Here is a 111,634-nt window from a genome sequence, read left to right as displayed (position 1 = left end):
ACAGTTGATTTTAAAAGGAATTATACACGAGTTTGCCCAGAAATTATGTTAATTCACATCCGTGGGAGCCTCCAGTAGGGATAGTTCACTTTCAGTCATGTGGGGCTAGCTGGAGGAGCTGGCAGGTTCCTTACAGTCAGCTCTGCTCCCTGTGTGTCCCTCATTCTGCCATAGTTCTCTAGACAGCAAAATTATCACACGAACTGCCCCCATTACACGTGGCTTCATCCTGTCCCTGCTGTTCTCCTTGGTGACAATGGCGCTCCATATCCCATCACTGCTCACCCAGCTTCACTCCAGTGAAGCCGCTCCAAGTGTTCCACTTGTGGGGTACACTGTCTCCATCTTTTCCCTCCACTGCCTCTTCAATCTGGAATTCTTTTCATCCCTCTGCTAGAAAGTTGGCCAGTTCCAGGTACCTCAGGGTGCTGCAAAGTTTACTGGGTCCCTGTGCAAGGAAAGCAGGAAGTCCCGTAAATGCGCTTTGAGTGACTTTACTGTCACTTGCGACAGGAAATTTAGGCGATACTGGAAATTAAAATGAGCTCTTGCACAAGGTTTTCTCTTCCAGCGAGGGACAAGGAGACCGTTTGTCCCGAGTGCAGCCGAGCCGAGGCTCTCACGGTGCGGTCCCGCAGGGCGGGGCTGGCCTCGGCCCCTGCGGCTCCCGGGCCGCCCTCCGAGGAGCTCCCGGTGCCGCCCTCAGCGCGGACCGCCGGCGAGCGGAGCGGGGGGGAGCACGAACTTGTGGACGCGCCCGTGTTGCGAAGGTAACCGAGAGAGAGCGAGCGGCCCCCCCGCCGGGCAGCGCCGCCTCAGCTCCCCCCGCGGGGCGGGGAGCGGGCCCGTGAGGAGGCGCCAGGCGCGGGGGCTCCGCTCGCCCGGGCCCGGCTCCGGATAAATGGGGGGCGGCACTCGGGAGCCGCGGCGGAGGCGCAGGCGGAGCCGGAGCGGAGCGCGGCTCGGGCAGCACGGGCAGCAGCCGCAGCAGGAGCAGGATGCGGGCGGGCGGCCCGCGGCGCTGCCGCTGCTGGCGCTGGCGCTGCTGACGGCGCAGGGCGGAGCGGCGCCCCTGCAGCCCGGCGGGCCCCCCGCGCTCACCAAGATCTACCCCCGCGGCAGCCACTGGGCTGTGGGTAAGTGCGGTTTAGCTCCTACCGAGGCGCTGGAACTCGCGGTTCCTGCGTCCCGTGTCAAGACAGGGTAAGTCTAAAACCTACAGCTTCTCCGCCCACTTTTATTCCATCAAACCTTGCCAAGAGCCTCTAAAACCAAGCAAAGTACATGGTTATCGCTGCCCCTTTCTCAGCCACGTTTTCTCTGACAGTGTAACACAAGAGACGGAAGAAATTAATTGTGTGTGACACTGACAAAATCTTCAGTCCCAGTAGTGATAGAATTCGACACTATGTAGCCCCTTCCCTTCCCTTCCCTTCCCTTCCCTTCCTTCCCTTCCTTCCCTTCCCTTCCCTTCCCTTCCCTGTCCAGCTGATGTTTGAACAATCAAATCTTTACCAGTTTTGGTTTAATTTTGTGGTACTTTAATTGTTGTTACAGGACATTTAATGGGGAAAAAAAGCACTGGAGATTTTCCTTATGGTTCTGAAGAAGAAAACAAGGCACAGTTTTCAGCATTACCTGACAATATCAAGCAGCTGGAGGAGTATCTGCAGTGGGAAGAAATCTCAAAATATTTGCTAAGGCTGCTGGAAAGCAATGAAAATAAAAGTGGTCACTTTTTAAAAGGAGGGCTTCCCTGGTATACCAGGAACACCTGGGAGACAGATGACAATAGCAGGTTGGAAACATGTAAGTAAGATAAACTTGTAAAGATACTCTATGTGTTCAGTTTTTGGTTTACAGTAACATATCAGATTCCTCTAACTGGTGGATTGTCCAGGAAAGCAGCAGAACGCATCTCGTGTATTAGACATTCAATACAGTAAGTCTCTGCTCTTGATTACAGATTGTCAATCACCAATTGTATTTTTGATTACTTCATTTGCTGCCAGCATAAACACGACGTGCATTCAGCAGAATTTGGTGCCTGGGTTCCCTTCAAGCTGCTTGTTTGGGCAATCTTTTCTTCATGTTTAGGTGATCACACCGCTGCCCGTGGGAAAAACAAGTGTGAGGGCAGAAGGAACCACATCACATTGACTGTCCCCTTCCATCCCCATTCAGGATGTTCTGCCTTGGGCTGAGTAGAGCCACAGTGCTGCAGAATTTTCTTTGGTCCCAGCTTTGTCTCTGTCCCCTTTTCATTTCCTCCAGCCCATGGTGCTGGCTACTGCTGTGATCATTCCTGGGTTTGCTAAAGGAGTCTGGGCTACTGATAAGCAGCCCCTCCTCATCCCTCAAGTTAGTGGTCTTCCTAGTGCGTTGCACGAGACAACAAGGTTTTGGAACGGATTAATCCCTATTCTTTTGGGAAATCCTATAAAATACACTGGGAAGCATAACAGTGAGGTTTTACAGAAAGTAATTGGGGTGTAATGCAAATCACAGGAACCACAAGAAAACTCCTTTCTGACAATGCCTCAGGCATAGTCATGGTGATGAAGCTGCAAAATTCTTTTGGGTGACAATGAAATAGAATGAAAAGATTAACACGCCCCCTTAAAGACATCAATGGAAGATTTTTTTTCCTATATTCTACTGCAATATGATGTCATTAATATTCCTGGACTAAATTCAGCCCAGTTTCCCTCCTGAAATCCTGGTGCAATCAAATCAGTGAATACTTAGGCTTTTATTTGGATGTGGGGAAAAATTCACCCTTTAAATTAAGCTGTGATTTAAGTCTCTCATACCAGTGATACGAATGCTACCCATAGGTTTCTTTTTGCCTGTGGCTTTATGATATAGATGCATCATAGTAACTGATTATTAATACTATCTAAAAAATAAACTATTTATTCCATCTTCAGTTCTGCAGTGTGCAGATTTGCCATCCAATTAAATGAACAATTCTGTTATTTAATATAAAGAGGGAAATGTTCTGGCTTCTAAAAGTATCTGTCAATAAATCCTACTTAGGAAGGCTGGAAGGTGCCTCTGCTAAGTTGAATCATATCCATATGTGTTTACTTTCTCTGTAAATTAACATCCGCGTTTCTGTGGTCAGACATCGAACTTCCTTATATAATAATGAGGTTAGTGCCTTAAGCATTCAGATTTCTGCAAAGATTAGTAGAAAAGTTTACTAAGATAGAGGACATAGAACCTTTGATTTCCATAATTCAACAGTTTCTTTGTCTCCAGCCTGAAGTAAAATCTAATGAAAGTAGCTGTAGCTGTACTTTCCTGCTGTTAGACACAAATACCTGATGATACACAACCTGGATAGAACATGATGTCCTGTTTTCTTTTCGGCTTCAAGAAAACACCTGAAATTTAGAGTATTTCTGGGATCTTCCTTCTAGATGAAGAAACATGAAGATCAAAAGGAATGTGCTTTACTCTTTTGAGGGCTGTGATAGTTTCCCAAACATTTAAATAATGAGAAATATTTTTCATTTAAAAGTTATTTTCAATGAAAGAACCTTATTTATAAAGGTAGAACTCTGATATATGGAATGTGGGATTCATGTGCATAGAGGTACAAATGCAAAACTGGCCTTTGGGGGTTGATTGTGTAGATTTGTCACGATGTGAGGAGTTTCAGATGCAGAGACTTTGGTTAGACAACGCCTTGGGGTAAGGTGCTGCTGTACCACAGCTGCGGAAGGTGTCCATGCACAGGAGAGATTTACCAGGTGCAGGAAGCTGAGGATGATGGCACAGTGCATCCAGCAAATTTCTCCTTGGCATGAAATACTTTTTCAGGCATATTTCGTGTGAGTTTGGAACAGAAACTTGTTCTAGGAGGAATCAGATACCAAATTTGCAGCGGGTTACTGTTCCCTGTGCAGTAGCCTGTTGGAGACTGAGATACTAAATGTGACCAAAAGAAGGTAAATAATGAACCCTGCTGCCGGCTTCTGGAATGGCTGTCCCGGGAGCCCAGGCCCAGCTCCCATGCACTGATAGAGATTCCAGCCATGAGGAGTCTGTGTCTGCAGCCCTGTGCTCCACCTGCTGCACACAGCAAAGACTGGCTGTGTTGGGAACAAACAGACTCCAAGACTTTGTTTCATGGATGCTTTCAAATTTAGCCAATTTAATTCAGAGCTTGAATTTTCAATTTAAGATCAGGAAGCCCCAAAGCTAGAAGTAAATACAGATAAATACCACAGGTGACTCAATTCAGGATCTTTCTCATTAGCCCAAATCATCCAGTGCATCCATCACTGATGCTCACACTGGGCTGTACATTTCTTAAGAAGAAAGGAATCCTTTCTAAAGGACTCACCCAGAGCAGGAAATGGCTGTAACACACAAATAGTCAAAAAAAGGAAGAGGTGAGCCCAATGCTTCTTGGAGCGTGGCTTGGGATGGTGCACCTGCATTATTTTGTTTTCACTTAATACCTTGCCTGTTGTTCATTCTGTGAATAAATTACAGTTAATGTAGTTAAAGGGGATGCAAATTTCTCCTGCAAGTTGGGCTAAGTGCAAAAGTAAGTTGGAAAATAAACTTTAAATTGTTTCTATTACTTGGCTTTTTCAAACTAATGAGACAGGATATAAATGAGATGGCACACAGAATTATTTGGGAGAATGACTTTCCTCCTACTTTGGCAGTTGGTTATTACACTAACCAAGACAAATGGGGTCTGTTTCGAATAGATTATTAGGAATATGTTTGTTATGTGAATGCACAGAGCAGTTATCTATTAAGCTTATTAAATTATAGTAGGTTTATTAACTTAGTGAATTACTTTTTTCAGGACTGGTCTATAAATAATATATTTCTCTTTTATTAGATGATGGACTATCTGCTTCAAGTTGTGAATATGAAAGAGAGCACTCCAAGCTGAAAGAAGATCACTAAATCATGAAGAAATTAAATACTTTCTGTAAGAGACTATATTTCACAAGCACTTGATTGTATCAGATAATCAACAAGGTCGCTTTTCTGTACACAAGAATTCTTTTGTGTAAAGTACTTAAATACACATATTCTTGTATGGTTCAGCAAGGACTAAATCATCTACTTCATTTTCAAGGTTGCATTTTCTCATTTGAATGGCTTTGAGATATTGAGATGTATATATATATATCTATATATCTGTATATATAGATAGAGATATATATTGTCACAGAAGGGTCTTCCAATTAATTATATGACTTACTTATCAAATCATTTATCTCTTAGTTCGAAACTGACATGACATTGCAACATTCGCAATAAAAAGTACCGAGAAAAAGGCGGAGTTTATGCTTTTATTTGAGTTAAGCAGTGAAATTCGCTGTGTAAAAACCAGGGCCGCTGCCTTCCCCAGGATAGGGCGTGTGTTGCACTTTCAGCCGCTCTGCTGGGAGCCTCCGTGCCCGTGTGTGCCCGGGAGGTGCCGCTGCCGCTCGGCGCTGTCCCCGCGGCCGAACCCGGCTGCTCCCGCCGCGCCCGCCAGGCGGCGCCCTCGGCCCGGCCGTGAGGGGAGCGCTCCGTGAGCCCGGACCGGCTGAGCCCCAAACGTGAAGGGAGCGCTCCGGTGAGCCCGGACCGGCTGAGCCCCGGCCGTGAGAAGGGAGCGCTCCGGTGAGCCCGGACCGGCTGAGCCCCGAACGTGAGGGAGCGCTCCGGTGAGCCCGGACCGGCTGAGCCCCGAACGTGAAGGGAGCGCTCCGGTGAGCCCGGACCGGCTGAGCCCCGAACGTGAGGGGAGCGCTCCGGTGAGCCCGGACCGGCTGAGCCCCGAACGTGAGGGGAGCGCTCCGGTGAGCCCGGACCGGCTGAGCCCCGAACGTGAGGGGAGCGCTCCGGTGAGCCCGGACCGGCTGAGCCCCGAACGTGAGGGGAGCGGGGGGGGCTGAGTGAGGGGGAGCGCTCCGGTGAGGGACCGGCTGAGCCCCGAACGTGAGGGGAGCGCTCCGTGAGCCCGGACCGGCTGAGCCCCGGCCGTGAGGGGAGAGCGCTCCGGTGAGCCCGGACCGGCTGAGCCCCGAACGTGAAGGGAGCGCTCCGGTGAGCCCGGACCGGCGAGCCCCGAACGTGACGGGAGCGCTCCGGTGTGCCCGGACCGGCTGAGCCCCGAACGTGAGGGGAGCGCTCCGGTGAGCCCGGACCGGCTGAGCCCCGAACGTGAAGGGAGCGCTCCGGTGAGCCCGGACCGGCTGAGCCCCAAACGTGAGGGGAGCGCTCCGGTGAGCCCGGACCGGCTGAGCCCCGGCCCGGCCGTAAGGAAGGAGCTCCGTGAGCGCTGGGACCGGGTGAGCTCCGTGGCTGCGGCTGTTTGCTGTATCTCAGTCTACAATCCCAACCTGAGTGGGTCAGAAGTGTCATATGACACAGGGATGACTGCCAAATGTCAGCTAGTTTTGACATAATGCTTTGGCAGAACACGAAGATGCTCAGAGAGGAGATGGTATTAATTTTACCAGAGAAACTGGTAATATCAGCGTCCTGGCCTAATGAGCAATGAGTTTAGTTTAGTTTAGTTTAGTTTAGTTTAGTTTAGTTTAGTTTAGTTTAGTTAGTTTAGTTTTATTCCACTATTTTCTCCTATGTTACCATTTTGCGGGAGGGTACTCTGTGGCTGACGAACTACAGAAGGAAGTCCCAAGGTTTGTAACAGTGACAAAGGGGGATGGCTGACTCCGTAGAACAGAGAAGCTGAAACACTGTAGTTGAAGGGAACCCCCTTGAATTAATGTCTGTCGGACTTCATTGTACATCCCTAGAGATGAGGAACGATGTAACCAAGAGCTTCTTGAACAGCTACTTGAGAAACCTCAATAGCAAGGAACTGAATGTCCATAATTGAAACGCAGATGTAGCCAGGGTAGATGGAAACAAGATCGTTCAACTTTTTGCACGTAGGAAGGGATCAGTATTGCCCTCAACCTCAGCAGCTAGTAAGAGAAATTCAAACTATGGCTGAGCAATGTGTTTTCATGTCACAGGGGCCGTAAGCTACCATAAAAGTAGCGCACACAGCCACCAGCCTGCTGCTGCTCCAGAGGGAACGACAGCTTCTGAGCCATCCAGCAGGGACTTAGGGTCCCTCCAGCACGCAGAGACAGTCCTGATCCACTGCGAAGCCAAATGAGCTGAACCTCAAGTCAAAATTAAAGAGCTCAGGTATCTGCTAGTTTTCTTGAATACAGACAGGATTTTGAGCGAGGATAGGAAGAAAGGAGGGAAACCAGAATACACCCTTGATAACAAATTCCATCATGGCATTTTCCTCACAATTATTCCTTTCCTGGCAGTCTTTTTTTCTGTATTCTTCTTCCTTGTAACTTCAGGTGTTGTGAAGAAGTCAAGTATGGATACCAAAAATACTATTTTGCTAATACAGTTTAAGCAAAAGAAGAAACAGACCACTCAGAAGACCATGCTAATAGCCTTAGCAAAGTTAGAGTAAAGAAGTGGTTAAGGATCTAGATGATTTAATCCAGTTTTAAGAAAAGGTTTTACAGTGAGCAATTAGATGCTGTTTAAGGAATTAATCGCTAATGGGTCATTAACTCTGACTGGTATTGTACAGTTAACAAGCCGAGGCAGGATTATTAGACTCAGCACCCAATTAAGGACGAGAAGATATTTACGACAAAATGAACAAATGGGCTTTTAAAATGGAATGGAACAATTTGAAAGAAAGTGTAGGAACATGGAAAACTAGACAGCTAGAAGAAAGATGTGTTTCATATGCCTCTGTCTCTTTATTTGTCCACTTACACGTAGCTTGTAAAATATTCATTTTTAGCAATAAACTCACAGTTTTCCTTGAAGGACATGACTGCACACAGTTGATCCACTTACAGGGTTCACATGTACAAGGTAAAAGAAAGACCTGTTTAATATGCAATAAAAGAGCAACCACCATAGCTTGCCATAATGTTTCTTCATTTGTTTGCAGGTGCTGGATCGGGACCTTATTAATAGTGGGCGGTATCTTCAGCTGCCCGGTCATTGGCGTTTTATCTACGGACAGTATTTGACTATCTCAAGTAACCAAGCATCAGCACTGGTGACAACTGATCAGGAAGTCGAGGGCTCCTTTCCAATGGCTTTACAGGATACAGAAGAACTGCAGGTAAAAGAAAGGGAGGGTGGTAATGCCAAAATATGGGAAAGCACTATTGAAATCTTGTGGCGTTACTTATTAATCAAGATCAATAAGCACAGGTGAGAACTTTAGGGCAGCGATTTAATGTGCTCACCTACAGGAGGGTTTTCAGCTTCAGAGCCTCAACTGGACTGCAGCCAAGCAATGACAGGTGAGATTGTTCCTACCCTGAGAAGGAAGAGTGTGCAGAGCCTGTGCAGTCACTCATTAGTGCATGTCTCTTGCTGACACAAGCAGCACTTCTCAAGTACACCAAGAGAAATCTTCTCTTGCAGCCGCCAGAAAAGCCATGCCTTCTTGCAACTCCAGCATCATTGGTGATGCAAGCAAAGCTCAGCTGTGAAAGGACCGTTAGAATAGGACCTAGAAACTGAAGCAATATGATTTTTGTTTTCCTCTTTTACTCAGGTGTCCTTACTAGAAGTTAGCAAAGTACTTCCCTGGTCCTGACAGCAGTGGCAGTTCCTTTCCTGGCAGCACTTTCTCTCTCTGCCAAGGTAGCAGAGACGTGTGCTGGAAGGGTGGGCACCACCACAAGAGCACACACAGTAGAATTGTCAAGTCCAGCAGGACAGTTTCCCCCAGCAGGGCTTCATTCTCCCTGAATTCAAGGGGGACCACTCACTTGGCTTCCCTGCATGCCCTGGACCAGCACAGCTCAGGGAGGGGAAGCTGGGGGTCCTGAACACAGTGTGTGCTCTGGTCCAGGGAGGAAGGTTGGATCTGCAGGGAGGCTGGGGACAGAGGAAAAGGCGTTTGAAAACAAGAGGGATTCCTATTATTATCTGTAAAAGAAGCTCTCCATACAATAGATGGGGGCTGCTGTGGAGAAGGCTATGAAGGGATGTTTAGAAACCGCTATCTAAGGTTAAAAGCTCTCTGAAGTGAAGCTGAACAAAGCTGACATACTTGTTTCTGACAGGACTCTTAAAAGATACGCACAGATTGTGAAAATATAATTAGACGCCAGCCTTTGTCTAGCCACAACGAGTGGGAAATGGTGAAAGGAGAGGTCTCCCAGTCTGCATTGAATCATCCCCAGGACACAATGAGGGCACTTGTGCATCCTTCTCTCTTCCCTAATGAGAAACATTAATTGCCACAACCTCCCGAGTGTGTAGAGTACCCCATGCCCAGCAGAGGAGAAGGGGTGTTTCATTACAGATTCTCAGCCCCATTACAGGCAGTAACGGAGATAATGAAAAATAAAGATGCCGCAGTTTTAGTTTTGGCAGCCTGGCAATGGGCACTGGGTGGGCAGGAGAGCGGGCACGGCCCAGCTCTGTGCCATCCTCTAGGGGCTTTGCTGGGCACCCAGAGTGGGCAGGATGAGCTTTCCAGACCCCAGATAGGTGTCAGTGCCCAGCCAGAGACCACCTGTCTCTCCCTGTGGGCAGCTGGGCTGCAGCGGTCAGGGGCCCTGGCAGTCCTGCCATTCCCCGTCAATGCAGAGGCAGCAAGGACTGACTCCAGCCTGCTAAGCCCACCTGAGTCTAGCACTGCTCCACAAGGGCAGATGTGGGAGTGGTTTGCGTGGCCCAAGGACTGCCAGGGCTCCAGCCCCTCTGTGGCCACTCCCATCTGGGCACACCTTCCATCATGGCCCTGCAGCCCCCAGTGCCACAGCCAGCTTTGGCAGGGTTCTGCTGATGGAGGAGGACAGAGAAGAGCCCACAGCCAAGCATCTCCAACCCCTCTTGTGCATCACATGGAGAGGAGGGTCCAGCCCAAGATGCCCATTTGGGTTCAGAAACATGATGCACAGACTCCATGCAGATGGTGTCATTTAATGGTGCAAAAGCAGAACCCCCTCCCCAGGTACGGCAGTCCCGGGCTCCCAGCCCTACATAGCTCTTTGCCCTACTGTAGCTTTTATTGCAACTAAAGAATTCAGCCAAGGAGGGAGAGCAAAAGAGATTGTTTTTCCTAAGCTATGATCAGGCCCCTAACTCTTCAGGGATTGTGGAAAGGGAAATTAAAAGGACCGCAAAATACAAAAGCAAGTCAAGGCATAAGGGAAAGGCTGGTGCAAGGGACAGTCCTCCTGTGCCTGGCCATCCGCGGCAGCCAAGGCAGGGTAAGGGCGTCCCTCGGGTGTTCTGGGATGCGTCTTCTCCATGGCTTACTCCCAGGTGCTGAGAGGGAGTTCAGATTGTCTGCCAGGGTTTGCCGATGGACTGAATGTGCTCCTTGGCCTTCAGCCGCAGGGCGGCAATGCTGGTGTTGCGTGGGTCTGCCTCATCCAAAGGGAACTTGTCCACAAAGGTGGCCCCACACTGATAAGGCGGCGGTGGCCCCATGGCCCCCAGGGGCTGCAGCGCGTGGGTCACTGCCGGAGAGTTCAGGAAGGGCGGTGGCGTGTAGCTGCTGGGCAGGCTCTGCGGTGAGGCCACGAAGCCAGGCAGGGTCTGCAGGGCTGTGCTGCTGGGCACCGGCGGGCTGAGCCACGTCTCCAGGGGCAGGCTGCTGCTCAGAGGACCCATGGGCGTTGCCTGCGGCGAGCGGTTGAACGAGAGGATGGGCGAGTCCTGCAGCTTCATGGAGGTCACCTCCAGTTTCTCCTGCCGCCTCCACTTAGCCCTTCTGTTCTGAAACCAAACCTGAAAGCACAGCTGTATCAGCCAGGCCCGAGGCAGTGGACAGGGACTCGCCCCTGGCTGCAGCAGTGCGCACAAAACAGAGTGAGGGAAGCACGCCTTGCCGGTCTGGAGCAGAAGGGAATTTGGGGGGCTCAGGCGCTCCTCCACGACCTACAGCCCTGCACTCGGTGGATAACAGTCCCGCAGCAGAGCTGCCCATCCACTCGCCACTGCCCTGGCACACAGCGGGCTCAGCAGCCCCGGGCTGAGACACGCCACCCGAAAGGCAGCAGCACCGACGACGCGGCTGCTGGACCCGAGCCCCGCGCTGTCCCGGCGGTCGGGCCGGCCCGCGGCTGTGCGGCAGCCGCGCCCAGCGCTCCAGGGGGACCCCGCGTGTGGCCGGAGCCGTGCTGCGGCCACGGGCCCGCGAACCGCTTCGGGGCTGCTCCGGCCGCCGGGACCACGGGGCTGCGCCGAGGCGCGTCGGGTCGGGCCGTGCGTGGCTTCCCGGGGCCGGGCCGTCGCGGGGAGCCGGGCCGGGCGTTACCTGGACACGGACTTCGGGTAGATTGACCTTCATGGCCAGCTCCTCGCGGCTGTACACGTCGGGGTAGTGGGACTTCTCAAAGGCACGCTCCAACTCGTGAAGCTGGTACGTGGTGAAGGTGGTGCGGTTTCGCCGGTGTTTTTTCTTGGGCTGTTCCTCTTCCGACGGCTTCGCCTCGCCGCTGCTGCCAGCGGGCAGCTCGGGGCTGGTGCTGCCGGGACAGTACGGCTCTGCGAGGGGAGACAGGGGTGTCACCGGCGGGATGTCCCCGCGGGGCTTTCCCGAGAGCGTGGGGGAACGGCGCCCACCCGTCCGCCCCCCAGCACCCGGCGTTCGTCCACAGCGCTCACCTTGGAAGCGCTCGGCGCGGCTCTGGGGCTCGGCCGTCGGCGGCTCTCCGGGCATCTTGGGCAGGCAATGCCGGGGCCCCCGCCGGTCCGCCTCCTTGGCGCTGCCGTCGGGCGGGAAGGCGCCCAGCAGCCCGTCTTCCTTGGTGAACCCCAGGATGGCCTCGATGCTGTGAAGCCTCGACGGGTTTCCCCCGGGGCTCCGCGCCGCCGGGGCGGCCAGCGAGAAGGCGCCCTCGGCCATGGCGAGCGGGGCGCCGGGCGGGTGCATGAGGCGGCCGGCCCGGGGCTCCGCCGCGGCGCTGCGGTCTCACCCGGCCTCCGGGCGGCGCGGGCAAGTCTGGCACGGTGTCGCCGGGCGGGCTGGCCTCCTTGGGGCGGGGGAGGAGTGCCGAGGGGCGGTAGGCGACAGGGAAGGCGAGGCCCCGCGCCTCCTCGGCATGGAGGGGGAGGCAGGGCATCCCCCGGCCCCCGCCGGCCGCCCCGCCCCTCCCCGCCGGCCCCGGCCCCAACCTCAGACGGCGCCGGGCGATGCCATCCGGGGCCCCCGAGGCGGGGCGGGGCTGCCCCCCGTGCAGCCAGGGGCTGGCCCGGACCAAGCGCCCCAGTCAGAGCCCAGAGGCAGGGGCAGCACTGTCGGAAACCGCGGTGGGACGGGCGGCGAGAGGCGCGCCGGGCACGGGGGGACAGAGCCGGGACGGCGGGAGCCGCTGCCGTGGGCGCGGTAAAGGGGCTTCGGCGAACGGGACGGGAAGGGGCGCGAGCCCGGGGGTGCCGGGCCGGAGGACAGCGGGTCCCCGGCACGGCCCTGCGCTGTTCGGCGGCTCTCGGAGCCTCGCCGCTTTTCTCTTGCCCGACGGCTACAGCCGAGATACCTCCCGGACGGTTTGTAGGTGCGTCGGTTTCCCGGCAGCCGCTGGAAAGCTTCCCCGCGGGGCGATCCCGACTCAAGGGCGCTGAGTAAACGCCACTGCGCTGGTGCTCTGCGGGACACTCGCCCTGCGCCCGGTTAGTTCCAAAGGCAGTTCACAGACCAGATGTTCTGGGCAGGATAGACGCAGGAGGTGGGTTCAGCCTTTCAGACTTCACAAACCCAAGGAAGCTCTAAACACTATTTGCGAAAAAGTTTTGGAGTATGCTGCTGCAGGACAAAGCCTGTGAGAAGAACTGATTCTGTGACCCTGTAATTCACAGTGCCAGTGGGGCTGGTGGGGTGGGTAGCAGGCAGGGCATGGCTTCATGGGGGATGCACAAAATGTTTTTGGAGGTGAGGCAGGGAGCCAAATCCTACATATCACTTTTTACTTGGTGGAAAATGTGGACCCACCACAGGACCAACCATGTAACAGCATCACGGTCTTCTGCTTTTGTCTTTCAGTCATTTTATCATTTTTCACGTTAGTACTTCCCAGTTCCTCTGAGGCACCAGCTACCTTTTGTCCCAGCTTGTTTACATGACAAACCTGGTAACATCCAGAGTAGTTTTCAGTTTACACTTAGCTTTGAAGATGCCTGAGGAGTGTGTATGTGAGACAAAAACACCTCAGCTGCTGCTTGGTCTTCCAGATATATTAGCTAGTCTAATAAGTAAGACGTCTCTCAATAAATCTGCAATTTTTTTATTCCCCTTCTGCCCCAACAGACTGCATATCATGTAGATTTTTCCAGAGGAATCACTTCAAAGATTGGCAGTGCTTGCTTCTGCTGGTGTACACACCTTTTGCAGGTTTATGTTCTGATGTCCCAAAATTGATTTCTGGTAGGACTGCATGGCTTTTCTTAGCTCCAGGTGAGGTTTGCCTTCACTGACTGCTTGGGGGGTGGTTTGAGGCCGAAGAACTCAGACGTCCATTTGCACAGAGGGAAGAGGCCAACAGAAGAGAACAGAAAAGGTTAGTGTGGCTTTTGTGGACACTATAAAAAGGCAGCCAATACCATTGTAGGGACATTGGAGGGTACTCAAAGCAATCAGCCAGGGGCCATTGTGTTCCTTTAATCTACATGTGTGTTTCGAAGGAATTCTATTAGTGAAGATGAATGAACCGTGCAATGTCCCTAATTTCTTCTAATTTGAAGGTGGGGGTTTACAGCACTCAAAACCAGCACAAAACACACCTGTCCCTCCAGAAGTCCTGAGTCAGTTTTGCTTGTTGTAGCTAAGAAGGATAGGAATGTAAGACAAAGGAACAAAACCCCTTTAGTCAGTGCCATAAAGGGCATTGGATCCTGGCAGAGATGCTGCTTTTAGGGTACCTGTCAAAGTTGTAATTTACAGGGTCAATACTCGACTGTTTTTGCTGTTAATCACAATATGAAGGCAGCAAAAAAGCCTTCCAGCTCTGAAGCAGGGTGCTTGAGTCCCACACAGGCCAAAAGAGACCTTCCTTCCTGACAGAGAAGCTTCTTTCTTCAGCAGTAGAATACTCCACTTGTATTTTCCACACAGAGCTACATTTGTCTCTGTAGCATCCTTCTTGCAGGTGAGTGGAACTGTTGAAAGAGGAAACCACTCTCTTGATCCCAATTTGAAGAAATACCTGGGTAAAAACCCATAACCCTAGAGCAGAGAGAGCTTTGATTCTTCCAGCTCTAGACCTCTCATTTCTCTCATGCCATGCATCAGGCAGACTCTGTGACACGCATGAGGCATTACAGTGCTCCAGAGAGGGAAGAAGTCTAATGGTTTCTCTGATTGCACAGAAGGTTTAAATAGGCAGAGAATGGTAACTGAACTTTTCCCTTCAGGTCTGATGTCCTGGCTGTTGGGTGAATCCATTACAGCCCTCTAGGATATGTATTGTGCTAGTATGAAGACTCACAAACTGATCCTGTGGTACATCACAGTTTTGCAAAGACCATTGACCTTTGGAAACTTATGGGGGAAGCCAGAATGGACTTTGAGAGTATTCATTAGAGGATGAAACAGGCAGGGTTTGTTGCTTGCCTTTCCAAGGGATACCCCTATTCCATCACCTTTTTTATTCTTTTGCAATGCATTATTAAAATTTCTGCGGAAGTTACGCTTGAAAAGTAACAAAAGTTCTCACGATGGATAGTCTGTAAAGTGCAACTGTCTGCTGTACCTCCTTCCTGTACATGTATAGTGAAAACTAAAGGGAAGTAGTTTTTATCCTGTAGTCGCTGTTGAGACATCACATGGGACATAGTTTCACACAATGAAATCAGCATCATAAAATGCCACAGGTTCCTCCTTCCTTTTCTCCTGTCTTTGCTTTATGTCCAGGTGAAATAATTACTGCCTTGCAGAGCAGGGATTTGAAGCTGAAGTCACGCTGCAGGAGAGACATCACTCTCCAGAACAAAGATGTGCAGCAGGGAGGACCTCCCTGAAAGATAAATGGGGCTTCCAAGGTCAGACTGCAAATCAACAGGAGGGAAGCAAGGAGAAGGAGGAAATACTCACTTAGAGGGAACCTGCAGCCTCCTGCAGTTTGCATGCTCTGTATCATCCAGCAGATTGTTAAAAACAACCAAAAAAGGCTTTATTTTTTTCCTCCCCCAAAATTCCTAAGGGTGCAGTTTCAGAACCTTGAAAGCATAATGCATGAGGAAGCTGCTGCCTCCTCCTGTCACTGCATTGCTCACACCTTCCTTGTTTTTCTGCTGAGACTTTGCCTGATCTGCCCAGAGAATCAACTGTGTTTTCTCTACCTCCCAGGGTCCTGTCTGGCACCCAGGAATTGCACAGAGATCTTGCTGTCCTGCTGTCTGTCTGGGCTGTGGGAATGGAACAGGGCCTGGGAGCCAGGCAGCCCTTTCTAGTGGGAGGGCCATGGGCTGGGTACGAGGGCGCTGGCATTTAGGCTCGCCATGTCAGAGGGAGAGAGGGGAGGTTCATGATATAAGGCTATATTAATGCAATCCTTCTTTACTTGTTTTCCAATTAGCCTAATTGAATTCGGATTGCTTAAAAGTGGGCACTAGAGACATTTATCTTGATGGGATGACGGTCTTGATCTCCAGCGATCCTATTAACTCTAAGAACCCAAATCCCAGGTAGGGTCCATCCAGCAGTGGCTGCTACGTGACCTAACCCTTTAATCTGCTCCTGACAAAGACACACGGACACCCAGACATGTCCCTGTCCATTCTCACACGTGCATAGCTGCATGCACATACATATGTGCATTTGTGAAGAGATATGGACACAAACATTCCCAGACTCACATACCAACACACGTGAGTGCACACACATGCAGTGGCTCCTCTGTGACCTACCCCCAGGGCTAAGCACCTTGAGAGCTGCATGTACCTGGGATGGCCCCACCACCTCCTCCTCATGTGCCTCTCCAGGCTTGTGGCTGGTGGCTGAAGATGGGGACAGCTGGTGCTGGAGGGATGAGCCCTGCAGGTGCTGCCAGGAGCAGGCAGCCACCTCCAGCAAACTGAAGATCAGGCTCCTGCTGAGGGCAGCACAGGTTTGCCGCCCTGCCCTGGCTCTGCCACTCCAGACAATGTGGGAGCTCTGGTCTAACAGTGGTGCCTAAGACAGCTCGCTCCCTTGCCACCTCTCAGTCCTGCTTGTCTCTGCCAGCCCTGACATTATTTTGGAATCTCATTAATCATTTGGTTGGTGATTCTGACTTTCTTCTTTGACCCTTTAAACTGTGAAAATGCTGATCCTATATCTGCTGACAAATTTAATTAGATCCTTTAAAGCACCAGATGCTTTCAGTAAGATTTTCGGGATGTCCCAGGCTCATTTTAATTCAGAAGTCAAAACCCTTAGGCTTGTTTATTTTGGTGTTTTATAGATAGGACAATTCAGTCTGTAAAGCAACACAGTACCATGGATACACCACCCATGTTTGTACCAGTGCAGAGGGAAATGCATTGAGCCTTACAAACCTCAGACTGGTTGGGCTGACCTGGTGACTATTTTATCTACTTTAGGTAAAGGTCTCCTAAAAGACCCTGCTTGTCTTTCCACATAGATAATTGGATTCTGTGGTGCCATGTGAGAGCAGAATCCCAAGAAGAATAAATCAGATCAGAAGTCTTGGTGGTTTTAGGCAAAATAGCTCTGATGCTTGAGGGTCCTGCTGAAGATACGTTTTCTTCACTAAGGAAATTACCTGTTGGATGAGAGACATTTAAAGCAGTAGGACATCCTCTGGAAAAAGCAAGGAGGTTCAGAACTTGTCAACTTGGGTTTCTTAGGTAAGAAAGAGATGAGCAAGAAGAAAATACGTATTTTCCTAATGCTACAAAGGGGAAAATATTGGATAACAGGTTTTCAAGCAAGTCTGCTCAGTTTATATTTGAAGAGTGATCGATGAAAGAACTTTCCCCAGCGCTATTTGTAGGAAGGAGTCTCAGCTTCCTTTTACTGTTAGCAAACTGGCTGTGTTTAGGGAAACTAGAAACTACCTACGAGAACATTTAACATATGGTTGGGAGGAGTGATTTTAGAAAGTGCTTGTGTGCTCAGCAGAAACATTTGGGGTAAACTGGCAATCAGTTTGAAATGTGACAAAGGATTCTAGTCAAAAATAGATAAAAGACATACAAATAAATGTATTTTCCAAATAAATATAATTTGCCTTAATCAACCATGATCCATATGTGAGTAACACACACAGCTGTATGCTGCCTTGTCTGTTTTTTTTGCAGACATGGAGACAGGCACCACTGTTGACTGTCAGTGGTAATGAGGTTTTTAAAGGCAGCAGCTTTTCTCTGGCCTTTTTCTGTATCTCAGTGTCTGTGCACCAGGAGGTGCACCAGGAGGTGGTAGGGGGACTTCCTCTTGCCACCTTGGCACCCAGCAGCTGTTGGAGCAGGAGGGAGGGGACCCGCTCTCCCTTGCCTTTTGCTCTGCCTCACCTCTCTCGGAGATGAATTTGCCAAAAACAGAATCTGGCCTCCTTTCGAAGTGACTGGTAAAACACTGCAGGCATAAGACAGGCCCACATCCTCCCTGGGCTGCTATGTCTGTCTGCCCCTTGTCACTGTCCCTGTGTAGCTGTGAGTGACTGCTGTCTCCTCTGCAGGGACAGGGACTGTCCCAGGCAAGTGTGGGAAGATGCTCTGTGCCACTCGGGCTTGGAGGGCTGCCTGCTGCAACCATTTCTTTACCTCTGGAACCTGTATTATCCAGACTTTTCCTGTACCTCTTCATGGGGACAGATCCTCCCCTGCTGGTGGTGGGACCTTCCAGGATCCAGAAGATGACCTAACTTCTCTCCACAAAGCCCTGCAAGTCCCTGGGGCTTGGCAGAGCCTCCACTGCTCTGTGGGGCTGGAGGGCATGACTCAAAGCAGGCAAAGAGGGCTCGGCACAGAGCGATTTTCACACCTGGAGTGTGCTGTGGTTGTATCTTGTGCACTTCACAAACCAATACCTGAGGCCAAGATCAAGGGAGAGGAGAGGAGAGGAGAGGAGAGGAGAGGAGAGGAGAGAGAGAGGAGAGGAGAGGAGAGGAGAGGAGAGGAGAGGAGAGGAGAGGAGAGGAGAGGAGAGGAGAGGAGAGGAGAGGAGAGGAGAGAGGAGAGGAGAGGAGAGGAGAGGAGAGGAGGAGAGGAGAGGAGAGGAGAGGAGAGGAGAGGAGAGGAGAGGAGAGGAGAGGAGAGGAGAAAAAGGGGGAAGAAAAGACAAACAGAAAAGAAAAAAACCAGACATAAATCATACTTAGTGCATTTGTAAATTTAAAATTAATATTTTTACTTGATTGACTGCAGATAGAAAAAGAGAGAGAGAGAGAGAGAGAGAGAGAAAGAGACTTATAAACCTGTAGGAAAGTGCTACATGTATTAATTTCCCAATTTAATTCCCAGCATAGCTCTTGGAGAACTTACAAAGCCACTCATTTCATCAAATTCCTTGGCAGTAGCAGCCTGCATGTCCTATAGACCCAGGCAGATTTAACACTAGTGAGAGCTATGCCTTTCCTCAGGTTTAGGTGCCCTACCCTGGCATAACCTTCTGTGTTTAGCCCTCGATGGAGATAACTCCCAGAATCAGCGTGGGGAGCTGCTTTTAGCCTAGTGCTAAAAACCCCAGAATTTGGCACATGAAGACAAGAAGAGGGTCACTGCTGTCCCTGGATGTTTGAAGTGTCTTTGAGAGGCTGGGAAATAAAAGCAGACTGGAGAAACTGCACTGCTCCAGAGCAGGGCTCACTGAGAGCCACCAAGCTGTACTTTCCTACAAGTCCCCACTCAGTGTATATGACATTTTTGACCCAAGTTGTTGAGTTACATGCTTCATTTTTTGCCTTTTGCTACACTTAATATAGAGATGATTTTAAAAATCAAGGTTTTGCTGCAAATGTCAATATCTGAACAGTGTTTGCCTCAAGATGTTTGAAACAGACGTGTTTTTATAAGAAATATATGTTTATTTCTGAAAGCAGGATTAAATGAGCAGTTATCTCTATGTCATACATCAGAAGTACAATTTTGTTCAAACATACATATTTAATAGTATTTCAATCATGTGGAAAAAATGGAAGAAGGCACATTTTTTCCCCAGTATTAACTTACTTAAAACCATTTTTTCCATGGGGGAAAAAGTTATGTTCAAAACTGAGGGTCAGTTCTAACTTCCTTCTAGGCAGTCCCAGCAGGTAAATTTTTACTCTCCCCTCAGGGTTTTAAGTCTCTCTCTCATCACTGTTCTATATTTACACTGAATGCTATAGAGCTACGTGCTCTCCCTTTGCAGCCCCAGCAACACAAGACTGAGGTTACAGCCCTTGGGCAGTGGTGGCTCTTCTACATCATTGAACATTTCTGCTCAGCTGCCTGTTTCATCTCAGTGAAGGTGGCTTGTGCCTTTTCTTTGATGGCATCCATGTCCATATTCTGGATGTTCTGCAGCTGGCCCAGGATAGAGTCCTTATCCTCTTCCTCCTCCTGATCTTCTGCCACCATCTTCTGAAGATCTTCTGGCAGTCCCACATCATCTCCAGCCATCTGTATTTGATTCTCATCCAATTCACTCTAAAGCAGGAAACAAAACCAGTAGATGAGAGTATTTCTGCTCTCCCAGGATCTACCAATGAGCCTCTTGTTTTGTTATTTTTTTGGTTTTTAGGGAGAACCAAAACAGATGTACAGATATTTCAGTCAATTTTTTTGGGTGCAACTTGTGAATTCAGGGCCTCAAATAGTCTTCATGAAAGTTGTAAGATTTTTTGGGCAATGTCAATTATATTTCTTTGAGGGGCTTCAGCACTGTCAAAACTGAAGCCCTCAGTGTCACTTGCCATTTTAGAAATCTTTGCCATGCTGATAGTGCAGGAATTCTGTTCCAAGTTATTTGTATCCCCCAAAACAATGCTGCTGGACACAGTTGAGCCTATCAGCTGCTATATTGCGCCTGTCAGCTTCTGGTCAATGAAAAAAGAGTGTTAGAAAACATGTGGTACCATTTCCTTATTCAGTTGTTGGGGGGGGTGGGTGGAGCAGGAATTTTTATATATCAGCACTAAACTGAAGCCTTCTGGAAGAAGGATGCACTAAACTTCAGAATTAATTACTGGGAAAAGGCTCCTCCATGTTCCCAAACTATGTCTAAACTCTGTCTATGTCTTTGGTTGGCCTCTCTGAATTGTAATGAAGAGTAGGGACTGCCTGGCACATAAATCAGTGTTGCAGTGATGGTAAGTGGGATAATAGGAGGACTTGGGCAACAAAAGAGAGTAGGGAGGTTGGTTGAGAGTCTGAGAAAGCACAAGGAGACAGGAGAAGAAACTGGTTAAGCAATTAAAAGGGCTGAGATGCAGTAAGCACTACACACACTTGCTTCCTGCCTGCCCACTGAAACACTCCATCAGCAGGATTATGTCAATTTTTCAAACAATGGTGATTTTGTTCACAATTTCTGGTGGATTCTGATGGATCCAGAGCTCAGAAGAACAGGATATTTTGACACAGTTCACACATCAAAGATAAGCATTAATGCCTCATTACATCTCCAAAATTAAGCATGACAGCAGCAAAGGCCTGATATGAATAAGCAGCAATGCTATCAGCAGGAGGTGTTTTTTAGAGTGAGGGGTCTGGGTTTTGCATGAATGAAAGGATAAATGAATGCAAGGACATACATGAGTAATGGCTGTTGCAGGCCTTAGCAAGGACAGGCAGCTTGGGGGTGGTCAGCTTCATAACCACTATTTACAGTTCCATATTTCCACACTTTATGTTTGCACTTCCCTTTAATCTGATTTCCCCCCCACCCCCATCTCTTCACCTTTTGGGGTAAGAGTTGCTGCAGTGAGATCTGAGGGAGCTAGAAACAATCTCCCAAATGGAAAAGGTATTTTTTTATTGATTGTGCAGCAGAAAAAAATTGTGTTAAACTTTTATTCTCAACTGATGGCTAACTTTTGAAATCCTTGACAGTAGCAGTAGAGGATGATAAAAAAATGTTAATTACTGAAAATGTGCCCTAATCAGACAATCATATATGTTCTTTCCTTTAGAATTATTTCTAATTTAAGAAATCATCACCGCATGCTACTGTAGTGATTCACATCTTTGGCAATGTGAACAATTGTCTGGCATGTTCTTGCATCAAAGCCCACTGTGCTATGGAAGTCTGGGATGTGATGTGCAACAATTTGGGGCTTGACCAAAAGATAATATATTGAGATACAGTGTAAAGCAGTACAGTCCTGCCCAAGCCACCTGCCTCTACCCACTTGGCATTTAGCTTTAACAGACCTAAAATGAGCCCAAAAGGGTTTGCTCAACAAGAAGCAAAGAACTACATGATACATGTATGGCCTCTTCTCTTCCTTCTAAAATTTGAACGTTTGATTCTAATTTACTTTTATTTGAAATGGAAAAGTGAACACAGAAGCAACATCTATTCTACTAAATTAAATGTGGCTGGCACTGGTCTTGCCCCAAGTCCAGCTGGCCTGGAAAAACCCACTGGGATGCTCTTGAACTCTGTTGCCCTACCAAACAGGGTGGTCCATCTAACAGCTGATTGGGAATGCCTGTCCTAACTCCCAAACTGGCCGTGGGAGCTGCCTGGGAGAGTGCCCAGGCCAAAACTGGGTCAGACATTATTCTGACAATTCAACAGCATAGGCGATGGAGTCCGTGTGCATCGTAATATTTTTTGACCCTGATTATGCATCTGATGTAGTTAGTCCCAGATCTGTTTTGCTGTAAGATGCAGTAGAGTTCTTTAAATATACAATGATATGCAGGTAGGTCTGAGCAGAAAACTGTCTAAATATCTGCTTTGTTACAATTTGATGGTGAAGTCCTCTGCCCAAATTAAGGTGCAAAGGTCCAGTTCAAGGATACCAACTTCATTTTGTAGCATTAAGTGTGTACAGAAATGAGAAAAAAGATGAATGAGGGAGAAGGATTAAGATAGTGCAAGCAGGAGATGATCACCATCTGATATCTCAGAAGAAATTCCTTCTTTGGCTCCCATAGGTAAAGGATACAGATTAAACATTAGACATTCCATGTCCATCAGCAGGAGAAGCAACCTCCCTCAGGGAGAGACAGCTTCTTTCATTAGACGTTTTGTTAAGCTCCCTCAAAGAGAGACGACGCCCTCCAGGCAAGGAGAAGAACAATCAAAGTTTGGTATTGCTTGTTAAACGGCACTTTCAGTTCTCTGAACAGTGATATTATAGCCTTCTGTGCAACCAAATGCTGGTTCAACACTGCTTATATAAAGTCTGCTTGTAAACAAAAAACATAAACCTCACAGACTAATCCACAGGGGAACCAAACTCTTTTCCAGCATTGCTGCATGATGTACTGCTTTCCTTATGCTGAACTTACTCTGCGATAACATTTACCTATGCTGATGTGCAGAGATCCTTAGGTAGCTGACTCCAGACCTTATCCTGTGATTCATCACCTATAACGCACCAGTAACATGCAAAATCAGAGTTCACCTCGCCTTGACCTGCACGTGGGACTTAAATTAGCAGCACAGCAGCACCACTGTCCTTAGGCCACTGAAGGGCTGCAGGTGCCTCACAAGTAGGTACGAGGAGCCAAATGTCAGAACCAGCAGCCTTCCTCCCCAGAAACTCCCTCAGAGAATCCAGAGACCACAGCTTGGAGCACAGAGCTGGTGAGGGGGGACTGCTCCCTCCTGACAACTGCATTTGGTCACTGTTTTTACACAGGTCACCATCAGCTCATGCCCCTGTGTTTAGATCTTGCAGAAGTTCATTACTGAATCCCAATTCAGGAAAAAGGCAGCAAGTGGGTACAAGAGTTTGGTGAGGTTTTTTAAAATCAATATTATTATTAAAATATTCATGTCTGTATTTATATAATAGTTTTAAATGCTTTGTATGAATGTGATACACTGAATACGCATAAGATGAAAAAGTTCTCCATAGATCAAATGTCTCATGGCTCAAAACATCTTTCTGATGACAAACCTAAGTTGACAACTCTGTTAATAGGATTAGGTTCATTAAGGGTCTACTTTCTCTTAGAAATCTGGTCCAGATAGCATGGAGCTTTAGATTTTACATGGCAAAGGGGGCCCTGCTTAGTCCTGAATTTCATGCTTTTACTTAAAATGCTTGCTAGTGATTGATACTGGTAATATTCAGTGTTTCTAGCCCATACTAGGCCACCTAAAATTACTTTCAATTTTCAAAATTTTTAATGCATTATCAAAAGTCTAAGAGCACTTTGCTTCCAGAATGTGTATCAAAGCATTAATTTTTTTTTTCAGGGACATAAAGCGTGCATGTAATAATGTAATTTTCTTCTTTCTGCTTTCTGCTGTAACATGTTTTCCTAAGGGCTGGTGAAAACCAAGAAGTGCTACGTAGGGAGAAACAAACACAGAAAAATGTACTCTGCAATATTTTTTCTGGCTTAGAGCTACTCTCCTACCTTGGAGACAAGTCTTCTATTGTTATTACTGAAATATGGCCCCAGAGAGCATTTAGTACATGCCAAAGCCAAGATCCTACTGGAGATGGATCAGATCATCACTGCACACTTGTGCATCTAAGAGGGGCTCAGCCAAGGGGGACTGGTGACCTGGACACCATCTTGAGCTGAAAAATGCAATACTAGTGGGAGAATTTGAAAACCAGCTCCACTGGTCTCCACCAGAGACACCCATGATTTTTAGTTGAGACCTGGGCACTCAAGTATCCTGGAGCTTTCCAAAGCAGCCTGTCTTGGAGCTGGAAGCTCTCGTGAGATGCTAGGTAAATGCTGCTCAGGAGCTGTCTCAGCATATGCCTCCAAAAGGAAAGCAAAGGCTAATGATATTTTACTCCTCAGCTGGTAATTAAAATGCTAGTGTTTAGAGGACTTAGGCCTCCAATCCAATCATGCACTTAGAATCTTGGACTTAATTTTTTTGCATAATTAATCTTTCTGTAATTAAACTCACCTTCAGGGTATGTTGTCTAGCTAAAACACCAGAAGAACCAGGCTCTTAGGGGTGGAATACATCTTACCTGAGTTCAGCTGTCACTTGGCCTCCCACTGGGAGGTGACCCAACTCCACCTAAACACTTACTTAAAAGTTTGGCTAGATGAGGCTACAAGTGCTGGTCTTTTCTGTTGATGATGAGTTCCTAAATGACTTGTTTGGAATGAAGCACTACATTTTTAGCAGTTAAATTTACAGGAGATAGATTCTTTACCTTCCTCCATTTTAATTTATTAAAAAACACTGGAAAGGACTGATCAGAAAATGAGTGGTATGACTCAGAGCTGGCAGGTGATACAAATAAACTCTCAAATTGCTAAGAACCACCACATGTATCCTCGAGGAGTATAAATGAAATATGCCAATATCTTCCCAGTAAGGACAGGTCAGAGCAAAGGTGTGATCCAAACCTCTGGAAAGAGTACTGTGTCCTGTGTTACCTCTCTTCTGCCCATGACAGAAGCTTAAAAATAACACAATAATTAAAATAAGTTGTTTGAAGCTTTTGCCTTCAATTTTTTAGTTTTCCTGGAAATATTTGACAGTGCCAGGATCACTAAAGAAAAAGGAATGGGCAGTTTAAAATTGGTTGGAATTTGGTTTCTGGACTAAATGAGCTGCAGGCTTACCTTGGGCAGTCTGTACTTTTCTCTCAGGTGAACCCTCAAAACGGCTCGCTCTGCTTTTTTCTGTGCAAATGCTGCATCTCTTTCCATCCTGGAAATAAAAAATGTTCCTTCAAGATGCTAATAGAAACTGTCTTTTGCACAGAACTAGTTGCTTGGTTGCAAAAAGATACACATGGGAGTTATTCCCAAGATAAGTAACTTGTCCAAAGGCAAAAAAAGGAGCAATACCAACAAAGTGATGACAAGGGACAACACTTCCTGTGCTTCTGTCACCTGTGAATTTTCCTGGTCTTTGTGCATTCATTGTTTCACAAGGGCAGTGAATTCTAAAGCTTCCCTGTATGGAAAAGCACTGGCTTCATCTGTCATTTTATAAAACGTTTTCATTAGATTTTAGAACTGATCTGCACCATTTTTATTTTTAGATTACATATGTATTTATTTGCAAAATGTGTCTCCTCGAAGTTTTTGGTAACATTTGATAACACTCACCTTTCACTCCCCTCTCCCTTGAATTTCTTTTTTCCCCAGTAGCGTTTTCATGGAAATCTATTGCAAAATTGATCTTCTTTCAGTATAGGTATTTTGGCACATAAAAGCTACTTCCAAAATGAAATACTACTTTTCCTCTGCTTCCAAAATGAGTGTTTGGATTTCTCTCCCTCTAGAAACAAAACCCCCACAAACAAACCTAAAATCTGAGAAAAACCCAAAGCCAAGTTGGTTACGGGTTCAAAACTGCCTGAGCACAAGTTCAGCAAGGCACGTTTACTCTTCTGGTCTCCACTCCTGCACAGCTGAACACTGGGCAAAATCCAGGGAGCCCTGAAACAGGAACATTCTCTGCCTGTGTCAGCCATTTCTGACACAGAACCACATCTCATCCTGACATGATCTTTTCTCATAGTGTTTCCAACTGTCCTGTAGGGGTACTCCTGCCCTGCTTCCTCAGTACACTTCAGCAGGGAAAGGACACATGCCCCCACTTAACAGTATAGAAGTAATTCCTCTCCCAGGCATTTCCCTATGTCAGGAATCCTGTGCTCTTTCAGTCTCCATAAAGTATCTCCTTGCCAGCAGGTGGTCATTTGTCTTTTACATATCCCTTGACAAAAGGCAGAGCAAAATATCCTGTGCTTTTTTCCAGACCAAGTGACACCTCTTCAGGGCTTCCAGATAGAAATGTCTGATGCTAAATACAGACCTGGATACCTCAAATTCCATCAGTCATTAACCTGGCACCTATAATCATCTTACAAGAAGGATTTACACAACCATTATGTAATTGACCATTAGAGGAACAGATGCATTTGAGATTTAAAAGTCAATCGTTTTATTTATAATTTTGCATGGTTATGTTCCTACACACGCCAAGTCCTCCATTTTACTTGTTTTCATAAACACAGCAAGTGATAAAGATTGTCTTTACAGACAAAATTGAGTCTTAATTGATTTTAAAGTTCACTTTATTTAGTAGATTTTAGAAAAAAAATAACTACCTTAAACCTTTGCTCAAGATAAATGAGCACTCAGTACTTTTTCTTCCATAATAAATATATACAATGCAATATTACATATTGAAAGTGTGCTCCACATGGAGTTCTAGAACAAATCATATACATTTGAGAATTAAATGCTGCACTACAGACATCTTGGAAAATTTTTCTAAAGTAACATCACCTAGGATTGAGTCCAGCATATCAAGCTGTGGAGATAGCAGGAAAGCCTAGGAGAGAATTACAAGATGGGGAGGGGGGGCAGGAAGAGGGAACGTAATATTTTATCATTTCCAGTTTTATTTTGGAAAGTCTTTTTAGCAAAGACATCTGCTTTAAAAAAAAATAGTGAAGAGCTGCATGTTTGGCTTTTTCTTGGGTTATTTTTATCTGCACAAAGCTACCAAGAATCAGCCCCGTACTTATAATAAGGGAACAGGTACTCACTTCTCCTCAACCATTTGCTTTTGATATTCCTCATACTCCTCTCTGGTCATTCCTGCAGCTGCTGCTGGATCAGAAGGAGTGCTTTCTTCTTTGCTTTCTTCCCCTCCACCTCCAAGTCCCAAATTCTTTACCTGGTTGCTCAACATACTTTTCATTAGAAAGGCCATCTTCTCAACAACAACAACGACAACAACAAAAAAAAAAAAAAGGAGGTATAAGGAAACAACTACAAGGAAGCCAAACAAAAAATGTTTTCAAACACAACAGTTTTAAGGGAGAGAGTTTCTACAGCCACATCAGCTCTTCAAGGGCACAGTGCTAGTGAAACGTGAATGCCAAAACCAGTTTGTCAGCCATAATCTGGATTAAAGAAAGAACTCCTTAATATATAGAGGCAGATGGTTCAGATTACTCCAAAAAAATCATTAGATGCAACTACCTACTTTTTCCATTAATACTTTAAGCTAATTGTACATGCACACACAAAATCAATTATAGTGTGCAATAGCATTTTGACATCTTTAGTCTTGAAGTTTTCACAGTTTTTCACAGAGATCACAACAATTCCTGGATGTGAATTGAAGACCTGCTTGACTCAATAGCCATAGTAAAATAGCAAAATTCAGCCTACTGAGTGGGAAACCCTCAGATTTGAGAGCTGAAAACTCGAATTCTTCATTAAGCAAAAACCCGGTTTCTTTTTATCCATGAATATTTAATCCCATTGGACAGAAATATTTTGTGTGGTTTTTCTCCAGTTGGATGGTTTATCTTGCAGATGAATGAGGCACCACTGCTATGATTACTTTAAGAAAGGAACCCCAGAGAAAGCAAGTCAGATTTTCCTACTGTTCTTTCTTTCTGTCAGACTTTCCCCAGGCTGTCTCAGTCTAGACCCCTGCTTTGGTGCTGCATAAAACACCTGCTGTTTGTAATCCTAATTACTGATAAAGATGCATAAATCTGAATCTGTATGCCATAAAACAGTCTGGATACCTTTTGGGTGTAGAGGTCCTCACCTTTCAGACCTGTAGTCACATCATTAGCCTCACCAGGTCTACTCTGGTGAGGATTTCCAGGATCTGCTACCAAGGTCATAGACTATTTTGGGAAAGAAAATCACCTGCCAGGTTTCCAAAGTTCATGAGTTTGGGTTTTGAACATTTACCTACTGCACTGACTTTAATGCAACATTCTGGAATTTTGATTATCTAAATGGTTTTCGCGGCACTCTCATAATTTTGATGAGAACTGAGAGACGGGAGGATTGCAGTTTGCCTAATGCCTTAATCTATATTACAGCCTTTCTAATTAAAGCAGACCTATTACTATAGTAACAAAAAAAAGCACAAAAACCCACAAAACCCAAAAAACCAAAATCAAACAAAACCCCAAAGCAAACAAAACAAAAAAAACAAAACACCCCCCCCCAAAAAAAAAAAAAAAAACAACAAACAAAAAAAAACCTCCAAACCAAAACCAAACCAAACAAACCACCCAAACAAACAAAAAACCCCACTACGGACATTCTGAAATCCTGGATTATTAGTGACTAAACAAGAAACTGTAACTTTCTTTTGAAACTATCACTCAGAATCATGAATTGGCAAGTAACAACTACTTCATCTTTATTTAAAATTCTCCTGGCTGGAGTTTTGCAAACACTGATTTTTCCAGTGTTAGGTCTGAAGGGTCTTCTCCAAGTGTATGGGAAGTGGTACCTGTTTGTGCTGTTGGTCTTTACTGAAAAGAAGCTTCCCTGATTTTGCTGTAGGCTTTGATCCCTCTGGAAAAGTTTCTAACATAATTTTGTGCCTAAAAGTGATGGTTTCACAGGATTGAGAAAGGCAAGGACTAGCTTGGGGAGGGACTGCTAAGAGGCATTGCCCTCCAGCTCTCAACCTTGCAATCAGCAAAAGACATGTTAATTTTGAGATCAAAGATAACAAAAAGGGCTTTAAAAGGGCCTATTGGACTGAAGCTGCTGAGAAACACGGGAGAGACTGGTGACAAAAGGCACAACACAGCCAGTACTCGCGGAGTAATTGTGTTTTCAGGCAAGTACTCTATTGAAATTTAAAAATGTACTGCTTTTTTGTTGGTGACAGGAATCCAGGCTTCATGAAAACATACAGACAGCACCTAATTAAGTACTGATGTTGCCACTTCGTTTGCTTTAAATCTGTCTTTTCCTTCTAGCTTAAGTGAAATCAAAATTAAAGACTCTATTCCTGTTTCACCTAATAAAAGTGAGTGATATATAAAAGCCTGTGTTCTGTACCCAAGGAACACACAGATCTCTAACCCCAGCACAGAATTCAGTCTTGAAACAGGCAAATTCTAGAGGGAAGAGAGCCCAAAAATGCCATTCAAACTTGCCATCTTTTCTAGATTCTGTGTTCCTATCAGTCATATAGTGTGAAAATACTTAGGTGTTCTTGAAAGAAACAGGATTCTGGCCCTTCTTCCCTCTGCCTCATCCCTCTACCAAGAAGATGTTTCTAGCAGCTGGACCATCAAAAAGAAGTAGTTTAGGGCTTTGTCAGCTTGAATAGATTAAATTCAAGATTCTTCTCCTCCACTTGCTAAATACTTGCTCCTGGCTGGGGAAAAATGACAGTCACAGAGGGAATTCAGACTCAGAATGTCCGTAACTCCCAGTATCAGGTAGAACTGAACCCAGGTCTGTAAGTGTCTGACTGCAAATTGAGGGTAAAGATGCTTCAAATACACTTGCTTAGGTTTCATGAACATGCACCAAATGAAAAGAAAAGGCTTACTAAAAATATGCACCTTTATTCAAATAAGGTTATCTCTGAACTCCAAGTAGTCAATTTACATCAGTCAGAAACAAACATGAAACTGTCAGCTGTTTGAATTTAAAATAATAATAAAAAAAAAAAAGCAGTAGAACATTTTTTGGTGTTACAGGAATTGATCCATTGAGAAAGGTCAGATTTTCTTCCCATAGAAGTTACAAATCAGAGCAGTTAAGTTTACAAACGTAAACCAGGTCATTTAGGAAACTGTATCGTGCATTTGACTTGTGAAAGATTCAGGGTCGACATGGTTTTAATAAACCCCCACCAGTTACGATCCCATTATCTTGTCATTGCCAAATATTTGCACTTATCAACAATTCAAATATAACTCGTTCTCCCCAATATTGTCCAAATGCATTCCAAGGTGTCTTTTCCCCCTAACTATGAAATCTTACTGGATAAGAATCAAACACTGTCACTATTGAAAGAAACCTAACAGGAGGCTACATTGACTAAAAAATATTCTTAAAATCCTAATTTGTTGCTATCACTTCAAGAACAGACAGCACAAAAATTTGAGCTGGGCAGTTGGGAGTCTTCTTTTGATTCATGACTTATAGAAGCTTCAAGGTGAGAGGACTGTGAAATGGATCATGAAACAAGGTTATCCGTTTTCTGGTGTTCCATGTTAGACCTTCTGTTCCCTACCACAGAAGTTTACTCATTGCATGTGAGACACACGTCTGATCCAGCAGCCTCCTCCTGAAGAGAAAACTGTAGGCTTCAAATTTCCATCTAGACATCACCCCCAACCTGCTGTTCTTTCTAACCAAACAAACAGAAGTATGGGCTGCTCCAGCTTCAAATCAAAGGAATGGGTGGGTAAATTCACAGTAACAAAAACCTATTCCAATGTCATCTCATTGCAATGGACACATCAGAAAATGCTCCTCATTCTGCAGATATTTATCAAATATTTTCTGCATAATGGGTTTTGCAGAGCCTGCTGTGAGAGAAGGAGTTCTGTTTGGATATTGCACTGATGCAAGAAGGTCTGCAACTGAAAGGAAACACCACCGTACAATTTCAGAACCATTTAAGAAAATCATATTAAGCTCACTACAAGAGTCACAGTTGTAACAGTTTAGACTCAAGGCACCTGGAAATATTTGCTGGTGTTGAAAGAACTGAAGAGATAATTCCAAAGTGTTATTCTGCTTTATCTGAAAAGTTGGTTATTCATTGATTAGCCTGAGGCAGTAGTTTATCTCATTTGTACAACAAAACCTGCTCAAATTTAGAAATCAATCTATAAAGCTATACCACTTGCAGTATCCTCCATACTGCAGATGTGTAAATTGGTGTAGCCAGTGTCATTTTCTTAGTGTAGCATAGACATTCACCTTTTGGACACTGTATTTGAAATAACAAAATATATTGCATAGATTTATCATTTCTCCAAACTGACAGGCACAATACTGAAGTGTTCCTCATTACAGTGAATTTGGCAGCATGTTGCACTGCAAGGGAGGAGACTGTAAAAATGTAATAGGAGTAGTCATATTACAGATAATTTTTGTAGATTCAGACAAACAAATTAACACTTCTAAGTGAAATATCCTGATGCATTTGTGCATTTTATAGAATTTAGGAAATCACAGAAACATTTATTCTAATTCTACATAAAACTCAAGGACAAAGTTACCACAGATATGTAACAAGGCAAAATTAATTAATTTCACATTCCTAAGTTGGGCCCTCTGTTTTCTTTCTTTCTTGAACCAAAATGTTCACTTGATAAAAAATCAAAATCACATGTACAGTCCTTATGTTTTTGATATCCAAGCAGGATTGACACAAAATACTGGTTCTACAGATTAACAAACATGTCTGAAGCAAGTTTGTGAAGAAATGGGTTAACACTCAGTATCTGCAGCTCACAATACCACACATCAAGATTTAAATCAAAGCATCTGTACTTGATACATGAAAGACACAAGATAGCTTTAGAAAAGTAAAGACAAATTCACACACTAAACATATCCTTGATACAATCAGATTGGAAGATGAATAAAGCAATCATCTTTGCTGGAAAAGTTCCACAAATCTCCCCAAAAAAAATGACAGACAGACTTGAAACTATGAAAAAAAAATCAATTCAGTCCCACAATATACTTGAAGAAACTACTTTATCACATTTTTTCTCACTGCCAAAAATCAAACTGCAAAACAGGGAGAGAAACCTTTCTTGGCATGTTCTGTATAACTGTTTTTTTACATCAGGTATCAAGAGTCAGGGTCTTAAAGGCCTGTCTTTGTGTCCACATATTAAAAAGTGTTCAAATAAGAACTAACTAAAATATTCTTATACTATTAGATCCAAGTGGTAAACAAATACAATGTTTATAATAAATTTTTGCCCACCAAAAAAAAAAAAAAATCACAAATCCCACAGAAGAACAATTCCTTGAGGTTTGGGATTTTTAACCTTCTTTTTATTTTCCTTTTTTTTTAACTGCTATGTCAGGACACTTAGTAGCAAGTTTTCTGCACAAACCATCCGTCTGCAATTCACACTCTGGACAAACACCAAGCCTGGGTGTTTCAACTCCTCGTCCGGAATCTTAACAAGAGCAGAGAATGGGGAGTTTGCCTTTCAGTATTTATGAAAAAGTCAGCTGAAAACTCAAGACCTACGTAGGGTGCACAGTCTTCCCCATCCTGCATTTGCTCCCTGTTTTTAGCATCAAGACTTTAAATGAGAACTCATTTTATTTAGCGAAATTCAATAATTTATAATATTGAAGTATATCCAACACGAAAATTTCCCTCATTTACAGAAGTGTAGAATTTGCTGTGCGTACAGACTGCTGTTATGTACACACAAACGGGATAGGTCATCAAAGAACTTTTTGGCTGCTGCTTCTTGTTGGCTCCTGAAAGAAAAGGCAGAAAAGAATTCTTCAAGTCTTTTTAATTTGAAACTAGCTAACTGCTTTAAATGTTCATTTATTTGAGGATTAGAAGATTCCATTCCTTATCAATAGAGACTTAGAGAAAATATAAGTCATATCACAGGAAGAGAACATAATTTTTTCTATTCACAAAGACATGGGTAAAGTATCACTGTAGTGCCAATTTTGCATCAGGCACAAAAGGAAAAAAAACAACACCCACATTCGGGACACAAGCCAGAAACAAACTGACTTGAAATACTCTTGAACATTTTCTGAAGCTTCTCAGCATCTGATAGGCCTAAATATCATCTTAGAAAAAGAAAACTATGCAACTAAGCAGGGAAAGAATTGACTTTAAGTGGGATTTCCTTTTCCCTCTGGCACAGACCATTAATTTTCTTAGTGGATACAGACACTGTGGATCAACCATATCCACGTGCTGGAATTACAAATGCATCACAAAGAACTGTTTGTCTTGGAAATCACCATTCCAGCTGATGGCAAAAAGATTACCAAGCATGAAGGTAGCCCTTTTTATCAATGCAAATAGAATTTCACATTATGACATCATGACATCATGAGAAGGGGGAAGAGAACAGAAAGACCATCCCAATTAGCTCAGATGTAAAAACAAAAAAACAAACAAATAAAAAAAGACAAAAAAAGGACACAACAGTCAGGTTGAAAATTTAAATAGATCAGGTTCCCACTTGATACATGGTAGGTGAGTGGAGGTAGAATGAACCAAACTTGATTATGATAATTCAACAGTTTCAGTGGGTTCTGGGACAGTGGTAAATTTTGCATTCTTAGAGGTTTTGAAGACATGACCGGTTTAAATCCCACGTGACCCTGTCTGAATTCAGTGTGGACCCCATTTGGAACAGAAGATTGAACTGGAGAGACCTCCCAAGGTCTCTTCCAATTTGAATGATTGCTTGTTTTAACAAGATTAACACAATGACACCATTCTGATGGCATTATCAGTCAGCAGTTCTAAAGCCATCTGCCTGCTGTCTTTTAGTCACACAAGACTTACCTATACATGACATAACCAATGAATAACACAGTTTGCACTGCCACAAATATGAAGAAATGCGTTGTAGATAAGCAGGATGGAAATGGTGGCAACTCGGGACACTTTTGTTTCTCACTGGATGGCTAAAAATCAAGAAAAGAGCAAATGACATCCCATCAAAAGACTTACAAAACAAGGGCTTTGCAATGTGATGCAAATATCAGAGTGCAAGCAGAAAATGGAGGGAAATGACAGTACTCTGAAAAATAATCTTGCTCCTCATCTCATTCTCCCCCTTCCACCTTTACATTTCTCAGACAAATTGCCTGATGTTAAATTGAGGGTTATATGGGAAAGAATACATAAATATGGTAAATTAATCAAGGACCTTCTATGGATCATAAGCTAATTCAGCTTAATTGCTACCTAGGCTAGACTAAGGTACTCCTGAATGTGAACACAGTAATTTTTTTGCATTAAGAAGCCTTAAGCAGAGCTTGCCTGAGTTTCCCCTGATTAAAGCTCTCCCTTGTGTGCAGAAGCACCACAGAATCTGCTCTGTATAGAGCTGTTAAGTAGGGGGACAGACACAAAAAAAAAAAGCACCCAGAAAACCTAATTGCTTGACCTTGTTTCCACAGGAAATTAGACTAAAAATCATGCTCTTTGTGCAAAACTTCTCATCAAGACCCAGATCATGCAGTTAGGTCAAGGCAGCATAGTTTTAGAGAAGCAGCTTAATGAAGGATTAATTGCTCCCTAAATTGCATGCTGGCTCATCCTAGCTTTTCACTAACAGCCAAAGAAAGCTGTGTTACACTCATGCTTTACACTCCCAGCACATAATTAACCGCGTTGCGTTGTACTAAATGCTCTATGTCCCGCTTTACTACATGAAGGTGTTCTTGATGTCATTGAAGTGCTGAGTTGTTTCATAGACTCCTGCAGGGCCAGCGTGTTGGGCCCCACTGATGGATCTCAGAGCATCAGTCACAGAACTTCTGAAACAAGACAAATAACACACCAGCTTTCAACACACACCAGTTTTTTTGCAAACAGCAGTTATTCTGGACAGCTTTTAGTTCATTAGAATTAGGTTGAAATACATAGTGGCACCAAAAGGCAGATTTTACTAGCTTTCAAGGACACCTCTTAGAAATAATCCTTTAGTCAAACTAATGATTTTAAAAATAGTTAATTTTGCAGACAGTTGCCATTTGTAGAGTGCCCCATCTCTCAGTCACACTGAGAATAAGAACTAGCAAATATTCTGTTGCCAGACATGTGCTTTGCCTACCTCACTGATGAGGGCTATAGAACAAGGGTTCTGTCTGAGGTGCCTGCCAAGGGCTTTAGTTTAATGCAATCTTTGAAGAAACCCAAAAGCAGTTTGAAAAAATAAATAAATAAGCAAATAAAAGCTGTCATGTAAGAAATCAAAACAAGGAAGAGGCTTTAGGGATAAGAAAAAGATTTAGATACATCCTTGTTTCATGATTACCATTTATATGAGGAACTCAATTCCTATATGCATTGTCATAATACTTAATATTGTGTTATTGTGAATTAATTTTGTTTCTGCAACAAATGAAATTAAATCCAGAAAAAGCTGAGGTTTCATAACTAATTTGGTTTGAGGTAAACTAGTCAATGAGTGAAAAAAACTTAATCTCTAATCAATATGTTTATATAATTTTCCCCTACTGTGTTGTTTCTTTTGAGTTGCAAAGAGGATTATTCTACAGCTAAAATATTTATCATGTGAATGATAATCTCTTCATTATTTACAGAATAGACAATCAAAATGTATGCCTCTGGATTTCTTTTTAATTTACTTAAAAACTTTCCACTTGGTTCAGATGGGAGCATACTTCAGTGCTTTCATGGAACACTCCTAGCTCTCTCTGTAGACTGGTCAGCAATTTTTCATTTACCTGGACTTGCAATTAGTGTTATATGTTATAATAATGTATCTTAGAAGTAAATGTATCACTGGAAGGGTTTATTGTAAATAACCCTACATGCCCACTGCCTAATAACCACTGATAGCAATTCTGTCTTTCCACACACCTCACAGTGTTACAACACAAGTGGGAACATTCACTTGGTTCTTCTCCCTCCCAACAGAACCATCTCTACACAATGAACAGAAACCTGCACACTCACCTTCCCCCACACTGATCCAGTGTTAGTTAAAAGCAAAGTAACTTCGGTCAATAGACCGTGGGCTGCATCAATGTATAAATTGAATTTATATTGACTTCTGCATTAATAACCCCTGCTGACAGTTTCTATTGTAGGAACATGCAAGATTCTTTGGTAATCAGGTGATTAAGAAATCCACAATCTTGCCAAGAAATTACTTGGCCCCTAAGTCCTTTTCCTGTGGGATGACAAGCGATGCACTGAGGGCGTGTTTATTTCTCTCTCCAAATAAAGCGTTTCTTTAATCTAAGAAAAGTATTAAGATGCTGTTACGCAAACTCCGAGCTGGTAAGTAGTCACTAAAAGGGCAGACTGCCAATGTTAACAAGAAAATCTAATTTGCTTGCAAGGTATAAAGATTTGTCAAGAATATTAACATAAAAGCTTCTGTGGAAGAACAAGTGCAAAATGGAAGCAGTCTAATCTTCATTCTACAAAAACTGACCTACTTAGATAAATCACAAGAGCAGACCTTAAACTAATACGGGGGGGGAAAACACAACTGAAGGAATTGTTTTTCTCCTTTTTTTTTTTTTTTTAATACAAGGTAAGGAATATTTTAGCTGCTACAAATGAAGGGCTAAACCAGCTTAAAGCCATTCCTGATTAGGATAGCAGCAGTGAAAATCTTAAAAGAAATATTGAGACATCCCCACCAAACACAAGCATCTTCACAAATCTATTTTTGCAGTCTAGCACCTTCAAGATAAGGGCTTTACTTCATTGTTTTCAAAGGGTTTGAACTTACCTGTTGAAGTAAAATTTCATTATAAAAAGTAAATGTTTTTTTAAAAAATTTAATTTTAAAATGTCTTTACAAATGGGGCATGAATTGACTTTATTACAGAAATTAAATATATGCAGGGAGTCTTCACTAAGGAACTGCCACAAACATCAAGTTTGTGAAACTGAAATAATACACAGGATTTAAGTGGAAATCACAAAATTCAAAACACAGCCATAATATTTGGAAGGTGTTTACCTTATTTCCTTTACTTGTCTAATGACCTCTTCTTGGGTTTTCACAACTGTCTCTATCTCTTGGTGGGAAACCTGGTAGGGGCAGGGGAAGGAAAAAGATCAACATATCTTGGAAAAAAACCAGGTGTATCTCACTGCTGAAATCAGGCTGGGCTTTGAATCACCATGAATTTTATTTACCTGTCCCTGCTGACCTGGAAACCCAGCTCCTCTTTTGGCCATCTCTTCCGTGACTGCAGAGACATATTTCCTCTGCTCATCCAGAATCATGTCCAGTTGCCTGTTAAGCTGTTTGATTTCCAGATGAATTCGATTCTGCCCCTCAAAGATTTGCCTCAGTTCACGATCACTCACAGTTTCAAAAACATCATCTGCTGCTAAGGGAAAAGCACAGGTGGTTCTTATGCATGTGCACATTCCTCACCCGTTGTATTGGATCATTCTTGTTCCCTTAACATATCCACATCTATCTACCTTCTCTTACAACTTCGCCATCCCAAAGTCCAGAAGACTCTGTGGCAAAGGGATTATTTCTTATCAAAGAAAGGCTGAACTGTATCTCAAAAATGAAGATCAAAATAACATATAGGACCTTTAGAACAGTCATAACTTACACAGAGCAATAAAGATGACAACCTGAAACGTCCCGTCTGAATGCCCAAAGTACATTCCCAGTGTATTTGCAGTCATGTACAGCTATTAAAATCCACAGAAGTAACAAATGGCTTCCATTATATTGTCAAATAATCAGGTTTTTGTCTGCACAGCATTAAGCAAGCATTAAAAAGCTTTTCCATGGTAAGTAGATGTTCCAAGATATGCACTAGCCCACCTTTAAAAAGTTTTCCATGAATGTGCAGAAACAGATCAAAAAGATGTACTTTAATAATGAAAAAAGGGCCATGCTGTCTTAATCACCACTTTACAGAAGGATGCATGACCTTCTCTCCCTTCTGTTGTTCATAATTCCCACCATGTTTCCAGTCATTCATGTTGTTCTCAATCCAAGCACCACCAGAATAACTTTAGAAACAGGAAACACATTACAGTAAAGATTTTATAATAATGTAAGCAACATCAGTGGGAGCTTAGCAAGATCAGCCAGAGTATCCCTAGTTCTGAACATCCTGGAAAACAAATGTTTTCCTGGACAGCTGAAAAATAGCCCAAATAACTTGCCTGGCTGTCCTTGCACATCAGGATGTTCCCTTTGAAATTCTTCCTTCTTCTTATCCAATTCTTGCTGAAAGTGTTCAAACTCTTCTTGATACTTCTCTTTATCTTTCTGAGGGATTTCTGCATCTGGTGTTGGCTTTAAAACATTATTAGAGGAAAGGGCACATGTGAGATTTTTCTCATGTTCTCCCCCATTCTTGAGACAACTGACTGCAGCAAGGCTGTTCAAATTTCAGATGTGAACATATAACAAAATTACTACAGTACATTCATACATCTAGCTAAAGTGAAAAACCACACATTCTCATGGAGATCAAATGGAAAATTTTCCCAATAGGAAATTAAAATAAGTTTTACAAGGATAAATGCTGTTTAGCAGTACAGAATCATTCTAAAAGTAGGGAAAGTTGAAAGTGAGAATATTTGGCCACTTCCAAAAGAAAATGTACTTTGTAGTACTGCATGGTTTGATTTCACATCATGAGTTTTGTTTCTTCAGTGGTGCTTCCAGAATTCTAGTCTTGAGAATACTAATGACAATATTACTGAAACATTACAATACTAATTTAATTTTTCTAAACTAGATGACAGCGCAGCTACATGCCAAAACTGTGAAACAGTAATGCCACATGTGACTCAAGAGGAAATACCATAATCTGGTGCTACACATAAAATAACAAGCACAATAAAATATTTTATTAATCATGCATAAAAATGCTTACTGCTTCCTTCCCTGGCTCAGTCAGTTGGAAGGTCAGAAATGACAGCACATCATGGTCATCTGTATTCAACAAATAAAACAAAACCACATTACAAATGTCTGTAATTCCCAAGCCAATCTTCCACTTGCAAAGGATCTTCAAAAAACAGCATCCTCCCAAGAATTTGTGCAGTGGGTAATGAGACTATACAGGGGCTTTGTCAGGAAAACCCAAAAAATTCTTTAGATGGAGTCAGGAAAAGCATATGCCAAAGCATACCAGGATGCAAGAGGATTAATTATATCACCATGGTCAAAAATTGGTATAATGGATCAACACCAGTAGTAAAAACCCAACCACCCAACCAACCTCTCTTGCAAGCTTTGAAAGTCACCACAGCATTTGCCATAACTTGTAACATTTCTTACCTGCAAGTCCCCCTGTGGCTGCAGATACTCCAAAGTACCCTTGTGATGGCAATACCATATCTTCCACTTTGGCACAAAATTCATAGTCCTCTTTATCCGGAGTAAAGCCATTATTAATCAATACCTAAAAGGACAAGCACTTAAGATTTTCACCACATTTGTGTTAATTTTTTGTCAGTTTGCAGTAATGCCCAAAAAATACAACTTACTGGGTAACTCAGCAGCTCATATGGGAAACCCAAAACTATTTATTTTCTGAAAGAGACATTTTACCAACATTTTACATAAGCATTCTGTTTGCAAAAGTCCACGTTCTAAGAAGGTTCTGGGCAACACAGACACGATCTACACCAGTCATCCTTGCAGTTCTGATTCAAAGCTTAGAAAAGATTCTGCAAATGCATCCCCGGAGTTTGACAGCAACATCTGGGACAGAGGAGTTCCTAAAGGAGCCATCAGGGCCCAGAAAAAAACAGAGCAACTTTGGAGGCTGAAGTTTAACTTTCATTCAAGAGTGACAGGCAGCTTTTCCCATTACAACACAGTACAAGGTCTGCCCTCCTCTACATACAGTCATGTTTACTTTTAGAGAAACTTCTACTACAAAAATGATAGTTCTGCAGTTTACAGCTGCTACCTGTGAATATATGAACAGCACCTTTCCAGAAGGAATCAGAAGCCAACAAATTCACACTCTGTAGCTTTCAGAACCCGGCACTACATTAGTATTTTCTCTCCTTACCTAGAAAGGAATTCACAATCAACTGAATAGTATTTAAGAAGTCTTAAAGACTCCCTTATAACAGTGGTTTTTAACCTTTAGTCTTCAAACCCTACTATTTTTTGGAGGCGAGAAGCCTCAAGTAGAAAATTTACATCTACCGTTAAATAGTTTTTTTAGCCACATTTCAAGAACCTCTGCTTCAAAAATCAGCTACAAAACCCTCTGCAACTCTTAGATCAGCTTAAGAAATACCAAGCTCAAGAGCTGCTCAGTCACCTGTAGCTTAAACAGATCCTGACTTTGAGACACCTCTCCAGGCAAGTCAAGAGAAATGGAAGGGTTTGAGCACATTATGAGTGTGTTTGCGTGACTGCCTTCTAAGCCACATTAGAAAAACCAGCAATACCTGCATTCTAATGCAGCCAAAAGAACCTGTATAGCATTTAAACACAGCACCTGCTTCCAAACTCTGCTGCCAAGCTCCACATTTCCAACACTGGAATGGATATATTTGTTGCAACTTTGTGAAAGCCCAGTCTCACATTTAAGAAGCTAAGGAAGACAAACAATTCTGTTATTTCAGACTCACAGTCAGTGTTTTTTGGTAGTATGTGATCTTGACTCGCACAGGATAGGGCTTGTTCCGAAAGTCCCTCTGACAGGATGCCAGTGCTTGCGTGGATCCATCGCTGTGCAAAAAGAGAACAGCAATAAAACTCTCTGTTAGGATTAATCAACGGGGCCAAAAAAGTGTCTGACTCTCACTCAGCAACCTCATCCCAGTTTTTCAATCTGCAAGCTTTTCCACGGCTGTTCTCTAATCGTTCTGAGCTTTCTGCAGGGATCTTCAGTACTGCATGCTGTACACAGTACACCATGCAGAGGCAACGCAACAGTGGGGAAATCTGTTTTCTAAGATACAATTTTCAGATATATTCCTGCACCTGGGAACCTAGATGGGAATGAGCTGTAGTGACTGCACCAATTGAGCTAGACACCTTTTCTCTCCAAAATGCAAAAAGGTGTCCATTGTGCTGTTGATAAACAATCAGAAATCAAAATTAAGCCAACTAATTATAATAACAGCAATTAGCTTTCAGTTAGTCATTTCTTCCAGTTATTAGCTGTCTGTGGAGATTACCCACAAGCAATAGTCTGTACTGCACCTATATTTATCTGACCATCCCAAAGGGCATAGGCCACTTAAATATCCATCAGCTGCCAATTGCTCTGCTGTTACAGCAAAAGTAGTGTTTTAACAAATAGAAACTCTCAAATGTAAAGGAAACAACAAAGTTTCATGTGAAAGAAGCCTTTATAATGCTTCTCAAAGGGTTTCATGGAATGTTTCATCATTCAAAAGCAAGCATTCAGCAATAACACTGAAAATAAACTTACTTCTGATGGTCATACAGCAGCTTTCCATTGTTACCTACAACAATCACTCCAGGATTGTTTTTCTAGGGAAAGAAATGGCACACAAATGGATTAGTTTAATCAGGAACATCTCTGACAGCCTACTACTAAAATCAGACTAAAATGTCTAAAAGCAAGCTAAAGTTGTGCAGGGAAAGCAAAAGCACCAAACCAGACCTATTATGTATTGTTTAAGTTTCAGGATCATTCTGGACTGGAAAACTGAGAATCGAAAACAGCAATTGTCATCCTCATCTGCTGCAAAATCTTTGCTGCTGAGGTGCTCAAGGCAGATTTCTTCCAAGAAAAAGAGCATCTCCGAAGACACACATAGAAATCGGTGTTTGCAGCATAAGGGAAACTTGACTATTTTATTTTATTTTATCCCTTTGATGTGAGAGAGTAAGAGTGGGTAAACAACATCCCATTTTTTTTCCTCAACAGGTAGAAAATTTATTTGTCATCTTTGCTGGAAGAGTTTCCTTCCAACCAACCTTTGCATCATTATCAAATGAATCAAAGAAAATTCCAACGCCGTTCCACTTATCAGCTGCCCCAAAAACAGGACCTTCCAAGCCTTGCTCTTCTGTAAACCAGATTGCCTACGAAGAAAGCAAAAGTCATAGGTCAAGATCCACTTTTAAAGCACATTTATTTTTCTCAGTTCGATGAAACTGCTCCTACCAATCCATCAGCTCCGATGCGGCCTCTTCCTGTAACTCGAAAGGTCACTTCCACTTCCCAGTATTCAAATACTGATTTGTTTTTTGTCCACACTGAGCCTTTCTGGCTTTTCAAGGAGGTTGTTATACGGATCTGATCTGCACTTGGGATGGCATCTAGAAAGGAAACAAGACGTTCTAACCTTCTGTTCAGCAGTGTAAAAGAACAACAGGCACACATTGAGAGAGAGATTAATTTGCTTGCATTAAACATTTCTTTTACGGATTATTTTCTTGAAAAAGCAAGGGCAAAAAACCTCATCTATAGACCGTTTCCTTCATGTCACTTGTAGCATCAAGTCAAGTTAAAAAGTTACGTTTAATAATTAAGTAGTAGCAACTAGTTTTAAGTCTGACAAAAACCATAACCACAGCAGAAGTTACTGCAGAGAAACAATGTGGAACTGTAAATGTCAACACCTTGCACAAGGTGGGACACTCAGGAAGGGCAACGTGCCTTTCGGAGCACAGCGGAACCCTTAACCCAGAGCGCACAGAAACTGCAAAAACGTTGTTCAACCAAGTCCTATTCGCCAAGCCACGCTTTGCATTTCGAGCTTTGAGGCGATGAAACCAAACAGTTTTTCTGGCAGCACGGCCCGGGCCGACCTCGACCGCGGCAGCAGTGACACATCAGCACTTCCCGGCAGCGCCACGAGTCCCGTACCCAGGGCCCGCAGCCGCCGCACCAGGAGGCCACAGGTGCCTTCGCCCCGCGGGTGCGAGCGCGGCCACTTCCCCGCCACCGCAGCATCTCCTCCGCGCCTCTGGTGCCACGTGGAGCCCGAGGGGACGGCCGGCACGCACGGCCAGCCTAGCCCTCGGCTTCTCCCCGAGACCCCGCGTGCCCCGACCGGACACCGCTGCTTCAGTCTCGGCAACGCCGCTGGCCCGGCCCCGCCACCTCCGCCCGGCACTTACTGCCCGTGTGCACCCAGAACGGCACCGTGCCGTCCGCCTGCACCAGGTGCGGCCCCTTGAAGCTGTACTTGTACTCGAAGCGCCGATGCGGCGCAGCCGCCGCGCCCTCCGTGGCCTGAGCGCCGGAGATCGCCGGGCGGCCGAGGGCGAGTAGGAGCAATAAACGGGCGAGCGGCGCCGCCATCTTGGCCGAGCTGCGGGGCAATGCACAGGGCCAGCGGGGCGGCCCCTGATTGGACGAGCGCGGGGGCCGGCACGCGAGGGGCGGGGAGCGGGGCGGGAACCGAGCGGGGCGGGAACCGAGCGGGGCTGAGGGCGGGGCTGAGGGCCGGGACTGGGCACGGTCGGAGCGCGGTTCGCAGCGCGGTTCGCAGCGCGGTTCGCAGCGCGGTCTCTCCCGGCGAGTTTCCGAGCTGCCCCGGTGCGGGTGTGCGGGTTCGCCGCGTTCGTGCAGCCTCTCGGATGGCTGCGAGCCGCTAACAGTGCATAGAATGTCTGCAAGATAAATTTTCCCCTCAATATTACTTTCTTAGGAAAGACCACACTTGCACGGGCTCTTTTCAGTTCGTTTGCAGAGTAGTCAGAAGTCCCGCAGAGGTGACCAAACAAACCTCCGGTGGCAGGCAGGCCCCAGCCGTGACAGGTGCCAGTGGTGGCAGGTGGGGAGAGCCCGACACTGCCGAGATGAGAAACACGGCTGTTTGTCAGTGTGCAGCGTCACAGAGCAGGGACTGGGCTTGTTTCGCAGGTAAATCAAGCACTGAACCAACAGTTAAGAGCTTCCTTTTTCATTCTCTCCATTTTCAATTAGCAGCCTGTTTTACAGCCTTATTGGAGAAGAAAATAATTATCAGGAGTGTTTTGGGGGGTTTTTTTTAAGTTTCTTTACACCCTTGGGTTTTGTTCTACATTTTTCACACCCATTTGATTCTGACTTCCCTTCTTTTCCTCTTAATCTGCGAGTATGAGCAATCTGAGATTCAGTAAGTAGATTCAGAGCCTGCTAAAGAAGAGGATGATCTTGGAGGCATTCAGGAGAGATTAAGTTTTTTTTCTAAAATGGCACACATTTCCTTCAGCATGGGTGAAAGTAAAACCTGACATTCTCACTTCTTTTTCAGCTACACAAAGGAGTAAGCAAGCATATGACCAGATGAGACTTGGCAAGCAAAATGTTTCTGAGATAAATTTTAGAATACCTATATATAAACATAGTGAGTGTTCTTGATCAGTTAACACTTGTTTCTATTGAGAAGGAAGTACTTGATGTTTTGTTTTGTAGAGTGTCTTCCATCCAACAATATTCTAAAGCATCCCTGATTTATGATTCTATTTGGCTTTTTTAGACCATGTATGTGGGAGATGTCAAGGGAATTGGGAGTCTCTTCTTGACAGCTTTCTAGACATAGGAAACTCAGTTGTTTTCCTGTCCTTTAAAGATCTAGAAAGTAATTTTTGAGGTAAAATTCTGGAATTACTTCAGGAGGATAAAATGGTGTGTGCATCAGAGATCCAAATGGAGCAGCATGATGCACTCTCCTGCCTGCTTCCTACATTTAGCAGTAGCCTCCGAATTGATGCCAATAAAATACCAGACCCATGCTGAAGGAGTTTGGAAACCCAAAAGCACAAACCTTGAAACAATTCGCTCTTATCTGCTCACCCATACAGGTGAAAGCAGGCTGAAATTTTGTCATTTAGAGGCATCGGCATAGACACTCTCTTAGCGATTGTGCATGGAGGGTTTGTAAAACCTCCTTTGAAAATGGAAATTCCTTTAAAAGCATTCTTTCTAGGCAAAGAAAGCTGCCCTCCACTGTACTGTGACAAAGCAGGAAAACATCCAGAGACTCCCAACATTATAAATATTAGCAGTTTAGACCCTTCAAGTTAAGTCTCTTTAAACTGTTTTGCTACATGAGCTCACTAGAGGAAAGAAAATATGATTCCTATTTCTAAGAACTTTGTTGAATTTTGTCCTGAAAATTATATTTGAATTCAAACTCAGTAACAGGGAAATGAAGGCTCAGCAAAGAGAACAGAAAATGGCACACTGGCCTGAAACACAATTGGATTGGCAGGGACCGAGAGCACTGACAGTATGATAATCTGTATAATCATAGTACTGTACAATCATAACAAATGAATTGCCTTCATTGTCTCAAAATCTGCCTGGAAGTAGTTGGTTTAATTTCTATGTTATTATTCTTATGAAAATGCCATGATATTTTCCATAGGTCTCGTCAGTAAAGTCAAAACCCCTGTGAACACTCAGTAACTATAAATCTTTCCTTCAATCTCCAGAGCTCTGAGCATTTGGACATATTAACAAGCCAACACTGGAAAGGGCAGAGGAGAAAAAAGGAAAACAAATGAAGTTCCAGTAAGTGAACTCTCCTACAAAATATGGGGAGAACCACTCCCTGTGTTAATAAACTTTTAAGGTGCCTTGTGCTGAACTTGAGGATTTTGAGCAGAAATGCAAGTGGCTGTGTCTATATCCAGAGGACCTGTCTGGTCTCCTCCCATCACAGTGATCTGTCCATGATTTTTATAAATATCCCTGAAAGTAAGCCTTTGCACACAGGCAGAATTATTTTCTGTGTCACGGTAGTTGGCGATGCTGAAACAGACTGGGATTTTTGCACTGGTTGTGCTTGAGTATACATGCAGTTAATCAAATGCTGTGTGGAAGTCACAGAGGATTTCAGTTTTGCTTTTTCCTGAGACCGTGCCTTAGCATTTGAGCCTTAGAAGAGTTTTATAAAGCCACTCATTGAAGCCAAAGACTCACTGTCCTTGAGTCGCCACTGGAAACAATGGATAGGAAAAGCACTGGGCATCTTAGAGAGCTCTCATTATGTCTGTTTATCTACTCAGTGAAGGGAAAGTGGCCTTTCAGAAATTTTAAGCCATGTTTCAACAGTCCAACCCCATTTCATCTCTACTCCAAGTAATCTGGAAGTAACAATTTTTCCTTTGAGAGTAATAGAATTATGAAGGTTGGAAAAGACCTTTAAGATCATCAATCCACCCGTAAAAAAAAACCTATTTTTTGGCAGAAGAATTTCTTAAAATGTACCACAGTTCAAAAAATACAATTAATATATTGAGTCCTGTTTTTCTTCATCTCCCTGTCATCCAGCCCTGAAGATTCTCCCTTGCTCCTCCTCCTAGGCCAGCAATCTGTGTATGAATGTATTGTTGAATTTCAATTACAATGTTAATTACAGAAGACAAGTGGTTACTGAATCTTGCACCATAATTAATCAACCTGATATTTACTTACTCCGTTGTTCACACTGGATTAAGCTGGGTCTGGACAAGCAGGGCAAGGAAAGTGAGTGACAGGAGCATTATCATGGCACACTGCCTCCCATTGGGAAAGTTCATCTTCCTTCTGAAAGAGACGCCTTCAGGGATCATGGAATTTGAATTCCCTGTGAATTTAGTGTCATCTTAGCTTGACCAGCTCTGGAAGAACATATTAACCTCCTCTTGTGATTTTCAGAAAACCATTCTAATTTAGCAAGTAATTAAGGGTCACATGTAGGATAAAGAGCTAGATAAGCTTGGATTACGCACAGGAAGCTTTGTTTCCAAGGCAACCCGAGCAGAGGGGGTGTTAATGCTGAGGTCAGGCACTTAATGAACTGGGAATGGTTACTGGCTGCAAAATGTATTCGAACTGGGCAAGGCGAATAACAACTGCATCACCATTTAATGATTTGATGAGAGAAAACAAATGCCTACAGAGCTACTTATCACGGCAAATACTGAAGACAAAACTTACAGGGGGTGGCATCGTTCTGCTAAGTGAGGTCAGGAGAAGTACAAAACAATGACGCTTGACAAGACCAAAATACTTCAGTCAGCACTGATGGATTTCGTGACTTCCCAGTGTGAAGGTGTCGCTGTTTGCGTCAGCTGCCGTTGCTGACACACTCACCCTGTTCTGGGTGTTCTTTTCCTCCCGAGGTTAGTCCTGCCCGGAGGTTGCTGCCTGTGGAATCACCCTGGGGGATTTAGCACGCTGAAAAGCAAGACAGCTCTTCCAAGAGCTCAGGACGAAATCCACTCCTGGGATTTTGGACTCTGGGAATTAATCCCACGGGAGATTTGAGAGGGCAAATCTCATACACAAATACCATGGACATGGATAAAATAGCCAAACAGCTCATCTGTAGCAAAATAGATGGATTTAGTAAAACATGTTAATATTTTCAAAATGGATTCTTGCATGGTTTTGTTCTGTATGATGTAAGGAACAGTTGGGAATGAGATTACTGTGCTTGAAGAATATTAGAGAGTACAGAAAGTGGAGATTATCCATTAAATATCTGCTGCTTTCTCAGTTCACTTGTACCATAGCTCTGTGAGACAAAGAATTGCACAGCCATTTTTCAAAGCTTTCTTTAAAACAAACAAGAATTCTCCGCTTTTTGGGACAATCACAGGATATTCTGTAACAGCTGGGGCATTCTTTTGGCAGGAACACCTGGACCTCTAGCTTTGTGCCATGCTTTTTTTTTTTTTTTAAATATGTGGATGTATAAATCAGGGCAATTTTAGAGGCTAACTGATGTCTGTTTTTCTTCTGTGTAGCCTTGGCCACTTGTTTGCACAGGGGAAATTAAAATGCTCTGCTCTCTCAAAAATGAACTGTAGGACTTTAAGTTAAGGGTAAGACTATGCTGAAGGTGAGCTGGCAAAACATAAGCCCTTCACAATAAAAAAAAAAAAACCAAAAAAACCAACCCACAAAACAACCCCACAAACCAAAAAAAAACAAAAAAAAAAACAAAAAAAAAAACAAAAAAAAAACCAAACCAAGCTAACAAACATACATCCAGAAGGGAATTTACCTTCTTTGCCCACAGGTTACAAGAAAAGAAAAAAAAAAAAGAAAAACAAAAGAAAAACAAAAAGAAAGAAAAAAAATTAATAGCTTTAAATAAGTTAAAGGTTCGAACAGTGGCAAGGAAAAAATTATGCAAAATATTAGGGGATATTTTATTTTTCTTCCAACTGCCAAATACCAGGCTAGAAGGCCGACAAGACAATAGCCTCTCTACACAAGATTTTTGAGGATGTCATGACAGGTTTTATGGTTGATTTCTGTTTGATACACAATTTGATAATTATTCCTGGATCAAGGCTAAATCTTACAAATAATGGGTGAACATCAATTAATAAAGGGCATCATGCCTTCCACAGCCCACTTCATAAAAGAGGCTAGGTCTCAAAAGGATGCATCAATTGGGTGACTAAAAAAGCATCTGCAAAGAGCTTAACATGTTTGGGGAAATCAAATGCCTTAATCCAAATTTGGAGGCTTGTAGAAGCCTCATGCTGGCAATCACTGTTTTGCTAGTGACCAGAGTTAAGCCATCATGGGATGGAATGAAGCTGCACCGTGCTCACTTTCCTCTTCAGTGAGAGACCCCATTCTAACATGTCCTTCTGTGGTGCTGGAGATGGCTCTTTCTAATTTGAATTTTATTAAAATGAGCAATTGAGCCATTCATGTTTCTCTCAAACAAGGATGAGCCAAACAGATTTTAAACCATCTAAACCTCTTTGAACATTAGAAGTTGTCAAGTTTGGAATCTCTTAAATTGAACGACCCAGAAGTGAGCCATGAAAACCATGGGGGAGCATCCTTGCCTTTAAACTTTGGCTTCTGGAGCACAGGCTCTGGGTGAGCTGCTGATGTGATTCTCAGCACAGCTTGAACCACCCAATTTCTCTCACTGCTGCTTCTCTTCTGGTTGTGTGACAAGTCCCTGTCACTTGTCAGATCTCTACCCCAGACTCTGAGCCTTGCCTCTGCTACACTTTTGTTATCTCCCTAGTTTTATCTCCCCTCCTTACCTTTGGTGTTTGCTTTCTCCAGCACACACACACATTTCTCTCTCTGCTGCCTACAGGCCTTCCTTCAGCTCTACCCAAGTTTCCATGTTCTTACTGTTTCTCTAAAGCCCTACATGTCCCAGTCTCAGTGGGGAGGGCAATAAAGGTCATGATCCCTAATGCATCTCTTGATGAACAGAGAACCATCCAGACCATTTTCAGTGCAAGTACATCACTGCCACTTTTCTCTATTTCTGTATGTGAACAGGAAGTTCTCAGTGGGTTGCTACTCAAAGGAATAAGTCAGAGGAAGTCCCCTTCAACTGAGTTTTATTGAGATGAGCTCTCGGAAATACCACCAAGAAATCTGGGGAATGCAGGGCAAAACAGACACACTCACTGACACATCCACACCAAGTACTTTGCTGTCACCCCTTGTGCTTTTTGCCTTCAAATGAAATTTGTAAACCTATTAAAAATACCTCATGTGATTTCTTACTGAACTAACATTTCTAGAGTGACCAAAATTGAGGGAAAGCCATTTTCAGACTGAGGCAAAGCAGCAGGAAGAAGGACAGGGAAACGCAAAGGGGTTTCACTTCCCAGCTTCTCCTCTGCTGCTTGCTTTCTCCAGCTTTATTGATGTCAGCAATAGGTGGATACGCTGCCGTCTGCAACCTGTCCTGCAAGGATAGCTGTCAAATTCCCTTTGAGGTAAAATATGAGATTTATTGGCCCCTGATGGTAGGAGTCACAGATGAGATGGCCTGAAAATGCACTCAGGTCCCACTGGAATGCTGATTACAAAGGTGATTTGGCACATGGCACTCCAGGAGCTTTGCAACCACTGAATTGCTCTCTGCCTCTGCAGGAAAAAGCAGGGTTTCCAGTTTTGCATTTTTCTTGGCTGTATTAGAGTTGGATGGCCATGGGCACCCGTTCAGAGGCACGGTAGTAACTTTGTTCTCTAGGAAATTTCTTTCTAGTAGCCAGCAAGAAATCCCTCGTTTTCATGACAACCAAAAGTAAAGCAAGTGACCATGCATTAAATGGAAAATAGTTCAGAATGTGAATAGAGCTACAAGTGACCAAGCATAAACACAAACCCAAGGAACTCACTATTTGTAAACTGGTTGGGTTTTCTATACACAGACAGAAAACAATAATTCAGGAAAGGAGGAACCCTGACACCTTATTGCTCATCTACATTAATGGATAATTGAAATTGTCTTACTGAAAAGTTCATTGTCTTCTTGAGCTGTCTGGAGAAGTTTCAGCTCCAGTTTCCACTTTTCCTCTGATAGGAAACTACTTAGCTGCTGGATTTTGAAGAATTTCGAGAGTTGATTGTTGGTCCTGAGCCTGTGCCAGCAACTCTGAACCCATCATCATTAGGCAGCCTCTTCCTGGACCCTTAAAGGTGTCACTTACCTGGACAAACACCATAAAAAAGCATCCTATGCCCATGTGTGCCTAGATTGGATATAAAAAAAAATTGGAAACGGCAGAGGATTGTGTTTTACACAGGAATTTGCAGTGTCGCCTTCAAAAAGCTCACAGAATTATTTCTGTGTCTTGCCAGGCAACACCAGAAATACAGCAAGGCCTATTTGTACTCTCCTTTAGCACTCAGAATACTCTCAGAATTGGTCTTGAAAACCAGGAGCTAGTATCAACCCACCTACGGAATACATGGAAAATACAGAGTATTTAATATTATGCAAACCTCTTTTTTAGGAAATGCATTTGGGTATGGCAAAGGCAGGACCTCTGGCTCCAGCTGTAGTGACAAGTTTACCACTCTGATGGCAGCATTTTAAATTAAGAAGAAAAGATGCCGAGGACTCTGTCCTAGGTGTGGGCATTCGCTTAGTGCTGGAATTGTCCCTTTCTCTCCCTAAACTCAAACCCTCACAGCCATTTCCCTCATGCAGTCATTTCCCTTCTCGGTTGTAGTTTTGAACAACAGGAGTTAGTGTAGGTTTGGGTTTTGAGGTTGGTTGGTTTTGGTTGGTTGGTTTTGTGGGTTTTTTTTTTTTTATTTTTTTTTTTTTTTTTTTTTTTTCCTTGCTAAGCCCTCATTAACTCCACTCACGCTGTCTTACTCTGTTTGCCAGTGCTTAAGTAGTGCTTTTTTAAAAAAGCAACCAATTAGCACCTCATCAGCTTCAATTAGAGGAGACAAAAGCAGTGTAAAGATAACTCAATGAGAGGGGGTGGCACAACATCATGTAATCACTTAAGACAGCGGTGAGCATTCACTGTGCTGGCTCTGCCGGACTGGGCCTATTCACCTTTCTTTGCTTCTTTCTGGATGCATTTAAGACGGTTTTTTTCCTTCTCTTTTTTTTTTTTTTTTTTTTTTTCTGGGAAGCCAGGCCTCCCAGGAGTCTCAGAGTCTGTCATTCAGGGCTACCTGTTTACAGCTCAGCGACCAGAAGGACCTAAACAATCCTATATTGTACGCCCAGTGCTTCCTTAAACTTAGGCCTCCACAAAGGCATGTTTTCAGAAACTGGGCAGAATAAGTTAAAGGCTGGCTTTATACTCATTAAGTGTTCTGCTTGTACTGTCTTCTAATTACATGGCAGGGCAACAATGTCTTTTTTTTGTCAATGGCGTTCTTTGGAGCAGTTAATTTGGTGCCTGTACTAAATGCCCCCAAACATTAATTAGTGTGGAAGGAACCCTAATTTCCTCGGCGGCTTTCCTCTCCATTTACTTCCCTTGTTTTCACATAGGCTTGGATGAGCCTCTATAATGAAATTACCTCATTAATGCCTTTATTCTTTCAGAGTAATTCATTCAAGATCTACCATTTAGTTTTAATTTAATGCTGTCAAAAGTAAAAGGTGCATTCATGTCTTTGATTAGTGCATTTTTTTCCTCTCTAAAGAGTGGACAGATTTAAATTATTAAGATGGCAAGTAGTGAGTTATAATTGGATACAAGCAGCACTTCAGTGAATATTAAATGCTTTCATAGCCTGGCCTATCTGCTCTGCTGACTATTAACTGTGTCCAGTGGGTTCTTCTGTGAGGTTTGAATTAACGGCACATTAGCTACTGTGAAGCAAATGAAGTTTAATTTTGTTTATAAAAAACGTTGCAGTTGCATTTATCAACATGACATTTCCTTGTAGCAGAGCTCAGTTTGCCCCATTATCCTACCCTGACCTCATTGCTTGGTTAGTCCAGCTCACGCGGGAGCTCATCCTGGGTTCAGCTTTGCAAAGTCTATCTGGAGACCTGCCTGGGTATGGCTTGGAGGATAAGACCTGGGAAATTCTAAATATTGTCACCTTAGCTGCATTTAACCATCCTGATAATTTGCTTACAGTAGAGGGGCACAGAGTGTATTTATGATTATTGGGGACTGCAGAGGCATGGATCGAGCAGGGAGGATTTAACACCAGATCCTTGATCTTTAATTGTCTCTATCCTCCCTCCTTTCGTTCACAACTCACTTCACAAACCAACTAAGATATATCAGAGAAACACAAATGGCGGAAGACTCCTGCAACCTGCTTGGCACGTGTAATTTAAGACTAATTAATTAGAGTTTATTGGATGTCTGCAGTGCTCCAAGTGGTCAAAGATCAGACACATACTTGGACCGGGACCTCTGCAGGGCCCTGTGCTCCCAGGGTCTTTCAGTTTGGAATATCTCCAAGGATGGAGACCCCTCAACCTCTCTGGGTACGTGTTGCAGTGGTTACTCGACTCCAGTGATGGTTTCCTTCAGTAATTGGCAGGAAAATATTATATATTCAATACCAGCATCGACTTTAATAGGATCGTGTGCATTGATAATATTTTATAAATAACATCTGTTATAAATTTATTGTGTATTATATTTATTATAAATACCTGATGTATTTAGTGCATATTACATAGGGTACATGTGCACTATATTATACATCTATTATGACTGCAATCACAAGGAACCCAGAGAGCTGTGCTGTTTATCTTTAGAATCTTTCCCACCTGTGCTGTAAAAGCATCTTGGACTTGGATTAATTTCTCCTCCCAGCATGAGCAGGCACAAACCTTTGTATTTATCCGTTCTGCAGTGGAGCAAGGTCAGGGGAATTTGGAAGTAATTTCTGAATGTGTGGCTTTCACCATAAGCTGTGTCTCACTGCCCTCTCATGGCTGGATTATCAACGGATATCCCACTCTCATCTCCTTTGGTTCTTGCATGAATGTTATGGCCCGCATCATCTCTCTGAATTCCTGCCCCTCTCGGCACAGCCAAACACCACACCTCTGTCATCCCAAAGGAACTGTGGCATTTGCCTGTTCACCCTCCCCCTTTTCCAGCAGACACGGGTAGGATCGGACTGTCAGAAATGTCCTTCCTTAGGCAACCCGAACGCAGCCGAGTGTAACCGATAAAATCCGAAGTGCGAGTGTAGCCCGAGGAGCCGAAAAAAGCCGAGTTTAGCCGAACTGCCAGTGTAACGAGTGGAGCCGAAAAAACCCGAGTTTAGCCGAAGCTTCAGTGTAACGAGTGGAGCCGAAAAAACCCGATTTTAGCCGAAGAGCCACATGTTTTATTGGTGTTATTTGGTTAGAGGCAGGGTTTTTTATAAGTAATATAATCAGAGATATAAATATACAATAAGTATATACAGGCTTGTAAAATTAGTAATAGAAATATATATGCATATATAAATATAAAATAAAAGTACATATATATGCAGGATATAACTAACAGGATATATTCTTCTATCCATAATAGAGATATATAAATTACAGATGTAAATATGAAAAACATAAAGAGAAAAATATATTTAAATATTGTTTGAAATAAAGGGGTTTTTTTTCTTTCTACTTGGTGGGGGGGCAGAGTTTTTAAATAAATAATATTTTAAAATATACAAATATGTAATACATAAATATATAGCTATATGTAAAATAGAATTCAATATTAGTAATAGAAAGATTTTCTATATGATAAATAATAGAAATAATATTGTATATGTGTTAAAATACAACTTTAATCTATAAATATGTATAGATTATGAATATAAATTAAATATTAACAAATATATCTATATATTATATTTCAAGGGTTATTTTTGGTTTTATTTGGTTAGAGGCAGAGATTTTTTTAGTTTTGGTCGGCCGTTTTTGGGGGCATTCATTTGGGAGGAATTTTGGAAGCGATTATTCAATGCGTGGCTTTTTTTGCCTCCTCTGGGCCGCGAGGCCGGGCTGAGCTGGGCGGCGGTGTCGCCGCCGTGTGGACACAGCGCGGTACTGCAGCCACCCCCGGGCCGGTGCCCTCTCAGTGTCGCCGCCGTGTGGACACAGCGCGGTACTGCAGCCACTCCTGGGCCGGTGCCCTCTCAGTGTCGCCGCCGTGTGGGCACAGCGCGGTACTGCAGCCATTGCTGAGGCGGTGCCGCCCTGGGTGATTGGGCGGTGACCAAGGGGGACGGCGGGGTCGCTCCGGGGCTGCCGAGCGCGGGGAGGGGGCGAGGGGCGGGAGAGAGCGGGGCGGTGTCTGTCAATGGAGGGCAGGGGGGACGGGGAGTTGGGACTGCAAAGGGACGGCGTGGCTGAGAAGGATGACAGCGCGGTGGGGGGCGTGGTTTACGGCGGAGGCGCCTTTTTCTGCTACTGTCGGGGACAGAATTGAATGGGAGAAGACATTTATTTGCCTTTTAAACCGAGGTGACCGCTCCCTGTTGCCTCAGGGGTTTACCGAAAGGAAACTCCAGCTTTTCCAGCATTTAAAAGGTTTAAACCCAGCTGTGCTGCTGCATTTGACAGCGCTTCTGCCCGGCGCTTGTGCCCGACGAGACGCCTACCCTTCATTGCCCGGGGAATTGCTGGGGTGGGACGGGAATTTGGCTGCTTCTGGGGACTGACGGAGCCGTGCCGGTGCGAGCCGTGCGGAGCCGAGCCGAGCCCGTCCCGCCGCTCCGCTCGGGCGCCGGAGAAGACCCCCCGGGTTCGGTGCCGGCCCCGCAGGACGGGCAGGAGCGGGCGGGGCTGTCCCGCTGCGGTGCCGCCCCTCCCCGCCGTAGGAGCCGCCCAGGGATCGGCTTTCCCGCCCCCAGCCGCGCTCCGCCCGCCGCCTGGAGCGGTCTCGGCACCACGAGGCTTGTCCACTCCGCGAACGAATGGCACCTCCCGACCGCGTGGAGCCACCGGGCGCGGGGCGCTGCGAGCGGCCGTGGCTTTCCCGGACACCCCGCAGCGTGGAGCAGCGCCCGGGGCGCTCGGGGACCCCTGTGACCGGTGAGTGTCAGACTGTGCTTGCCAAAGCCGCGAAAGGGGAAGAGAAGAGGAAAACTCGCTGGCGCTTCCCGTCCGCCTTTTGTCTGGGGGCCATGTTGGTTCTGCTCTTTTAATAATTCAGCTGTAAATGCTATGTGTCTGGGTGTGTCCAGGTGTTCCCGAGTGCTTGTGAGAATATAATTGCAGAACACAGCACTGCCAGTATAGTTCGTTGGTTCTTACCAAGAATTGGAAATAAGCATTTGTGTCTGTGCTGTGAAGAGCAGGGTCGTATGTTACCTGATGAATTGATTATGTAACAAACTTTGAACAGGATCTCCTGCTCAGCGAGGACTCCTGCAGACTATTTCTACAACTGCTGTGATTAGCCTCACTAATCTGAACACTTTCAGTCCTGTATAAAAGCTGCAAAAAGCAGTGAAGAGTAAAAGCATATTTTCATATTCAACAGGCTGCTTTAAGAAGCTGCACCACACGGCTGCTAAAGGCTTTCTATAGTTCTCTTAAATCTATGAGGTATTTATCATAATATTTAGCTACTGAGTTAGAAACTCTCATCTCTAAAGTGCCTGTAAGAGAAAAGACGTTGCATCTTTGCTCGTTTATGCTTATGGGTATAGCTCAAGAGGTGTTAAGCCTGACATCAATTAATTCCTTGACCAAGCTCCTAGAACCTACCCAGGAATTGTTGGTGACACAGCAGGTATTTCTAAACTAAAATTTGTATGTATTTAGAGTTGAAAGTACGTTGCAGTTTACAGATAGAAGCCATGTAATTGTGATAATGTTTTATAACCTTCTCATACGTAAAGAATATTTAGTATTGGCATAAATTGTCATTGATAAACAACTGAGGTTCTCCATTTCTGGAGAAAAAAAAATCAGTTTTACTTTAATAAAATGTAATAATTACATGGTGATTCCTACATTCCAAACTCTGTTACTCCTTGTCCTCTTAAAGTGCAAAACGGTTGAAGGAATGCAACAGAATTACTAAACCTAAAACATTCTACATGAAACATTTAAACCTTGTTGTAGCTCCTTCATTGAAAATATCTGAGTTCTTTGTTCTTTTTATTTCAAGCAGTCTCGATCTATCTGTGGACTACCTTTTAGCTAAGCTATGAAGAGTTGGAAAATATGAACACAATGAGTTTTGGCATGATGTGCATTACTGTGTTTCAGTAACCTTCCTGTTTATCATCAGGTGAAAATAGAAGAAAAAAAAATTATTCTGAACCTGATTTCATTTTCTAGTATAAAATGTTGATTTCTAGCTCAAGGAGCATCTTAGTTTAGTCTACAGTCAGAAACCTAAAAGAGAATCAGAAATTACAGCCCCTGTCATACGCGATGAAGTTCCTGCTCTATCCTAACCCTACATCCATACGTAGTGAAAAATAGAGATGGCGCAGATGGTTTGTATTTCTGAAACCTTCCATGAGCAGTTTCCATCTTTGTAGCAGCACGAGTGGGGGGCAGGGGGGGCACTATGCGAACATTTATAATCCGGGTGAAATCTTTGTGCGTGCTGTGTAGGTGCGATAACGCAACTTGCAGGAAAGTGCAGCCTGCCAATGAAAGCAAGTTTCAGCTGTGCTCGTGGATTTTTTTATCCAGATGAATGCTGATTGTTCAACATTCCCTGATGGCCAGCTTCCTTCAGAATTTACAAAGGTACCTGTACAAACTGTGTTTTAGCATAATTTTTAAATTTTTTAAGTTGGGGGTTTTTTTTGGGGTTTTTTTTTGTAGGACATTTCTGAGACAGAGATGATATCTGGTGAAAAATCAGTCTTCTATTCGCTGATGAAAATGTTTGTTACGAGTAGCCATTCTCATCTGAAAATTTCCACCTAAAAGTTCATCATTAAGGTAAGCTTTTGAATTGAAATACCAGGATATTCACTTTATCCCACCGGTCTGAAATTTCAGGATTGTCAATTTTTTTCTTAAAGCGGTTACCTTTACTGCAGGATTGTGTGGTCAACAGAGTCTCCTTTCCTGTTTGCTGTGAATCTGCTGTTAGATAACTGGCTATTAACGAAATATTTTGCAGAAAGAAATGCTGTGAGCTGACTTTCCTGCAGCACTTGATGAAAGAGTAAGGGAAATGTCTTTAATGTTTGCACACTCCCTAGGCTGAATGAATTCTGATACTGTAATAAATCAGTTTAGTTTTTGCCCTCAAAGGTCTTGACATTGATGAAGAGATTACTTTTGATTTTAATTTTTTATCCGTGTTTATGTAATCTGTACTTCAGCACTCCAGCCTTTTATAGAAGCCTTACCTGGTTTGCTCTGGCCCTGCAGCGTGGTCCTCTCTGTTACTGTCTGGCACAAGCTTTGGTGCAAGGAGTACTTTTTGTCTTAGAAATTAATCAAAATCCTCTTCTGTATATTTAAATCAGTTATTAGACTTTTCAGAAAAACTGGTCAACTACAAATCCACGACACACCAGAGGCTGTTGTTTTTAGCAGCTTATTAAAAGAGGGCACCCTTTAGTTGTCTCAGTAGGGGCAGAGATTTGCATTAGGGATAAATGCAGCCAAACCGTCCTGCCAAGAGAAACTCCAGGAACTGGGTACTGGCCCTGGACAGGGCTTCTCATGCAGTGTCCTGCAGTATTCATGGCACACAAATCTGTACCCAGCTTTGTGCATTGAATCTTTGCACGTAGCTCCAATCCCAGCGTGGCCTTGTACTGCTCAGTGCACCAGACCAAAGTTACAGTGATCGAGTTGGGGTTTAGTTGCCCTTGATCCTTGCAAGGGATTAGAGGCAGGTTCACTTGGTCTCCCAGTTCTCAATGTCTCAAGCAAGAGCTGCTCCGAAGGTGCTGTTTTCCTGGTGGTTTTGGATTCTTTTGCCAGGTGGGAACATGGACTGCTTGACTTGTTCTTTTGTCCGCTTTGCACTTCAGTCCTTTGCATTTTCCCTGAAGGGAGTGCTGGGACAGGGAAGTCAGGGCAGGTACATCAGCAGAAAGGCTGCTAAGAAGAGATAGTGAGGACTTACTTTTCTGTACAGTGCCGCTTTACTGAAGGTTTGGTTTTGGATTTTACATTCTGCTCCTGCCTGTTTTTGTGAGAGCTGGGAGTGCATTTCTATTTCAAGACTCTGACAAAAAGAGTCACTTAGATTAGAATGAGTCCTTTTTCCATCATTTTTTGTTTATTTACATGAATTACCCTGTGAGATTGATGTAAACAGCAGTTATTTTTAGAGCTGCAGGTGTTGTACACAGAGTAAATGTAGAAGAAATGAGTTGTGATAGCTTGCTTTTATTTTGCGTATGGAGAAGAGCAAGGGCACAGATTCGTCCTGTGTAACTGCAGTCGTTGAGTGCAGGTGCCAGAGTCAGGAGGCTGGGCAAGGTTTCCTCTCTTGTTGAGAGTTAGGGGCAGGCAGTGTCAGGGGCTATATGGAGACAGGTGTTATCTGACGAGTCCCAGGCAGGGGCAGGTGAGTGGGAATGGGGGGTGGGTGGCGCTGGGAGCCCTCCCGCAGAGGGACCCGAGGGGGCCAGAGCCTGCACAGGGAGGGGTGGGTGTAGAATACAGGGAAAAAATCAATATAAAAGCACTTAAATAGAGCTTTACAGGAATATTTTATTCGCTTTTATTTCATTGGTGGGGTGTTATATAGCTAGTATAAATATGAGCTATAAATAATAGGAAAATGAAAATATAAAAATATCAATATATTTGTAGAATATAACATATTAACAAATACAAGTAACAAATTTCTATGAAATATATACTATATAAATAATGCAAATAGCATAATATATAAGGAATACATATAAGAATGAGAATAGAAATACCAAGATAGAGTTTAAATGTTTTATTGGTGTTATTTGGTTAGAGGCAGGGTTTTTTATAAGTAATATAATCAAAAATATAAATATACAATAAATATATACAGACTTGTAAAATTAGTATTATAAATATATATGCATATGTAAATATAAAATAAAAGTACATATATATGCAGGATATAACTAATAGGATAAATTCTTCTATCCATGATAGAGATATATAAATTACAGATGTAAATATGAAAAACATAAAGAGAAAAATATATTTAAATATTGTTTGAAAGAAAGGGTTTTTTTTTTTTTTCCTACTTGGTGGGGGGCAGAGTTTATAAATAAATAATATTTTAAAATATAAACATACAAATATGTAATACATAAAGATATAGCTATACGTAAATAGAATTCAATATTAGTAATAGAAAGATTTTCTATATAATAAGTAATAGAAATAATATTGTATATATGTTAGAATAGAACTAATCTATAAATATGTATAGATTATGAATATAAATGAAATAAGAACAAATATCTATATATTATATTTCAAGGGTTATTTTTGGTTTTATTTGGTTAGAGGCAGAGATTTTTTTAGTTTTGGTCGGCCGTTTTTGGGGGCATTCATTTGGGAGGAATTTTGGAAGCGATTATTCAATGCGTGGCTTTTTTTGCCTCCTCTGCCCCACAAGCCCGGGCTGAGCTGGGCGGCAGTGTCGCCGCCGTGTGGACACAGCGCGGTACTGCAGCCACCCCCGGGCCGGTGCCCTCTCAGTGTCGCCGCCGTGTGGGCACAGCGCGGTACTGCAGCCATTGCTGAGGCGGTGCCGCCCTGGGTGATTGGGCGGTGACCAAGGGGGACGGCGGGGTCGCTCCGCCGCTGCCGAGCGTGGGGAGGGGGCGAGGGGCGGGAGAGAGCGGGGCGGTGTCTGTCAATGGAGGGCAGAGGGGGACGGGGAGTTGGGGCTGCAAAGGGACGGCGTGGCTGAGAAGGATGACAGCGCGGGGGAGGCAGAGCGTGCCACGGGCCGGGGGCAGCGGATGGGCGAGCGCTGCCCCCTCTTTTTTTCTGGTACTGTAGGGGACTGAATTGAATGGGAGAAGACATTTATTTGCCCTTTAAGGTGAGGTGACCGCTCCCTGTTGCCTCAGGGGTTTACCGAAAGGAAACTCCAGCTTTTCCAGCATTTAAAAGGTTTAAACCCAGCTGTGCTGCTGCATGGAAAACCCAGGGCTGAACAACCCATGCACAGCCCCTCCTGCCACGCCGGGGGCCAGACGGGGCTCGGCGCATCCTCAGAGCCCCGGACACGGCTCCGTGCCGGGGGCGGCGGGAGAGGAGAGCGGCGGGGAGGACAGACCCGGCTCTGTGCCCCCTGTCCCGCTCTGGGGGTACCCCTGGAGGGGTCCCTGTGCCAGGGGCTTTCCTGCAGAATCCACACTCCAGGTGGGATCATGGAACCACGGCATGGCTTGGGTTGGAAGGGAACTGGAGCTGCCCTAAGAAGGGCAGGCTTAGTAGGTTCGAGGCAGAGTGAGGACTTGGGGAAGGGTTAGTGTGTCGGCCCGCTCCTCGGGGGCTGGTTTAGGAGGGGGTCAATCCCCCTGGACCCTCCTCTCCGGAGGGGATCCGTGCCCTGGGCGCCTCTCCAGGACCCCCTGCTAATGAGTGGGTTCCGGGGGAAGCAGAGGGCGTCGCGTCGCTCCGCAGCGTGAACAGACACACAAAAAATTAAATAAATCGCCAGACAAACGAGCGGCGCCGCCTGTCCCCTCAGCGCCGCCTTTCCCCTCAGCCCCGCCTTTCCCCTCAGCCCCGCCTTTCCCCTCAGCCCCGCCTGTCCCCTCAGCCCCGCCTGTCCCTTCAGCCCCGCCCCGCGCAGGCGCTCTGAGCCCCGGGCACCGGTGGAGGCCCCGCCCCGCGCATGCGCTCTGGGCCTCGCGCAACTGTGCAGGCCCCGCCCCGCGCAGGCGCCCTGAGCCCGGGCACCTGTGCAGACCCCGCCCCGCGCATGCGCTCTGGGCCTCGCGCGCCTGTGCAGGCCCCGCCCCGTCCTCGGCCTTAAATCACGGCGGAGCCGCTGCCGGCCCTCTCCACGTGGGAATGCTGCTCCTGGGATGCGGCTGGACCTTCTCTCGGAGCGCTGCGCGAACCCAGCCCGGGGGCTGCTCCCGGTGCTGCGCGGAGCCCGAGGAGCTCAGGTGGGACCCGGGCTCGGTTCTCGGTTTTGTTGGTGTCTGCCGGGGGTTCCCAGCGCTGCCGCTCCGGCCGCAGCGGGGTTGGGACTCCGGGCACGCTCCCTCTCCTGCCGCAGGGAGCCGGGGCTCTGCCGGTAGCTGTGCCCGAGAGAACGGCGGCGGGATCTCCTCGTGCAGATGCTTTATCTCTGCTGGAACCACTCGGGACTCCGTGACCGCCGTGCCGGCCCTGGAGCTCCAAATCCCGGCGCTCCCATCCCGCGGCACCGCCGGCACCCCGCGGGTGGGCAGAGCCCCAGCCGGAGCAGCGCCGGGCTCCCCTTCCCCGGGCCCGTACCCCTGTGGAACGAGCGGGGCTGGAGCACGGCAGGAGCCGGGCACGGTTCCGCTCGGGCTGCTTCTCCAACACCTGCCAGGGGAGAGGCTCCCCCTACTTTGCAATCTAAAAAAACTCTGCAATGGCAAAACCTCATTTGTTGAAATTCATCTGAGAATTTTCCTCTTTACTTCCAGATCGCAGGATATGCTAAAGATACACTGGAGTTGAGGGGAATCCTAAATCTGAGTCTCAAGTCCGTAGGTTTCCTGCAGGTGAGTATTGCCAGGCCAAAACAATGGCAACTGCTGAGGCTGCTTTTGTGACCCAAAGCTGCACGGCGGCCAGCGATGTTCCTTGGTGTTTCTGTGTCCCAGCTGCCTGGCAGTGTGGGGCAGGAGGAGGCCAGGAGTCCCTGGAAGGCAACAGCACCTCTTGTGCTTTGGCTCTGTGGTGTCCTGCCTGTGCCTGCGGCGTCCTGCCTGTGCCAAGCACGTCCCAGGGACGGACACGGGGCTGCCCAGGCAGCGCTGGCACAGACACGGCTCAAGGGCTGCCCGTGGCTCCTGGGCCAGGGGCTGCTCTGAATGGGCACCTGGAGATGCTTCAGCCTGGACAGAGACCACCGAGAGCCCAAAAGCACCCCAAGGCACAGCTGGCATTTCCTGCTGATGGCAGCACAGGCCACTTACAGAGGAGCTCAGACAGCGATTCCTGGTTCTGATCTCCCAGAGCTCCAACACAGCTGCCAGGTGTGTTCCAGCCACCCCAAAACCCTTCCCTCGCAGATATTAAATCCCAACCAAAAGCCTGCAGAGTTACCATAAAATCAAAGGTTTAGGTGGTGTTATAGATAATAACCAAATCAAGTCGAATTAAATAGCAAGACAGCAATTTTTATTTTTGCGACCGAAAATACGGTCCTGGGACACCACAAGCGAAAACACGACAGTGCCGAGCCCGGGGTCGCCACTGGGTGGACACACACGCTGATCTGACCTCTATTGCATCAGACCCCCCTGTGTTCACACCCTGCTATTTCGGAGAGTCCAACCTTATACAGTTTTTTCTCGAGAGTTTCCTTTGTTTCTGCAGCAAATTCTCATATTTAAATTAAAACCTTTTCTGGTGCTACCCTGGACAAAAGGCCTTCCTGCATGCCGATGAAGGCTTTGTCTGCTCCATATCGATGTGTAATGAAGTGCTGTCTTCTCGCTAATGAGAGCCATCGGAGGTGATGGGTGCTTTGGCAGGTATTTTATAGATGATCTCTTTCTGTCTGGTGGAGATCACCGGGCTAGGTCTGTTGATATGCTAATTACGGTCGTTGTCTATGGCCCCGGGTGCTTGGTGTTTAAGAGGTTCTTTTTATTTTATTTTATTTCATACAATCCTTTTATATAAACACGAATTATAACATATCACAGGTGGGGTGAAGTTTTGTGTGGATGAAAGTGGGAGTTTTTCAGGGAGCCAGCTGGAAGTGCAGAAGGGATGGAAAGGTTTTGCAGGTGGGTCCCACTGGAGGTGTGCTGGAGGCAGGGATGTGCACCCCTTTCCTGAGGGAAAAGAACTTGCAGAGGCCACTGCTGAGGCTCTGAAAAGAACTGAGCTTCTGCAGGGAGAGTTCTCCTGTGGGCTGGGAGCGCCTCCAGCCCTGCCTTCTCCTGCTTGGAAACAGCACCTGGAGCCCGAGCTATGGGGGTTAAACCAGCTGAATTCCAGGCAACTCTGTCAAGAGTCCCCAGGGGCATGGGTAGGGCTGGGGGATGAGGGTTTTAAACAGCAAATTCTTTGGAATATTCACCTGTCCCAGTGCTGCTGAGCTTCCTTGGAAGCTCTACTGGTTTCTGACACAGCTGCATGGGAATATCCACACTCCATGAGGCACTGTGAAGTTATGGCAGTGGGAATGGAGCAGGGAATTTGGGGCTATGGGATAATTCATGGGAACCAGCAAAGCTGACAGGGAACCCCAAATCTGGACGCTGCACAGAGAACAATCTTTGTGCTGCCCAGGTGACAGAGTAGCTCAAGCACTGGAATAATTTCTATGCTTGGGGTCACTGGACCTGGATTTTATTCCTAGCTTTAACTGACTTCTTAGATGATCTTGGGCAAATGGTTTTTCTATTTCTCCCTTTAATATTCCAGCTTCTGTTCAGTAAAGGGTTTGTATAATATTTGCTTCCATTGCAAATATAACATGCTATCAGCTCCACCAGTGAAAAGGGTGTTTTCTAGATGGTGCATTTCTTTGCTAATTATGTGGTTTTGATTGCTGAACTGCCTTCAGATGTTGCTGTTATTAATGTAGAAATCTGTATTTAATTCTGTATCATTTCAGGAAGTCCCTTGGCAGAACGTGAAGTAGCAGCCCCCAGTAACTGTGTGTCATTTGCTGGTGCAGATGCTCCAGTAACCACTCCAGTGACAGAAAATGCAGACTCACCAGTCTGGGACTTCCAGCAGCAAGCAAGGTGAGAGATGGGGATTCACACAGACACTCGCTGGCTCTGACAGCCAGCCCAGGTGTGAAAAGGATGTGTGGTTTGGGAGTTTTTTTAGCCCAGACCTGCATATCTGAGCTTAAATTAAAACAGATAGATTGACTGCTTTGAGGGACCTCAGCAGATCAAGTCATACATGGCAGTATGCAGGAATTAACCTGTGTGATCCAATCTTGTCTCCTCCAGTGTTTCTAATATCTGAATCCCTTCAGACACTTAAAAACTCTTCTACGTTCAACACTTCATTTTTCCTTTTCCAATTTTTTTTCCAGGAATGAACTTCAAACATTACAGCTCTGAACCATAACCCTAGTTCTTTGCTGTCGCTTTGTTACTGAGTCATGAAGTAAATGGTATTTCTGTTCCTTCATAGTTTTTGGTCCTATCTTTTACATGTACAGCAAGAGTGAGGAGAGGGAAATACTTCTTGAATAAGCAGAAGCCCAGACTGTGTAGATATGTGTTATGCTTTGAGGCTCAGTAGTTTTGGGGTTTGTTTTGTTCCTGCCCCCATCAATACAGAAAGAAAGGGATTTCTCTGGGTGGATCAAATGGCATTGAAACTTCAGAAGCATTTTACTGCTGTTTCCTGCTTTGCATAAAGTACTGTGGGTTTTGTTCTTAACAGATTATCCAAAGAGCTTCTCCTGGATCCACAGCAAACCTTAGTCTTCAAAGTGTGGCATAAAGCAGGTAAAGTTTGTAGTGCAGTACTAAGAGGACTGTGTTTTCTTCATCCCCTTCCTTAGATTGCTTACATTTCATGCAAGGCGAATAAATTCTGTTAAGTGAATTGAAGAGTAGAATTGTAATGCCATTTTTTGCCTTGAAGAATGCTGGAGGTGCATACCTATTGATTTCCTGGCCCTTGGCATCCTCCTTTTCCCCATTAGTTCATCTTCCAAGATTTGGTTCATCCATATTCTCCCTGGTTTTAATTTGACAGTGCTTTGGAGGTTGGGTTTTCCTGCTGAAGGAAATCCCTAACTGCTTCCTTCACGTGCTCTTTGTTGCTGCAGTTGGTTGAAGTGTGGCCGGGCAGTTGTAGCCAAATACTTTTATTTATTTCTTTTTACATATTGAAGTTCAGCTGTCTGTGTATCCAGAGTACTGTGTGCACAGTGGTTCTCCTGGCAATCCCTGTCCCTGCCCTGGGCTTTCACTGTCCTGCAGGGCCATTTTTAGCTAAACATAACTGAGGTATTCCAAATAATATTCCCCTGTTGGACAGGATTGTCCTGGACTTCGGGCCCACTTCCAAGCCCTATTTCAAGGCTGTGTTTCAGCATTCCTGAAAAGGATTCCTGTCAGTGTGTATGTGCTATGTATCCTGTATGTTGTTGCTTCATGGGTGTTCAGCAGTTTTTTAGGAGGCTACTCTGTGCATTTGGATGTCTGGGAGCATGGCAGAGCTGTATTTGCTGCTTAGGGTGACAGCTGGTGCTCAAAAACATACAGTAGATTCAACTTTTAGTTGGTTAGGAGACATCTAATTTGTCAGGAATCTGGTTTTCTGGGATATTGACCATTTTTCCTGGTTTTTCCAGGTCTGCTGGAGTGTGTTATAGACATGTAAAGCAACCCTTACCCTACTTTCCATCACTTTATTCTTTGATAGTATGGGGGAATTAACAAAAGTGTCTGAAATGAAAGTGTTGTCAAATGCTACTTTGGCTCAGTGCTGAGAAATCATTTGAATATTTAAAGCTATTTAGAAAGCCTGAGGTTTTGTTAGATCAGCAGGATAACATCGTAATTTCTCTTATTTTCTTGCTGTGAAAGACTCACATGCAGTGTTCCTTTTTCCTTTTGATCCTAGGTGAAGGTCAGCTTTCCAGCATGTCCCAGTAATTCTGCAAACTTGTCCAAGCAGATGTGGAATTCCTTGTCGAAGGAAGTCAGTGTTCCCACTCTGGAGTGGTAAGTTCACAGGCTGACAACCTTTCTGATTATTCTCAGGTCTCAGAAAGACCTCTCTAAAGCAAATTGACTCTACTGGAAAAACGGTACACTCTGTCCAAGTGTGTCCACTGTGTGTGGGCTTAAAAATTAGTGGGCATTCCCTTTCCCAGTGAGAGGGGGGTGCAGGAGGTAGCAATCCTGGGACAGATTCCTTTTGACACAGCCTAGATGTTCTTTCCCTTGTCATTGATGCTTCCTGATTTGCACCCTTGTAAATTAGGATTTAAATGATGCCGTTGTTAAAACAGGCAGGGTCTTTCTCCAGGCCCTGATAAGAATAAGGGTTATGTTTGTATCTGGTTTTGTTTTTGTAAGTTTAAATTAGCATAAATCCCCTTGATTTTACCTTAACTTCTGTCCATGAGCAGTGAATGACAGCTGGTGAAATGCTGTGGTGTTGCACATTACAGGAGTAAGGCTATCAGATATCCTGCAGTAATTCTGCTTTCTGCCCCTTCAAATGAGTGAGTGTTTTAGTTCATGATCTGTTTATTTAGCTTACAGAGACGATCCTTTTCCTGTGTGTGTCTTTGAAGTTTAGATGGACTGTGGGCCCCACTATGGGATCTGAACAACTGGCTTGGGAGCTGCCAGTAGGCGTGGAAAGCTCCCTACCAGCCCCACTAACTTGATTTTGGTATAAATCTGAAATGCTAAATGACGTTCCTGTGGACATTTGGAAGAGCTGGTTTCACCCATTGGAGGAAGAGAAGGGGACACAGTGCAATAACCAATGAAGGGGATGGAAAATCCGGGGCTGGGTGGGGTGCTCTGCAGCAGGACTGAGATGCTGCAGCAGTGTGGTGAGCTGTTGGAGGGGAGCAGCAACAGCAGTGTTTCCTGAGCTGGAGGGAATGCTTGGATTTATCCATCCTGCTGCTGCTGTCACAGAACAGGTGCTGTGAAGGCAATGGTCCCTTCAGGTGACTTCCACGGGTACAAGCACAAGGCTGTGAGCATTTCTGGGGTGCATGGGGCAGTATATCCTTTCCCATCAGCATGTTTTTCTTCTTGCTAGAAATACTGTTCTCTGGACTAGATTCTAGGTTTAAATGAGGTATAAATTTAGAAGAGCAGTATTCATTGTGTGTAGGAATAGAGGAGTGAAAGATTTCCTGAGATATTTCATCCCTTCCTGTGCTACCACATGCGCTGTATCTTAAAATCCCTAGATCTTAAACACAGAGAAATCCTCAGATTTTTGTCAAGTTCAACCACAAGTCAAGTAATATCCTTGGCTTTGACTTTTATTGGAAGGTCATCTCAAATCCAAGTCTTTTGATTAAGTAAGTTTAGAACTAGCTCTTTTTCAGCTTGCAGCCTAAGTTCCATAGCCAAGTCAGGACTTTTTCTGGAGTGTTATCCTCTTGCTTAGAGCAGTTTCAACACTTACCTGCTCATCTGCTTTTCAATAAAAGCCTTTGATCTTTTATTTGTATATTTCCATGTTGTTGACTAAAATGATCCAACCTAAACCCAACTGCCACAGGCTTATTTTCCCCCTCTTACCAAATTTCTTACTACTGCTTGCAGAAAAAACTTGAGCTGGGTGAGGTTCAAAGATACTTCAGTAAAAAGCTGACCAGGTCTTTCCCTGACTTCAGCACATCCAAACCAAGCCATGAGGAGTGTGAGAGTGACCCTCAGGGCTCGATGAGCAGAGAAGTGGATCCCAAAGGCTGCCATCTTCTGGAAAAATCCAGTCAGTTGGTGTCTCAGGTCAGCAGCCTAATCAATGGTGAGTTGTTGGTGTGAGGAGCAAAATGACAAGGAAATCAAATCCCTGCTGATGCTTTTAGAATAACTTACCAGACTAGAGAATAAACTGGAGCCCAGAGCTTCAGTTCCTGCCAGTTGGAAAGTTATTCCCTGCTTTTTCTGCCCATGGCTTCTTACAGGGTAGCAGCATTTCCAAGAGATGGAGTTGAAGGGCACATCCCTATTAGCCAGAATTTGCCATTCTTTTGTCACCTTGATCTTCCCTTTTTTCCACCCCCCCCCCTCTTTATTCTCCAAGGTTTTGTTGTTTTTATTTCCCTTCTCATCCTTAGCAACTGTTTTTACTGCTCTTTTACGTGTCTTCCTCTACAATCTGTTCCAGACTCCTTCTTTCCCAAATGTCCCCCACCGTTCCCTCGGAGCAGGACTTGCCTCAAAATTGTTGCCCACTTTACCTAATACTGGTGAACTCAGTTCTCAGAGGATGCAAACAGTTAACAACATCTGCTCACTGGGAAGCAAAAATAAGCGATTGTGACTTTTTAAAGAATTTGTAACCTTTCCCATTTATTTCATTCTTAATGCTTCTGGTTTTTCCTCAGCATTTCTGTTCTTCTGGCCTTGTCAGTGGGAAACAGAGCAGAACATGCTCACATCAGCAGTGTTTGCAGAGCTGTGCATGTTTAGCTCCCAACCATCATTACATCTAGGACTTTCTGCCAAACCCCCTAATAAATCAGATTTAAGCTGAATTGTTGCTCCGTGCATTTACAGAGCACTGAGCACTGAACCCATCAAGAGAAGTGTAGAGATCCATGCAGGCTCTGAGGAGCTGCTGCCATTCCCAGGAGACAGGGCTTTGACCAGTGGAAAAACCACTGAGGGAGAGGGGGAGGAAAATGCTGAGGTTGTAAATGGAGATCATCAAAGCAAAGAAGGAAGTGGTTCTGATGAGAACTGTGTTGGGAGTGTATCAGCACAAGCTGGCTCAGAAAGAAACTGTGAGAGCTTCCCTGATGACAGCAGTGAAGACCCAGTGGAAGGCTCAGAAAGCTCCATCAAACCAAAAATCCCTTTGTATCCTTTATTCTTCAACACTCCATGCATTTGATGATTCTTCTGCTTAGTTAGAGTCTCCCTGGCCTCAGGACAGGGAAATTGTCTATGTGAAGCTCTTCCCTGGGAAATGAATCCAGATCTGGTGCTCTGGGAAGGTGTTGGAGGACCCCATTACACTGTTTCACAGTGGTGATGACTTTCCTAAAACTTGTAGCCAATAAATTTTGTGATTTGTGAGAGTCACTTCATTTTGGGTAGTTCTGATATGTCTTCTTGCATTTTCTCTCCATGTTTTTTTTTCCCCCCATGTGTTAAAGCTCTTGTGTTTCTACTGCATTAAAAAACATTCTTTATTTTGCTTTTAAAATACTTCCTAATGTTTCTTGCACAAATTACGAATCTTGGATTAAGTGTTGGAATTTTTGCAGGATGAAGTCCTCTACAAATTTGTGAGGTATTATTTTAAACAAGTTGGTGTCCCAGGTGAGAGAACCAAGTGTTAGAACAATGGAATATTGATTAAAACAAATGAAATTTATTATTTGGGACCTGTTAACAGGTGAGGCTTTTTCCACATCTGGATCTCCGTGCAGCTGCGTACTGCCAAAGGTTGTTCCTTAACAGCTCTGCTCAGATCTGATCCTGTTGTTGTTCCCAACTTCTTCCTTCCACCCCAGGAGATGGAAGCCTCCATGAGACTGCTCAGCACTTCCTCTCATCCCTCTGCATCTCCAGAGGGGTAAGTATGGGATGTCCTTTCCTTTATTGTCCAATTTAGTCCACTCCTTAAAGCAGGAACAGAGCTTCTCCCTTCCTTTGCCTGCCAGCACTGAACTTAAATGTGATGGCTTTCAAATTGTGTCAGGGGAATCTTCCCAGTAGCTCTTCTCTCCATGAGGATGGTTTTTAACACCCATGCCTGCATTGTCTGTGATCCTTATGCCTTTACATCACCCAGTTGTTCAGTGTGCTCAGGAAATGCTGCTCATCAGGGTCAGTGGAAGTCGCAGGTTGTCATCCACACTTTGTGCTTTAATGTGAGGTGACATGCCTAATTCTGAGGAGCTCTAACTTGTAATTATGGTTTCAATTCATCTCTTTTAGATCAAGATAAAATGGAGGGGGCTCCTGGAGAGGTATCTTGTAATGGTTATGTGACCCAGGGAGTAGCAGAATAACGTGAGTGATTGCTCCTCCTGCACCAAAGCTGTGGATTGCCGACAATTTGTTTTGCTTTCTGGTCATGAAGATTTATTTACTGTGAGAGGTTTGTGGCTCAGTTGTTTAGACATCTACATATTTATTTTCAGTTCATAAAGAGAGGTTATTAAAAAGAGCGTGACTTTTTACACAGGCAGATAGTGATGGGATAAGGGGACACAGTTTTAAACTAAAAGAGGGGAGATTTAGTTTGGATATTGGGAAGAAATTCTTCCCTGTGAGGGTGGGGAGGCCCTGGCACTGAGTTGCCCAGAGAAGCTGTGGCTACTCCATCCCTGGAAATGTTCCAAGCCAAGCTGGATGGGGCTTGGAGCCCCCTGGTCTAGTGGAAGGTGTCCCTGCCCATGGTAGGGGTTGAAATGAAATAAGCTTTAAGGTCCCTTCCCACCCAAACCATTCTGGAATTCCATCATTCTTTTCCAGCCCCAGCTCTGCTGTGGGTGTGCAGCAGCTGGGCTGTTTGTTTACCACTCCCAGATAAGGTGATGCCCTTGTTCCTCTCCATGTGACCTACGGAACAAGCACTTCCAGGAGCATTTGTGTCACTGGGAACAGCTTGCCTGATGAATCAAAACAGACTCAGACAGGCTCTGATAGCTCTGAAGTCACGGACACCTGTGGTGTAATACTAATACCAGCTTTTCTTGAATCCCCTCTGTGCAGCTCTGAGCTGAATGGTTGGAACTACCGCCCTGTAAGTTATTACTGATTAGGTAAAATGTTAGCAATGAACTATGTGAATATTTTGATCTTAAAGTCCCTAATTTGAGGATTAGCTGTCGTTAATTCTTTGCTGCAGCACTTGCAGCGTGTGCTGAGACAGGCTTCCGTTGTGCCTTGTGCATCAAATTCTCTTTGAAGAACCAGTTTTTCACTGCTACCAATACATAGAGTCGGAAAAAATGCTTCCTCATAGTTTTGCTTTTAATTGGAACATCAGCTTCTAAATCTGGATTTGGTTTGGTTCTGCACAGGTCAGCAAACACCAAGTGTGACAGCAAGGCTGAAACCTGAGCTGTCTTCTGGACACCACAGCCCTCACTCACTTAGCAGCTGGCAGCCATCTCTCCTGGCCTTCCTAGTGCTCCTGCCTCCTCTCCCTGGCTTGTCTGACTCCCTGCTTTCCCCATCTTCCTTCCTGGAATGACAAAGCAGTGCTGAGGTGTGGAGCTGGGCAGTCACAGCAAAGGGGCTGGCAGCATTTGAGACAAAAGTGTTGTCCCAGCTCATGGGGCCCTGAGGAGGTGCTGCAGCAGCTCAGGCTCAGCATGGATGTTGTGAGCACCTTCCAGGGATCAGAGTTTTGTAGGGCCTCACAAAACCTCTTTTGTTTTTCGCTTATTTTCTCCATTGCATCAAACTAACACTTCCCATTTTTGAGGTCCTTCCCAGCTCTTGTCTTCCACTCTGCTCACCTGCTCTGAGTGTGGCCTTGAGGATAAGTTTGAAAAATCAGAGTTTAATCAACTTTTCCATAAAATGCCAGAATCCCAGAAAGGTTTGGGTGGTCAAGGACCTCAAAGCTTCTCTTGTTCCACCCCCTGCCATGGGCGGGGATGCCTTCCACCATCCCAGGCTGCTCCAAGCCCTGTCCAGCCTGGCCTTGGACACTTCCAGTGATCCAGGGGCAGCTACAGCTGGTCTAGGCACCTCCCCACCCTCACAGGGTATTTCTTCCCAATATCCCATCTAACCCTGTCCTCTGACAGTGGGAAGCTGTTCCCCCTTGTCCTGGCACTCCAGGCCCTTGGCTAAAGTCTCTCTCTAAATACTGGGATATTTCCCCCCCCCCCACCTCTAGGAATATTCCAAAAGAATAAGAAACTTCTGTGGAGACCAGTTTTATGCAGAATAATTCATATTTGTGTATACATAGACTTGCCTTCAGTGTGAATTAGAGATAGCACAGCCTTGGGCAGATTCACAATAGCAGGCTTTATATGTTCCAAAAATGCTGATGGCAGCAACTGCCAAAACATTCTTGGTTGTGTTGTTTCTTCTGGTCTGCTGGATCTTCCTGATTTCCTGCCTGGAAAGCAGGAGAAGGTGCAAGGCCAGTGCCAGGGTAGGCTGTAGCCTGCTAACACGGATCTGTTTGCCCTCCATCCCTGTGTGCAAACAAAACTGCCAGCAAACTTGCTGAGCCACAGGGCTGAAACATTCTCTGCCTCCAAGGCTGGAATTCTTTGACCTTGGAAGAAGCCGTGTCCTCTCATGACATCCTCATGAATCTGCTTTAATCCAGCCCCTGGCACACAGGGATGAATCCTCGGCTGGTGTCAGTGTCCCTGCCATTCCTGTAAAAAGAAGAGTGAAGTGTGATCCTTGGTGCTCGAGTCCCCTTTCCTCTTGCATCTTCCCCATGGAGCATGTGTGCTTCCTGGCTGAGCACCAGACACTCAAGAGCCTGAGAGACAGAGAGGGAGAAGCCTGGGATGGGCACTGACCAGAGCCTGTTCCTGGGGTGGGGAATGGTGTAAACACGGCTTTTCAGATGTGTGCTCTGGAAACTACGCAGGAGGATAAAACTGGCACTCAGAAGGTGCCTCTGAGATGGATCAAAGGAGGGTTTGATGTCCAAAAAAGAGCAAGGGAGCTGGGGAAGGGTCTGGAGCACCAGGAACAGCTGAGGGAGCTGGGAAAGGGGCTCAGCCTGGAGAACAGGAGGCTCAGGAGGGACCTTCTGGCTCTGCACAACTCTGACAGGAGGGATGGGCCCTATTCCCAGGGAACAGGGACAGGATGGCCACAATTTGTGCCAGGGGAGGTTTAGGTTGGATATTAGGGAACATTTCTTCCTCCAAAAGTTTACCCAGCCCTGGCACAGCTGCCCAGGGCAGTGGTGAGTCCCCATCCCTGCAGGGATTTCAACCTGTGTGGATGTGGCACTTGGGGATGTGGGATAGTGGTGGCCTTGGCAATGCTGGGGGAACAGTTGGTCCATGATCCTATGTGTCTTCTCCAACCTCAGTAATTCCATGGTTCTGTGATTCTGGTCGTCTGTCTGAGCTGGGGGTGCTAATGGTGCTTTTAAACCTTGCTCATTTTGAGTCCCACCTGTACATGTAAAATAGCAGCAACAACTGGTGTTACACCTTTCCCCCAGCTGGAGATTCATTTTTAGGAAGGTCATTAGGATAAATACACACCTGTGAGCACCACTTCACCCTGCACTTTGGGCAATGGTAGGAAAATGGGAGGAGCTGTATTTTAGCTGGTCATCATTGAAACAACATGCCAGTGGTGTTTTCCAAGCACACCTGGTTTCCTGACTTTGGGAGCAAACAGACTGCTCTCCTTTGCCTCATTGACATCAAATAGCACCAGGCACCTCCTCTTGTGTTTTGGCTTTGGAGTACAGAGCATTTTAGGAGTATTAGATGTCAGGAAGGAATTATTGACTGTGAGGGAGGTGAGGCCCTGGCACAGGGTGCTCAGAGCAGCTGTGGCTGCCCCTGGATTCCTGGCAGTGTTGAAGACCAGGTTGGACAGGGCTTGGAACAGCCTGGGATAATGGAAGGTGTCCCTGCCCATGGCAGGGGGTGGGACTGGATGGGCTCTAAGGCCCTTTCCACCCAAACCATTCTGGAGTTCTGTTCCTTACATTGAAAATGGCAGGTGCTGGCTCTCCATCCCTGGCTGTGCAGGACATGTGGCACATGGGAAAGGGGAGCTGTGGGAGGCAGGAAATGTGGCTTCATGCACCTTTGAAATGGGGTTAATTGGCAGATTGGAATTTCCTAGAGAGAGGCTTCCAGATGCTGTGCAGAACTCAGGGATCAGTCACTGCCCCTCTCCAGCCACTCCTGACCTTTCAGCTACTGTCCTGGTCTCTGGACAGCCCTGTCCAAGGGAAGCACTTTGCCCAGTGAGCAGCTCTCTCTGCTGGTTTTTAATCTTCCTCTGTGGCCAGGTCTGCATTTATCTCTCTTGGCTCCTTACATTCTGGTTTAGGAAGTTTCTCCTGGAGAATTGTTTAGAAGAAAGAAGAGCAAAGCAAAGATTTTCCTAATTATCCATGTCTGTTATTTCAGTCTGATAGACAGGAAGTGTTTTAAAGTATTTTGCCTGCAGGCTGCTACCTGAGCCTGTGATGCACAGGTTACCAAACACGAGGACTGACTCATTCCTAGAAAAGCCATTTCCCTCTCCCAACAGTGCATATCAAAGTGCACCAAAACAGGGTCCTGGTGCTGTTTCTCTTGGGAGGGAGCTGGGCACTTCAGGAGACCTTTCCCAGGACTCAGAGAAGGAGCCCAGGGATGTAGGTGAAAGGCCAGACTGGCGGATCAGTTTTCCAAAAGACCTTCCTGGCCCCGCAGCTTCCTCCCCTAAAGGCTCCTGGAGCAGGATCACTTCTCCCAGTGCTTCACAGGCACAGCCAGCTCTGAACTAGCTGGGGAGAAATGTGTTTGTATGCTGAAATGACTCTTTTCCTAGTGCTGCTGGGAACATCGGGGACAAAGCCAGGCTGTGGGAGGCTGCTGGCAAAGCAGGGAGGAGATGACTCTGTATAAACCAGGGCTTTTCCTCTCATGGGCTGCTGCTTTGGGGTCCCTGCAGGCAGCTGAGCCTGGACCATCCCATTTCTCATGGAATCACAGTGATGGTTTGGGTTGGGAGGGACCTTAAAGCTTATCCAGCCCCAACCCTTGCCATGGCTTCCCCTAGACCAGATTGTTCTAAACTGCATCCAGCCTGGCCTTGGGCACTTCCAGGGATCCAGGGGCAGCCACAGCTTCTCTGGGCACCCTGTGCCAGGGCCTTACCACCCTCATAGGGAAGAACTTCTTCCCAATATCTGATTTAAATCTCTCCTCTTTTAGTTTAAGCCCATGCCCTGTCCTGTCAGCAGTCTGAAGATTTGTTGTGATAGAGCATTGCCTCTGCCCTGTGAGGAGACTTGGTCTTCAGGGTACTGCAAATTATTAAGTAAAATAATAATGGAAAGCCAAAATGCAGTCAGGTCCCAGTGACTATGCCATGTCATTCCTTTGGCTGAGGGTGGATGCTCACAAGTTCAGAGGTCACACACCAGAGCTCCTTTCTGGGCTTCAGATCATTCTCTTTCTCACTGGGGTGTTTTTTTCTGTGTGTCTAACCTGCCACCCTCTGCACAACCCTGTGGTTTGCCTTGACATGAAACGAAGCACAGGGCAGAGCTCTCACACCTGGTCACTCCTGCTCTGGGGAGAGAAGGGAGCCGTGTCTGGAGGAATCCCCTTCCGAAGAGCAAACTGTCCCAGGCCCAGCCCCGAGCTCTCGGAAGAGGAAACCGAAAGAATTGCCAGGATCTTCTCTGCTCAGCTCTCCAAGAGGGAATAGTGCTGGCCAGAGGCTGTGCCCAGCAGAGCTTCCTAAGCCATGGCCAGATGTGTGGCAAAGGGGAGGTGGAAGCCACAGCTTCCAGGCTCTGCTTTTAGTTGGCCTGATTGGTTACTTGAAGTCTCCTATTTAGAAGGGCTTAAAGCCTGTGGTCAGCCACAGGGAACTGTGTCTTGTAGGGGCAGGTCCCCAATGAGACTGTGGGTAACCCACAGCCTGTTACCTGCTCTCCAAGTAGTCCAGGCTTAGGATTTATTCCTGTGAAATGGCTCTTTCAAAAATAGTTGGTGGGCAGCACAATTCTCTGTTTCCACAGGTGCCCACAGTGCTTGTGTGTACACAGGCCAAGGGCACTCTGAAATCTGGTGGGTGTACAAAAGAGGGTGACTAGAAAGATGACACTTGTATATTTATATTTAAATTATTTTGGTATGCCTTTCAGAGAACAGACTTTGATGACAACAGAGCTCAGTTATTTTTGTACTGCTGTCTCCAGAATTTGTTTCAATAAAATTCCTCTGGTTTCTAATCAGCCTGGGCAGTGTCCTTATGCCAGGGCATGAACCTTTCCTTAACAGGGGACAGGAGTCTCTCCCACATGAGCTTCCAAGTCAGAGGAATGCTGCTGGAAGCTGGGGTGGCCAGGAGCCCATGGAAAGATCACTGCTTTGCCAAGGAATTGACTATCACCGTGCAGCAGGGGTGAGTCACTTCCAATCTGAGCTGCTTTTCAAACCCTGCATGGAATTCGGGATTTAAGCAGCCAAAGGATTAGCATCTCATTTTTCTCCCACTTCTGCAGTGTTGTTTCCCCAGGGGACACCCTGAATGCGTAATTCACTGCTGGAACAGCTTGCTCTGTGTTTGTGGCCCCTTTCCCTGCCCTTGCTGGGTTGGGATGGCAGGTCAGGCACGCTGTGTCCCCTGGAAGGACAGGAGTGACGTGCAGGCTGCTTTCTGCTGGTGGCATCCCCAAAAAAGATTCGGGCAGGATGCCAGCTGGGCTGGGATCAGTGTTGCACAGGAGGTCACAGCACTGGCCCCTGAGCTGGATCTTGGGCACAAGGTAAACAGTGTCTTCCTTTCAGGTGTAGGTCAGCACTGGAGCCGGGCAGGAAAACAAGGCAGGAGCCAGCTGGAGAGGAGTGTCGGTGCTAGGCAGCTTTGTCTGGAGCCCGAGGGATGGAGCAAAGGTGGCTCCAGGGTGTCAGGAGCACTGGAAGTCGCTCTTGTGCAAGGTGAGCTCTGGTGTGAGTGTGGAGGCTCGCAGCTCATCCTGCGGGACCTTTCTGCGTGTGGGGCTGACGAGCACCAAGGGTTAAACACACTGAGCTTTTTAAAAATGGGGGAAAGGGGCCTTGCTTCCCTCCACCTTGTCTTCCAGCCTCTTGTCCTGAGCCCAGTCCATCCCAGCAGCCTCAGACCCAGTGTCTGGCCATACACGTCACGGGTTTGAGGGTGGATTTCACTCCCAGCTGCTCATCCAGCCCCTGCTTCTCCTGAGCTTGGGGAACATGTTCCACCATGCAGAGCAAACCTGCTGGGAGCTTGGCAGCTGTGTGGGGTGGATTGTGGCTCTGTGTCAGACAAAGGGATCCAATCTGCCCTGCACAAAGGGCTCAGTGCTGCACTGCCTCCAAAGCACGTGCTTGTAAAGCCTTTGGGCGAGGGTTTTCTGCATCTCATCCTCCCCAGAGCGAGTTTAGGGTGAAAGCCAGTGTTCCTCCCAGCGCAATGCCGGGGGTCTGGGCAGGACCCCCTCCCCATGCCTGAGCCCCGTGAGCGGGGCAGAGGGCTGAAATAGCCACCTCATCACGGGTGCCAGGTGAGCCAGTCCCGTCAGCTGAAATGCCACTGGGGCAACCCTGTTTTCCTGTCACCCGATCCCTGGCTGCTGGAATGTCCTGGGTGCTATATAAGGCCGGGGCCAGGGAGAGGGCTCTGAGGGCACTGCCTGTGCAAGCAGGAGTGGAGCACTGTGCCGAGGTCCCTCCGGATAGGCCACGGAGGGACAGGGCTCCGGGCAGGTCACTGGGGGAGATGATCTCAGGGAGCAGGCCCCGTTATGGCTGGGGTGGGATGGGGAAGGGTGGGCATTGCTGAGCCCATGCTGAGCAAGCCCTGTGCCTCAGTTTCCCTGGGACAGAGGGGAGGAGACAAGGCAGGACATGGTTGTTGGGACTGACCAAAGCCATTGAGAGCCACCCTGGCACGTCATCACCTCCATTGCTGAACAGGACACCCATGTGAAGCCCTGTGCTGATGCACCCTCCACAAACCCCTCCTCTCCTTCCAGCCCCTCTGCCACCATGGTGGGTCTGAAGCCCCCCGAGGTGCCCCCGACGGCCACCATGAAGTTCATCAGCGCGGGGATGGCCGGCTGCATCGCTGACCTGTGCACCTTTCCCCTGGACACCACCAAAGTGCGGCTGCAGGTACGATCCGCCGGGTCCCCAGGGCCCCGAGGGAGCACCTGGTGACTGCCACAGGGCTGGTGGCACCTGGGGAGGAACAAGAGGTGGGGTGATGCACTTGGCACCCCACAGATCCAGGGTGAGGTGGAGTACCGGGGTGTTGTGGGGACGCTGAGCACCATGGTGAGGACAGAGGGAGCTCGCAGCCTCTACCGAGGGCTGGCGGCCGGGCTGCAGCGCCAGATGGGCTTCTCCTCCATCAGCATCGGGCTCTACGACTCTGTGAAGCAGCTGTACACCCCCAAGGGTGCTGAGAGTGAGTGTTCCTGTGCACCGCAGGCCGCTCACCTCAGGGTCCCTGCAGGGCTGGGGGTCCCTGCAGGGCCAGGGGTCCCGACACCCGCCCTCTCCAGACACAGGCATGGGCACGCGGCTCCTGGCTGGCTGCACCACTGGGGCTGTGGCCATGGCCTGTGCGCAGCCCACCGACGTGGTCAAGGTGCGGTTCCAGGCCAGCGCGGCCCTGTCGGACAGCGCGCCCCGCTACAGCAGCACTGTGGACGCTACCGCACCATCGCCAGGGAGGAGGGGATCCGCGGGCTCTGGAGAGATGGGACTGGACAGCGACGGGCATGGAAAGGGATGGGGTGGGAATAGCAGTGGAAATGGTGATGAGGAAGGGAACAAGGATGGGGACAGCAGGGCTGGGTCACCTGCCCAGGATGCTGCAGGAGGGGCTGTGAGCTGATTCCCAATGCCTCCTCCCTTCTGCCCAGGGACGCTGCCCAACATTGCCCGCAATGCCGTCATCAACTGCGGGGAGCTCGTCACCTACGACCTCATCAAGGACGCGCTGCTGCGGGCACAGCTCATGGCAGGTGAGCACACGGGGACGTGGCCAGGTGCCATCCCCGTCCCTGCCACATCCAACCCCCAGCTCTTCCCCACCTTTAGACAACGTCCTGTGCCACTTCGTGGCCGCCTTTGGCGCCGGGTTCTGTGCCACAGTGGTGGCATCGCCGGTGGACGTGGTGAAGACGCGGTACATGAACGCCACCCCCGGGCAGTACAGCAACGCCCTGAGCTGCCTCCTGGCCCTGCTCACGCAGGATGGCCCCGCCGGCCTCTACAAGGGTTGAGTTGAGCACCTGCAAACAGATCCCAAACATCCCAACCCCTATGCGGGACTTTGGGGATGTCCCAGCACACCCCCTTCAGTGCTGCTTTTGCTGACACAGCCTTGTCCCGTCCTTCCTGCGGCTGGGCTCCTGGAACGTGGTGATGTTTGTGACGTACGAGCAGCTGCAGCGTGCCATGGCGCTGGCACGGCCGGGCCTGGCCTGAGCCCCTCGGCGCCTCTCGCCCGCCCAGCCAGGCTCAGCATCAATCACGTTAATTCATCAATTATATTAATTGCCAAAGCGCCGGGGAGCAGCAGAGCCAAACGCTCGGGGGGGGACCGGAGAGACAGAAGGAGAATAGATGTTGTTTGAGGAGAAATGTGGGGAGAACAGAGGCTTTCCATGAACAGTTTTAAGGGATGAAGGAGAAATTGTTTGCTGGCTTTCCAGCCAGGAAGAACAGCACTTCCCAAGGGCAGTGGTGTGGGCAGATGGGACCAAGCTGAGGGCCAGGGCATTCCCATTGTTCTTCCCATTATTCCCATTCCTTTCTGGTGCTTTCAGTAAACCACCCCTATGGGGTCTGGCCACAGCGTGGCTCAGGGTTTCTTTAACTTTTTGGGTGTTTAGGGCCATTGTCCTAGCTCTACGTGTGACACCAGTCAAGCTGACATTCTCTATCACTTTTGGTGCACCGAACAACTTCCCATTGATCTCTAATTATTCAGGTCTGTCACAATCACTGGTGGGGTGTTATATAGCTAGTATAAATATGAGATATAAATAATAGAAAAATGAAAATATGAAAATATAAAAATATCAATATATTTGTCGAAATATAACATATTAACAAATACGAGTAACAAATTTCTATGAAATACATACTATATAAATAATGCAAATAGCATAATATATAAGGAATACATATAAAAATGAGAATAGAAATATAAAGATACAGTTGAAATCTTTTATTGGTGTTATTTGGTTAGAGGCAGAGATGTTTTTAGTTTTGGTCGGCCGTTTTGGGGGCATTCATTTGGGAGGAATTTTGGAAGCGATTATTCAATGCGTGGCTTTTTTTGCCTCTGGCCCGCAAGCCCGGGCTGAGCTGGGCGGCAGTGTCGCCGCCGTGTGGACACAGCGCGGTACTGCAGCCACCCCCGGGCCGGTGCCCTCTCAGTGTCGCCGCCGTGTGGGCACAGCGCGGTACTGCAGCCATTGCTGAGGCGGTGCCGCCCTGGGTGATTGGGCGGTGACCAAGGGGGACGGCGGGGTCGCTCCGGGGCTGCCGAGCGTGGGGAGTGGGCGAGGGGCGGGAGAGAGCGGGGCGGTGTCTGTCAATTGCGGGCAGAGGGGACGGGGAGTTGGGACTGCAAAGGGACGGCGTGGCTGAGAAGGATGACAGCGCGGGTGGGGGGCGTGGTTTACGGCGGAGCCGCCTTTTTCTGCTACTGTCGGGGACAGAATTGAATGGGAGAAGACATTTATTTGCCTTTTAAACCGAGGTGACCGCTCCCTGTTGCCTCAGGGGTTTACCGGAAGGAAACTCCAGCTTTTCCAGCATTTAAAAGGTTTAAATCCAGTTGTGCCGCTGCATTTGACAGCGCTTCTGCCCGGCCCTTCTGCAATCTAGATGCCAAATTGCAGTGAACTTTTCCCCATCAGTGTCTCCTCTAGAGCAGGAACCTGCTCTACAGACAAAATCCTGCAGAAGTGATAAGGAAGTTGTCGTCTTGCAAGCTACCCTGCCCAGCTTGCACCCACTTCTAGCACACGGTCCTTCTTAGTAACGTATGGTTCCCCTACAGTCGCCAGCCAGTGCACTTAGCTTTGTCTGCACCTTTCCTGACAGATCCTGCTGGAGCTGGTGACAAACCCCTAGCCCTACATGGACAAGGCAGCAGACCTGTTTCAGAAAGCCAGCATGGTCCAGGTGGCTGTGTTTAAACAGGACTCTGATAGCATCCAGCATCTCTGTCTCTCACATTGACAGTGTGTGGTAACCCATCACCAACGGAATTTCATGACCTGGGGCTACATTTTCTAGCCCTAATCAGCAAACTGGGGATGGATAACTCTAGAAATCCTGTTGAGTGAGGACCCTCCAGGATTCAGCCCTCCACGTGTACTTGGTATCAGAAGTAGAAGGTGGAATTTCTAAGTTTCTGCTTTTCCCCTGAAAGTAATTTCTGATGTGGCTGTGCCACTTCAACAGTATTTGAAATCTCTCTTCATGCTCTTGCAGCAGCATTTTTGAACGAAAATGGAAATTTAGCGCTTCTGCCTGGGACTGTTGACAGAATCATGGACTCCCAGGATGGTTTGGGTGGAAAGGCTCCTTAAAGCTCAGCCACTTCCACCCCTGCCATGAACAGGGACACCTTTCAGTAGCCGGGCTGCTCCAAGCCCCAGGGTCCAACCTGGCTTTGGACACCTGCAGGGATCCAGGAGCAGCCACAGCTTCTCTGTGCTGGACAGCAGCATTGAAAGGCAGAGTGAAGGTTCAGCCATGATTTTTGTGTTGCACTTACCATTGTATTGTGTGACAAATGTGGCTTTCATCCTTTTTTTTTTTTTTTTTTTTTTTTTGTGAAATTACAAAGACGCCTTATATTCCTGGAGTGTTGCATTCTACCTCTGTTGTTTTTCCTGTAAGTCTGGATCCTCTGCTTAGCATTTTTTCTTCACTTATTAGATGTCCTGGATATGGTGGATGTCCTGATTGAGAGCAGTGATGGCTTTGATGAAGCAATTGGGTTCTCTTTAAGTGAAGATATGATTATCCAAACATTTCCCTTCAGTGCTGTTGTCCCTGCTGCCTTAGAAGCCAGGAATATACTGTTGCTTCAGTCTGAAAATGGAACAGTTACAGTTTTTATTTGGATGTTGTGTCATTTCTACCAGTGGGGTGAAAGAGGCATCATTTTTACCCATTTTTAATAATCCATGGTGTTTCCTGCTCAAGAGAGGCACTGAGGCTCTGTAGGTGCTTCTGCCCTTTTTCCCTGATCCTAAAGAGAAGAGACACTGTCCCTGCACGCACCATCTGGGTCTGGAAGTAGCTGGCTTCTGTAACAGTGTTTTTAGGCCAGTGTGGAGATCAGGAGAGGAAGGTGGTTTCCATGGCTGTGGGCAGCTCAGGCTGAGATCAGGGAGAAAGCACTGTGCTGTTAAGTAGGAAGTGGATGCATTTTCCAAAGGAAGCTTCTTCAGAAATAAAGCTCTGGTGGCAAATATTGCCAAGTTCTGCCACCTCCTTCAGGAAAGCATTGGAGTCACAGGGGCATCAGCTGGGCTTGGAGCAGGATTTGCCAAGCCCACAGAACCTCACCAAGTCCTCCATGTGTATTTGGTGGTCAAGTAGCACCTGGGGTGGACTGAAAACCCCCAGTTCTGAAAGAGAATTCTGTTTAACTTGTACACATTAACTGGGGTGTGTGCCCCTCAGTACAAATCGCTTGTTCTCTGAGGTGGTGCTTGGCAGGGGTCTGCACACTTGTGCTCCTGGAGCTTCACCCTGGGTTCAGCACAGAGCTCATCTCAAAACACGGATGGCTAAAGAGATTTTTGTTTCATAGTCATCATTCTTTTTCTGTTATGCTTTTTTTCACTTGAAACAGTTTAAAAATCATGAGGAGGTAAGCGAATAACCTACTGTGCCACTGGATTCTGTGTTTACCACTTTGCTAAAGAGAGCCTATGAGAGAGGAAGCAATACCCTGCTGGAAGCTGGTGTTCAGACCAAATTGAGAGACTTGGCTTCCTGGCTCCCACCTGACCAGCTTTTGTTGGCAGTAAAGCACATATTGTTATACCTGGAATTCACAGTGGAGAACTTCAGAGCAAAGGGGAGGAAAGGGGAAAGGTTTCAGAAAGCATTTCTGTGGTCTAATTAATAATTTCTGATTTCCCAGGGAGATGAACACAAACTCACAGCCATTCAGGCCTGGCAGTTCCCTGCAGTGAGAGTTCACACGGGACACAGGTTTCTGAAAAGGGAAATGACCTTGGCAGAAGAGCAGCTGTGAAGGGAAGCAGAACAAAAACACAGGTAAGCACAAACACCAAGTGCAGTGGTGCTTCTCTGTCCTGCGTGCACCTCCTGCCTCTGCCTGCTGTGAACACTTGGTGCTGCAGCTCACGGAGTGCATTGCATTGTTTGTGGGGTTTGATTTCACGTGCTCAGGCCCTGTCAACAACTCCCCTCCTTTACTGGACACATGCCTGCAGTGGGACCAGAGTCCCTCTGACCCTGGAGGAATTCTCTGCTCCTCTGGAGAGGGGCTGAAGCCCGGGGTTACGAGCAAAGGAGAACAACCAAGGCACGGGCATTCTGTCCTTGATGTGTGCAGCACCACCTGTTCTCCAAGTTCCCAGCACTGATGAATGTAAACAAGAAAATGCCTGCTCCTTCACTTCTCCAGCTCTCCCCCCACGCTTCCCCTGCTCTTATCCTTGGTGTGCCAATGTTCTGCTTCCTTTTAATGTCTGAAATAATTAGGAATGAAAATGCTGGGAAAAGGACACTCTGAATAGGTGTCACCTGTCATGGATAAAACCCCACAGTGAGCAGTCAGAAAAAAAGTGTGGAAGCTGGGATCCTTAGACTTGTGGACTTAAATTAAGTGGACTTAATTTTCTTTTCCTCCTCTCTTTCAGGACAGGAAAAAGCATGACACTCCTCCCATGTTTGCGTAAAGCTGTGGTGTTTGAGCAGCCAAAGCCAGGAGGCTTCAGCACCAGGGCTCTGCCCTGGAGGGCTCCTGGTCCTGTCTGGCTGTGGGGTCAGTGAGCGGAATGCAGGGCTCCTCTTTTCCTTCCTGCTGGGATTAACTGCCTAGGGAATCTGGGATCTGGGTGAAACTGAAAACCTTACCCTCTGTCCCCCATAAGTTCTCCCAGTTTTTCCCAGCTAGGAGCTGCATGGAAGGGAAACAGGGGAAATGAACTCAGGGAACAGGGAAAGGCAGAAAGAGCAGATGTACCAGCAAAGGGCAAGAAAGGGGAAAGGTTTCAGAAAGCATTTCTGTGGTCTAATTAATGAGAATTTCTGATTCCCCAAGGAGAAGAACACCAACTCACAGTCATTCAGGCCTGACAGTCCCCTGCAGTGAGAGCTCAGTACACATCCACAGAGGCAAGTCCAGCATCTGAAAGAAAACAAACCAAAGGATAAGGTGATTTCTTGCACTTCCAAGTTATTTCAAGTTCTTAAAGCCCAAGCAACATTTGCTCTCGATTTTGCTTGGCTGAATCATGCGCAGTGGGCACAGGTCAAGGCATTCATGTAGCTGTAAGCCCAGGGTAATTTAGAGGGGACACAAGAAGTGTTTGTGTAGGAACATGTGAGGGGATGTCAAGGGGAGTGAGGTCTTCCTGGCTCCCTTAAGAGGCTTTTTACTATCAGCAAAAGAGCAAATTGTGTCTTGATGTGCAGAGGTGTTCCTTTAGAGGCACTGCTGTTATGGGATGAACATCATTAAGTTCAAGGGTAATGGTAATAGGATGAGGCAAAGAACTGGGAAAACTGGCAGAAATGGAATATATCAGGCCCCACAATGGCATGCAAACAAAAGACACAAGAGAAATCCTGCCTAGTTTTTTATCTTGTCTGGCCTTGCTTTCTTTGCCAAGTTACAAGGTCTCTGTACCTAATTGTGGGTCAAGGTCTTCCCCTTCCCTAGGAAAGAACTGGGCTGTGCAGTCCTTGGGTCACAGCACTTCCGTATTTGCCTCTTGTTGTTTGACCCTTCCCACCCTTGAATATCTGAGGGCAGGGAGCTCCACTTTGTGTCTGTGCCAAAAAAAACCTTGGGAGTGATAAAATATGATCAATTCAACAGGAAAAACACCACAACAAATTCAAAATACCCCAATCCCCCCGCAAAAACCAAAACAAAAACCATCCAAACCAGCTGAATTTCATGCATGATCGGATAAAGAATGCTTGGATGCAGCATCAAAACCTTGATGTCAACCAATTAATGCAGTTCCTTAGCTAAGAATTGCATTTGGAGAAAGTAGAGGGTGAACAGCGTTTATACGACATTGAGAAGTTTAAATGGTTCTTAGAAAAAGCAAGCAGATAAATACCACTGATGCCTCAATAAAATCAGCAATTTTAAGGTGTAAATAAGGCCTGAATAACGTTGGCAATTATAAGGTATAACACAATAATATAAAATAAAGTATTAACAAACCCCTTTGCCTTACTGCATACAATTCAGCTAACTTCTTTGCATGTATTATAAAAGAAAATAAAAATTGTTTTAACTCTGGTGATGTGAAGTGTTAAAACACTTCAAAACCATGCTTTGCGTATGAAAATGGTAATTCCAGTCCTGTCCTAAACAATGGGGTTGAAAACCATCTCAGAAAATCGGTTTTTGTGGTATTGCCAGGCCCTCTTTGCAGACCAACAATATGTTTATATTCTAGAGTTAGGACAAGATTGAGATAAGAGCCCATTTTCAGTTATTTCTTCTAACAGAAGTGATAGGTTTTGCAATTTGCCAGTTGCTGAAATGCTTTGTATGAAGATCAAAAAGAAATGTTTCCTTTGTGTGAGAGCACAAATATTTCTGTGTAATATTTGGGGCTTTTTTCTTATGTCAAATGATATTTTTTTAAAATTGCCTTTCTAGAACTCTCTTCTGAATGAACCAATATCTGTTGTATTTTTTTAATGTTTCTAAAATGCAAGACAATCCAGCTGTTATGCTGGCTCTGTGTTTGCCCTCTGTTTATGCAGTGTGGAGGACCATCCATCATCTGCCCTGGACTTCAGAATGATGACATCTGGACTTCATCCTCACAATGCTGTAGCACTGACACTTCAAACAAACTCAGAAAATGATAAAAAAAAAAGGGCACAACTTACAACCATTCCACAAGCATAATATCTGTGTGCAAACAAAAGGCTAAATTTGGCTGGAAATAATTAAAGTTTTGGGGTTTCTTTTTTTTGGTCTTGCTTTGGGTTTTTCCCCCCCTCTTCCTGGCTTTAACTTCTTGAACTTTTAAGTTAAGGTAGCTTGTAGCTTGAAGGCATGAAATTACAGATGGTGCTCACTCATCCTAAAATTGAAAACTTCCTCTTTCCAAAGGTAATTGTTTCCAGTTGATACTTGCCACTTGAAGGAGGTAAGTCAATCATTTCTAGAAGGAAAACAGCTCTTATATTCCCGAGAAGGAAAACTCCCTGAAAAGATCTGTGTCCTCAGAAAAGGGACTGCATCTTCTTTCCTTCATCTATAATCTAATTTCAGGTGTCAAATCCACACACAGAAACTTTGGCAGAAACAGGTAAAAGTAGCAAGAGTTCCTTGATATTTATAGACTATGAATGCAAAAACATAACTGGGAAAAGCAGATAATATATTTGAAAATATTCAGTATTTCAAAACTTACTTAACAAAGGCTGGCCTTGGAGATCTAGAGCCTGTAACCTTTCTGAAATGTGGAGTTTCAACAGCAGATCATGGAACAACTGCAGGAGTATGCAAAGACAGTAGGCCATTTACAGTGTGCTTGGTTATGTTTCTGACCCACATTGAAAAGAAATCCTGGATAACACTATCTATTTAAATAAACATCGTTACAGTCAGAAATATCAATTAGGTTCTTTCAATGACTTCTGATAAGCTTCTTGAGGGCATGCTGGCTGGTAAGGATGTTCTCATTATTTAGCAGCTGCAGACTGGGAGTAGGAATCTTTGGTTTTTGTCTTTACTGCTCAGCACAGATGCAAGCCCAGACCTTAGAGGGAAATGAACTGTGCCTCTTCTCACTGGGTTTAATAAATATATGCAGACAGTAAAGGCCTGCCAAGGTTTAGGAATCCTGCATTTATTTCAGGTCTGAAGAATATCTCCTTCAGGGTTACAAATTCCTTTCCCTCTGAACATTCTCCTTCACAGTTTCCTCTCACTGCCTTTTTCTCCCAACTCTTCTCCTTATCCCAGGCTTGTATTGTCCCTGTTTGCCCTCTTGGAAAAAAACAAACAAATAACTGACAGCTTCAATTTGTGTCTTTCAAACACAAGTTTGACAGCTTTTATTTGTGACTTTGAGTTGTTTCTCAGCTGTTTCTGTCTTCTGACAAGCAGAAAAACTGCCCTGAGTGCATACTTGCAAGTGATACAAGCAGTTTTGCATGCAAGTTCTCAGAAAATTTTCTGTGGCTGAGATTTGAATACCAAGACTTAAATCTGATGCTTAATTTGAATCATCCCAGTGAGCTGGACTCAATCAATAGCTGCCTTTGCTTTATTCAGGAACAAACACACTCCAGGTTCTTCCTGTTCCTGTAAAAACAAGGTTATTTCCTCCTGTCTGTTTGCACCTCGATTTACTTCATCTGAATCTGATAAGGGATTTTAGGACATGTGAAATTAGCAGCAGCTACCTAAAATTTGTATTCTCTCAGGGAAACCAGGTCCTTGTATGTCCTGTTAATGACTCAATTTTTTTTCAAGGCAAGCAAGGAGGAATGAGACCCAAAGTACATCTTTGCAAAATTATTATAAAATGTTCAAGGGAAGGCATAAGAGCTGTAATTCTAATAAAAGAGAGGGGGGAAAGGGGAAAAAAAGGAAATAATAGAAAAGGGACTACAGAACCTGCTCCAGTAACGGGAGAGAAGGACTTCACACACTAAACCTCCAGGTTCTGTGAACCTGGGGTTCCTGAGGTATTACAGGATCTGTCTCAATGCCTGATTTAATAAAACTCAACTGAAACACTCCTTGTGCTCTTCAGTACTCCTGTTTTGGAACTGAAGAAGGGTTTGCAGGCTGGAAAGCTTGTCCATGTTTTTTTTCTCTTGCTGTGCCACTGCTCTAGGAAAAGCTGTTATCTCCTGCAAATCTTCCTCCTCAAAAAACAAACAAACAAACAAACAAACAAAAGTAAGTGTTAAGGAAGTACACATAGCTGTAGTATATCTTAACAATATAATTTAAATCGTTCTTTTAATTAAGGTTCCTTGATGCTGAAACTAAAAGCATAATGTTTAACATAATTTAAGTTGAAAGCTGAAGACAAAAACCTGAGAGTTTTGCCTCTTGTGCTTCCAGTTCTCTCCATCCCACCCTAGGGAGGAGGAAGTAGTTTTACTGGGAGAACTCAATTGGAGAATACCCTTCCCAAACCATGACACAACCCTCTAAAAAAGTGATGTCTGCAATTTTGCTTTTTGTGTCTGTAGTTAAAGACAAAATGAGCAGAACTGCATTAACTGAGCAGAGAGTGTTTGTTCTCTGTGAAAATTGGTGGTTCCAAAACCATACAGGTAGTAGGTAGGTAGGATGATCAAGTAATATATAGAAAATTTGCCCATGAGTCACAGAATATTTGCAGAGAGATTGAAAATCAGTTTCAAACAATGCAATTTAAAAAGTTGTGGCAATGAGAATCTCTCAGAGTAATCAACAGTCTGATGACTTTCCACTGACTCATACTTAGCTCTGGGAAAGAACAAACCCATTTTGCCAAAACTGCTCCTGGATTAGGCTGTTGTATATCCCATTGCTAGGGACATCACCTGCTGCAAAAAACACTACAATTCAATTGTACTGGTGAATGCAATAGTATTTGTGAAATAAAACTGCCTTATTAGGATATTTAGCCTTCTTGGATCTTCAGAGAATCATTAAACAAAGTAATTCCCTATCACCTCAGTGAAAAGGAATTAATGAAAGAGCAGAATTATCAGAAAGGTCGGAAAGGAAATGGTAGACTGCAAGGGACTCGATAAATATTTTGAAAGAAAAATCTGATCTGTAAGGACCAGAATGAACGCTGAGGGAGAGGTGAGTGCCCCTAAGCCATGCTGAGGGAGTATGAGGGACACGGAGGGGAGTGGCAGGTGCCCCCGAGGGATAACAGGTCCCTGAAGGAATGGCCCATTACCGTTCTGCTGCTGAGGGGAGGCAGACACCATTCGTGTAGCCGACAGGGACGGGCGGGGCCCGTTTTCAGCCCGGCAGCGCCGGCCTCGCACCCCGCTCTCCTCAGAGCCAGGAGTGGGAACTCAGCCGCGCGTGTCCGCCACGGGAGGGGGGTCGGCCCCGCGGCCCGCACTCGCGGGGGCGGAGACCCCGCGGCCCCGCGCCCGTCATAGGCGGGGGCGGGACCCCGCGCCCCTGGCACGCAGGGGCGGGGACCCCGTAGCCCCAGGCTCTTTATAAGCGGCGGCGGCGCGCTCGGAGCCCTCACAGACGGTGCCGGCTCCTCAGATGCAGTCTCGTGACTCTCACAATCCGCGGCGGCGGCCACGCTGAGGCCCCGCGCGGCGCTGAGGCCCCGCGCGGCCCCGGCTCCTCACACGCGGCCCCGCGCGGCGCCGGCTCCTCAGGCGCGGCTCCTCACACGCGGCCCCGCGCGGCGCCGGCTCCTCAGGCGCGGCTCCTCACACGCGGCCCCGCGCGGCGCCGGCTCCTCAGGCGCGGCTCCTCACACGCGGCCCCGCGCGGCGCCGGCTCCTCAGGCGCGGCTCCTCACACGCGGCCCCGCGCGGCGCCGGCTCCTCAGGCGCGGCTCCTCACACGCGGCCCCGCGCGGCGCCGGCTCCTCAGGCGTGGCTCCTCACACGCGGCCCCGCGCGGCGGCGGCTCCTCACACGCGGCCCCGCGCGGCGCCGGCTCCTCACACGCGGCTCCTCAGGCGCGACGGCGGCTGCTCACGCACGGCGGCGACCTGGGACCCCTCACAGGTAATGGCGTCCCCTCACGCGCGGCCCCACGCCCTTCCACAAGCGGCAGCGTCCCCTCGTAAGCAATGGCGGCTCCTCACGCGCGGCCCCGCGGCCTCTCGCCCCTCACACGCAGGGGCGGCGACCCCGCGGCTCCGCGCCCCTCACAGGCGACAGCGGCCCCTCACACAGGCGCGGCGGCGACCTGGGACCCCTCACACAGCCGCGGTGGCCCCTCACAGATGGCCCCGCGCTCATCACATGCGATGGCAGTGATACTCAAACCTACCGTGTCCGCCTTGAGCGGCGAGGCACCACGCATGATCCGTGAGGCAGCCCCTGGGGTGAGACATGGCGGCCATCACAGGATTGCGCAATTCATGAGGAGAAAATGCAAGTCACAGGAGACACGAAGAAAGGGGGAGGTTTGCTGGAACACCCTGGAGTCACCTGTGTTGCAAGGAATGAATATTTTGGGGTAAAATTGAGCAGTTTGGGAACAAACACTGCTGTAATGGGGGGGAAATGGAGTGGACATTTTTGGCAGGAAGATCTCTGCAAATGTCTAGGGGAGACAGTTGGGAAAATTCTGAGGTAATTTGGGGAGGATGAGAGAAAGAGGAGAGAAAATTTTGTGGTACAACCTGAGGTAATTTTTAAGGCTCAGTGAGGGAATAGGAGTGTCAGTGAGGGGAGTGGCAGGTTCCCCTGGTGTCACGGAGGGAAGAACACGTCACTGAAGGCATGGCCGTTTGGCTTGTGCTGCTGAGGGGAAATGAGAGTACCTGAGGGGAGGTGGGTGTGAAACCCGAAACTGGGCAAGAGAATAAAATACCTTGTCCTTCTGAGAGGATGTGAGTGTCACTGAAGAATTGCAAAATGCAGTGTGTGCTGCTGAGGGAGCCTGAGGGTCACTATAGGATTGGTGTGGGCTCTGCATATTGCTGAGGGGATGTAGAGGTCACTTGGAGGGAAGCAGGTGCTCTGGTGTCATTGAGGATATGTATGTGTGACTGGGGCTGGGGTACATGCCCTCTGTGTCTCTGATGGGATATGAGGACAGTTGGCAGGGGGAATGCGAGTTTACTGCCTGCCCTTGTGAGCATGTTATGGGTGAACTGTGGATAAATTGTTTGAGTATGTTTACCCAGTTAAGTATAATTATTGTCAGTATTTACCATTTGCTGCTAATGTTTTGGTTGCCAGTTGTCTCATCTATATGCCCTTTCCCTTCCAGGTAATGCCAGTGCTGCTACCCTAAAATGGTGCCTGTGAGGAGGCTGATGTTATCGAGGTGTATGCCAGTGAAAGGAGTGCAAAGGACACTACATGGCGCTAAAAATGCCTTAAAACAGCAAGCCCAGTCTTCCTACGGACGCCGTGAGGACGGAAGGCCCAGCTCTGCCTCAGGACAAAGCTGCACTCGTCATCCTTCACATCGTCGAAATAGAACAGCAGTGGTGTGTGCAGCCCTTCGGGTTCCCCACCCAAAGCTGACCTCTAATAAAGGCCTTAGAAAGGAGCAGGTCTCCTGGCCCGTGTGTAACAGCTTGGGGGCTCGTCAGGGATAGGCCACACCTGAAGAGGACCGAGGACAGGACGACGTCACCTGCCCTGTTGGGCCTCCGGGGGACAGGGGGCCGAGCTGGACCCAAGAGGACAGCTCGGGACCTGCAACACGGTAAGAGACCGGTGGCGTGTTTAGGAGGCGAGCGAGTGCTGCGTGACTGAGACAGGGGCCGGTTGCTTGGACTCCTGAAGCGAGAGTGGACCCCTCAGTACCGCGGTTCCGGACTCCCGCGAGGGGGCCGGCCGGGAACAGGGGGAAGCGTGTGAGGCCTACCAAGGCCTAGGGAATGAAAGAGGCGTCTCCTAGGGGGACAGGCAGAGTCTCACTCCTCCAAGCCTACGGAGGAAATTAGGTTGCTTGCTCAGGGTTTGTGCTGCACAGGTGGGTGCTACGAGTGGGGTTGGACACTAGGGGATGTGAGGATCTCTACGGACGCTGTGAGCGGGAGATGGGGAGTGCTGCCCTTTTCACCATTCTTACCGTTTAGGATACCGTCTTCAGAAGGGGTGAGGATGAAGACTAGCTCCACAGGCTCTGGGCTGGGTACATTTTGTCTCAGGGAAAGGTCCCTGGGGTAGAGGAGCTAGTACCTCACAGCTTTGGTGGCCCTGGCAGTAAGGCTGCTGGCTGTGAGAAGGTCCTTCTGATCATCAGGATCAGAAGGAAGGTCAGCCGGTCTCACTGGTCCTGGGCTGGGCACCTTCACCCCGAGTGAAGGTCCCTGGGATGTGAGGCCTGGTACCTCATAGCTTCGGCGACCAAGGAGGGTAGGCCGCCGGCTGTGGGCTCCGCCTTGGCATTAAGGTTGTTGGGGGGGAAGTTTGGGCTGTTGAGTTGCCGATCTGTAGATTTTCAGTTTGGGTAGGGGCAACTTAAAATTTTGGTAAAGTAATAAAAACTATAATTTAGAAGGACCGAAATAGAACAGCAGTGGTGTGTGCAGCTCTTCGGGTTCCCCACCCAAAGCTGACCTCTAATAAAGGCCTTAGAAAGGAGCAGGTCTCCTGGCCCGTTTGTAACAGCTTGGGGGCTCGTCAGGGATAGGCCGCACCTGAAGAGGACCGAGGACAGGACGACGTCCCTACCCTGTTGGGTCGCCAGGGGACAGGGGGCCGAGCCGAGCTCAAGAGGACAGTCGGGGACCTCCGACACAGAGGAGGGCCGGGATTGGTAAGAGACAGTTGCCAGGTCTCCAGGCCAGTTTATAATGGGCATGCAGCTGTGCCTTGATGGACATGGGAAGTGGATGAAGAGTGGACCGGCGAGGCAAGAGTGATCTGGACAGGCGGCGACTTCGGGCACAAGAGAGGACCGGCGAGGCAAGAGCGAGCTGCAGAGGCGTCGGCTTCGGGCTCAAGAGAGGACCGGCGAGGCAAGAGCGAGCGTGGAGTTGAAGAAGGAGCACGAGTGGCCCTCTGGGTAAAAGGGCTTGATGGCATAGCCAGGGCACCTTGAAGGTGCCGTGGCTGACTTTGCACTGGGCCCCCTCCCTGTGTGCAGGGCTGGGTGTTTGCTGTGGTTGGCATTTTGCCATTGTGCTCCTTTGGCTGCCCGGAGACGGGGGCAACCCTGTAAGGAGGGTGAGAGCCCCTGTCTCCGCACCTGAGGGGGGAAACGGAGCTCCCCAAGCCCCCGGCCCGGCCGCCCTGTAAGCAGGGCAGGGCTTTTCCCTTTCCCCAGCCCTTGGCAGCATTCTGCCTACTGCTGGTCTCTGGGCAGCGTGACCCCCTGTAGTCGGGGCGCGTCACAGCCTTTGTCCCTGTTCCAGGCCTGAAGCGCCTCAGCACGTCGAGGCCCCTGTGCCCTCCTGGCAGTGCAGTGCGGGGCAGGTCTGATGCTTTGATCTGCCACTGAGCAGTAGGGATGGCTCCCTTTGAGCAGGTTGGCCGCACGGACCTTGCTCCCTCTTTTGGGACTGTCTCCCCCTCCTTCCCCTGTCTTCCCCTTAGCTTGGTGCGAGTGAGCGAGTGTGATTGTGCTTTAGCCCCCCCTTTAGATACAGAGCAGGTTAGCTTGGACTTCCCAGGAGAGAAAGAGGAGTTCTGTGCGGCCACAAGCAGGTCCCCAAAATGCTCGGGTGGAGAAAGCGTCCGGCCTCGCCCCTGCTTGCTGAGGACGGCACAAAGCGGCTTAGCGGCAGCGTGACCCGCCTGTAGGCAGGGCCTGGGTCTGGGCCTAGGGTGCCCTTTGTGCTGGTGAGCCGGCAGCGTGCGGGCCCTGTAGTCAGGGCCCGTGCCAGGACGTTGCCCCAGGAGGAGCCCCTTGTCCCTTTGTCCCACGGAGCAGCCCCAGGTCCCTGTAAGCAGGGCTGGGGAGACTGCTTTAGCCAGGTGACAGGAACGGCTGCTCCCAGGCCTTTGCCCGGGAGCAGGTTGAAGAAGTGCTGGTGCCACCTTGTGTGGCAGCCTCGTAGAGGAGGCTCGTAGGGCTCCTGCCGCCGGCCGTGTTGCCGTGCTGCGCTGCGGCTGGGCTCCGGCCTGTTCCTGAGTGGGACGCAGGCCGGAGCCTGTGCTCCGTGGTGCTTGTTGGGGGGTGCCGGGTTGCGGGGGGCGGCCCCGTAAGTGGGGTTATGTGCGTCCCCTGGCCTCGGCGGGCGGTTGGAGGGACCCCCTCAATCAGGGGGTTATCCCTGGCCCCGGCCTTTCAGAGGCGTGGGGCCAGGAGTGGTGGGGCCGGGCGTGTGCCCTCCCTGTCCTTGGGGCTGGGCTCCCGGCCCCTCGGGGCGCTTCGGCTTTAGGCCGAGATCCCCAGTGCCCGAGTGTGGAGTCTGGTTCCTGTCACCGTGGGGGAAGGCCGAGCTCCGTGGCTCCCTGGGTGTGGACCGGCCTGTAAGCAGGCTATGGGTCTGGGAGCCTTTGTGCTCCCTTCAGCTGGCAGCCTGTGTTGGGCGCCCTCCCCGTTAGTGGGGAGTGGCCCGGATGTGGAGAGAAGGAGCCTCCGTAGGCCTTGGGGAGCAGGGCCGCCCTGTAAGTCAGGGCCGGTGCTCTGGAGTCCCCGGGCACTTTGCAGTCTAGGCAGCGGCTTGGGCCCCCTGTAAGCAGGGCTGCAGCCTCTTGTCCGCTGCTTTGCAAGCCCAGCATCTTTTGCCCAGAGGGTCTAGCTCCCAGCACGGCGTGGGACTTCGGCGGACGTCGAGGTGGTGAGTGAAGCTGAAGTTGGAGGCTTTTGGGCAGCTGTGGGGGGTTCTGAGGGTGGTGGCGTGAGGATGTCGCTGTGGGGCTGTTGAGTGGCGGCTCCTTTGAGGAGCTGGAGCTTCTGAGGGCTGAGTGTGTCGTTGTCCATTGGCAGAAGGTGTGGGACGACGAGGCAAGTGCTGACGCGTCGGGCTCAAGAGAGGACCGGCGAGGCAAGAGCGAGCTGCAGAGGCGTCGGCTTCGGGCTCAAGAGAGGACCGGCGAGGCAAGAGCGAGCGTGGAGTTGAAGAAGGAGCACGAGTGGCCCTCTGGGTAAAAGGGCTTGATGGCATAGCCAGGGCACCTTGAAGGTGCCGTGGCTGACTTTGCACTGGGCCCCCTCCCTGTGTGCAGGGCTGGGTGTTTGCTGTGGTTGGCATTTTGCCATTGTGCTCCTTTGGCTGCCCGGAGACGGGGGCAACCCTGTAAGGAGGGTGAGAGCCCCTGTCTCCGCACCTGAGGGGGGAAACGGAGCTCCCCAAGCCCCCGGCCCGGCCGCCCTGTAAGCAGGGCAGGGCTTTTCCCTTTCCCCAGCCCTTGGCAGCATTCTGCCTACTGCTGGTCTCTGGGCAGCGTGACCCCCTGTAGTCGGGGCGCGTCACAGCCTTTGTCCCTGTTCCAGGCCTGAAGCGCCTCAGCACGTCGAGGCCCCTGTGCCCTCCTGGCAGTGCAGTGCGGGGCAGGTCTGATGCTTTGATCTGCCACTGAGCAGTAGGGATGGCTCCCTTTGAGCAGGTTGGCCGCACGGACCTTGCTCCCTCTTTTGGGACTGTCTCCCCCTCCTTCCCCTGTCTTCCCCTTAGCTTGGTGCGAGTGAGCGAGTGTGATTGTGCTTTAGCCCCCCCTTTAGATACAGAGCAGGTTAGCTTGGACTTCCCAGGAGAGAAAGAGGAGTTCTGTGCGGCCACAAGCAGGTCCCCAAAATGCTCGGGTGGAGAAAGCGTCCGGCCTCGCCCCTGCTTGCTGAGGACGGCACGAAGCGGCTTAGCGGCAGCGTGACCCGCCTGTAGGCAGGGCCTGGGTCTGGGCCTAGGGTGCCCTTTGTGCTGGTGAGCCGGCAGCGTGCGGGCCCTGTAGTCAGGGCCCGTGCCAGGACGTTGCCCCAGGAGGAGCCCCTTGTCCCTTTGTCCCACGGAGCAGCCCCAGGTCCCTGTAAGCAGGGCTGGGGAGACTGCTTTAGCCAGGTGACAGGAACGGCTGCTCCCAGGCCTTTGCCCGGGAGCAGGTTGAAGAAGTGCTGGTGCCACCTTGTGTGGCAGCCTCGTAGAGGAGGCTCGTAGGGCTCCTGCCGCCGGCCGTGTTGCCGTGCTGCGCTGCGGCTGGGCTCCGGCCTGTTCCTGAGTGGGACGCAGGCCGGAGCCTGTGCTCCGTGGTGCTTGTTGGGGGGTGCCGGGTTGCGGGGGGCGGCCCCGTAAGTGGGGTTATGTGCGTCCCCTGGCCTCGGCGGGCGGTTGGAGGGACCCCCTCAATCAGGGGGTTATCCCTGGCCCCGGCCTTTCAGAGGCGTGGGGCCAGGAGTGGTGGGGCCGGGCGTGTGCCCTCCCTGTCCTTGGGGCTGGGCTCCCGGCCCCTCGGGGCGCTTCGGCTTTAGGCCGAGATCCCCAGTGCCCGAGTGTGGAGTCTGGTTCCTGTCACCGTGGGGGAAGGCCGAGCTCCGTGGCTCCCTGGGTGTGGACCGGCCTGTAAGCAGGCTATGGGTCTGGGAGCCTTTGTGCTCCCTTCAGCTGGCAGCCTGTGTTGGGCGCCCTCCCCGTTAGTGGGGAGTGGCCCGGATGTGGAGAGAAGGAGCCTCCGTAGGCCTTGGGGAGCAGGGCCGCCCTGTAAGTCAGGGCCGGTGCTCTGGAGTCCCCGGGCACTTTGCAGTCTAGGCAGCGGCTTGGGCCCCCTGTAAGCAGGGCTGCAGCCTCTTGTCCGCTGCTTTGCAAGCCCAGCATCTTTTGCCCAGAGGGTCTAGCTCCCAGCACGGCGTGGGACTTCGGCGGACGTCGAGGTGGTGAGTGAAGCTGAAGTTGGAGGCTTTTGGGCAGCTGTGGGGGGTTCTGAGGGTGGTGGCGTGAGGATGTCGCTGTGGGGCTGTTGAGTGGCGGCTCCTTTGAGGAGCTGGAGCTTCTGAGGGCTGAGTGTGTCGTTGTCCATTGGCAGAAGGTGTGGGACGACGAGGCAAGTGCTGACGCGTCGGGCTCAAGAGAGGACCGGCGAGGCAAGAGCGAGCTGCAGAGGCGTCGGCTTCGGGCTCAAGAGAGGACCGGCGAGGCAAGAGCGAGCGTGGAGTTGAAGAAGGAGCACGAGTGGCCCTCTGGGTAAAAGGGCTTGATGGCATAGCCAGGGCACCTTGAAGGTGCCGTGGCTGACTTTGCACTGGGCCCCCTCCCTGTGTGCAGGGCTGGGTGTTTGCTGTGGTTGGCATTTTGCCATTGTGCTCCTTTGGCTGCCCGGAGACGGGGGCAACCCTGTAAGGAGGGTGAGAGCCCCTGTCTCCGCACCTGAGGGGGGAAACGGAGCTCCCCAAGCCCCCGGCCCGGCCGCCCTGTAAGCAGGGCAGGGCTTTTCCCTTTCCCCAGCCCTTGGCAGCATTCTGCCTACTGCTGGTCTCTGGGCAGCGTGACCCCCTGTAGTCGGGGCGCGTCACAGCCTTTGTCCCTGTTCCAGGCCTGAAGCGCCTCAGCACGTCGAGGCCCCTGTGCCCTCCTGGCAGTGCAGTGCGGGGCAGGTCTGATGCTTTGATCTGCCACTGAGCAGTAGGGATGGCTCCCTTTGAGCAGGTTGGCCGCACGGACCTTGCTCCCTCTTTTGGGACTGTCTCCCCCTCCTTCCCCTGTCTTCCCCTTAGCTTGGTGCGAGTGAGCGAGTGTGATTGTGCTTTAGCCCCCCCTTTAGATACAGAGCAGGTTAGCTTGGACTTCCCAGGAGAGAAAGAGGAGTTCTGTGCGGCCACAAGCAGGTCCCCAAAATGCTCGGGTGGAGAAAGCGTCCGGCCTCGCCCCTGCTTGCTGAGGACGGCACAAAGCGGCTTAGCGGCAGCGTGACCCGCCTGTAGGCAGGGCCTGGGTCTGGGCCTAGGGTGCCCTTTGTGCTGGTGAGCCGGCAGCGTGCGGGCCCTGTAGTCAGGGCCCGTGCCAGGACGTTGCCCCAGGAGGAGCCCCTTGTCCCTTTGTCCCACGGAGCAGCCCCAGGTCCCTGTAAGCAGGGTTGGGGAGACTGCTTTAGCCAGGTGACAGGAACGGCTGCTCCCAGGCCTTTGCCCGGGAGCAGGTTGAAGAAGTGCTGGTGCCACCTTGTGTGGCAGCCTCATAGAGGAGGCTCGTAGGGCTCCTGCCGGCGGCCGTGTTGCCGTGCTGCGCTGCGGCTGGGCTCCGGCCTGTTCCTGAGTGGGACGCAGGCCGGAGCCTGTGCTCCGTGGTGCTTGTTGGGGGGTGCCGGGTTGCGGGGGGCGGCCCCGTAAGTGGGGTTATGTGCGTCCCCTGGCCTCGGCGGGCGGTTGGAGGGACCCCCTCAATCAGGGGGTTATCCCTGGCCCCGGCCTTTCAGAGGCGTGGGGCCAGGAGTGGTGGGGCCGGGCGTGTGCCCTCCCTGTCCTTGGGGCTGGGCTCCCGGCCCCTCGGGGCGCTTCGGCTTTAGGCCGAGATCCCCAGTGCCCGAGTGTGGAGTCTGGTTCCTGTCACCGTGGGGGAAGGCCGAGCTCCGTGGCTCCCTGGGTGTGGACCGGCCTGTAAGCAGGCTATGGGTCTGGGAGCCTTTGTGCTCCCTTCAGCTGGCAGCCTGTGTTGGGCGCCCTCCCCGTTAGTGGGGAGTGGCCCGGATGTGGAGAGAAGGAGCCTCCGTAGGCCTTGGGGAGCAGGGCCGCCCTGTAAGTCAGGGCCGGTGCTCTGGAGTCCCCGGGCACTTTGCAGTCTAGGCAGCGGCTTGGGCCCCCTGTAAGCAGGGCTGCAGCCTCTTGTCCGCTGCTTTGCAAGCCCAGCATCTTTTGCCCAGAGGGTCTAGCTCCCAGCACGGCGTGGGACTTCGGCGGACGTCGAGGTGGTGAGTGAAGCTGAAGTTGGAGGCTTTTGGGCAGCTGTGGGGGGTTCTGAGGGTGGTGGCGTGAGGATGTCGCTGTGGGGCTGTTGAGTGGCGGCTCCTTTGAGGAGCTGGAGCTTCTGAGGGCTGAGTGTGTCGTTGTCCATTGGCAGAAGGTGTGGGACGACGAGGCAAGTGCTGACGCGTCGGGCTCAAGAGAGGACCGGCGAGGCAAGAGCGAGCTGCAGAGGCGTCGGCTTCGGGCTCAAGAGAGGACCGGCGAGGCAAGAGCGAGCGTGGAGTTGAAGAAGGAGCACGAGTGGCCCTCTGGGCAAAAAGGGCTTGATGGCATAGCCAGGGCACCTTGAAGGTGCCGTGGCTGACTTTGCACTGGGCCCCCTCCCTGTGTGCAGGGCTGGGTGTTTGCTGTGGTTGGCATTTTGCCATTGTGCTCCTTTGGCTGCCCGGAGACGGGGGCAACCCTGTAAGGAGGGTGAGAGCCCCTGTCTCCGCACCTGAGGGGGGAAACGGAGCTCCCCAAGCCCCCGGCCCGGCCGCCCTGTAAGCAGGGCAGGGCTTTTCCCTTTCCCCAGCCCTTGGCAGCATTCTGCCTACTGCTGGTCCCTGGGCAGCGTGACCCCCTGTAGTCGGGGCGCGTCACAGCCTTTGTCCCTGTTCCAGGCCTGAAGCGCCTCAGCACGTCGAGGCCCCTGTGCCCTCCTGGCAGTGCAGTGCGGGGCAGGTCTGATGCTTTGATCTGCCACTGAGCAGTAGGGATGGCTCCCTTTGAGCAGGTTGGCCGCACGGACCTTGCTCCCTCTTTTGGGACTGTGTCCCCCTCCTTCCCCTGTCTTCCCCTTAGCTTGGTGCGAGTGAGCGAGTGTGATTGTGCTTTAGCCCCCCCTTTAGATACAGAGCAGGTTAGCTTGGACTTCCCAGGAGAGAAAGAGGAGTTCTGTGCGGCCACAAGCAGGTCCCCAAAATGCTCGGGTGGAGAAAGCGTCCGGCCTCGCCCCTGCTTGCTGAGGACGGCACGAAAGCGGCTTAGCGGCAGCGTGACCCGCCTGTAGGCAGGGCCTGGGTCTGGGCCTAGGGTGCCCTTTGTGCTGGTGAGCCGGCAGCGTGCGGGCCCTGTAGTCAGGGCCCGTGCCAGGACGTTGCCCCAGGAGGAGCCCCTTGTCCCTTTGTCCCACGGAGCAGCCCCAGGTCCCTGTAAGCAGGGCTGGGGAGACTGCTTTAGCCAGGTGACAGGAACGGCTGCTCCCAGGCCTTTGCCCGGGAGCAGGTTGAAGAAGTGCTGGTGCCACCTTGTGTGGCAGCCTCGTAGAGGAGGCTCGTAGGGCTCCTGCCGCCGGCCGTGTTGCCGTGCTGCGCTGCGGCTGGGCTCCGGCCTGTTCCTGAGTGGGACGCAGGCCGGAGCCTGTGCTCCGTGGTGCTTGTTGGGGGGTGCCGGGTTGCGGGGGGCGGCCCCGTAAGTGGGGTTATGTGCGTCCCCTGGCCTCGGCGGGCGGTTGGAGGGACCCCCTCAATCAGGGGGTTATCCCTGGCCCCGGCCTTTCAGAGGCGTGGGGCCAGGAGTGGTGGGGCCGGGCGTGTGCCCTCCCTGTCCTTGGGGCTGGGCTCCCGGCCCCTCGGGGCGCTTCGGCTTTAGGCCGAGATCCCCAGTGCCCGAGTGTGGAGTCTGGTTCCTGTCACCGTGGGGGAAGGCCGAGCTCCGTGGCTCCCTGGGTGTGGACCGGCCTGTAAGCAGGCTATGGGTCTGGGAGCCTTTGTGCTCCCTTCAGCTGGCAGCCTGTGTTGGGCGCCCTCCCCGTTAGTGGGGAGTGGCCCGGATGTGGAGAGAAGGAGCCTCCGTAGGCCTTGGGGAGCAGGGCCGCCCTGTAAGTCAGGGCCGGTGCTCTGGAGTCCCCGGGCACTTTGCAGTCTAGGCAGCGGCTTGGGCCCCCTGTAAGCAGGGCTGCAGCCTCTTGTCCGCTGCTTTGCAAGCCCAGCATCTTTTGCCCAGAGGGTCTAGCTCCCAGCACGGCGTGGGACTTCGGCGGACGTCGAGGTGGTGAGTGAAGCTGAAGTTGGAGGCTTTTGGGCAGCTGTGGGGGGTTCTGAGGGTGGTGGCGTGAGGATGTCGCTGTGGGGCTGTTGAGTGGCGGCTCCTTTGAGGAGCTGGAGCTTCTGAGGGCTGAGTGTGTCGTTGTCCATTGGCAGAAGGTGTGGGACGACGAGGCAAGTGCTGACGCGTCGGGCTCAAGAGAGGACCGGCGAGGCAAGAGCGAGCTGCAGAGGCGTCGGCTTCGGGCTCAAGAGAGGACCGGCGAGGCAAGAGCGAGCGTGGAGTTGAAGAAGGAGCACGAGTGGCCCTCTGGGTAAAAGGGCTTGATGGCATAGCCAGGGCACCTTGAAGGTGCCGTGGCTGACTTTGCACTGGGCCCCCTCCCTGTGTGCAGGGCTGGGTGTTTGCTGTGGTTGGCATTTTGCCATTGTGCTCCTTTGGCTGCCCGGAGACGGGGGCAACCCTGTAAGGAGGGTGAGAGCCCCTGTCTCCGCACCTGAGGGGGGAAACGGAGCTCCCCAAGCCCCCGGCCCGGCCGCCCTGTAAGCAGGGCAGGGCTTTTCCCTTTCCCCAGCCCTTGGCAGCATTCTGCCTACTGCTGGTCTCTGGGCAGCGTGACCCCCTGTAGTCGGGGCGCGTCACAGCCTTTGTCCCTGTTCCAGGCCTGAAGCGCCTCAGCACGTCGAGGCCCCTGTGCCCTCCTGGCAGTGCAGTGCGGGGCAGGTCTGATGCTTTGATCTGCCACTGAGCAGTAGGGATGGCTCCCTTTGAGCAGGTTGGCCGCACGGACCTTGCTCCCTCTTTTGGGACTGTCTCCCCCTCCTTCCCCTGTCTTCCCCTTAGCTTGGTGCGAGTGAGCGAGTGTGATTGTGCTTTAGCCCCCCCTTTAGATACAGAGCAGGTTAGCTTGGACTTCCCAGGAGAGAAAGAGGAGTTCTGTGCGGCCACAAGCAGGTCCCCAAAATGCTCGGGTGGAGAAAGCGTCCGGCCTCGCCCCTGCTTGCTGAGGACGGCACGAAGCGGCTTAGCGGCAGCGTGACCCGCCTGTAGGCAGGGCCTGGGTCTGGGCCTAGGGTGCCCTTTGTGCTGGTGAGCCGGCAGCGTGCGGGCCCTGTAGTCAGGGCCCGTGCCAGGACGTTGCCCCAGGAGGAGCCCCTTGTCCCTTTGTCCCACGGAGCAGCCCCAGGTCCCTGTAAGCAGGGCTGGGGAGACTGCTTTAGCCAGGTGACAGGAACGGCTGCTCCCAGGCCTTTGCCCGGGAGCAGGTTGAAGAAGTGCTGGTGCCACCTTGTGTGGCAGCCTCGTAGAGGAGGCTCGTAGGGCTCCTGCCGCCGGCCGTGTTGCCGTGCTGCGCTGCGGCTGGGCTCCGGCCTGTTCCTGAGTGGGACGCAGGCCGGAGCCTGTGCTCCGTGGTGCTTGTTGGGGGGTGCCGGGTTGCGGGGGGCGGCCCCGTAAGTGGGGTTATGTGCGTCCCCTGGCCTCGGCGGGCGGTTGGAGGGACCCCCTCAATCAGGGGGTTATCCCTGGCCCCGGCCTTTCAGAGGCGTGGGGCCAGGAGTGGTGGGGCCGGGCGTGTGCCCTCCCTGTCCTTGGGGCTGGGCTCCCGGCCCCTCGGGGCGCTTCGGCTTTAGGCCGAGATCCCCAGTGCCCGAGTGTGGAGTCTGGTTCCTGTCACCGTGGGGGAAGGCCGAGCTCCGTGGCTCCCTGGGTGTGGACCGGCCTGTAAGCAGGCTATGGGTCTGGGAGCCTTTGTGCTCCCTTCAGCTGGCAGCCTGTGTTGGGCGCCCTCCCCGTTAGTGGGGAGTGGCCCGGATGTGGAGAGAAGGAGCCTCCGTAGGCCTTGGGGAGCAGGGCCGCCCTGTAAGTCAGGGCCGGTGCTCTGGAGTCCCCGGGCACTTTGCAGTCTAGGCAGCGGCTTGGGCCCCCTGTAAGCAGGGCTGCAGCCTCTTGTCCGCTGCTTTGCAAGCCCAGCATCTTTTGCCCAGAGGGTCTAGCTCCCAGCACGGCGTGGGACTTCGGCGGACGTCGAGGTGGTGAGTGAAGCTGAAGTTGGAGGCTTTTGGGCAGCTGTGGGGGGTTCTGAGGGTGGTGGCGTGAGGATGTCGCTGTGGGGCTGTTGAGTGGCGGCTCCTTTGAGGAGCTGGAGCTTCTGAGGGCTGAGCTGTGTCGTTGTCCATTGGCAGAAGGTGTGGGACGACGAGGCAAGTGCTGACGCGTCGGGCTCAAGAGAGGACCGGCGAGGCAAGAGCGAGCTGCAGAGGCGTCGGCTTCGGGCTCAAGAGAGGACCGGCGAGGCAAGAGCGAGCGTGGAGTTGAAGAAGGAGCACGAGTGGCCCTCTGGGTAAAAGGGCTTGATGGCATAGCCAGGGCACCTTGAAGGTGCCGTGGCTGACTTTGCACTGGGCCCCCTCCCTGTGTGCAGGGCTGGGTGTTTGCTGTGGTTGGCATTTTGCCATTGTGCTCCTTTGGCTGCCCGGAGACGGGGGCAACCCTGTAAGGAGGGTGAGAGCCCCTGTCTCCGCACCTGAGGGGGGAAACGGAGCTCCCCAAGCCCCCGGCCCGGCCGCCCTGTAAGCAGGGCAGGGCTTTTCCCTTTCCCCAGCCCTTGGCAGCATTCTGCCTACTGCTGGTCTCTGGGCAGCGTGACCCCCTGTAGTCGGGGCGCGTCACAGCCTTTGTCCCTGTTCCAGGCCTGAAGCGCCTCAGCACGTCGAGGCCCCTGTGCCCTCCTGGCAGTGCAGTGCGGGGCAGGTCTGATGCTTTGATCTGCCACTGAGCAGTAGGGATGGCTCCCTTTGAGCAGGTTGGCCGCACGGACCTTGCTCCCTCTTTTGGGACTGTCTCCCCCTCCTTCCCCTGTCTTCCCCTTAGCTTGGTGCGAGTGAGCGAGTGTGATTGTGCTTTAGCCCCCCCTTTAGATACAGAGCAGGTTAGCTTGGACTTCCCAGGAGAGAAAGAGGAGTTCTGTGCGGCCACAAGCAGGTCCCCAAAATGCTCGGGTGGAGAAAGCGTCCGGCCTCGCCCCTGCTTGCTGAGGACGGCACGAAGCGGCTTAGCGGCAGCGTGACCCGCCTGTAGGCAGGGCCTGGGTCTGGGCCTAGGGTGCCCTTTGTGCTGGTGAGCCGGCAGCGTGCGGGCCCTGTAGTCAGGGCCCGTGCCAGGACGTTGCCCCAGGAGGAGCCCCTTGTCCCTTTGTCCCACGGAGCAGCCCCAGGTCCCTGTAAGCAGGGCTGGGGAGACTGCTTTAGCCAGGTGACAGGAACGGCTGCTCCCAGGCCTTTGCCCGGGAGCAGGTTGAAGAAGTGCTGGTGCCACCTTGTGTGGCAGCCTCGTAGAGGAGGCTCGTAGGGCTCCTGCCGCCGGCCGTGTTGCCGTGCTGCGCTGCGGCTGGGCTCCGGCCTGTTCCTGAGTGGGACGCAGGCCGGAGCCTGTGCTCCGTGGTGCTTGTTGGGGGGTGCCGGGTTGCGGGGGGCGGCCCCGTAAGTGGGGTTATGTGCGTCCCCTGGCCTCGGCGGGCGGTTGGAGGGACCCCCTCAATCAGGGGGTTATCCCTGGCCCCGGCCTTTCAGAGGCGTGGGGCCAGGAGTGGTGGGGCCGGGCGTGTGCCCTCCCTGTCCTTGGGGCTGGGCTCCCGGCCCCTCGGGGCGCTTCGGCTTTAGGCCGAGATCCCCAGTGCCCGAGTGTGGAGTCTGGTTCCTGTCACCGTGGGGGAAGGCCGAGCTCCGTGGCTCCCTGGGTGTGGACCGGCCTGTAAGCAGGCTATGGGTCTGGGAGCCTTTGTGCTCCCTTCAGCTGGCAGCCTGTGTTGGGCGCCCTCCCCGTTAGTGGGGAGTGGCCCGGATGTGGAGAGAAGGAGCCTCCGTAGGCCTTGGGGAGCAGGGCCGCCCTGTAAGTCAGGGCCGGTGCTCTGGAGTCCCCGGGCACTTTGCAGTCTAGGCAGCGGCTTGGGCCCCCTGTAAGCAGGGCTGCAGCCTCTTGTCCGCTGCTTTGCAAGCCCAGCATCTTTTGCCCAGAGGGTCTAGCTCCCAGCACGGCGTGGGACTTCGGCGGACGTCGAGGTGGTGAGTGAAGCTGAAGTTGGAGGCTTTTGGGCAGCTGTGGGGGGTTCTGAGGGTGGTGGCGTGAGGATGTCGCTGTGGGGCTGTTGAGTGGCGGCTCCTTTGAGGAGCTGGAGCTTCTGAGGGCTGAGCTGTGTCGTTGTCCATTGGCAGAAGGTGTGGGACGACGAGGCAAGTGCTGACGCGTCGGGCTCAAGAGAGGACCGGCGAGGCAAGAGCGAGCTGCAGAGGCGTCGGCTTCGGGCTCAAGAGAGGACCGGCGAGGCAAGAGCGAGCGTGGAGTTGAAGAAGGAGCACGAGTGGCCCTCTGGGTAAAAGGGCTTGATGGCATAGCCAGGGCACCTTGAAGGTGCCGTGGCTGACTTTGCACTGGGCCCCCTCCCTGTGTGCAGGGCTGGGTGTTTGCTGTGGTTGGCATTTTGCCATTGTGCTCCTTTGGCTGCCCGGAGACGGGGGCAACCCTGTAAGGAGGGTGAGAGCCCCTGTCTCCGCACCTGAGGGGGGAAACGGAGCTCCCCAAGCCCCCGGCCCGGCCGCCCTGTAAGCAGGGCAGGGCTTTTCCCTTTCCCCAGCCCTTGGCAGCATTCTGCCTACTGCTGGTCTCTGGGCAGCGTGACCCCCTGTAGTCGGGGCGCGTCACAGCCTTTGTCCCTGTTCCAGGCCTGAAGCGCCTCAGCACGTCGAGGCCCCTGTGCCCTCCTGGCAGTGCAGTGCGGGGCAGGTCTGATGCTTTGATCTGCCACTGAGCAGTAGGGATGGCTCCCTTTGAGCAGGTTGGCCGCACGGACCTTGCTCCCTCTTTTGGGACTGTCTCCCCCTCCTTCCCCTGTCTTCCCCTTAGCTTGGTGCGAGTGAGCGAGTGTGATTGTGCTTTAGCCCCCCCTTTAGATACAGAGCAGGTTAGCTTGGACTTCCCAGGAGAGAAAGAGGAGTTCTGTGCGGCCACAAGCAGGTCCCCAAAATGCTCGGGTGGAGAAAGCGTCCGGCCTCGCCCCTGCTTGCTGAGGACGGCACGAAGCGGCTTAGCGGCAGCGTGACCCGCCTGTAGGCAGGGCCTGGGTCTGGGCCTAGGGTGCCCTTTGTGCTGGTGAGCCGGCAGCGTGCGGGCCCTGTAGTCAGGGCCCGTGCCAGGACGTTGCCCCAGGAGGAGCCCCTTGTCCCTTTGTCCCACGGAGCAGCCCCAGGTCCCTGTAAGCAGGGCTGGGGAGACTGCTTTAGCCAGGTGACAGGAACGGCTGCTCCCAGGCCTTTGCCCGGGAGCAGGTTGAAGAAGTGCTGGTGCCACCTTGTGTGGCAGCCTCGTAGAGGAGGCTCGTAGGGCTCCTGCCGCCGGCCGTGTTGCCGTGCTGCGCTGCGGCTGGGCTCCGGCCTGTTCCTGAGTGGGACGCAGGCCGGAGCCTGTGCTCCGTGGTGCTTGTTGGGGGGTGCCGGGTTGCGGGGGGCGGCCCCGTAAGTGGGGTTATGTGCGTCCCCTGGCCTCGGCGGGCGGTTGGAGGGACCCCCTCAATCAGGGGGTTATCCCTGGCCCCGGCCTTTCAGAGGCGTGGGGCCAGGAGTGGTGGGGCCGGGCGTGTGCCCTCCCTGTCCTTGGGGCTGGGCTCCCGGCCCCTCGGGGCGCTTCGGCTTTAGGCCGAGATCCCCAGTGCCCGAGTGTGGAGTCTGGTTCCTGTCACCGTGGGGGAAGGCCGAGCTCCGTGGCTCCCTGGGTGTGGACCGGCCTGTAAGCAGGCTATGGGTCTGGGAGCCTTTGTGCTCCCTTCAGCTGGCAGCCTGTGTTGGGCGCCCTCCCCGTTAGTGGGGAGTGGCCCGGATGTGGAGAGAAGGAGCCTCCGTAGGCCTTGGGGAGCAGGGCCGCCCTGTAAGTCAGGGCCGGTGCTCTGGAGTCCCCGGGCACTTTGCAGTCTAGGCAGCGGCTTGGGCCCCCTGTAAGCAGGGCTGCAGCCTCTTGTCCGCTGCTTTGCAAGCCCAGCATCTTTTGCCCAGAGGGTCTAGCTCCCAGCACGGCGTGGGACTTCGGCGGACGTCGAGGTGGTGAGTGAAGCTGAAGTTGGAGGCTTTTGGGCAGCTGTGGGGGGTTCTGAGGGTGGTGGCGTGAGGATGTCGCTGTGGGGCTGTTGAGTGGCGGCTCCTTTGAGGAGCTGGAGCTTCTGAGGGCTGAGTGTGTCGTTGTCCATTGGCAGAAGGTGTGGGACGACGAGGCAAGTGCTGACGCGTCGGGCTCAAGAGAGGACCGGCGAGGCAAGAGCGAGCTGCAGAGGCGTCGGCTTCGGGCTCAAGAGAGGACCGGCGAGGCAAGAGCGAGCGTGGAGTTGAAGAAGGAGCACGAGTGGCCCTCTGGGTAAAAGGGCTTGATGGCATAGCCAGGGCACCTTGAAGGTGCCGTGGCTGACTTTGCACTGGGCCCCCTCCCTGTGTGCAGGGCTGGGTGTTTGCTGTGGTTGGCATTTTGCCATTGTGCTCCTTTGGCTGCCCGGAGACGGGGGCAACCCTGTAAGGAGGGTGAGAGCCCCTGTCTCCGCACCTGAGGGGGGAAACGGAGCTCCCCAAGCCCCCGGCCCGGCCGCCCTGTAAGCAGGGCAGGGCTTTTCCCTTTCCCCAGCCCTTGGCAGCATTCTGCCTACTGCTGGTCTCTGGACAGCGTGACCCCCTGTAGTCGGGGCGCGTCACAGCCTTTGTCCCTGTTCCAGGCCTGAAGCGCCTCAGCACGTCGAGGCCCCTGTGCCCTCCTGGCAGTGCAGTGCGGGGCAGGTCTGATGCTTTGATCTGCCACTGAGCAGTAGGGATGGCTCCCTTTGAGCAGGTTGGCCGCACGGACCTTGCTCCCTCTTTTGGGACTGTCTCCCCCTCCTTCCCCTGTCTTCCCCTTAGCTTGGTGCGAGTGAGCGAGTGTGATTGTGCTTTAGCCCCCCCTTTAGATACAGAGCAGGTTAGCTTGGACTTCCCAGGAGAGAAAGAGGAGTTCTGTGCGGCCACAAGCAGGTCCCCAAAATGCTCGGGTGGAGAAAGCGTCCGGCCTCGCCCCTGCTTGCTGAGGACGGCACGAAGCGGCTTAGCGGCAGCGTGACCCGCCTGTAGGCAGGGCCTGGGTCTGGGCCTAGGGTGCCCTTTGTGCTGGTGAGCCGGCAGCGTGCGGGCCCTGTAGTCAGGGCCCGTGCCAGGACGTTGCCCCAGGAGGAGCCCCTTGTCCCTTTGTCCCACGGAGCAGCCCCAGGTCCCTGTAAGCAGGGCTGGGGAGACTGCTTTAGCCAGGTGACAGGAACGGCTGCTCCCAGGCCTTTGCCCGGGAGCAGGTTGAAGAAGTGCTGGTGCCACCTTGTGTGGCAGCCTCGTAGAGGAGGCTCGTAGGGCTCCTGCCGCCGGCCGTGTTGCCGTGCTGCGCTGCGGCTGGGCTCCGGCCTGTTCCTGAGTGGGACGCAGGCCGGAGCCTGTGCTCCGTGGTGCTTGTTGGGGGGTGCCGGGTTGCGGGGGGCGGCCCCGTAAGTGGGGTTATGTGCGTCCCCTGGCCTCGGCGGGCGGTTGGAGGGACCCCCTCAATCAGGGGGTTATCCCTGGCCCCGGCCTTTCAGAGGCGTGGGGCCAGGAGTGGTGGGGCCGGGCGTGTGCCCTCCCTGTCCTTGGGGCTGGGCTCCCGGCCCCTCGGGGCGCTTCGGCTTTAGGCCGAGATCCCCAGTGCCCGAGTGTGGAGTCTGGTTCCTGTCACCGTGGGGGAAGGCCGAGCTCCGTGGCTCCCTGGGTGTGGACCGGCCTGTAAGCAGGCTATGGGTCTGGGAGCCTTTGTGCTCCCTTCAGCTGGCAGCCTGTGTTGGGCGCCCTCCCCGTTAGTGGGGAGTGGCCCGGATGTGGAGAGAAGGAGCCTCCGTAGGCCTTGGGGAGCAGGGCCGCCCTGTAAGTCAGGGCCGGTGCTCTGGAGTCCCCGGGCACTTTGCAGTCTAGGCAGCGGCTTGGGCCCCCTGTAAGCAGGGCTGCAGCCTCTTGTCCGCTGCTTTGCAAGCCCAGCATCTTTTGCCCAGAGGGTCTAGCTCCCAGCACGGCGTGGGACTTCGGCGGACGTCGAGGTGGTGAGTGAAGCTGAAGTTGGAGGCTTTTGGGCAGCTGTGGGGGGTTCTGAGGGTGGTGGCGTGAGGATGTCGCTGTGGGGCTGTTGAGTGGCGGCTCCTTTGAGGAGCTGGAGCTTCTGAGGGCTGAGTGTGTCGTTGTCCATTGGCAGAAGGTGTGGGACGACGAGGCAAGTGCTGACGCGTCGGGCTCAAGAGAGGACCGGCGAGGCAAGAGCGAGCTGCAGAGGCGTCGGCTTCGGGCTCAAGAGAGGACCGGCGAGGCAAGAGCGAGCGTGGAGTTGAAGAAGGAGCACGAGTGGCCCTCTGGGTAAAAGGGCTTGATGGCATAGCCAGGGCACCTTGAAGGTGCCGTGGCTGACTTTGCACTGGGCCCCCTCCCTGTGTGCAGGGCTGGGTGTTTGCTGTGGTTGGCATTTTGCCATTGTGCTCCTTTGGCTGCCCGGAGACGGGGGCAACCCTGTAAGGAGGGTGAGAGCCCCTGTCTCCGCACCTGAGGGGGGAAACGGAGCTCCCCAAGCCCCCGGCCCGGCCGCCCTGTAAGCAGGGCAGGGCTTTTCCCTTTCCCCAGCCCTTGGCAGCATTCTGCCTGCTGCTGGTCTCTGGGCAGCGTGACCCCCTGTAGTCGGGGCGCGTCACAGCCTTTGTCCCTGTTCCAGGCCTGAAGCGCCTCAGCACGTCGAGGCCCCTGTGCCCTCCTGGCAGTGCAGTGCGGGGCAGGTCTGATGCTTTGATCTGCCACTGAGCAGTAGGGATGGCTCCCTTTGAGCAGGTTGGCCGCACGGACCTTGCTCCCTCTTTTGGGACTGTCTCCCCCTCCTTCCCCTGTCTTCCCCTTAGCTTGGTGCGAGTGAGCGAGTGTGATTGTGCTTTAGCCCCCCCTTTAGATACAGAGCAGGTTAGCTTGGACTTCCCAGGAGAGAAAGAGGAGTTCTGTGCGGCCACAAGCAGGTCCCCAAAATGCTCGGGTGGAGAAAGCGTCCGGCCTCGCCCCTGCTTGCTGAGGACGGCACGAAGCGGCTTAGCGGCAGCGTGACCCGCCTGTAGGCAGGGCCTGGGTCTGGGCCTAGGGTGCCCTTTGTGCTGGTGAGCCGGCAGCGTGCGGGCCCTGTAGTCAGGGCCCGTGCCAGGACGTTGCGCCAGGAGGAGCCCCTTGTCCCTTTGTCCCACGGAGCAGCCCCAGGTCCCTGTAAGCAGGGCTGGGGAGACTGCTTTAGCCAGGTGACAGGAACGGCTGCTCCCAGGCCTTTGCCCGGGAGCAGGTTGAAGAAGTGCTGGTGCCACCTTGTGTGGCAGCCTCGTAGAGGAGGCTCGTAGGGCTCCTGCCGCCGGCCGTGTTGCCGTGCTGCGCTGCGGCTGGGCTCCGGCCTGTTCCTGAGTGGGACGCAGGCCGGAGCCTGTGCTCCGTGGTGCTTGTTGGGGGGTGCCGGGTTGCGGGGGGCGGCCCCGTAAGTGGGGTTATGTGCGTCCCCTGGCCTCGGCGGGCGGTTGGAGGGACCCCCTCAATCAGGGGGTTATCCCTGGCCCCGGCCTTTCAGAGGCGTGGGGCCAGGAGTGGTGGGGCCGGGCGTGTGCCCTCCCTGTCCTTGGGGCTGGGCTCCCGGCCCCTCGGGGCGCTTCGGCTTTAGGCCGAGATCCCCAGTGCCCGAGTGTGGAGTCTGGTTCCTGTCACCGTGGGGGAAGGCCGAGCTCCGTGGCTCCCTGGGTGTGGACCGGCCTGTAAGCAGGCTATGGGTCTGGGAGCCTTTGTGCTCCCTTCAGCTGGCAGCCTGTGTTGGGCGCCCTCCCCGTTAGTGGGGAGTGGCCCGGATGTGGAGAGAAGGAGCCTCCGTAGGCCTTGGGGAGCAGGGCCGCCCTGTAAGTCAGGGCCGGTGCTCTGGAGTCCCCGGGCACTTTGCAGTCTAGGCAGCGGCTTGGGCCCCCTGTAAGCAGGGCTGCAGCCTCTTGTCCGCTGCTTTGCAAGCCCAGCATCTTTTGCCCAGAGGGTCTAGCTCCCAGCACGGCGTGGGACTTCGGCGGACGTCGAGGTGGTGAGTGAAGCTGAAGTTGGAGGCTTTTGGGCAGCTGTGGGGGGTTCTGAGGGTGGTGGCGTGAGGATGTCGCTGTGGGGCTGTTGAGTGGCGGCTCCTTTGAGGAGCTGGAGCTTCTGAGGGCTGAGTGTGTCGTTGTCCATTGGCAGAAGGTGTGGGACGACGAGGCAAGTGCTGACGCGTCGGGCTCAAGAGAGGACCGGCGAGGCAAGAGCGAGCTGCAGAGGCGTCGGCTTCGGGCTCAAGAGAGGACCGGCGAGGCAAGAGCGAGCGTGGAGTTGAAGAAGGAGCACGAGTGGCCCTCTGGGCAAAAGGGCTTGATGGCATAGCCAGGGCACCTTGAAGGTGCCGTGGCTGACTTTGCACTGGGCCCCCTCCCTGTGTGCAGGGCTGGGTGTTTGCTGTGGTTGGCATTTTGCCATTGTGCTCCTTTGGCTGCCCGGAGACGGGGGCAACCCTGTAAGGAGGGTGAGAGCCCCTGTCTCCGCACCTGAGGGGGGAAACGGAGCTCCCCAAGCCCCCGGCCCGGCCGCCCTGTAAGCAGGGCAGGGCTTTTCCCTTTTCCCCAGCCCTTGGCAGCATTCTGCCTACTGCTGGTCTCTGGGCAGCGTGACCCCCTGTAGTCGGGGCGCGTCACAGCCTTTGTCCCTGTTCCAGGCCTGAAGCGCCTCAGCACGTCGAGGCCCCTGTGCCCTCCTGGCAGTGCAGTGCGGGGCAGGTCTGATGCTTTGATCTGCCACTGAGCAGTAGGGATGGCTCCCTTTGAGCAGGTTGGCCGCACGGACCTTGCTCCCTCTTTTGGGACTGTCTCCCCCTCCTTCCCCTGTCTTCCCCTTAGCTTGGTGCGAGTGAGCGAGTGTGATTGTGCTTTAGCCCCCCTTTAGATACAGAGCAGGTTAGCTTGGACTTCCATGAGAGAAAGAGGAGTTCTGTGCGGCCACAAGCAGGTCCCCAAAATGCTCGGGTGGAGAAAGCGTCCGGCCTCGCCCCTGCTTGCTGAGGACGGCACAAAGCGGCTTAGCGGCAGCGTGACCCGCCTGTAGGCAGGGCCTGGGTCTGGGCCTAGGGTGCCCTTTGTGCTGGTGAGCCGGCAGCGTGCGGGCCCTGTAGTCAGGGCCCGTGCCAGGACGTTGCCCCAGGAGGAGCCCCTTGTCCCTTTGTCCCACGGAGCAGCCCCAGGTCCCTGTAAGCAGGGCTGGGGAGACTGCTTTAGCCAGGTGACAGGAACGGCTGCTCCCAGGCCTTTGCCCGGGAGCAGGTTGAAGAAGTGCTGGTGCCACCTTGTGTGGCAGCCTCGTAGAGGAGGCTCGTAGGGCTCCTGCCGCCGGCCGTGTTGCCGTGCTGCGCTGCGGCTGGGCTCCGGCCTGTTCCTGAGTGGGACGCAGGCCGGAGCCTGTGCTCCGTGGTGCTTGTTGGGGGGTGCCGGGTTGCGGGGGGCGGCCCGTAAGTGGGGTTATGTGCGTCCCCTGGCCTCGGGCGGGCGGTTGGAGGGACCCCCTCAATCAGGGGGTTTATCCCTGGCCCCGGCCTTTCAGAGGCGTGGGGCAGGAGTGGTGGGGCCGGGCGTGTGCCCTCCCTGTCCTTGGGGCTGGGCTCCCGG

At 49.5% G+C, this 111,634-nt stretch overlaps 4 protein-coding genes and 1 pseudogene across 4 annotated transcripts; 2 read left to right on the top strand and 3 right to left on the bottom strand.

Annotated features, from left to right (window-relative positions):
• Positions 1 to 873: 873 nt before the first annotated feature.
• Positions 874 to 5,312, top strand: LOC117010764 (gastrin releasing peptide). Its single transcript, XM_033085697.1, is given in 4 exon segments — positions 874 to 1,136; positions 1,558 to 1,796; positions 1,798 to 1,809; positions 4,868 to 5,312. Coding segments are annotated over 4 exon segments (540 nt in total). The 5' UTR covers positions 874 to 901; the 3' UTR covers positions 4,922 to 5,312.
• Positions 5,313 to 9,893: 4,581 nt separating this feature from the next.
• RAX (retina and anterior neural fold homeobox) lies at positions 9,894 to 11,925 on the bottom strand. Its single transcript, XM_033085870.1, has 3 exons — positions 11,656 to 11,925; positions 11,306 to 11,535; positions 9,894 to 10,776 (listed from the first exon to the last, which is right to left on the bottom strand). The coding sequence occupies exons 1-3, from the start codon at positions 11,921 to 11,923 to the stop codon at positions 10,324 to 10,326; spliced, it is 951 nt and encodes a 316-aa protein (XP_032941761.1). The 5' UTR covers positions 11,924 to 11,925; the 3' UTR covers positions 9,894 to 10,323.
• A 7,391-nt stretch (positions 11,926 to 19,316) lies between these two features.
• Positions 19,317 to 27,079, bottom strand: CPLX4 (complexin 4). Its single transcript, XM_033086044.1, has 3 exons — positions 26,637 to 27,079; positions 24,694 to 24,781; positions 19,317 to 19,617 (listed from the first exon to the last, which is right to left on the bottom strand). The coding sequence occupies exons 1-3, from the start codon at positions 26,801 to 26,803 to the stop codon at positions 19,390 to 19,392; spliced, it is 483 nt and encodes a 160-aa protein (XP_032941935.1). The 5' UTR covers positions 26,804 to 27,079; the 3' UTR covers positions 19,317 to 19,389.
• Positions 27,080 to 29,412: 2,333 nt separating this feature from the next.
• LMAN1 (lectin, mannose binding 1) lies at positions 29,413 to 42,859 on the bottom strand. The gene is given in 14 exon segments (XM_033086004.1): positions 29,413 to 32,334; positions 33,395 to 33,516; positions 34,225 to 34,280; positions 34,283 to 34,374; positions 36,561 to 36,631; positions 36,740 to 36,933; positions 37,739 to 37,871; positions 38,458 to 38,516; positions 38,865 to 38,988; positions 40,178 to 40,277; positions 40,987 to 41,048; positions 41,499 to 41,606; positions 41,689 to 41,843; positions 42,648 to 42,859. Coding segments are annotated over 14 exon segments (1,566 nt in total). The 5' UTR covers positions 42,832 to 42,859; the 3' UTR covers positions 29,413 to 32,228.
• An 11,731-nt stretch (positions 42,860 to 54,590) lies between these two features.
• On the top strand, positions 54,591 to 78,430 carry LOC117010553 (annotated as a pseudogene).
• The last annotated feature ends 33,204 nt before the right edge of the window (positions 78,431 to 111,634 follow it).

This window comes from Catharus ustulatus, chromosome Z, assembly GCF_009819885.2.
Source record: "Catharus ustulatus isolate bCatUst1 chromosome Z, bCatUst1.pri.v2, whole genome shotgun sequence".
In the NCBI taxonomy this organism is placed as follows: Eukaryota; Metazoa; Chordata; class Aves; order Passeriformes; family Turdidae; genus Catharus; species Catharus ustulatus.
The sequence above is the reverse complement of the archived record's forward strand: the minus strand, read 5'-3'. Positions and strand labels throughout refer to the sequence as shown.

Bases quoted from the DNA above. Each gene is read 5' to 3' on its own strand.
- RAX (XM_033085870.1), bottom strand. From the start codon at position 11,923: ATGCACCCGCCCGGCGCCCCGCTCGCCATGGCCGAGGGCGCCTTCTCG. The intron at 11,536-11,655 runs GTGAGCGCTGTG...CTCCCCTCGCAG, and splicing joins CCGCGCCGAGCGCTTCCAAG to AGCCGTACTGTCCCGGCAGC. The intron at 10,777-11,305 runs GTAACGCCCGGC...CTGTGCTTTCAG, and splicing joins TACCCGAAGTCCGTGTCCAG to GTTTGGTTTCAGAACAGAAG.
- CPLX4 (XM_033086044.1), bottom strand. From the start codon at position 26,803: ATGGCCTTTCTAATGAAAAGTATGTTGAGCAACCAGGTAAAGAATTTG. The intron at 24,782-26,636 runs GTGAGTACCTGT...TTTTATTTCCAG, and splicing joins AAGCAAATGGTTGAGGAGAA to GATGGAAAGAGATGCAGCAT. The intron at 19,618-24,693 runs GTAAGCCTGCAG...TTCCTGCTTTAG, and splicing joins AAAAGTACAGACTGCCCAAG to AGTGAATTGGATGAGAATCA.